The sequence below is a fragment of the Clinocottus analis genome, unplaced genomic scaffold (assembly GCF_023055335.1).
Source record: "Clinocottus analis isolate CAN_PGR_092001 unplaced genomic scaffold, fCliAna1.0.p SCAF_17, whole genome shotgun sequence".
Taxonomy (NCBI): domain Eukaryota; kingdom Metazoa; phylum Chordata; class Actinopteri; order Perciformes; family Cottidae; genus Clinocottus; species Clinocottus analis.
The window spans coordinates 10,664,932-10,808,175 of NW_027175898.1; the positions used below are offsets into that span (position 1 = coordinate 10,664,932).

Sequence of the window (143,244 nt, forward strand, 5' to 3'; positions counted from 1 at the left end):
CTCATGAAAAATGATGATACACTACTGACATGTCATCCAACACCATCCCTGCCAAAAATTGTGATAAATCAAATATTTAGATGCAGTCTTGCTACTGGAATATGTTTACATACACTCCCAGTATCCACTTCATTTGATATGGTACACTTCCCCATTTGTGAAAACAGCTCAATCCTGTGGACAATGAGTTACTTATGAATAAAACATTTGAATATAAAGAATGCAGACAGGGTTGAGAGCTTCAGTTATGGTCTGAGTGAATGGGAGATTAAGATGGATGCAACTTTGGATGCAGGTTGCCAACATTGTGGTGTCTCCAGGTCACAGTGCGGTGGGATTTTGATCAATTAGAAATCAAATCAACAGCATGTTTATTTAGTTGGCCAGCTTGAGTTAATCGTATAGTTCAATGTAACAATGTGCTGTATGTCTTTTTTTTTTAATGAGTCAACACTTCTTTGAGTTGGTCAAATCTAATATCCTCACGGAAGTTTAAAATGAAATTGTTTTTTGTTATTCACTTTTTTTACTTTAATGAACACCTCTTCAGCTCAAGGACCTGGGGCAGTTGCGCACATCACAACAAACAATAAATAAGCATATGCTAAACATGTAGCAACATATTCATCCTGCATACAGACATAATTGGAAGAGGCTCGGCCTAAAGCTCATCATAACCAATTTTATCTAAACTAAACACAATTTCAACACAAAACAAGTAAGTCAGCATACACACGCTAAAGGTGCATACACACATAGTGCTGATAGTGATTGTGCTAATGCTACCCACACAAACATATGTCCTTATAAGACTCCAACGGAATAAGTCTGATCCACTCTCAACCAAAACTCTTTGAACTAGCAGCCAAAAAAAATGATAAAATAAACTTCACTAACCATGAATTATGTCTTAACTTTGTTTTTATGTTTGAACATTGTTTTTTAATGGCGAATCAATACTGCTAATTGCTACTCAAATGTCTCTGTATCATCTTTGAGTCCATTCCAGCTGTAATTTACACAGCATGGAGGAGTACTTCCACCCGCATTCCTCCAGCATTGAACAACCTATTTCATTGGTGGAGACATGGTCTATGTCTCCACCTGGTGCATTAATTGGAGTATTGCACTCATCCTAATAGCATTTCCTTGAATACAGGCATACATTGGTAAAATAAAAAAAAAGATCAATTGGTTGTTTTTCTGAGATTCTTTCTTTTATGCTGTACTCCGTCTTAATTACATACGCTCAGTAATATAAATGCAGATAATTACACCCCTGCAGTTTTATTTTTATTATGATACCAAGAGCAGGGGCTTGAGTCAGGAGCTAAAAGAATTTAAGAGGTGATCAGTCACTTTTTTGTTATATTAGTTAATTTGTAGTTTGGCATCAGTGTCTCAGACTCTCATTGATGCTCATTGCAAATAGTCTACCGTCTACAAGGGATATGTGTATGATTCATTTATATGAATCAGCTCATAATAAAGAAATGTGTAAATGGATGAAAAGTACATATGAGATGGAGTAGCAGTAAGAATCAACAGTTAATGGGTGACGAGCGGGGAGACCCAGGTTGCTGGACTTCATCATGCTCATGTGAACAGCAAGTGCACCACGATGTGTCATGTCATTATTCACCACCGGGGGCCAATGAGCGGAGAGCAGCAGAATGCTTTCAAAACAGTGTTTTCCCCTGAGAGGGAAGGCCTGACGTATGTGTGCTAACATCTTTGTGTGTATATGAGAGAAAGAGAGGGGGATGAGAGAGAGTGAAGGTGAGCAAATGAGCAAGCAAGACCGAATTTCTTTCTTCATTCTGCCGAAGTATTTTTAGCATCATCTTTCAACATCTTCAACAAAATCTGTTTTCCAATCTGAGTGTGGTACGGGTTTCTCATCATTTCTTATCGTCAATCATACCCATAGACACACATTCACACACACGCACGCACACAAAAGCATTCAGTTGCTTGAATGGCTAACCTACGCAGGGTGCCGAACGTCCCAAGCAATAAATAATTTTCACTTGCCACATCTAAAATATTCATTTCATATTAATCAAGCACTGCTTCCTAAATACACACACACACACACACACACACACACACGCACGCACACACACACACACACACACACACACACACACACACACACACACACACACACACACACACACACACACGCACCAAGGTGTGACCGTGCATGCCTATGTGGGAAACCTTGTAACCATTAATGATGTCGTGATGCAGCTACTTCTCTTTTCTTTTAATATAGCACTCAGACTTGCTACTGCACGACTGTATGAAACAAGCTGCCGTGCTATGATTGTCAGGGAAAGGCCAGATTTGTACTCCCTGTACTAGGAGTGTAAAGTGTTTTTTTATTATTATTTTAATGGTTGCTCTTTTTTGAGCAAACCAACCAAATAAAAAAAGTCATTAAAACATTATTGCCATGTTAGCGACTTTATGATGCTGGCACAGCAGTACTTTGAGCTAAACGCCAACTTCAGAATGCTAATATCACGCTAACACACTAATATTTAACAGATATAATGTTTGCCATGTTCCCACATTGGGATTTCTTTCGGGTTTTTTTCCGTAGTTGTTCATGACCCATTGTACAAAAAAATGTCAAACTGGATCTGATGATGTTTCAAAGCTCTCTCCGTAGGTCGACTTTAAGGAGCAACATTCTGAAGAAGAAATGCTGTATTCTTGATGTTGTGCGCTCAAAAGTAGTCAAATTTTAATATAGTCTAACAGTATTCAAATTAGGATCATTAATTACATTTTAAACAAGGAAAATACAGAGGACAAGTAGCTACCCTCTAATAGCCAGTTATTGGAAAAGCAAAACTTGCACGAAAAACCAGAAGTGCGATGTTTTACTTCTCTCCGTATACTCTCTCCTTTAAATGCAGGGTAACAAAAAGTGAAAAATGTAAACTTTCCTCTTGACTTTTCCTTCTCCTCCTCCTAGATCCCAGTCATGACGGGAGCCTTCATGGACTCCTCGCCCAATGACGACTACAGCGGCGAGCACTCGCTCTTCAACTCCTCGGCCAGTGTCCACGCCGCTGCCTGTTCCGCCTCGGTGAACGGCCAGCAGGATGAGTCGCAGTCCATGTCGAGCGATGCCATCTGGCTATGGATCGCCATCATCGCCACCATCGGAAATATTGTAGTGGTTGGGGTTGTCTACGCCTGCACCTTCTGATGAATACATGCTTGCAAAGACAAACGCGCACATACACACATTGAGTTTTGCGGAATTTTGGACCCCTGAGCGAAGCAAAGCTTTGTAGAAAGACACCTTTTTTTTTCTCTCGCTCTCTCTCTCTCTCTCACTCTCTTTCTCTCTTGCACTTGGCTTTTGGATATGTTTGAGTCCCTAAGGGTATGAAAGTTGTAAAACTAGACAATGACATATAGACTTCTATATTTCTTTGTCAGAGCGGAAGACTGTGACTTGGCTGCATTCGTCAGCACCAAGCCTTTTTTGGAGGCTTCAACAAGCAGTTTGAAAAGTAGCGTTTGTATCCGACAGCTCTTTAGTTAAAAACAGAAACATCAGACCTGCGCTCTCAACCAAGAATCAAAGGAACATGTTTTTTTTTTCTTTTGAGCTAAGTTTGTTTCCATGTTTCTCCTTAGACAACACCCTCATTATAATGCAGAGATGAGAATGGAGATTAAATGGGGCTTAAGATTCAGGTGGATCCAGGCCATCTTAAACATCCTCCAGATAGCTGCTTAACAATTTAGGGCGCTGCTGTTTAATTATGCGGCTGAACGGAGATGGTACGTCTTAAAACATTTAGAAAGTGGCGGGATTATGTTCATGCCAGGCAGCCCTGAGGCCCTGAACGTAGGAGCTCATTCAAGGACGAGTTGGTGGATGAAACACGGACATCATCAGTGTACATAGCATCTAAACTATTTAACTGACAGAAAACCAAAAACTAACATTTTTAAAATCTAATAAAAATGATTTCTGCAATGCTAACTCAATTACACACAATGAATTACTTTATGATTAGATACATGGTTCAAAACTAAGTCAGCCTGTTTGAAATGGATGTTCTTATTGTCAAATACTTAGAGTAATATTCTCCAGGGATTTTAAGATATTGCATCGTTGCGGTCTGTTGAGTCCTGTTTAGCTATTACATACAGATGTTAACAGAAAACAATTTTAAAAAAGCACAAGATGACTTAGCTTACATTACTGACTGCACCTAATTATTTTTCATAGTTTGTTTGTTTTCTGAAAAGTACAGCTTGTAAAAGTATTTCTTATCACTCAGAATTAATACTGTGGGGTAAATGTTTGTGTTCAAAAGTAATTTATCACTGACCAGATACGTAATGGACTTTGTGATAAATGTATAGCAATGTGAGGAGGGAGAGGACGCCTCATTTTGAAATGAAATGTAGTCATATATCGAGCTGTCTCAATTTGTCACTGTTTAGTATATTTGCTTTTATTACTGGGGAATCTGGAGGCAGCTGTCTCCATGGCAACTAATCCTTGTCCTAATTGGACGCAACAACTTTTCTCTGCAGCTTAAGAATCAACCTGCAGCCACTAATGCAATTTGTGCTCTTTATTCTGAGCATTAAAAATTGCTTGCACACAAAGAAAATCACAGCAAACGTATACTGCATTGACACAAATATGACTGGAAACCATTATTTATTTATTTTTTACTTTGTTAATTAATTGTGCTTTGCTGAGACCGTTTTATTTACATTGTATTTTATGAATGAAAGCTACCATAGGAGAATTAATAATATAATAATTTAGTTTTTCTGAAGTCAGTGAATCATTTTATTTTTTATTGACAAACTGGCTGATCCATATATTTAGGCAGAGAGAGAGAGAAATAGAAAGAGGGTACTTTTTTGGCAAACTTATTTCTTCTGGGATTTAGGAGTGACTCAATCATTCTGCTCTAGGTGAAAAGATATGAACCTGTCTCGTAAACACAATACTGTACATGTTCAAATGTCCATACACTGCAGAGAACAATATCTGCTTCCTGTAGCAACTGTACCAATGTAGTCTTATTATGACTTCTGCAATGTTCAAAGAAGGACTTTTCAAGCCGGTTATTTTTATTAAATGGTTGGTGTAGAAATACTGTATTTAGACATGTTGTAAACCACATACACAATGCTCCTTTTGTAAAGACATATGCTGCAAATAAAATTTCTGTAATAATGCATTTGAGTTTTTCTCTGTTGACAAAAGAGGCACAGAAACAGTTCCTCTGGACCGTAAAGTGTCATGGGAAGAATTGTTTACGGGAAACAATGCAAACCGTTGGCTTTGTTCACAGTGATGCAAGAAGGTATTTCAGCTCCATGTCCTCACTGCCTAAATCACCTGACGTTGATCTTGGTGAAGCCAACCCACTGAAAGGCGGCACTAGTTGCTGCCAAGCCACCAGGTGAGGTTGATGCTAAACTTAGATGGCACCATCTGTCATTCTGACACAGGAACAAGTAGTTTAGGATGGATTCAAGCCTCTGTGGACCCCTGCTCCCCTCTGTCGCTCTCTGTCTTCATATTTGTTTTGCTGAATCAACAGACTGTTAGAGAAGTTACACAATGTTAAAATGATGCAAGATGATGCATGAGGGTATTTCTGCATACAGTTAATGTTCTTTCGTTGGAGGTTCTTATGCGCAAACATCAGCTTGCTAACATGTTCACCGAGGTCCAATGTTTACTTTCATCGTCTTAGATGGTAAGTAGCACTACACACAAGTCCAAGTACAGATGAGGTTGCTGGGAGTCATGTGCATATTTCAACGTGATAAAACCACTAGATGCAAACTTAAGGGAAAAGTAAGGACAATTTATCATGAGGGTAACGTGCATGTTTCTACCAAATGTTCGGGAATCCAGAGATGTTGAGAGGTTCACAGAATACATTTTGACCTGTTGATGGCGACAGAAGGATGTCAGGATACATTCATTATGCTTCACTAGACACCATGTATAAGCTGTGTCAGGACTGGGTGTGAGAGGCAGAGACTCAGGAGCAGAGCAAACAAACAGCAGGAAAGGTGGAGGGCAAAATCCAAAAGGTATTTGACAAAACAAAGATAAAGACTGGTACGGGAAACAAACACAAAACTACCGCTACAGCTCGACCGGGAAGTACATACACAGGAGACAAAGAAGACAATCCTGCAACTGACAAGGGAAAGACACAGACTGAGTACACAGGGGAATTAGTGTTAGATTCATAGTTGAGACATTTCACAAAAAAATGTCAACCTGCCTGGAGGAAGAGTCAAGGGATCCATCCTCTGGGATATGAATGTTTGTGCAAAATTTTATGGCAATCAACCAGTACTGTAGTTCTTGAGATACTTCAGTCTGGACCAAAGTGCTCGACTGAAAAACCTCAATATGGTGAAACTTAAGATGGTGTAGTCTACTCCAAAAAAATATCTATTTTTTTTTCCAGTAAATATGATATCCACTGCCATCAAAACTACTGGATGAATGATAAAGTGATCTAATTCCTTTCATGACTCCACAACTTTACTGAAATCCTCAGCATCACACGTGATTTTATAACTGTAACAGATACATCCTGACTGGGCTTACTTACAGAAGTTAGTGGTTGCAAATCCCTGTCACACAGGGAGAAGTCATGTCAAAAGTATTTAGAGATCACATTCATAATTCCATGAAACTGCTCCGCTCTTCCTTTATACCACCTTACAGACTGGATCAACGCTTTTGAGACTGAAAAGGCAGCCGGCTTTCATAATATGTCGATCAGCTTCCTTCAAATTCGCCACGGGCCTCTCTGATCCCCCTCAGCAGAGGAGATAGAGCTGTAAGTCGACTGCAACAACCTCCACATTGCTTCCCTGGCTTGTTGTGCTTTTCCTTCTTTATCCGATCAAGCGACTCAATTGTGGGAAGAAAAAAAAAGTCCCAGGAGCTTCGCCACAGCTGGCAACTCCGAGAGGCGAGGGAGTCACCGAAAATCCCTTAGACAGAGCAGGGTGAAACGAAAAACCATTGACCTTGCCTGGTCTAATAGATGATAATGCATAGTAATCATTAGACTTTCAGGTGATGGTTTGTGAGAAATCCACAGTGGCTAAGACTTAATTTATATGGTCTACGGGAGAAGAGACTGGCCTTGCCTGTGAATAATAGATAATTCTGTTAATTTAAAGCCAGGATGAGATTAATCAGCCTGAAAGTATGAGGAGAGGAGCGTGTGAAAGAGGAGAATGGAAGGAGAGGTGGTCTTCTCCTCCTCTGTTGTCCTCTAGTCCAAGACTTCAGCCCAACTCCTGTCCAGTCGAGAGTGACAGCTTGGTGACGAGGTGCTGGGTATGCTAATGTATGCCAAGCTGCTAAGAGACATGTTGTCAAACTGTCACTTCGGAGACATTTGAGAAAGTACAGTATGGGTGTAAACTTAACAAAAGCCATGCAACATCTATATATCGTGTCTTGTAAACATGCCCATAACAGCAAACGGGTTATATATGTTATATAACGGGTTATATGTGACAAAGCATAGCAACAACAAGAGGAGAGCGGATGTCTAACAGTGCAAGTGTCTGTGCTCACACTATATGAGGGTGTGAGTAAAACTGGAGCTCTCCAGTATCATCTTTCAATTCGGGGCTTCAAGAGACACTTCTCTGTGAAGACAGAATTGTGCAGGAATGAAAAACACAAATACACAACGGTGTTGGTTCTTTTGGTTCTCAGTTATTATTTTTACAATAATGTCTCACTGATTATAATATGATTGGATAAGCTTTTGTGACAATCAATCATGAGAGGACAAGAACCTGATCATTATTCATTTAAAAAATAAACACAAATAAGACCTTAAAGCAGTTCCATGTCTGGTTGGTTAGTTGAATTTGAATTGATAATTAATTTATGAAAATTTGAGCAGAAATGGAATATGTATGCTATATGTATATGAATATGAATATGTATAATATACGTATGCTTTAAGAGTATAATCTCCTGTAAATAGGATTGTGTATTTTTTTGTGACCTAAGAATGAGATGTTGACATCGACACACAGAGCGGATGGATGTTTCTACAGTGGCCCAGAACGGACAAACCAAACAATGGCTCCAGAGGGCCATTTGCATTTCCCTGTTTTTGCATCGACAACGACAGTTCTCTTGCAGCGAAGCACAGTTGTAATATTACAAAATGTGTCTTCATAGGAGACACCATAATGGTCGACAAATACTGTATACCAATGAATATTTGAAAACATTTGTACGTGCTTCCAACAACATTGCAGTGTGTTACGACTTGGGATACAGAATAAATCCGTCCTCCTTCCTCTCTCTCGCTCTTCTCTACCTTTCTCCTCACTCAACCCTGTAACCTCTCGTCGCCTGAACAGCGCCCACCAGTGGCCACATCGGCTATCAGATCATAACATAACTCTAGATAATGAACATGAACACAAGATGATAGACAGCAATTCAATATCATACTGAAGGTATGCTTGCGCATGTACAATTATGTTTAAACCAGTGTTTCTGTAATTATGTCTACATCACACCATTTCCCTCTTACACTATTTATAAATGTCTAGAGGGCTATCACTACTAGATATTGGCGTTACAGTTAAGTCTTTATGTTCTAAGAAAATGTGATCGCAGATCATCTATGAGCAATAAAGTCGTTCTTTATAATACGAGATCATTTCCCTTCTCCACAAACCTTGTAAGATGGTCTTACTACTACTCTGAGAGTTGTATCACTACACACTACATCATACTTTCTAACATACTATATGTTAACTGAGCTGACAGAGCTACCTGCAGTGCTGTCCCAGAAGTTGACACCGAACACTCAGAAAGTTAGTTTGGTCTGTTCAGGCTTAAATCAAGAGCTTTCTAACCATTACGGCTCGACAGATGCATCAGAGCTATCTTTCAGTAATGATGTTGTCGCCAGCAGTCAGTCAACAAGAGAAGGGTTCTGTTGGGCAGCAGGAACCTGGGGTCAAAAGTGTAATGGCTGTCCCCGGGTGGGTGAGCTCATTGCCGCAGCCCACAATAGAGGATAATGGAGATACATTAGGATGCTTAAGGTAAATTAATTTGGTTTTCTGACTCATAGGATTAGGTTGTTATCAGAATCAGTAATGGGCTATTGATCACAGTGTTTCCGGCCTGAGGTCAGTTTCGCGGGATAAGGAAAGAGTGCTTGGCTGCGGTCGAATAGTCAAAAATTACCTCGTAACGTCTATTCCCAACCACTTTTCCTTGCCCTCCGTGCAAATCGTCACAGGGTCAAGGCAAGATGAGAAGAAGAGTTCACGAGGAGTTAAGAAAAGGTCAGCGAACGCGACTCCACTTTCACTGAGCTACGCAGTTATGACGCAACAGCAGGCGGATGTTAGCCTTCTCTGCTGGCCTGAACAGAAGCACAAAGTTAGAGCTATTTCATAATTTTGTTTTTTTTATTTTTCAATCAGCTGCTAAACTAAACAGCTTCCGTAGGTACCGATTCCACGGCCCGCCACTGTTCAGCTCCAAACGTGCTGAATTAAATACGTTCTCCCACTAACAAAGTCTCACATCTCTTTTAATTGTTATGGTTTATTAGGAATTATTGAGGAACCAAAGAGAACGATCGGGGCCGCAGCCCTTGTTTCCATCAGATCAACAGCCTGCCTCCACTCCACAGTATGTTTGTTAAACTCTGATCAAAACAGGCACTGATATGACACGATGATATAAGAGCGTAACATGAGTCATATTGTGTTTGCATCACCTGTAATGGACTCTGACGTTGGAATGATCGATGTTTCTAACGGTAACGGCTTGAGCGCACGAGCAGGATGGAGTTTTAATCTTTGGTCCGACGACGTCGTGAATAACTGCCAGCTGTTGTCACACTATCGGAGACTTTATAGAGATTTTATCAACTGGCTCTGAATACCTCTTGGTAACAAACAAGAGGGAAGAACGAGTAGGGAGGACATTATTTTAGGTGGGCTGCTACCATGGCAACAGCAGGCTGTAATGGTTTTGGACAGCACCTTTGGCTTGTGGCAGCCATTTCTGGACCGAGATTGTGTTTGCTTCTGTCTTGGGTTTTCTTCATTCCACTTTTTTGTCCCCCGCACAAAAAAAACGCTCTCTAATGATGGCGCTCATTACCGATGCTCATCAATATAGCTAATAACTAACCTCTGATGGGCTCACGAAGCAGCACCTTCACCTCTGACTACACAGAACGATTAAACAAGATAATAAGCTCTGTGAGCATCCTGCAGGAATTGATACAGAGTAGTTAACTGATGATGTGCATCCTCAATAAGATTGCACTTGTTAATATCCCTCATAATTGAAAGCTTGCACTGATTAATTGGTATTTATGAGGAAACAAGATGCAGGCAAAATGTTGAAAAAAAATCATATAATCCATTTCTGCATGAAGCTTTCTATTCTACCTCCCATTGCATTGGATATTGTTGGATATGGTATTGTGTGCCATGTGCAACAGGGAACAGAGAGTCTTTAATGCAATCCCGGGGGCTCCACCACCCACCGACGCTGCTGCTGCCTCGGTGAAAATGCTTCATTACTGTTACTCCATGAGGGGAGCTCAGCATCACCCGTCATCCAAAAGGCAGGAGCCCAATTCTTTTTATTTAGTATCGCTGGGTGTCTCTCTCTCTCTCTCTCTCTCTCTCTCTCTCTCTTTCTCTCTCTCTCTCTCTCTCTCTCTCTCTCTCTCTCTCTCTCTCTCTCTCTCTCTCCCTCTCTCTCTCTCTCTCTCTCTCTCTCTCTCTCTCTCTCTCTCTCTCTCTCTCTCATTAGGTGAGAAGAGAGACAAAGTATATATCTCTGCCTGTCACCTCATATAGAAAACAGTCTTAGAAAGAGAAGGCACTTTATGAGGAAGCTGACCTTTGAACAAGATGGATACAGCGCTGCACACCTGTGCCCTGAGCTGAATCTTGAACATATTAAACGTATCACTTTTATTATTTTCTTATATAACCCACATTCTTATCGGGGAGGTCGATGTAGAGCAGAGCCATGGCAACAGCAACGGCACCACTGTCTGTAAAAAGGCTTATGTCCATTTTAGTTTATTGTGTTAGCATGCTAACATTTGCTACCTAGCACGAACACAAATTAAACCCGGGGCTGATGCCTTTAGTTTGGCAAGTATTAACCACAATTGGTGAAACCTTAGGGTAATGAAAGTGTATTTATAACATAATACCTCCTGCCAAAGTGTTGTAGCACTCCATGCATTAGTTTAAGTTCACTGAAAACCACAAATGTCAACCTCATAGTGGTCATGGTCAAAAGTCCAAAGTCAACTTATCCTTTGTGAACATTCAACGAAAATTGTTTGCCATGCCATTCTTTAGAGATTGAGATATTGCCCTGGATAGCTGAAAACATTTGATAAGCTGAAAGCTTTGGCGTAAGGGGTCCCTAAATAAGCACTATGCTTCATTTTAGGGATCATGAATGTCTGTATAATACTTAATACCTTACTACTGAATAGCACATCTGTTCTTATACTGCTGGCTACACTGCAACACATGCAACTCACAGGCCAACTCGCTCGATCATTTATCATCCAGCAGATATGAAGTTCGATCTATAAGTGGAGGTAACATGAAATATATGTCTCAGAGAGTACCAGAGGAGTCCTAAGCAGTGCTCTGTCACTTCACTGAATATCATTGGCTATCAGCATGCAGAACATGGAGCCTGTCACCATGGAGACTGACATGTATCACTCCGGTTGCCTGCGCACCCATTGGCAGACACAGTTGAGTCTCACTTACTCGGTTGCTGGCCAAAATTAAAGTGGAAATCACTCGGGGGTTAATGGGGGGGGATACCTTGAACCGGAGAGCGAGACCAACAAAGAGACAGATAGACGGATGCACCGGCTGACAGCAAATGACAGGATGATGGAGACGATCAGAAATGCAAGAGATGGGGAGGTAAAGGGTTGGGATGAACAGTGGAAACCTCTGTCCCTTCCTCTGTGTTGTGATGGATGTGTGACAAGTGTTCTCTCAGAGCAGAGATTGATTGATGCTGATTGTTGTCATCTTGAGCTCACTCTGAAACACGGCTTACTGTTTTTGCTGCCATATTGTTAAAGTACACAAGTATTATAATCCAAATAAAGAATCAAAAGTTGTATTATGCGTGTGGTCCTGTGTCAGTAGTGGAAAGTAACCAAATGTACCTTTTACTTCTATTCAAATATTCAACCTGGTATAAAGTAGCAGATAACTTAATTAGTATGGAGTGAATGTACTTACCTACTGCATGTTTCAGATTTTGGACGGGTCAGATAAGGTTCATTTTTGGTCAAAAACATCAAATTCACATGCCAAGGAATGCCAGCTGCCCTTGCTGTTTTCTATTTTGTCTTTTTGAGGTAGCAAGGTCAGAACACTTATATAATATAACAGAATTCATCCAGTAGAGGGCTCCATATCGATTACTTTTTTTCAGATACAGTGGTATTTCCTAGATGAAGATGGAAAACAGTACATGTATTATATATTATATACTGTAAAATCAGAACTAACTTTAGGGCAAACATACAAGGAATTTCACTCGTGCTTGTGCCAAGATATCATTCAACTGCAGGAAATACTGTGATTCAGTATAATATAGTGTGATAAGTTACACATATGTACAGTGTATACAGTATGCTCAGACATTTGTGTTTTTTCTTTTCTATATGCAATCTACTGTTTATACATTCAAATCATAATTTAACATTTTTTTTATTCTAATAGCATTGTATTTGAGGAATACTGTATTTCTATAGTCTGATTGTATGAGTAAAACACAATTGAATTCCTAAATTATATAAACATCTCAAAACATGAAACATATATATATATATATATATATATATATATATATATATATATATATATATATATATATATGTATATATATATATATATATATATATATATATATATATATATATATATAGAGAGAGAGAGAGAGAGAGAGAGAGAGAGAGAGAGAGAGAGAGAGAGAGAGAGGATACATGTTAGTGACATACAGTAACAATTCCCAGAGTAAACTTCACTAAACTGTCAAAAGTCATTCGGTAAAACATGCCGTCGTCTCCTTTGTCCCTCTGAGGCTAACATTTGTAGTCTGTCTGTCGAAATCAGACTAAAAAGACAACATTTGACTGGTTAAGACAAGACATGCTTGTCTGCCTGCCTGTTAGAATTGCACAACATTACAAAATTTTAGTTTCAATTGAACAAACCTTCCATTAATAGTGGAAAATCTCAAGTTGTTTCATAATAAGCAGTTTCTTGTGTCATATTTTCCACTATGGACTTTATTACAGATGCTTTTTTAGAACATGTTGAAGGTTGGAGTGTGCAGCCAATGATTTGCTGAGGTGGGTTAAGGCAAACATAAACTTGCAGGAATTGCTCTGATGCATTTGGGAAAATTCTGTTATTTCTCAACACCATTTTCAGATGTTAGATGCTCACTTTGAAGTTATGTAGTTCAATGAGATTATTTGGAGTCAACCACGATAAGCTCTACGAGCCTCAAATATTAATTCTTAATCAAGTGGCGTCTCCAATATAGTTTACCTCTTTCTCAGTTCTTCTCTAAACTACTCACGCCCACAGCTAGACATCGGCGTGGTCATTGCACATAAACACATTTATTTCACCATAAACTGCAGATGTCCTGGAAAGGCTAAAACAAATGTTTTTCTTTTTCTGACATTTAACACATCATAAAACAGCCGCTTGGATTGTTGCCGCCCACCGGTAGTTAGCATTGCATAATGTCTCGTGGTGGCCGGTTTGTTATTCAGAAAAAAAGGGATGTAAAATTGAATTCTATTTTAGTTTTTTGTTTACTCATTTTGCATTGCCTTTATCTAAAAGATGAAAATGATCCTTCAGACTTTTGAAAGAGTGACAACACACATTTTCCAGAACCTCTCAGCCTTTTGAAGTCGTTAAAAAAAAACTGCAATATTAGGGGGTCTATGTATTTTATGCCAGGAACATTTGAGCAGTCACACACACAGCATTAGAAGCTGACGTCGAATTTTTCCTTCTTTTTTTTTAAAGAAATGGATTGCTGTTCCACGGCCGGCTGCATTAGTGGTATCACACAGAGCTCGACAAAGTTGCATTAGTGCTTTCAGACAAGAGCCTAGGCGTGAAGTTGGGGGGAAGGGGCGGCACTCCCAGTGCCAGACCCTGGGGTTTGGTGTGATTCCATCTCTTATGAGGTCTCATTCACTCTCCTTTCAAAGGCCCTGATTGTACTGGACAGCTGTGAAAACAATATATAACCCACACGGGAGGAGCTGTGCCCCTGCTGTCTTGAATCAGTAAAGAGTTATGAAAGAGGGAACGGGGGCGGGATCAGCACCAAGTAACAGAGCACAGCCTTGAAAAAAAAAAAAAAAACGTTAAGCAGACAGGCAGAAGGAGACAGGAAATGAGCTGGGTATTTTCGAAGTGGAGCGTGAGCCCTGCCGCCCCCTCGTCCAGACATTTGTTATATACCTCATTACACACCACTGAGACATAACTAACGGCAACGGACAGAGTTGTAGTCTGTTGTCGTGATTACTCAAGCTCCTGTCAGTTTGCTATGATGAATTACTTTACAACAGATTAACCACCACTTAGAATCCAATGTAAAGGATTCATGGAGTGTCCCTATACATTTAGGACATGTTTTGCCAGGGAAGAGGTTTCAATCTCATATATTAGGATGATAAATCAAACTTTTTTTTATTTTTATGTCTGAGCGTTTAGACATTGTGTTTTAATGGGTCATATTACAAAATACTATATTTTTTTACACAGCATTAAGGTTTTATTCATTGAGTTTTCAGATAACCATTGTGTTTGTAGTGCTCATGGAATTACAGGTGAAAAACAGCAACTTGTTCTTCCAGAAACAATGCATTTTGTAGTCAAAACAAAACCACAGATCTTCCTGTTTTTTTTATCTATTCAGTAAAAAAGTTTCTCATGCAAACTGTCTACAATACTACAGGCAAGCTATAACATTTGACTTTAAGTTGTGTCCTCTAACAGCCCATAATACACTGCAGCAGGAAACCAGATGCAAAAGCCTTAAGGTGATCAACCACAGTGAATCTCCATGAATATTTTTATTGGCAGTGTTTTAGTAATGAATTGTTTGTAAAACTATTGAGAGCATCGACCAAAAGACAGGAGTTATTTCTGAGAGGTAGCAGTACAGATTATTCTGTAAAAATCACACAATAAATAAAACTACTGCCGATGGACATTAGTTTGGAAGAGAGATTTTATATCTGTAACCGGACCGTTTGAGCAATTAATTCAACGGCTAAGGCAATTACCAGAAGTGCAGTAATTATGTGTGTGTTGAGTGCCAAAATAATGATTTGGATCAGTTGTTTTGCCACCTTTTCTAATCTCTTTTCTTCTCCTTATTTAGCCTCATTCAGCGTCTATATATTCAGCCTATTAAAATATATCAAATATTCTTAAATATTGTGTGACTTCATCCAAGCAACTAAAATAATAACTTGATTAATGTGTATACTTAATATTGTATCGTTAACCTCGGCCATTCAATGACTTCCATTGTTTGTAATACCAGTGCTACATAACCTTTTATTCTAGTGTGTCTTTTCCTTGCTATGCATTTGGTACCAAGACAATGTCTTGGAAAAGTGTTGTGACTGCACATTACAGTCAGTTTACTTTAATAATACAAATGTATAAACCCCCCGCTCCCTTCCCAATTAAATAAGACATATCATTTTGATTATCATCTCACGAAAACAAAAGAAAAGGGTGGAAGGGAAAGAGAGGAAGCAATATATTAGGAAGTCTCATGATTTGGGTGTGAGTAGATTGTATAATAAACAACCTCGCCTGGAAAACAAACGGTGGGCGAGGGAATGACGCCCGCAGCAACTGGAAATTTGACAACTGGGTGATAACGGCTTCAGCCTGACTATCAGACTCACTGCTGCTGGAGGTCACTTCAAGGTTACCCCTCGATTATGGGGTTCTCTCTATAAACATGTGAAATAGCAGCTACACGAGGTATACATTTCAGAATATCATGGTGTTGCTCTTCTATGTCTCTACAACAGGAAGTGGCACAAATTAAATTCCTCGTTGCAACATGATTTGAAGGAAAGATCACAGTCATGGCCATGCATCTACTGCTCTCTAATCATATGAATATGACACACTAGATGCTTTCCCACACATTATTGACTGCTTTTCAGCCCATTGCGTATTCTAATCAATGCTAACTTGAAAATGGTCTTTGGTTTAAAGTGCATTTCTCCCTATTAGCACTTTATGTCCTTCAAATTGTCATGTTGTTGCTGTCTCTGTGATTAATGAAAATATCTGTCCTCAGATAAGAGCCGATAATCGCAGGCTTGATGAGTGAACCACCAGTCCGTCTTCCGGCATTATCAGTGACACACACAAACAAAGTGTAGAAAATCAGATAATGTTTCTATTATAAATCTTAGTTAAGTAGATTAGACAGAGATTAGAGGGTCAATGTTGACATCATGGAGAGGGGATGGGTCTGTGAATATTTCACCTTGGAGAGGAACTTGAAATAAGATGACCATAGACTTTACATAGAAGCAACGCCAATGTCAAAGCTTTACTGTACAGAAGTGTTTTTCTTTAGTACCTCTTATCCGGCGTTCAGGGATAAAAATGAATTGAAAACTTGTATTGAGACACAATTAAATATAAATCATGAAGTAGGGCTCCCCAAATGCTTTAGTGAAACAGCGACAATCATTGTATTCTCCATAGTGCTCACATGGTAAACAGTAGAAGTATACAAATCCCATTATAAAGATCTGTCAGCAATGTGTGCACTGCACCAACGCAGTGATCATATGTCTGCTTCTCACTGTGGTTTGGCGGCAGGTTTCCCTCAGTAACCAAACATTTCTCTGCCTAAAATTGTTGTTCCTATAATGCAATTCTGAAGCCATTTAAATGTTGTACTTCAGACCAGACTCAGACAGACCGGGCAGAGTTATTCACTGTAATAATAATCTCACATTATACTAAATGTAGTGCAGTAAATTAATTATGTTATCTCTAATGTACAGTGGACAGTATGCACATAAACGATAAGTGACTTTCAGTATAGTCAGAGCACACATGAACAACACTTTAATGTTGAGGATCTAACATTGTGCTCACATTTTTTAATAGGAAATGATTGCCACTATCAATAATGTTTCCTAATAAATATCCAATAGTACCTCAAATATGTGGCGTTCGGGCAGTTCATGATGAAATTGTCAATAATACCTACAATGTTGGGACTCAAAGGCAGACGTCACCCACTTCATTTGAAACTTTAACACCCAGCTCAAGTGGCTACATATAAAACAAAAAACATAAACTGTGGCCAATCACAAACACATATACTGTGGAGGATCTGACTCAGAGGAGGGAGCTTAGGAGAGAGCGCAAAAGACAGCCTGAAGTTTCAAGACATCATTTTAATTACAGTTTCTCCTAAGCGAGCGAGTCAGACACAAACTGAGGACGGTAAGGGAGGGTTGCTGAAGCAGAGTAGCAGGCATCTGGACTTTTCACCCCTGGACTTACTCAGGAGACATGACTCTCCAACCAACAAGGTATATACAGACTTAAATTGTTGTTTCTTGTATATTAGAACATATTTCCCATTAGCATTGATACATTATCTATATTTTACCATTGAAAATGTATAACTTATAGTGTTTTTGCTTTATCATCATTTTGAGTGAATATCTATGTACAGAAACTTATTAAAACTCTAATTGTGGGTTCAGATGTATCATACTTCAAGCTGTTATATAATACATTGACACATAGCACAAACAAATACGAGAGAACAAATCAGGAAATAAAAAACCATACCAGTAGAAATATTCCACGTAGAAATAGATTTAATGTTTTGTTTGTACTATAATAATATTCAAAAACAATGTGTAATTGTGTTGATTGAATACAAATCATATCTCAGCTGTAGCCAAAAAGATACTTTAAAAACATTTTTGGAAAGTATATGCATATGAGCTTGCATTTGCATAGTGCCACAGAGCTGGTATCTACTATCTAATAAAAAACTAACTTGTGACACATTTGATGTAGACACATGCTCTAAAATGCCAGTTGTATTGATTGTTATTGATTCCCAATACATTTAAAAACATTCTCATTTGTGTATCTTTTAGAAATGTAGTTGACTTTGACGTAACACTGCAGTGCAGAACAGAAACCCGGATGAAGATGATATCTCATCTTGTGCAAAGCAAAGTGAAATAGCCCCAGGGTAATTAGGACAGAACAGAGACAAGCATGTTGCTCATTATTGGAACATGGTGACCCCTGTACGACAATACATAGCAAACAAACTATACAATTCATTTAATTATTATCTGAGCAATAGATGTACGCTCAACGATAATGAACACTAAACAGGCGAGGTCAAAAAGTGAATTCAGGTAACTCAGGCAAAGACTGTACTGGGGCAACAAACACTGGAGGACACTTATAGAGGAGAGAAATTACCTTGAGACATCAACAACGACAAAAAGTTTTATATTTTATACTTTGCTATTCTAAAAAATTGGCAGTTGATGCAGGTGATGCAGGTCATTTTTCTCCTAATTAAATTGTATTGATTTTAATGCATTTAATCTAGTTAAAGTGAACACTGTGTGGCTGTATTATTTAGGAATAAATAAGTATCAGGACATTGTATAGGAAGGTACGCAATATGAAATGACTTGCGTCCGGATTGGGAGCAATACAACTTGATTGGAACATCCCTGGTTCAAATATCAATGTTAAATTGTTTTGGTTTTATGTTTGTTTTCCACAGTGTCCCAGACCAAAACAACACGAATAGCACAGAATGTGATGACAAGTATGACTGGGAGTGGCTCCACACTGGTCAGCCAGTGTATACCCTGTTCATCACTGTGCTAGGAATAATGTTCAATGTGTTTGTCCTGATGGTGTTCTGCCTACACAAAAAGGCCTGCACTGTGGCTGAGATCTACTTGAGCAACCTAGCTGCTGCCGACCTCATCCTGGTGTCTTGTTTGCCTTTCTGGGCCGTCAGTGTATCCGACGGTTTCAATTGGCCTTTTGGTCTGTTTCTGTGCAAAGTCGTGAACCTGGGCATTAAGATCAACGCCTACAGCAGCATCTACTTCCTTGTTCTGGTTAGCATGGATCGCTATGTGGCACTGGTGCACACAATGTCCCATGGCAGAATGCGTCGGCCAAAATATGCCAAACTGGGCTGTCTGCTGATGTGGGGCTTCGGCTTGCTCCTCAGTATCCCCACAATCGTCTTCAGAGAAGTGAAATATTTTCCTGTGTATGGTGTAACTGCATGCTATCTGGAGTACCCAAACTTAAATACAGAGCTGTTCTTTGATGGGATGTTGGTGCTTTTTACCTTCATTGTCCCTGTTTCCATTATCTCATACTGCACTGTCAAGATTATTCAGGCTTTGAAGAGCCAGGTGATTGAGAGGTTCAATGCTGAGAAAACCGAACGGAAGGCCACCAATCTGATGCTGGCGGTCCTCCTGGCGTTCCTCATCTGCTGGGTGCCATTCCATGTGGTCACCACAGTGGACCTGCTCCTACGAGCTAACGTCCTGAAAGGGTGTCACCTCGAGTCTGTCCTAGCGACCTGCAATCAGATCTCCAACTACGTGGCCATCTTCAACAGTGTTCTCAACCCCATCCTCTACGTTATTGTAGGAAGAAACTTTCGTAAAAAAGTTTGTGAACTCTTCAAGGAGTGGAAGATGAAGAAAACAGCCACGCCTGAGTCCTCACGTTCATCAAACCTGTCCTCTACACTGAAGACTTTGGTATAAAATACTGCATTCAAAAGCACTGTTCCCATTCAAGATCTACTTTGTAGAAACATGTCTGTAGCGGTAGTAATAATCTTGTGTACATGTAAATTGTCAATGATAAGCTTATTCTTTATTAGATTTGTAGCGGATGTAATTGTGTAGACAGCCTAATGGGACCAAGTCACCCTTCCTCAAATCAATCTCTGACATCTGTGATCGTCTTAAAAAGATTAACATGCTTTGATTATTTTTAAATGATGTGGTTATATGTGTAAGGCCATACAAGGCTTGATTAGTCTTTCTCCTTTTTTGAACAGTTTCACTACATGCAATAAACAACAGCTGGCCTCTTGTTACAAACAATTGCAAACAATATTTCGGTATAAATCAACCGAGTTGCTGTAAAATTACTAATATACATATAGTTGTCATATTCTGATTTGTATTGCTGACCACTCAGATTGAAAATAGTACAATAGTGTTTTTCAAAAAATAGGTCAAATAAAACATACATATGGTTTTATGGATGCTTGTTATGGATGTTATGAATAATCTTAATCTACCTAAATGTTTCGTGGAGCTCATGTGTGCTTCATCCTGTGGACGTACTGTAATAGAGCCCCAGCAACATGCATGCTAAGTGTTTTCTGGTGTTTTTGACTCATAGTCTGCAGAGTTAAAAACAGGATTCTGTCAAAAAGTTTCCAGTGGTGACACACAAACATGTTCCTTTTTGTTGGCTTTACGCACATCAGTTGTCTCCTTTTACATTTTTCCCCACTCCCATTTGATGGCCCAATGTTGACTTATTGTGGACTGTGGGCTGTGGGCAAGGGTACACCCTCATTAGTATCCCAAATGAAGGCATGTTGTGCCAAACAGGAAGTCTTTGTTAGGAGTCAGGCTTTACCACCACAGCTGGAAATTGAACTAAAAAGCATGCAGGCAGACACAGTTACCTCAAAGGGTAAAATACATGCCAAAAATACACAGTTTGACCGTATTTCATGTGTATTTCGGTCTGCCTGTCAGGATCATGGTTCCTATCTTGCTAAATTCCCCTTTCTCAGAGAATAAAAACATAATCATATGTGCGTGTGTGTGTGTGTGTGTGTGTGTGTGTGTGTGTTTGTGTGTGCGTGTGTGTGCGTGTGTGTGGAAGGGCGGGGGACATATGAATGCAATTAAGTACGATCACGTACTCCTGTCAGTGATGTACCAGAAGTATCAGCATGTCCCTTGTAAAAAACAGACACAAAAAGCGTAAGGAGATTAGACATTTCTGTTTTGTGTATGTAATCAAACTGTTTGACTGTCTAAATGTGTTTGAATGTGTGGCCTGGGTTCTTTCAATCACAGACATGCTCCACACTGTTGCTAAGACTCCCCACTTTAACAACGGCATGTGCGTGCTGTGTGCTCTGACTGATAAACCACCATTAAGTCACAAACACTCCATTACATCAATTATCCAAATCAGGATGTGAATGAAGGTATAGAGACAGAGACAACAAACCTGTGTGGACACAGTTAAAAGGTTTCACTGATATTTGTATTCATCTTCAACACAACCTCATATTTCTACCTTTTAAAATCGCTGCTACTCTGCAACAGCTTTCAGAGTGATCCACATCACTGATGGAGAGTGCCGCAAGAGCTGAGCTGGTCTGCAACCACACAGATGCGTGGGACTGGGTTTACACCGTGCAGCCGGCCTACATGTCCATCATCTGCGTCCTCGGAGTGATCGGCAACTCCTGTGTGCTATGCGTGTTCTGTCTCCAGAAGCGGCGCAGCTCTGTGGCCGACATCTACCTGAGCAACCTGGCAGCAGCTGATCTCCTCATGGTTTCCTGCCTACCGTTCTGGGTGGCAACTATTGTCAACAAGTTCCACTGGAGGTTTGGGGAGGTCATGTGCCAGCTTATCAACATTGTCATTGGGATGAATTATTATTGCAGCGTGCTGTTTCTTACGCTTGTGAGCGTGGACAGATACCTGGCCCTCACGAGACCTCTAACCCAGGGGAGGAAGAGACGGGCCTTCTGGGCGCGTGGGATTTGCTTCAGTATCTGGATCGCTGGGGTCTTGCTCAGCTTCCCTGCTATCCTCTTCCGCTCCGTTCAGTTCTTCCCTCATCTGGGCATTGACGCATGCTACCTAGCGTATCCCCATGAAGGCTGGAGACTGCGCTACAACATGACTGTCACCACAGTAGGCTTCCTTATCCCTGTCCCCATTGTGTCCTTCTGTAGTTACCACATAACTAAGGTCCTTCAGAGCAGCCAGAAGTTGAGAAAAGGCAGCAGAGGCAGTGTAGAAAGAAAGGCGGCGTACCTTGTCCTCGTTGTTCTGGCTGTGTTTGTTTTCTGCTGGCTGCCTTACCAGATTCTCATCTTCTTGGATACTTTGGATCATTATGAAGTCTTCACTGGATGTACGTCGGCTTACATCTTGGACATTGGAAGCCAGTTGTCTACTTACCTTGGCTATAGCAACAGCTCATTGAATCCTTTCCTGTATGTGATTGTGGGGAAGCACTTTAAGCAGAAGGCAAGGGAAGTGTTTACACTGGTGCTGTGCAGGAGGAAAAGGCAATGGGGGAAGTCCGTCCATTCGAATGCCAATCTCAACTCAACTAAACAAACTGAGAGCACTAAATTCTAAGTCAACAACACATATTGAGAAAAGTGAGAGGAAAAAAACAGCTGTTAACAAAATCAGTTTATATAACAGATGGTAAGTCACATTATATGTTTATTCATTAACGCTAGCGTTGGTAATCTTGAGAAACTAGCAAGGACATGCTAGATTTTAAATACGTTGCTAAATCTAACAATGAAGTTGTCAAGTTGCAACACTGACAGCCTGTCCCTCCTTCCAAAGCCTCTCTCCAAATTATCATTGTGAATTTAAAAATCGAATGATGAATGTCATCAACGAACATGGTTATTGTTACTTATGGCTGTCAATCAGCCGCAGCGTGTGGAAATCTTTGGTTAAGAACTATTTGAGAGGTTTATTAAAATCCTGCAACAGCCACAAATACCAGATATTTTTTTCAAAGTATTTTATATTAAGAAATCGTTGAGATTTACCGAGAATTTAAATCAATATAGCAATCATATTTCGCAAAGATTGCCAACCCTACCTCGAAAGCCATTTAAAGGAGCAGCTTGACACTTTGGGAAATACACTTATTTGCTTGAGAGAGTTAGATAAGAAAGTTTATACCACTTTCATGTCTGTCGGCTACCAGCATTACTAATTAACATATTTCTTGTTTGTCACATGCACAAAATGTTTTTGAGAAACAACCTCCAAAATTAACATTGTCATTCTATTGTACTCTGAATTGTTTGTCAATCCTAAATTTGATGTGATTATAATTATTGTATTGTAACAGTAGTTTCCATTGATAACGTTTGTGTTGTACTCAATAAACAAAGCCATTGGCTCTCTTAATAAAGTTTAATTTGTAGGTGTTATTCGAGGCTATGCTTTTTGTTTCTTTAGCAACTATCACCCATCATGTTTGTGTGTCATGCTGGCACTGTATGTGGAGAGCGAAATATAACCTGTGCTTATCAATATTCTAAAAACAGTTATTTTGCAAGATAATTTGACTATGTGTGTGTGTTTTGTCTTAAATAAAGTATTATATATTACTATTAGAAGCAGAGTCTTTGTTTTGATAAGAAAGGATGACAATGAGCCAGATTCCCTTTCAGAACGTGTTCATGAACAGCAAAATGTAAGTGGGCCGTTATCACAGTGACCATATAAGGGCTGCTGTGGCTCATAGTCATTTTTAGATAAGACTTCCCACTGCATACTGACAATTTTTGTTTTGTTTTGCTGTGTCCATTTTATATTGCTCTTTGGGTGTAAGCCATGTCAAGTTTGTTATTGTTACAGTTTCATCAGCTTGAAATTCATCATTAGTTATTATCAACAAAGCAGTGCTATGTTTCTTGATATTTTCTTAATAGTCTGAAGCATTGCTGATGAAGTTGAGGACATTTTGTGCACTGAAGTTTCAGCTTCACAACATGTGCACTACAGAATTCTGACTTTTTCATAAGCAAGTTGATATATTGAACTTCTTGCCGAAGGTTGTGCAAGAATGCAACTGTATACAAAATCCCACGTAGCAGATCTCTCCTCTAAGTTGCAGGAGCTCAGTGTACACACATGAGCCCTGATCCAGACGTGTCTGTTATCATTTTGATCAACTTGTTAAAAGATGCTAAACAAATCCAAGTCTATTTACCATTATTTGTTCTATGTTTTATTCAGTTTTCAATCTTTAGGCAAACATGTAATAACTCTAGATGAACAGTGATATGTTCAGAAATTTAAAAGGAAATCTTGAACTACTTATTTCTTAGCGTCAAAGCATGGACATTCCTATTACAGACTGTAAAGAAAGAGAATAATCCTGTTAAAACAGACATTTCAATTTCCTTTTTTCCTGAAGAGATGTTGAAATGTTTGCATGAAATTAATGGAATCAGTATCACATGTGATAACAAAGCAGTGCTATCTTTCTTGATATTTTTCTTAATAGTCTGCAGTACTGCTGATGAAGTTGAGGACATTGTGCGCAGTGAAGTTTCAGCTTCACAATATGTCCACCGACCGAATTTTGACTTTTTTATAAACAAGTTGATATATTGTTCTTCTTGGCGAAGGGTGTGGAAGAATGCAACTGTATACAAAATCCCACGTAGCAGATCTCTCCTCTAAGTTGCTGTGTAGTCTGACCAGGAGCTCAGTGTACACACATAAGCCCTGTTCCAGACATTTTGATCATAAAAGAAACATTTTCATGAGACGAACGGTAAGAACTTTCCACTTTTCCATCCTATTTTCCATCTTGTATTTTAGCGTCAAAATACTAACAGGTGCTACACAGAAATAATGTAGCTTGGTCTGGTATTCTGGTTAAACTAAATGGAGATCAATGTACTTGTTAAAGATACTAAATTCCAAATCCCTGCCTTGATATGTGCCTTATTATAGCAGAAAACAAGTATTTGATATGTAAAGATGGAGTGGAGTAATGTCATTATGAGCAGAGCATCAAGTCACACCTCCGCTGAAATGTGTTTACGTTGCCGATGAAGTTAAATGTGAGTGTGAGTGTGTGTGAGTCTCTGCACTATGCTCATACGGTGGTTAGATTATGCCATTTTACTCCATGTCCATGTTGAGGCAATCCTTTAATCATATATACTCTGTGATAAACATGTCATCATGTTCAACCTTCATCATTGTATATGATTTTACAAATTGTTTTATTTGTTTTATTGTCTGTAACATAAACCTAACATGTATGTTCTATAATTGGTGCGATAATAACACATCATGTTTTTCAAATGCAATAAAAGTATTTTACTGATAAGTTATTTGTAATTATTCAGTTTCCCAGCCCATGGCCTCAATGACGCTTGTATCTGTGACAACACCGTGGTCTGAAAACAGCAGTCTCTTCCTCCCATCAAATCCATCAGAGTCTCCGATCGCTGCAGAATGGGGACTGGTCCACTCCATCATTCCCCCGTACATCTTCACCTTATGCCTGTTCGGCCTTCTCTTCAACAGCTTTGTCCTGGCGGTGTTCTTCGCTCACAAGGATCGACTGACAGTAGCGGAGATCTACTTGAGCAACCTGGCGCTTGCTGACTTTATTCTCCTGTGTGGCCTCCCTTTCTGGGGGATGACCATCCTCAATGAATTTGACTGGCCATATGGAGAGGCCTTATGTAAACTTACCAACTCCATCATCATCATCAATTTCTACACCAGCATCTTCACCCTGGTCATGATTAGTGTTGACCGCTACTTGGCTCTTGTGAAGACCATGAAGGCCAGGTGGATGAGACGGACCCTCTATGCCAAGGTGATCTGCTCCATCCTGTGGATATTAGCGGTCATACTGAGCTTGCCAACAATGGTTCACAGAAAGGTGAAGTTCTTCAATGAGTTCCAGACAATGTCCTGTATACTGGATTACAGTCACGGCAGCTCTTGGAAGTTGGCCCATCAGATTCTGATGAATGCGGTGGGCTTTTTACTTCCTGTTCTGGTCATTGTTTTCAGCAGTGGAAGCATAATCAAGGTTTTAATTCAGAGGAGGAAGAGTGTTGCTTTTTATGACACTAATGACACAAAGGCCACAGCACTGGTGTATGCTGTCACTCTACTATTCTTACTGTGTTGGGGTCCCTTCCATATCGTCACCTTCTTCGACATACTCTGTGATGTCCAAGCGCTGGACGATAAGCTGTGGTCTCACACTCTCGATATAGGAAGCCAGGTTTCAGTGTATCTGGCGTTTCTCAACAGTGCCCTGAACCCACTGCTGTATGTATTCTCAGGGCAGTACTTTAAGAGGAAGATTAGCGCCATCTACACGAGGAATCGATATAACCGCAGAGGATCAGATGTGACCACATATCAACGCTCTGTTGTATCCACTTACATTAACAGAACAGAGCAAATTAAGGCTGTGGTAATTTTTAATGCGAAGCATCAGATGTGACTCTTCATGACATCCATCACCTCAGTTGCTCCTTATGAAAAAAGCAATGCAATATATAAGTTGTTTTTTCACAAGACCTAACCCAATAATAATGCTGTTATATGGTTTAACAGCACTATCAGAGGATGTTTATGGCTGCCAAAAATAATGGTTGTAATCTGTAGAAGAAATGGAAGCAGATTTTATGTTCAGTCCCCATAAAGACACTTATGTCTCGCTCTGTAGACAGCCAGTATGTCTGTTTAATTGAACTAACTCCACAAAGCAGTATATATTATGCAAGCTAACATGAGAGAATATGTTATTGTTATTTGTAGAATTAATAATAATTAATAATTCAATTTGTACGGTACATGTAAACAAAAAATTGTGAGGCTTGTCCAAGAATGTCTTTTAAGTTTCTGTACTGAATTAATGAAATGTCCAAACGGACAAGTGTTGTTACCAATACCGAACAAAATCTCTGAGGTATTCATGTGTAACTCATTAGGTCAGCTATTTGGTCTGTTGTTTGTTCCAAATTGACATCAATTTCCAGTAGCCTAATGATGAAAATCTAATAACATGAACAATTACAGTGATTGACTGTGTGGGGTTGTTTTAATCTTGTTTATGATCATGCATTGTTGTAATTATCCCATTCCCTCAGCCGGTTATGCCTCATTCGACATTCTCTGAAACGACTCAAACGTATATTGTTGTACCTCGATCATTTTGACGAGAAGATGGTACCACTGTATTAATTTGATACTGAAGAAAACCTACACAGTTTTAGAGAGTATAATACACATAATGTACTCTAAACATTCAAGTTCCTGTTGATTTTGTTAATCCGCGACTTTTCCTCTCCTTTTATTACAGAAAAATATCTTTGCTGTGGACAATTTAAACCACTAAGAAAAAAGTCAAGTGCTGAAATAAAATCAAGTCTTTAAGGGGGTGTCCTGGTGGCTTATTTGTGAAGGTGCTGCCCATGAAGTGTAATGTTCTGGACTCACATCCAGTTGAATTTAATTGCATGTTCTTCTTCAACCCTTTCTCCCTTCATATCCTGCAGGGTGTCTGCAGGTCTTGACAAGTCTTAAAAGGCGTTGAATTCAGTTCAACACCTATCACTATTGATAAAATGATTTTTTTTTTTCATTGACTCTACAAAAGTCTTGAATACAGTAAATAGAGTAGCTGAATATGAAAGAGTTCATTAAAACAAAAGCTCTGTCCTGTCATCACTCTACTGTCGCTATCTAATTGTCACGGTCTTGGGTTTTGATTTAATTAGTTTCTTGTTTTATTTTGAATTCCCCTGCCTCTTGTGTCCTGTGTTCACTTCACTTCCTGCCTTTGTCTGTTTTTCTGCTTTTGTGATTGTCGGCCCTGCCCCTGACTGAAGCCTCCTGTGCCTTCTCACCTGCACCTCCCCAAGGTATTTCATCCCTGTGCTCCCATAAAAACTCATTGTAATACATAACAGCATTTCCTAGGCGCACTATTAAACATAGTTTTCTCAGACCTCAGCCCTAGTGTTGGTTCCAGTGGGACATTTGCACATGCAGGGAATGTAGTGTTGCCTGGCTTTCCTCTGGCTAAACCCACGTCTTCATGGCTGTCACATGATGAGTCATCGTAACTTGCTCAGCAGCACCAATTCCATGCAAGAGTGAGGTCGTCCTGAATCGCGAAGTGCCTTATTTTGTGCAGGAAGTGTGGCCGTGACTTGGGATCCTCACATGCTCTCGTCTCATATAAATTACCGGAATCGGTGGCTGTTCATCTATTACAGAAACATCTCCTCCCTTTTCAGAAGTGACATCAGGTGTTGGACCGGACAGACAACACCACAGTGGCTTACATCAACAGAAATGAGGGCTTGTGTAACCCTTTGGTTACACATGCTGGTAACACATGCTGGCACACAGACAGGTTGTCTGTACCTGAAGGTCACCTTTGTGCCGGGATTGCTGAACTGGGCAACAAATCTTCTGTCCAGAGGAAACCTCATTTGTGCCTTATTCAAGAGTGTTATGGACAGCCGTCCATGGACCTGTTTGCAATGTGGGAGAACACTCAGTGCCCCCTGTTTTTCTCCCTCCGTGACCAGAGTGCACATCTTGGAGTGGATGTGTGTGTCTGACAGTGATTCTCATAGCTCCTTACTGGTTATCGAAGCACCGGCTGGCAGAGATTTCCTGGGAGTCATGCCACTCCCAACACACAGAGACTTGCTGTCTCAGGCATGCGGAAGGGTGAGTGGTAAAAAGTTGCAAAAATACACCTAACACAGTGCGAACTGCGAACAGGTTGCAAAAATGCACCTAACACAGTGCGAACTGCGAACAGATAGAGCTATGCAGTTGCAGGAAAAGAGCCTTATAAGAAAACTGAAGCGGGACAGAATGGAGGAGGGGACTGAGGTTTCAATACGGTTTCCTTACTCCTTTAAGAGACTGAGACAGAGAGAAAATAGAAGGAGGTACTAGAGCAGTGTAGCCTGTCTGGGCATTTTACATCTGGAATTACACAAGAAGAATGTCTCTTCTGCCTACAAGGTATTTATTTGTCTTGTATATTACTTTTCTGTGTACATTCTAATATTGCCAATGCATGACAGTATACAGACTCTTCATATGTACTCATTTTCATGATATAAAATCAAACAGAAAATGGTTCAATCTCGACTTGACGGGGCACATCTTGATGCCTCGACACATGTTTATGAGATTAAGCCCCAGTGTTTAGATAGTGCAACCACTATGACAAGTATTTAAAACTGTTCTACTGTTTGTAGTACTCTGATACAGGAATGTAAAAGAAGAGTTAAACATATATAAAGCATTAAGTTCTACAAATAATCAATGGTGGAAAGTTACAAAGTATGTTACCTCAACTGCACCACTGCAATTCCGAGGTATACTTGTACTGTGTGCTGAGTTCAAATACAAATGTCCAACGACTGCTTTTGATGTTTTAAAAACATAATATAGAAACTGTTACAATTGTAACAATTTATTACATACTAAATAGTGTCCTTGTATGCAGTACTTCATATGTGAATACTACACAAAAAAGTTGCAAAATTGCATGTTTATACAATTTAGATATTATTCCATTATTTGTTACGTACTACTTATCCATTAAGTGTTTTGGGGAAAAAATGTAATCAATCAGCTTGTGGGAACTTCATTAAATTGGGCAAATAACTATTTCTACTCAGTATTCAATATTTCTCAGCATTAACTCAATATTTCTTTGCATGGTGTATGGTATGGTGTTCAGTGTTTCCCGATTTTCAACATCAACATCATCATAATGACAACATTTTAAAGACAATGATCACGTCAAACTTACCTTTTGTCTTATTTTTCTCTATCTCTCCACAGCGTCCCTGTTAACTTCAGCACTGCGGATGTGTTTGGAGACCGAAACGACACAGATTACACTTGGTGTCCTAGCGTAAATTTGAAAGAATGGCACTTCACTTTGATACCAGTGTATTCCCTGCTCATCTCTGTGGTGGGAATCGTGTTGAATATGTTCGTCATGATGGTTTTCTTCCTTCATAAGAAGGCCTGCACCATGGCTGAGATCTACCTGAGCAACATGGCCGCTGCTGACTTCATCCTAATGGCTTTTCTGCCCTTCTGGGCTGTGTACGCAGCCAACAAATTCAACTGGATCTTTGCTAATCCTCTGTGCTCACTGGTCAGCCTCTCCATCAGCATGAACACCTACTGCAGCATCTACTTCCTTGTTCTGATTAGCATAGATCGTTACATGGCACTGGTGCACCCGCTGTCCCAGGAGGGAATGCGTAGACCAAAATATGCCAAACTGGGCTGTCTGCTGGTGTGGTGTTTCGGCTTGTTTCTGAATGTCCCCACACTCGTCTACAGGGAAGTGAGATATTTTGATTCCTCAAATGTACATATGTGTTATCTTAACTACCCAAATGTCACTATACAGCTTCTGTGTGAGGGGATGCAGACGACATTCGGCTTCATCGTCCCCATTTCCATTATTTCCTTCTGCACTGTCAGGATTATTCAAGCACTGAATAACAGGTTAGTTGTTCAGTTTAACACCAAGAAGGTGGAGCACAAGGCCACCACTCTGATGCTGGCGGTCCTCCTGGCGTTTATGATCTGCTGGGTGCCATTCCATGTGGTAAAGATAATCATATTGCTCGTATATGCTGGAGTCCTGACAGACTGTACCCTCATCGGCAACCTACATACCTGTAACAATATCTTTATGTATATAGCCTTCTTCAACAGTGTCCTTAACCCCATCCTCTACGTTATCGTAGGAAAGAACTTTCGCAAAAAAGTTCGGGAACTGTTCACTCAGTTGAACACTAACAGAACAACAACCTTCAACACCATGTCCACGTCCATACGCTCAAACATGTTGAGAAGCGGCCAAACTATCAATCCCTCAATGTAATCTGCAGGATTTTGTTTTGAGAAGCAAGTTTTTTATTTTCATTCATAAAATTTCACATAATTAGACTAAGATGTATTGTAAGTTATTTGATTGTTTGCTCTCAGCATACTCTGTGACGTACAAGTGTCCGATGATGTGTGACTCAATTTACCGTATTTTCTATTCTAACACTTATGCCGTAAAACTGTTGTTTCATTAGAAATGCTTTCAGACATTCTACAATAACACTTCTACATAATTAAACAGCACTGGTAGATTCTTTTTTCAGAAGTAATGGGTGTAAACCACAATAATTGGGTAATGTAAGTAATGTACAAAAGAGCTGGAAACAGACTCCGTGTCTCTGTGTAACAGCATTGGTTTAAAGTCTCAATATGACTCGTTAATGGTGAGTAATCGTGAATGTTTCTTTTCCTGTCTGTGGGCATGTCTCATGATAAGTGTTTGAATCTGTTTCTTTCTACTGTACAGTGTAATTTCCATTCAAACATGTTGTGTATTTAATATTTTAATGTTAACCATAAAGAAAACTGCCATACATTATAACCATGTATTTTTCTGCATGCCTGTTTCTGACACTGGAACTCATGTATCCTTTTTATTGACTCCAGATAGCGAACATATGAGAATGTCCTGTACACACTGTGCAGACATTTGCATTAATCTACAGTTTATTGCTTTGTCCAGTTTATTTACTATTCAAAGTCACCGAAGTGTGAATAGTAGTGACATACTCAGTCATGCTGGTGTTTCTTTACAGCTTGAACAACCATCACTGTTGATGGAACAACCTCTGTGCTATTATTATAAAACTATTTGCATCATCAATGTAATGTAACACCTTGTCAAATACCCATGCAAAGTCTTAATCTTATGCTGATCTATGAATAAACTTTTACCTAAGTGATAGCATAAAGACATTTCATGAACAGACCACATAAAGATAGCTTTTGTTTGTGATAAAAATACAAAAAAAGAGAAAGATTTTGGCCAAGCTAATGTTCATAGAGGAGGTGGATGAAAAGACTGCGGACAAAGACAATTTAATTAGGTTTTGTTTTATGTTCATGCTGGTTGAACAAGTGTATTAATGATATTTTAAAGATAAATCAAAAGGGACTTCACTCATAATGTTGCCAATAGTCCCCCATTGCTCAAGAAAACTGTTTTCACACACAACAAGAGAGATACAGGAGTAGCTCAAGTTTGAACTCGGACGTCAGTGTGTAAACTACAATAGATGTTAATAGGAAAGTGTTTGCAACTGGTTTTCTCTTAGAATTTGCATTCACGAAATGAATCCCTGTGGAAGCTGACAACTCAAAAAAACTAACAATCAATGAGGCAGAAGTTTGTATTTCTTACTAAGTTATCTGAATTTCACTAATATTTCTGAGTTCCCAGATCTTAGCAAACTAACTCAATGTGCAATGTTTCTTGACAATGTGTATATGAAACGAAACTAAAATAGCTCTGGACGGATCATTCATCAATTAAACTGTTGCAGTTACTGGTCTGCAAGGACCTTTTGACAAGGACAATATTAATTATAATACTCTGGTTCCTCTGCATTCATTTAGATTTTGCAGTATTAAGTTTATGGAATACTCAGGGGCTGAAAAATCTTCATTCAACCCATCATTGACTTTGTTTAGTCAGGTTCTTCATTGTTTACATCAATAACACAGCCTCGCCTAGTCGTTAAAATGTGTATGTAGTTGAAATATAAACTGTTACAAAAAAACTTTGTAAGAAATAGGAAAGGCATCCACAGTGACCTGTGAATCATTAGGAAAGAGAGGGAGTGTTACACAGATTGGAAGAGGCCGGGTTTTTCTCCCCTTTTTTGGACATTGGACCCCAACTCCCTTAATAATAAACTTAAAAGGAACTGGAAAGGAACACTAAGCTTCACTCCCCTCCGATTGGTCATACTTCCTAGTGTCATCACATTTTTGAAGCAACATAAACTAGAACGAACACGATTACTGTGTCTGTCTGACCCCATTGCACAATGCATTGCTAAATTTCAACTTATAAACACAACTGAACTAATAGACTCCTCCACTGCACCACAGCAGGGAATGATAGGATATGCAAATACATTCTCGTCCTGAAAAAGCCAAAAATGCCACTAAATATTCCATCATAAGTACGACCTGCATTCAATCCTATATATTGGATACCTATAGGTATTATCAACTAAATAAACACAAGAGTAACAAAAGTAAAATCACTCAGTGTACAGAAAAGTGATCCCTATGACTGATATATTATTTGACATTGTTATTGTTTTGTTTTATTGATTCTAATGCATCAATAGCTTTTAACCGTTGTAGCAAACTATAGAGTTTGACCCCCTCCAAAAATCACAAGATAAATTAAAGGGGTTATTAAAGGATTTGTTGGATATGAAAGAAAAAACGTTGTAATTGAATTTTTTTGATTATTGTCTAAAGCTTTCTTTTTTATGAAATATTGGACCATTTTTCCTATTTAACGTTTAAATGAAAGCAAATTTGTGGTTTAAAGTGGACATATATCTTTGAGGGAACAACTAAAAAAACAGTATAATTTGATAATTTAATCCTAAAAACATTCAGATAAAGTTGAATCTTTGGGACGTTGACATTCACCACTGCAGAAGTAAAATGACAGCAACAATAAAAGCATTGGATGCTGTTTTCATTTCGAGCTTGAGAGAACATGTTTCACCAGAAGCTATTTGCAAGGCGAAGCTTATCTCTGTTCAACAAAACACAGAGCCCTTCACTTCCAACTGCTTTCAGGTTTGGTCCTTATCGTGCTAGAAGGCTCTCAGCTCTCCTCAAACCAGACGAACACGAGTTCATCTACCTCCTGCATCATGGAGTCCTGAGTCGAAAAGCAGATGTATCCAACTATCTAATCTCTTTTTTTTTTTACTGTGGGCTTTCCGGCCAACTGCCTGTCTTTGTTTGTAACCTGAATGCTGATAAAGAATGGGCGCAGCATAGCGGTCTACCTCTTCAACCTGTACGTTTAGACCTGCTTTACACAAGTTCTCTACCTGTGTGGATTGAGCTGTCCCTGCAGAGGCCCGTGATCTCTGCAGTCTCGTCGCTGTGATCAACTACAACAGCTTCTACGTCGGCTCAGGCCTCCTGTGCTGCATCTCTGTGGATCGCTATCTGGCGGTGGTCTATCCTCTCCGCTTTCGCTGGGTTCGAGAGCTGCGGACAGCTGTTGTGTGTATCGCTGTTTGGAGTTTGGAGATGGGCATCCACGCTAGTTTCAACACATGGGGGCGCTGCAAGCTTTCTCCTCCAGGGACTAGTGTGATGAGCGAAAACCCATGGCAAAGGAAGACAGACAGAAATGTGAAATAGCCTCCTCATAATTGTCTTTTATTTACATTTAACAAGTTATTTGTTTTGTTAGTACACATTTCCGTATTTGTGCTTCAAACAAACACACAAAGAGGACATTAGTTGCTGCTTTGGAAGATCCCCTTTTATTTGGCTCTTCGTGGAAAACGAAAAAACTCTGGTTGAATAAGGACTGTGACTTTTTCGGGGGGTAATTTCTGCCTGAAAAACAGGAAAGGCAGGAGTGAAGGGACTGTATTTGTACGTATATACATACATACGTATATATACACATATCTGTTTATATCGTTTAGGAGCACGTAGTCTTAGCTCTAGCCATAACAACATGACTACATTATGAAAACAATTAGTTCAGCAGATATGTATCCCTTTATCAGACAATAATCAGCTTCACCTTTACCTGAGTCTATGTCTATATTGACACACCAAACATAAAGACATGCAGTCTCATATAGACTCAGTACCTAAATTAAATCGACTCTGTGGTTCTCTAACACCGGTAGTTTGTTCTGTCATGGCCTGTCACCCAGTAAATGACATGCGGTAGTCTGGGACAACAAGGAGGCAGCTGCTGACGCTTCCTGTTTCTATAAGCCGGACGATTAAGTCGCGAAGACGAGACAACTGAATGAATCTCTGCATCTGTTTCAATGTTTTCATCTTGATAATAAAAGACCCTATGGACATGCTTTGGGGCGGAAAAACAAACTGAATAAAAAGTGAGTATCTTTCAAATAACTTAACTTTTAGTGTTTAGTTTTTAGAGTTTTTCTTATGAAATACTTAATGATTCATTTTTGGTTGATACTTGAACACTTAAAAGGACCACAGCGCAGGTTTTTCATATTTTAAATTGATGTCCTAATTTTTTCAACAAGATGGAAATACCTAGCTTTCGACTTGAAATGTGCTCGATAGATACTCCATCTCAGATAACCGACCTGATCAACAATTGCTTATGTTCCACCATGTTTTTGTCATGTGGTGATGCCGGATGTATGGTGTAATCAGAGGTTTTAGAAGCAGACAAAAAAAAAAGCTGATTCAACTTTCTCAAAAAACACTCAAAAGGTAAAAACAGTAAGGTGAAGCAATTTGTGAATCATTTGCTAAAACGAGTAAAACTCCCTGACTTGTACTTTAAACACTGGTTGAGGTATTTGGTATGCCACTTAGAGGGGATCACATGATCCTTTGTGTGTTAAATGTCAAATGTCAAAGCAGCAGAAGCAAATATATCCTAACTTTTCATTTCAAGCATTAGTCAAGCCCCAAAATCCCTGAATCTTACATTGCCCATGATGAAAAGCATCTTTCAGTAGATTATGTTTGACTTCTAAATGCCCTTTTCTATCAAACTCCCCACCGTTTGCTGATGGTTGTCACCACAGAAGACATTATTTAGGTGTTCTCACAGGCTGAATACTATTCTGTGATGGATAAACTAAATTTCAATGAATTGTGTCTTTGCCTCCTAATTTCCTTCCTTGTTTCTTTTCAAGGTGTGACCACTGGAACTGCGATGGAAAACTTAACCCTGGGCACAAATGATTCAGATTGTTACTCCGTTGACAATTTATCCAGGAGGAGGTCGTTTTTGTTTTTCTACCTGGCTATCATCATCATCGCCATCCCTTCCAACGTCTTCTTCCTGTATGTGTCCTGGCAGCACATTAGACAGAAGAACGGGCTCGGTGTGTATCTATTCAATTTAGCCCTGAGTGACCTGACATTCACCATCGGCTTGTCCCTATGGCTGGACTTTCTATGGAAAGGAGTTTGGGTCCACGGGGACTACGGTTGTGTGCTATCTGTCTACTCTCTCTTCACAAATTTTTACACTAGTGACGTTCTCCTCTGCTGCATTGCTATTGACCGCTACTTGGCTGTGGTGCACCCATTAAAGTACACTATCCTGCGGAAAGTTGGCACTGCGACAACGGTCAGCGTTGCCATATGGGTGTTAGTGGTCTCCTTCAATGCCATCACCATTACCTTGGAGGACTCATTCCATGAAAACAACAAGGTGTCAGTGTGCTTTGATATCTTCGTCCCGATGTCAGATAACTTGGCTCGGGCTAATGTAGCACGCTTCATCCTGGGCTTCATTGTTCCCTTTCTCCTCGTGGTGTTTTCCACGTGGGGGATCTGTGAGGCAGTGAAATCCAACCAGGCCACGGAGGAACAGGAACGGAGAAAGATTTCCAAGATGCTGACAGTAGTTCTGCTCTGCCTTTTGTTCTGCTTCGGACCGATCCACGTCGTTATGCTCCTCCTCACATTAGTGGAGGACTGTAGGAATCTTGCATGGCTCCTTTATCCGTATAAGATCAGCATTGCTATCTCAAGCCTCAACTGCCTCGCAGACCCTCTCCTTTACTGCTTCATTACTAGAACAGGGAAGGAAAATGTCAATCAGGTTGTTCTCTTCTTCCAGGTAAAGAAGAGGAGCAGAGAGGAAGATGTAGTTTAGATTGAAATAAAGTAACAGTTCAGACATTAAACAATAGAATATGATCCTGAAATTAAATAAATACATTTAATTAAAAGACCAACTTAAGACCAACCTCCGTAGACCCATAGCTGTTACTCAATACCAAGTATGCTCAGTACAGACTTGTGCTCTTTTGGAGTTTGGACTTGGGAGTCCAGACGCCCAAGGACGCAGGACGCAGGACGGAGGACACAGGACGCAGGACGGTCTTTCCACAGTTGGAACAGCAGCAGACTTGATGACGTCACCAGCTTAGCTGTTGTTGCTCATGGGTTTACTCTGATTCTTCACTGTAAGATTCTTATAGTCAAACAAAATATGACAACTGGTTTTACCGACATACACATATAATTGTACAATTTTGGCCTCTGAAATGTAGTGATGTAGGATTATATTACTTATTGGTTGATTAATTAGGTAGGTTAAATAATAGGTAGTTGGTTAATATATAATTTAAGGTAACAGGTGGTTAGTTAGTTAGTTAAATATTTTTTTTAAAGCCTTAATGTCAAACTGTACATTATTTTTACAACATGTGTACTTTGCTTGTACATCTCGCTGTCAAGATACGGTAATCCCTTCATCAGCAGTGACTAATGTAACAGCTGCTACATGGTTTGTCAAACATCACAGTTGTTCTGTTGTGTGAAACCTTCGATACAAGCCAAAAGAAAATAAAGGTATTTTAATTTGATATCATTCATTATTAAAATAATGTGTGAGTTGGCCCTGCGACGATATGATGGGCTATATCATGACATTTGATTGTGGTTTCACATCAGATATAGTTTGATCAGAAAAGTGTGATTCAGATGTGTGTTTTAATTTAACAGACAAAAATGATTTCTGCCTTCTAACATGTGCCATAATCCCATAATATTTTACGATTTGTATGTTAATCACTCACTACCAACATATTATGATCTTAAATGCTGTGAATTATCAAATGACTGAATAACCCTTTCAGTAACAGCAGTGTATTTCAGTGCTGGTCTAACAAGCGGCCGACTGAAAGCGGATCTCTGAAGCTCTCTAGTGGCCAGTCCTGGAAGTGCAGCAAGCTGTTTCCACAGTTAACATTTAGAATAGTTGATCGTTTCAGATTAAAATCTCTGGTTTTATTGCATAACCTGTATTGTTTTATTGCAGCAATTAAACACAGTAATACATCTTCCTCTTTATCTTTACTTTAACAACATGACACACAGGATCTCAGAGTTGCTCTGGCGTGTTTGCTTTTTCTTGCATGTGCATATATAACCACATGCACAATCCTGCAGCTCACACACACACACACACACACACACATACTTTGACCACTGGTCTTTAAAAAGATAAGATGAACCTTGTAGCTTTGATAATTTGCTAAATGTGAACTCTTTATATTGATTTATTTTGATACATAATATGACAACATCAGAGGAGATAAAAAGAGTTTGCATCCCAGGTTGCTTTTTTTCAGGTCTGTGACACTTTGCCCCCATAACAACAAAGGTGGGCAAAGACACGTGCTTCTCCATGTGAGTCCTCGTGTCCCTGCCTCTTTCCTCTCTTTCCATCCATACATGTCAGATGATATACTTCACTTCACACTGAATATTCTTCATCAGCAGCTGGAGGCTATACAGACCATCTGAATACCCATCTTCTCACCTCTAACCTTCCACTGACCTAGACTCTGAAAACAAACACCCTCCTTTATATGTAAAGTACACGTGTGCATATACTGGCAATTTCTAATCATATATTATGAATGAAATCTGTTCTCTAGAAACATATTGCTTTGTAGTGTCATAACTGAGCATTGTTACAACATAGAGAAGGCTAAACTACACAAAAAAAATGTCTTATTGCTGAAACAATTCATTGATATTTTAGATACACTTTTTAGTAAAGCTGTCTTCCATTTTACACTCAATAAAATTGTGTTGAATACAGTATAAAGTTTTGTATTTGAGTTATTAAGTGCAATATCATGATAACTGAACTTTTATTGCGCTCTAAAGGTAAATTGCACTCCTTTACATATGCATACATATGGAGGAAAACACAGTCGATGTCAGTGATCTTCACTCCAGCTGGTAATCCCTTTCACCACGACTGTTACAGTCTGTGAGCAATGAGCTTGACACAAACACACACCTAGTCTTCAGAGGCACTAACTCCATTCCAAAAGGTTTACTCATCAAAAAATAAAGTTACGAGATTCATTCGGTGCTCAACTTGGCCCAACGGTCAAAAAACTGTCTTGCTCCGCATATTCAGTAACCTTGACTGAGGGATATTGGCTATGACGTTCTCAGTATAGCGTAATTTAAAGAGGCATTTCAACACATTTCTATAAATCACTAAACACACTTTTTAAGTCTAATATGGCTTTTACAATCAGTTCACAATTAATATGTTCTTACGGTATTTTCTCAGGCATTTCTTTCCTTTTATTTTAACTGTGGGCAGTTTAGGAGGTGACAGGAAATAAGGGGACAGGAAGGGAGAGAGAGAAAAAGAGGAGGTTGGTTAGATTTTAAAAGAGGGATGATATTATTTAAAGTAATAGACCCTGAAGGCACCTCGCCTGTCATCCCCAGACCAAATCACAAATGTGAATTGGAGTATTTAAAACATGCGCTTTAAGATTTGTTTGGTTCCCAGGCAATGGGGCACCGGTAACAATTGACATTGTTCACTCATCGGTTTCTTTGTACTTGTCCAACCCCTTCAATCCTGAATCTGTCTTCAAACCCAACTCCTGGTCTGAGCTGAAGCAGTTTCTCTTGACTGGTTTAGATGACATCATATTGCACCTTTCTTCACTTCATTCTCTCACACACGTCGTCAGGCAAATTTCACATCTCTCTCATTGCGTTTGATGTCAAGCACCGTGGGCTTCTCCAGGTGACTGACACTCTCTCCAACAGTTCCTCTTCATCATCCTCACTGTATTTCTCAGCGTTTTCACAGTTTCTTAACAGATTGAGCAACAACTTGAAAAGCTTCAATGTGGGAAAATTCTAATCATATAAAGGAGGGTAGCAATTCTCAGCAGTAATGTTCGCATTTATGTTGAAATCAATACAATGTAATTTCATCAATTTTAATATCATGTAACATACTAATTGTATTCTTTCTTTGGGGTTTCATTTTGGTGAAATTAGTCTTACTGGCTCCATTTTATATCATTTAGATCAAATAATTAAATTTAGACTAAAAAAAGACATCTTTGAAAGCGGAGTTAAAAATTAATTTTTAAAAAATTGGAGTGGTTTTTTAAAGACTCCTCTGTGTGAAGGCAGAATCAGGGTGCCTTCACAAACCTTCGGCTTGTGAATTTAAGAGTGAAATTGATTATTTTAGTTTGATTTTGAAATATTGCTGTCAAGGACTTTTCTGTCAATTGGACAAAATGTTGGCTTGCCTGCCAACATCTCATTGAGACCGTAATTCCATTATCCGAACCGCTTATCCTATTTATGGTAGCGGGGCGCTGGAGTTGATTCCAGCTGACATTGGGAAAAGGCCAAGTTCACCCTGAACAGGTCGCCATATTGCAGGGCACATTTAGAGACAGACAACCATTCACACTCACATCCTACTGTCAATTTTAGGGCCTCCAATTAACCTAAGCAGTCTTTGGGAGGAAGCCAGAGAACCCAGAGGGAACCCATGCTGCCACGGTGAAAACATGCAAACACCACACAGAAGCCCGGGAACGGGGATCGAACTCATGGCCCCTCTTGCTGTGAGTGCCAGCCATCACCATTGTGCAGCCCAAGACCTGAATTCACAGGTTTGAATTTTGGTGGGGATGGTGTAGGATGTGTGCTCATGCATGCAGGACCAACCTCTGGGTGAGACACAACAGCCTTTGTTTCTCTTACACACTCAAATAATTCTAAATTGAGGAATTTGTGATTTTACAGCAGCCGTCTGGATAAATTGCACACATTTCTAGTGGCTTTGTAAGAGCTGAAAAGCTACAACAGTTTGATAGTTGACATCAGTCAATGTTTCCTTAACCTTCGCTATGCCAGAAAAAAAAATGGAGCCATAAAAGATCTTTTTTTGGCATCAGAGAAGTTCTACGAAAGGAATATTTAGTTTCTCTCATTGACGCGGACAGTGGTGGTTTATGAAGGCCAGATGGATGAAAATACATTTTCACAGTATCAAATGAATAAATGTGTTTTTTTTTATGTTACATACAAACGTCAATCTTGTTAAACATCTCATTAGATTTGCAATTGAATTTAAACTGCACATAAAATTGCATCTGCCAATGAGACAGATTTTCATCTCGAGGAAGAGAATGAATAAATAAAAACATTCCATCAAGGTCAAACTGTTCCTTCTCACTTTTATTCGTGGCCAGTTATACAAGGAGGCCTTTGAGGGCAATCAGATGTCAGTAGCCACCTATTACGGTTTATTTCCCCCCCTACTGGTCGTGAAATAACACAGTTGATATGGAAGCACACTGAACAAAAAGATGTTATGGGCGGAAGCGGAGCGAGAGAAAGATATGAAACAGTTGTTATCTGTTGTAATGGAGGACAGAAAAGAGGTAAGGGATAAAGACGGAGGGAGACCCGATGAGCGGGAGATAAATAGATAGAGAGAGAAGATTTTTTTTAGAAACACAAAAAATCTTTATTTTCAATTTGGTATGATTTTTCAAAAAATATCTATATTTTATGTGATCCAAAAACACTTTAATGGCAATTTGATTCAAAGCTCAATACTTGAGAGAGACATTTTTTTTCTGTCTTCTGCCATGTGGTAGATCCTTTACTCAACCAGCCTCTTCTATAAGGATGACTCTGATTGACTGCAGACTAATGAAGCACACACAAATAGATGATAATAAATGTTATATATTTTTAATGAATAAAAAACAACGGTGGATTCATCATGCGCGAGGGAGAATCAGAGATGAAGATATGAAGGGATGGAAAAATAACGAGGGATAGGCAAAAGAGAGAAAGCGAGAGAGCAGCTGGTCGAGGTCACGTCCACCTTGGAAGGAAAACCTCCACAAACACACGCACACCCTTTCTATTACATGCAATTTATAGCTCTGCCTCTACTAACCTGTCTCCTTGATTAATTTCTCTTGTGGGGCTGTCAGCTGGGTCTTTATTTCTTAGGTGCCAAACACACTTTGACACACGTGAGGCACCGAGCGACAGACGAGCACAGAGGGAGACCTTGGGCTCCTGCATCTTGGAACAGCAAGGAGTCATTTAGATCATCATTAATTCTCATTTAATTACCAAGAAGCTGCATCAAAGCACACATATATATATATATATATATATATATATATATATATATATATATATATATATATATATATATATATATTTGCAGTCGGCTTCATCCACAAAAGCCCGGGACCCCCACTGACTCTGACTCTCGTCATCCTTGCACATAAATATTTATGTGATTTCAATATTATAAAATACACTAAGCACTCATTTTTTTAAATAATTGTTATCACGTACTTTCACCTATTTGTGCACATGTTTATTTTTAAATGTCTATTATTGTTTAATGTTCTGCACTTTCCACTACAGTCAAATTCCTTGTATGTGCAATGTGCTCGACAACAAATTCTTCTGATTCTGACTTTCAACTCCAAACTCCAAACATAAAAAAGGTTCCAGCTCACAGAAGCTGTCAGCTGCAGTCTATTACAATCAGGTTAGCGCTGGATAATTAAGACAGACAGTCTAGCAGGTGTGTGTGTGGGCGGTGTGGGAGTCTCTTTAAGGTCAAGAAGTCCAGCAAAAATAATTCCTAACATTTGATATTCTAAGTTAAGTATTAGTCTAATATTTCTCTTTTCTAGTAAAGACTATAGTAGCATTTAATACATTTACAATAACTGTAGAGCCGTTTGGCCAAATTCCCACTAGTTTAATTTAGCATTTATTCCACCCCGCCAGCAAATACAGCAAACATTTGCAGCGAGACAATGATGTAGTGCAGCTTCTGAGGCTGTGGCATCTTTTTCCTCCACCACTTAGCAAATCTTTACAAACACAGTTCATGGTAGAAATAATCAAGTTAATAATAGCTAAATCCCATTTAGCTGCTCCCCTTTCAGGGTCCTGTTACTGTGCATGATACACTTATTGCTCACTGGTAAATGAAGCATTCATGATGTTACTAGTGAGACCTTTTCTATTCTCACAAGTCCTACCGTCAGCAGTGAAAAAAAGGCCTACTTTATAATATAATTTGTATCAATACCTTTGGAAAGGCATTACCCTTTCAACGTACTCTGCCAGCACATATTTAATTAATATATGCTCATGCTCTAATTGGTATAGCAACTACCACCTTTTATATTTATTTAGTCATGTTTATTATCTGAAAAAGGCACTCACTACATTTAATCTGATTTGTTTGTAAAACACAACAAACTTGTCAGGTCATGAAAAGGATATCAGATAAAACAGGTTACACGTCCGTTAGTTTTTAATGATTTAATCATTCTTGAAAATGTGAAGAAGGCGTTGGGTAGTCGTGAAAGGGCCTGTTTTATAAAAAGCAATTAAAGTTTAAATGTGTCAAACATTTCAAAGAGTGAACCTCTAGAAACTACAGGAAAACACATTTCAGGGTGAAGATGATTGAATAATAATAATGTTTGACCGTGTATCGGAAAAGAAATACAAGAAAAGAAACATGAAACATGACATAACTAGTTCATACCTTACAGTTCAATGGAAAATCTACTCCAGTGCTTGGCTGATACAAAAATGAGTAAACATGGATGCAAACATGCTCGATGAGTACAAAATGAACAGCATCACATTCATTCATTAAAAAGTCTCAAGACATTTGTGAGAAAAGTGAATGTAACACAAAAAAAGTGTTTTCAACATGGCTGACAATCTGTTGGCCGAAGGTGATTTAATGTGTCTGTTAGGTGAATTGCAGCTCAGAGTTGATCCACAATGGTGGCCAACATGACTGAAGAACATCTTTTTTTCACAAAATGTGAAAGAAAGGAGTACAATTCATTTTATTTCAACAAAAAGAAACATTATTACAGCTGTGATTTCAAGCTTTCAAGTAAGTAAATTAACTGCTCTGGTTTTGTTTTAATAACCATGCACAATCTAAGTTAGGGTTTGTTTTCATGAGCTCTTCGTATGTAGCGTGAGTTTAGGCTGCATTTCCAAAGTCACATACAAGGAATAATTGTACATGTCAGCAAGGCAAATGTTCATATTGTCTATTGATCCAGCAACAAAACCTCCCACCTTCCATTCATTTCACATTCTAGTCCTTTGGTAGCTGAGCTAAAAATAGCCACCACAAAGCGTAGATCCATAATGTTTCTGAAGATGGATGACCTGAAGCTAGCTCTCTGCATGTTCCGCCCACATTGTGAGAAGATAAATGTAACATCAACAGACAGCCGTTGCTCAAGTGTCTGTCAAACGTCAAGAGTCAAGGCTGAAGGACAAAAAAGCTGGAAAGATAGCTCCTGTAGTGAGGAAAGTTATTAAGTTGCCCATACAGGAACATCCTATATGAGGTATTTTAACAACAGCTTTTTCTGTCGCTTCAATTTTTTGGCAACACGTTTTCTTCCCATGGCTATGGCATGATGACTGAATTTCCGGGGAGCAGTTCCAATCGAAGCATGGGAAACAGAAAGGCACATTTACTGACATCTAAAAGGTCCATGCACTCCTGTTCTGTGTCTGTCTCCATCTTTCACTCTGTCTCTCTCTCCATCTCGAAAGCACTCTTCCATTCAATGCCCAGTCGTTCGCTATCTTTGGCCTGCACTGGTGTGAACTTATTCAACTTGCCGCGCTCCATTGCGTTCTGTGACAGGTTTGTCAGACTCGTGTTTCTCTCTTTTCGTTCTCTGGCTTCCTCATCTGGATCTCCATCTTCTTCTTCTTCCGTCCTCTCCTCGCCCAGCATGGCACTGCCGTTGTTTACACCTACACTAGCCCGTCGCGCATCTTCATCAATGTTCCTCCGCAGCTCGCGGTTCTTGTTGCGTCGGGCTAGATGGTTGATGGACCCACAGCGCAGGTTGAAGAGATTCTCCTCCGAGGAAGACGCTGTCTGTGGCGTTTGCTCACCGCTCCCTTGATGGTCGTATGGCTCACAGGCCCCCTTCAGCCTCAGGTTGTTGAGTTTGGTGTCGATACTCTCCTGGGAGGAAGTCTTGAAGCGGCCGGCATCCAGGCTGGCGAACAAGGCCCGCTTCTCTGGAGACAGCATGTCCAGGGAGTGAGCTCGCTGCTCCAGGCCGAGCTGCCGGCGCTCCATGCTGCGGATGGTGGCAGCTCGCTGGAGCTTGTCGTGGATCTCAACACTCAGACGCCGTCGTGTCTCACGGAACTCCGCTCGAACATTTGCCTTCCATTCAGCTGCATGAGCTTTAATCTCCCCAACCTGTGACAGACAGGAGTAAGAAAGGGATCAGGAGCAGAGCTTGAAAGCACATTTGAAGTTTTATTCAATGTTTGCCTTTCCCATAGAGCCTTTTGAACGTGACACTTCAACATGTGCATCGAAATATGTAAAGGGAAACACAGCTTGTGTCATTGTGTGAAATTACTGTTTCTTAAAGGCCCTGAAAACCAATATCTCAGTCAGCTTCTCGGTATAAGTTAAGGGGTCCTTCTGCCACACTTGGAACAGTTTGGGTAATTTCACATGTTAGCGTAATTATTTTCTCAGGTCTGGGTTGAATTCATATGGGCTCAGTTTGATAAAGGTGACCTCATATACTTGTGTGCACCATGCAGGCTTTAGCACTTTTTGAATCAACGTCAATCAAATGTGATTAAAACATGCAGCGAACATTCAGTCTGGACACAGACTGGCAAAATCTCAGCAGCAATTAATAGCCAAATAAGAGAGCAGATGCAGAGAAGGCAGTAATTCAGTAAGCAGGCATGTTCTGCCTCTCTGAGTTAACACTGAGCGGTGTGATTGAAGGAACTTCACCTCTTCTTTGGTCTTTTTAGACAGCACTCGAAGCCAGTCTCCAATCATGCTGAGGACGGCCGCAAAGTACGCCAAACCCACCAAGATCCAGAACCACACCATGGGCTTGTACCAGCTCATATAGGGGATCGTACTGTTACCACCTGCGGGCGAAAGAAAAGTCCCAGAAATAAGTCGTGATCATTTGACAAAACGTGAATCCACATCGTGACAAAAACAACAGTCCCTCGAATAGATCTACCTGCCACATAGTCTCCTATTCCCACTGTGGTGAGTGTTATCACAACAAAGTAGATGGCCTCCAGAGCGGTCCAGCCCTCGATGTGTTTAAAGATGACAGCAGGGATGGTGACGAAAACGATGCAGCCAGCCAGGATGAATAGGATGGTGGACGTCACTCTGATCTTCGTCTGGCTGATCTGTTTGTGTTTTTGCTGAGAGAAAAACAATCAGGAGATGATATTAGAACAATGCAAGCGACAGTAAAAGAAAAAAAAATATGGAAAGTTTGGTCAAAGGAACTAATACAAGACACTTAATAAAACAAATCTGAAAGGGGTGAACGTCCAATTAAAAAATGGTAAATACGAATAAAAGAGAAACTCGCTTGAATTCATAACTTACCCTGAATATCTTCTCAACCCTCAAGATGCTTTTTACAAAGATGGTGCCCAGCTGGTCACCAATCCCCGCCAACAAGAAGCCAAAGAGAGGGATGCCAAATATGGCATAAAGGATGCAAAAGATTTTCCCTCTCTCCGTGCTTGGAGCTATGTTTCCATAACCTGTTCACAGACAAGGAAAACATGAGGAAGAGCAGAGAAGAAGAAAAAAAAAAAACATGAAGAAACATGGCAGAGCAGACGTGATGAAGAGGAGGCGGAGGAGGAGGAAGAGCGTTCAGAGTAAGATGATCAAGACTTTCTTATGCAACATAATCGATTGAAGCCCATGTGTTATACTTGTCAGTTCCTGTTGCAGGGGTCTGCAGTAAATAAGCTTCTAGAGACTATAATTAGGCTCCCCCTGGAGAAAATGTCCTTAATTATAGCCGTTCAGTGACAAGGACACAATGAAGAGTCCGAGGAGAAAACGGTTACGTAATTTGAAGCTGGAGGTCTTAGTTCATGTATTCTATCTTCTGATATTTAAATATAATATATCTGGGCAGAGAAGTAAATTAAGCCAATTAAAGCGTCTGCACCGCAGTGTATTAGCAAATGACTGGAAATGGAACTAAATCCATTGTAAATGCTCAACACATTAAGGCACGCAAAGTCACTTCACTTTCATTTAAAAAGTGTTTTATCAATTACAAATAGTTAATAGCGTGTTTGTCTTGGAGAAGGAGAAATGGTACAGAGGCATTGACATAAAGTGATTTGACCTTGTCTATGTCAGCAGTGTCTGTTTTGTCATCGTTCTTGATAATGTTGAACTTCACAGGATGTTAATTCACACAATATTACAATTAAAATCAAGTGAAATATTGTACCATCATTTCTATTTCCAGGTCTAATGAGTTAGTTTTGCAACTCATTAGAAATAACAAAAATACCATTTGAATTAAATTAAAATGTCTAAAACAAAAACAAAATTATGAATTAAACTCTGTTATTAAAAATACAAATGATGAAGTTGTATTATATATATATATGAGTTTATTTATTTATATCTCTAATTACATATCATGATGGATTATTTTAATTTGTTTATGTAACACTTTGGCTTCCATGATTTCTGAGCATGTGGGTCATTTTTCTGCAGTTTGTCATAATTACCATTTTAGTGATTTTTGCCTTCAACATTAGACTACAGACTAATGAATCAGTCACACAACAGCATATCTAACTAGTGTAATGGCATTAAAGAGTGAATTATTCAAAATGTCACCGATGGTTGTGATGACAGTTCCAGCGAAGAAGAAGGCACTGCCCAAGTCCCAGTAGCTAGAATTGTATGTTGTGTCTCCAACAGGACTCACTCCAGCACTCACTGCATCTATGGCATGCTGCAAAGAGAAACATGAATAAATTACAACATGGAGGGATTAATCCTCGACACAAAACTGTGATTACAAGTGGAACCAAGTGGATACGGTTACAATTGATTAAATCTGCCCAATAAATTACATTTTAAATATGCACACACATTATACAGAAGTAAAATGATATTGTGACATACGACAGAAAAGCGAGTTTTGCTGCAGAAATGTGTTTTCTTTCTTCCTTTTGTGAAGCCCACATGTTGGCAACCACTGACCTTGAGTCTGCTCTTTTGTATTTATTTATGAAATATGTGGAATACAACGTTTGCTTATCTGTACAACAAAATTAACCACTTTAATGTCAAACTATGAAAACACTCCTCTTGCGTTCAAATAGTCGGTATGGTATATGCATAAACATCGAGCACGAGATGTGTTCACATTATTCAGCGGGTGGCTCTCCACTTGGAGCTGTTTCTCCACTTTCTCACCCATTTTGCATGTTTTTACACTTCACACTGACTAAATCTACATCAACTTTCATTTGCAGCAGAGAGCCCTTTATCGCTCTTTTCCTCTGTGTCAGCCTTTTTCTTTAGTCCCCAAATCTTTTTTTTCATCCCCAGCTTGTCAAGGGAAAACACTAGAAGCCACAATGATCTGCATTTACTGCATCATTATTCTCAATGATCTCCTTCTAAGCGCCATTATGTAGCAATGAAAAGCTAATATACGATCTTGTGTTTTTTTCTAAATTCCCTGTTTATGGGCATTTTCATCTTCGCGGAAAAGAGTAGTTCGAATTTTACATCTGGGCTCAAATAAAAATCACCTCTGCTGACATAAAAGTGAGGGATGCCTTTGGTAAGAAATAGCTTTGGTGCATTGAACGACGTTCCCGGTCTTCCTCTTCGTTCAGGGCAACCCCCCAATCTATTCACGCAAGCTGTTAGTGAGATGTACGTCCATCTCATGAAATATGTATCTACTCTCGTGACATACATTTCAAAGCAGTGGAGGACTACTTCCACACACATCGCTGCACATGTCTACTCATAATCTTGCATGTGATTACCTTAGCTCCGTCAGGGACGTACGAGACATATTTTGGTATCTAAAATTAGTCAATTACTGTAATGCTTTTTCATAGGTTTTAGAAGAAAGAGCTACTTTGTGGGGGGAAATCAGAGCGGTAATTATGTCATAAACCTCAAATAACCTCAATCTGGAGTCAAGGGAGAGCTGAAAATAGCCTCACAATGCATCTGAATACTTCATGCAAAGGTCTATTTCTGTCTCTCCCCTTTTTCAAAGCCAAGTTTACACTGCCTTAGAGATGTAGAAAATCCTTCTCCTCCACAGGCACTTTTCAGGCACGAGGATGCAAACTGATACGTGAAGCAAAGTGTTGATTAGGACGACAAATGGTGTTTTTGTTTCACAAGGGCTCTCCTCTATTTTTATTCCACGGGAGAATAAGCACACAGACAATGTCGAAAACACACAATCACCACCAAATGTTGGTTAATGTGTGTTTTCATATTCTACACTTCAGGATTATTACAGAGCCTCAGATCTTTATCCTCTCAGTGTGTCTTTCTGCCTCACAGCAGGTGACGGTAGTGATCGAGCCAGCGTGGTGCCGAGCCCTCTTCTCTTCAGCCCTCTCACCATAACTGAAGTCTAAAGCTTTGCCCTAACCCCCTTGAAGCATTAAAATGACCATTCTGGACCATTATAAATAAGGCTGAATTGATCCTGACTGTTTGTAAAGTTGGGAGAAGAAAAACAAAATGAGACATTAAGACTAACATGTTGCATTGTTTTGACATTGAAGACAATTGTTTCACAGTTCTTGTTACTTGTGACTTTCTGATTTAAAACAAAAATAGAGCACTGATAATGTACTCAGATATTTCACTCCAGTGAAAGTATACAAATATTCCTTTATACTGCATTAAGTCTTGGAAGCACAGAACCAGCAAATCCACTATATTTTAACTACTTTATATATTGTTGGTTTTATTTGTATGTAGAACCCATACTCCAATATGTGTAATGAAATGTAGTGGAGTATTATATTGCATAAAATTGAACTTTAAATAGTACTTTAAATTCATAGTTCAATGAGTAGATGCATTGTGTGGCATTCCTAACAACTTTTGGTAAAACATTTGAAGACATAAGGGTCTATGATGCACACCTGTCTGTACATTTGTTACGAACCACAAGAGGACATTGGTTGCGTGTCCTGACGTGGATTTACTGCAGCTTGCTCAGTGTTTGTAAAATTGTTTTTCAAGATAAGTGAGTCATCAATAAATGAGGCTTGAGTGGTGTCAATACCAGCGCAGCTTCACATGGAGCCAAAGTGTGAGTCATCCCGAAGGCGCAGGAAAAGCCAATTAGGTCTGCTGCTTTTGTGGGCGCACAGTGGGTAGGTGGACAGCGCTGATACGAAAGCAGACATGAGGAGGTCAACAGATGTGCATGGACACACGTACACATCGCCAACACATGCTGTTTAGGAAAGATATATTGTTGCCTTCCACTTCTCACACACACACACACACACACACACACACATATGCTTCCCACGGTTGCCATTTTTCTGTCAACTCATCCACCAAACAGTTCGACAACAGTGAGTCACCATTGCTGTGTCACCGCGGAGGATCTTTGTCTGAGTGACAGGCTTGACACAGCACGAACAGAACATTTGATGGAGTTATTGTGAAGAAGCATGTCCTCAAGGCCTTTTTTTTTTAGACCGCACAGAGGGAAAAAAAGGTTTTTGTCAGTTTGAGTTTCACACATGGCATGATAATCGTTATATTTTTGTTAAATGTTGGGAAATGCACTTTCTTGCAAAAAGTTAAGTGAAAAGAGTCAGCCTGTGCGGTATATATGAAGTTACATTTCGCAGCTAGTTAGCTTAGCATAGCACAATGACCGGAAACAGAGAGAAACAGCTAGCCTGGATCTGTCCTTTGGATACCAATAATCTGGACACAAGAAGAACTGTAAAAATGACACATTGGGTTTAAACAAGAGGATAAGTCACTGTTCCAAGCCAGAAAAGAGTCTGGCACATAAACCAGAACTTGTCACTTGTGAGGCTAGCTGTTTACTTGTGTTTCCAGTCTTGATGCTAAGCTAACCTAACTAGCAACTGGTGGTAGCTTTATTTACTGTATAAATATGAGATTTCCATTGATCCTCCCGTCCAACTCTTTGCAGAAAAGTGTATATCTCAACATGATAAACTATTCTCATAATACATTTCATTTGTCAGATGAGATAAATTTGTTCTGGGAAAACATGGTGAGACATTGCATCATACTTTATGTCTCGTGTCTTCGTCCGGGAGACAGTCTTGTCTATGATTCAGCTGCTGCTACTAGCGCTGCTGCTTCGAGCAGCAGTAGGGCTGCAACTGCTGGCCTGTGCAATGAATAATTGATTCCCCCGGGACCACAGGCTCACCATGCTAAAGGTTTTATTTCCACACGTCTCCTCAGGAAATACCGTCATTGATTTTTCTATTTTTTTTTTTTTACAAACTCATGACAGCACTTTTGTGGTGCAAAGGTGAGCGCTGCAAGGGGGAAAGAAGAAGAAAAATAAATGATGCTTCTCTGAGAAAGAATACCGGAGCAAACGTGGGTGTGGAGAAAATGAGAGAGGATATCAAATATGATATGATCAAACGAGTATCAGGGTCACTCAGCTTCTGAAATAGTCTTTGATCTTTCCAACCCTTAAGTTTGACTAAATATCTTGTTAAAATAGAAGATACAACCCACACAGTTATGGTAGAATACAAAGAAACTTGTCTTCAAACGTTTATTGCAATAAATACAACAGTGCTCTTGTGGCCATGAGCTAGCTTCTTTATTTAAAACGTGTGGGTGTTGTTAAAGCCTCGCTCTGGAATTCCATGTACTAATGCATTTATTATTGAAGGCACATGGTATTCAGATATATATCTCAACAAAGAGACCAGCATGAACAGCACGAACAGAACACACTAAGAGGTTGTTTTCAACTGACTGGGATTTGTTTTTTTAATGATTACCTGTATAGAAAGCAGACAAACCTAAATACCTACCGGATAACAGAAAGAGAAGATTATGTAGTAGAGCCTGGGAACACTGAGCGATGCAGTGACCTCTTATGTTTCTTACTGTGAAGGCACTGCCACTCCCATCCCATAAAAAATAACTCTTCATCTAAACAACAAGAAATGGGTCACCAAGGAGATGGAAATCTGCCTGGTTCAAAAAAAAGGAGACCAGGAGGAAGGCCGAAGACAAGATGGAGTGGAAATATGTAGTACAAAGGACGCACGACAGGGGTTAAACATTATGATGAGCATAGCCCCCAAACCTGCCTCTAAGGCAAAATGTGCAGCAGAAGATTTAAGTCTGACTCTTTTAGACACCTGGACTCGGCACACCCTCAGACTGAATTCATGGATGTGTCTGCTTTTAATACACACAACCCCACTGCACCGCCTAGTGGAGCTTCAGGTCAACCCGGCACTGTTTTTAAGACTTTTTGACAGGGCAGGCAACAACAGGTGTCTGTAAATAGTTTTAAAACTATAAGTAAGTTGATTTTAAACACAGGGCTCTTCTAACTGTTTTCTACCTTATCGTTTTCTCTATTTTTACCGACAACATATTCTGGTTCAATGAAGGGAAGTAGACCCACGGCATGTCCCTATAGTGGCATGCTTAACCGTCACCAATGTTCATCTGAATGCCATCAAGCAGTAAAAAACCTTGTCAAAAAAAATACAGTATTTCAGGAAAGTTCTCTCGAGCTCCACATCACCAAAATCCAAGAAGCTGTGCTGCGGGAGCCGAGAGAAACCAGATCCACAACAACAACCTCTTTTCCAACCCCTCAGGATCATTTCAACACCTCGGGACGGAGCTAGAGAGCCCCTTCTCCTTTTCCCAGGACTCCGTCTCAGTGTCCCAGAAGTAATATAGCCACCTGCTGCGAAAACTAAGGACTGTGGCAGCAAGATCATTTTAACCCTGGTTTACAGGACACAAATTGAATCCATTCATTGTATCCATCCATCCAAAACAACTCTCTATTGTGCTATTGTAATACACAATGTAGGTTGTCTGCACATGAGTTGAAGAAAAAAAATCACTATTATCCACGCTGCAGCTGTGATACAGCACAAAGGTCACGCTGACTGACCTTATTTTTGAGGATAAACCTCAAGACATGTTTTTGCCCGTTCCTCCAAGATTACTTTACTGTCCTGTTATGTCACATAAAACTGCATGCGCTAGCATGTACTGTACAGTGGGCTTCCCAACAGATGTGAAGTGTCACAGAGAATTATGGGGATTTCTGTAGTGACCCTGAAGGTATTAATGTGCTTCCTGCTGAAGGAGGAACTTGCCTCTAAGTCTGCTCTTGACATTTCCCCTTCATCGGTTCTCATCCAGGGCGGCAGAGAGTAGTATCTTATCATCGTAATATCTTATGATGGTGCTTGAGACACGAGACACATACTATATATAATGTCTATGAATCCACATAGTTAGTGCAATGACAGCACTCTTTTAGTGAAAAGGTTTTGACTGAGTTCACTTTAACTGTTAAAATTAGAAAGAAAAAAAAAGTACAATACAACAATACAAAGTGCTCGGGGCTGACGAGACTTGAAAAGCAACAGGTACAACAACTAGTCATCTGTAAACTCCTCTTTCAACTCAGAACTGGGTTGTTTTACAATAGTAGAGTGGCTAAATAGTAGACTTAACCGCTCCAAGTTAACGCTTACATAATCTGTAATAATGACGCCTGAAGGAAAAAAACAAGGAACCAACCAGATTCATTCTTGACGGTTAGGCGTTAGTCTTGACTCAAATGTTGATTTATTAGCTTTTTCTGAGCTATCAACTACATTTCATAATCTTCTTTAATGAATAGAATAGACACAGGTGTCATTATCAATGCTTATTGTCACATAGCTGGCGTTCATACATTGTTGTTATTAAAATATGAATTAAAGCTGATTCAAGTCGAGACATATATACAACATTTGTTATGTATTCAAATAAACTTAACAGATGTTGCATTGTGTGTTTTATTTGGGCGTGAGCTATTATTCAGTCAAATTCTGCAGCAGCCAATAAAGACTGAATTTGCTGAAGGACAATCTGGACATAAAAAAGTGGCTCCAAGATCATGTGACAAGCTAATGAAACCAGACTTAATTAACCCAAGAGCCTCTAATTACCCCTGATAGCTATCATCAGCAAGAAAATGCTGCTACTAAAGTAATTTGTCTTACTTTCTACTCATTATCCACAAATCAAATTAAACGACACCCAGAAATATTCATCATTTCATTTTCATTGATTTCATTTTATCTTAGTTATAAATTAATCTGGTGGACGATGAAAAGACAAATGCAAGGTACGATTCCAGGCATGTCAATGTATCCCTTCATGTGAAACTCCAAAAAGCTCATCCAAAAGCTATCTCTTCCACTTCCAACGACTCACCTTGATGAGAGCCTCCAGCTCATCGGGAGAAACACAGCGGTGTTTCTTCAAGAACAACGCCTTCTCCAGAGTGATACTGTTCTTCTGGTTGCTCTCAAACGGCTGCTCCAGTGCCCTGAAGGCCAGACCTCCACACACCAGGTAGAGAACGACCACAATGAACACCGCCAGCACCGTCTTCCACTTCATCACGGAGTGGAGCGCTCCGGCCACGCCGTCACAGCTGGCATCCATGCTGGCCACCACGCTGGCGGAGCGGGAGGAGATGGACAGGCGCGGCAGCGGACAATGACCATTGGCCTTAGGTTCGCAGCCCATGGGGTTCTGCATGGTGGCCACACTGGCCTGGACCAGACTTGACTTTGCCATGCCAGACTGGACCTTTTTGGGAGGCACCAAGTTGGTTTGGACCGCCACTGGGGGAAAAAAGAAAGAGAAGCTTGATGTATCTTTTGTTTAACTTTGTGTTAGAGGACATTGATGGAATGATTTTAATGGTTTTCAGTTTTAGAGGCTTTTGAAGTGAGTCTGAAATGATTAAACAATGTTCATGTGTTTACAAATCCGTATGTCTTTGTCAAATAATTTGTGCAATACCTGGGAAAAGAAATGCATGGAATGAATTTAACTACAGTAAAAATATGTTTAGCTTGTTTGAATGCAGTAACAGCAAAGGGACACTTGAGGGGCACTCAACTGTTCAACTTTTCAATGTTTCAAACTCAAATCATTAGGCAATGAGGTATCAAAATCGATTGTGTTACGCAACGACACGGGTTTAGACGAGATAGACGTAAGTCTGTTTTGCACTGAACAATATGCTTTTTAAGGACATAAACACGAGCTCGCCATGGAAAATCTATTTCCTCCTGCGTGAAGCATTAGAACGTGATTTCCTTCTATTACTCTGAGCCGATACTCAACGCTATCAGCTAAAAGGCTTGTTTTCCGGCGTACTTTGTCAGTGCTACCATCTCAACAGCTTCCTGCTGAAGAATGGAAAAAATAAGAAAAAAATACTTTAAAAACACGGACCATTTCAAACCCTTCTTGAGGTGGAGGTGAAAATCTAGTCATCCTTTTTTTTGAGAAGCAGGATTTCATTTTTCTAATAGATGCCACTTCTGGATTGTTTTTTTTATAATAAAATGCACGAGTACTGGAGCAGGTCAACCAAGTGGCAAGCAGCACCGTGGAGGCTGCCAAATCTAGAATTATTTAATGTGTATAAAGCATTGTATGAGCTATTCAGAGCTCTGGCCTTCACCCTTAATGCCCCCTTCTCTCTCTCAGATTGGAGAGCATGGCACGCCTCAGAGCCGTGGGTGGAGGAGAGGAATACAAGATGGAAATATTCTCGAGAGGCATTCTTTTGTTTATTGGGATAGGATTACTTATGGGATATGCTAAGTAAAATGGATGCACATCTCCCACCCTGATGAGTCAAGGACATCCAGGAAGTGTCTCATTGTCTGATCCAAGCCATGAATCGTGTTATGGCCTGAGTGAGTATACGTTGAGTGAATCAATAACAACAAAGTGATGTCAAAAGCAAGGTGCAAAACTGCCACTTTCAATTCACGATGCAAGCTTTTGAGTGTGGTGGCTGGCTAATTTTAGAACATGGGATGAATTAGAAAATGAGGAGATGAAGCAGTAAAAGGAATATAGATCAAAATAAATATCACCTTTTGTATTTGGTGCAGTCATGTTGACACATTGAACCAAGTCCAAAACTGGTCTTACTGAGACTTTAAGTGCCTTTCATCTCATCTTGTGCGTGAGGGAAATGTAATAGATCAGCTCTATGCAGCAGGGCAGCTGCAGATATACCATGTCAGATAGTTCAGAAAGCTGGATTTAATTAACTTTTAGTACAACTGCGTGGTAAAAAAAAAAAAAAAAAAAACAAGACTTACGATCATAAATAAAAGATTATATGTGTATATCTAAGTTCAGGCAAAATCCAAATTGTGATTAACATAATTTGCTTTGCCTTTCAGATTTTTAAAGGCTGTGCTCTTGTCCTTTCAGACTACTGAATTTGCTTCATATTGATTTTCCCTTATTAAATAAGACCTGAGTGGAACCCAGTATCTGATTCTCTCTCTCTCTCTCTCTCTCTCTCTCTCTCTCTCTCTCTCTCTCTCTCTCTCTCTCTCTCTCTCTCTCTCTCTCTTTCCAACATGTGTGACGGGAGACTCAGGTCCATAAAAACATGGAAACCAAGTGGACGCTAATGAGGATTTAGATGACGGCAATACAATGTTGCATCAAACATTTACGACACTGGGGTACGTCTGCGGTGGTACGCTGGAAACACTCAGTTTGTCAACATGTCAGCATGACCGCTGCATCTTGTGTGTACAACGCATGATTTACCCACTGGTGAACACAACACGAAACTAGACGTAATGATAAAGATGAGGGCACATTTTGGTTTGGTTTTGGCTCCTGTGTCATGAAACTAGACATATTGTAGTCATTTACTCACGAGCTGGCACTCAAAACCAAATGTCAAACTAACCTGCATCACACACGAAGGCATTACATTTCCGGCAGAAACTAATTTCAGAATAAAACGTTTACTGAGGAAGTTTCAGCCTACTCTGCCAATCAATCTATGTATCTCGCAGCAAAATTGTACAATGAATTAAAATAGAAAAACATATGAAATACCCATCTTTTGGAATATTAGGGAGCACAGATAAAGGACAATAGCACAGTTTCTGAAATGAAATAATTAGTAGTAGTCTCTGAAAATAACCCCACGTCAGACAGTCGCAACCTATTGACAACAATTTAACGTGCTTTTATTTTTGACACATTTTCCGGTTTTAGCCTAGTTATTTCTGCCAGCTTGGAGTGGTTGAACCTCTGTTTCCAGCAGTTTCACTGCACAACTGAGCACAGATAATGGAGAATAAAGAAATACCCTTCAACCGCTACGTCTCGTTTTTGCAAACTGTAAATATAGATTAAGATGAAACACAAAGTCAAATGAACAAAATAAGAAATAAGAAATTGAGCAAAACTGTTCAAGCCTGTGAATAATGCAGCATGTTGTAGTGTATTGTGCCTCATGCTATCGCCATGAGAGGGTGCTGAGATCAGGAGCAGCCCATTAAAATAACCAATCCAAAGTTATCAGACAGTAAATAAGAAAACAGTATTCACCAACCTTGTTTAGGGTCCCAGTTAACTTGTTTCCTTGGGCTTTCTATTGGAAATTTCATCTTTATTGGTGTTCTCAATCAAATCGTGAGAAAATTTTCTTCAATATATATATATATTTTAAATAAAGAAAAATAGCCAAATTACGAGGAATTCTCCCACATCATCGGCACAACATGTTTTCGTGGACGTGGGCGTAAATTGTACGGAGGAATACACGCATCGCAAAACCGCATTGTCTGCCTCTGCTGTCCCCCCTCCTTTTTTTTTCTCCACCTCGCTTGGACGCGCGGTGTTTGTCTTAAATATACTGGTGGTGAGACATTTCACTGTCGCAACGTTACGGGGAACAACCCACATGACGTTTCACACTCAAACATACGCAGACACACACACACACCCAGATAGTGGTCCGGTCCACAAACACCAGCCAGTGTGTCCAAATAAGAAGCAACTCTACCCGTGAATGCGTTACACCGGCAGCAAGAACAACGGGGGAGGATGCTCTCCTCCCTTTCATTCCCAAAGCGCCACACTCCACCTGCATTTTACTGTAACTAGCTGGAGAAAATTTGCCTCTAGCTTTGCATCATCCATTTAAATAAAACATTTCCGTTTTGGAATACTCACTCTTTTGTTTGTCCCCCAAAACAGGATTATCCTCCCATCGTTTAGTAACCGGCGATGGAGCACATGGCGCAGGGCGTCAAGTGAGAGTTGTAAGCCAAATCAGCAGCAGACTTAAACCATGACATCATGCACATGTAACAGTCCATTATTTATGAACTTCTATCTCTGGATAAGTCAACTCCTCCCTCCCGTCAGACCCCCTGTACTAAGTCAGGTGATGTGACTGACCATTTTTGGAAGCAATTTATAAAAAAACAAAATCTGGATATAGATTTACTTAATGATAGTTACTCTATAGGCTTGTTGCCTTTAACTCAAAACGTGTCCATTTTTTTTATTGATTATGTAGCCAAAACGTCCTACAGGTGTTGTACGTTTTTAAGTTTGAATTTAAGTTTTATTTGAAAAAACATACTATTGTTTCAATGTTTTTTGTCTATTTCAAGACACACTTTATACATTAGTAAAATGTTTTCTACCTTACACTATAGCCAATGGTCTTGGTATATTTCAATAGACTGTGGATAGGAAACATGCTTAAGAATTGCTTTAATTTTTGTCAAAGTTATGTTATTGCCGCTGTAATACAATTATAAAGGGATAGCAGTGCTGTTGTGATTTGAATGAAAAAAACACATACACATTTTATTATTAGCGTATTAAAAATGCTCTGCAGAAATTTCAATTTTTTATTTCTTCACAGTGATCAGTCAAATTTTTTAGTTTTTTTGTTTAGTATTAGATTAAATAATCTACAATAACTTCTAATTTATAGTCAATTAAACATGTGAATTATTGCTTTTTGTATCACCCTCTAAGTTTAGGCTTCTAATTATGAAGACTCTTCAAAGTTGTTACCTTCTAATAGCCAATTTCCTTTTTTGGCTCTAGATATACATCACTTTGAACAACAGCCATGAGAGCCATTTGCTCTCAGGTCATATGAATATCATATCACATGTGTGCACACACACACGCACACACATGCACACACACACACACACACACGCACGCACACACGCACGCACACACACACACACACACACACACACACACACACACACACACACACACATATGATGATTTCCCTGCATACACAGTAGGCCTGCAAAGTTCCATGTGGAGTTAAACTAAAACCAGAATAGTTTTTTTTCCTGGAATTTGATTTATTTGGAAACAATGAAGAAACAAGATCAACAATCAGAGTAGCAACACTTATTCAGACAGCAAAATGGCATGAAATCGTTTTTTGGAACAGAAAAGGTTTATATTTTACCATCTATATGTTTTGGGCTTTGTCAATTTGACAGAAAACTATTTTCTCAGCATATCATAATTAAAAATTAGATTAACCCTGTTTTACTCCTACAAGGATAAGTCCAACAAGTCCTTCACAGCACGAGACATTATTGCAGCACAGAGTATTAATAGATTACTTTACATTCATTTGTCCCTTTTAAACTTCTCAAATCAAACTCCTAAACACAGGCAAAAAAACAACATGAATTGATTTGTGGTTAGGGCTAACTATGCAGTTCGAAGACTCAGTTTCACACTACAATTAGGCAATTTACAATCTTTTGTTGGTGAATGATGTCAGGGGTTAAAAGGTCTATCAAACAATGCAAGGAACATTGCAGAATAAACAATATGCTGCTGACAGAATGTTCCCATGATGGATATACTGGAATCAGAATGTATATTTGTTGCACTCTGTGGCATTCACATTGGTCAGTTTTTCACACACTCCCATTATTCCTTTGCTGGTTTTGTTTTTCAGCAGGCCAGATGGTGGGTGTTTACTTCAAACTGTAATAAACAAGATAGGTACCAGTGTATATTTAAGAACCTATGGAGCATGGATGGCATACACCTAGAATGATCAATACATGTTTCTGTTCCACATGACTTGCAATCTGTTTCCAGTCCTGAAATTATAGCTGCTGTCTCATGTCATCTTCTGGTGAAGATTCTAGTGCACTTTTAGGAAGAATATTGTTTAAATTGTAGTGCAGTTAAAGCTTGTTTAACCCCTGCTCTTAATTGGTGAACACAGGTGCTCTAGTGGCTAAAACATGACACGGATAAGATAAGCTAGGACATGGCTTTTTCCTGCAATTTATCAGCCTCACCCTGTTTGTCTAATCATCAAAAGGTGTCTCCAAGTCTATACTTGAATAAAATGAAGCTACATTTATTGGATTAAAATAAAGATTATTGATAATCATTCATATTCATGATTTTATTGAATTCTGAGTTAAATATTTTTGGCACGCAGTTCACTTAGTCAAGTGGCAGGTGTGTGTATGCGGCCATGGTTTGAGAGGTGTGGGGGAGGTGGTTTGAGGCAGGACTTTCCTTACGTAAAAACGTGATGACGAAGGCAATCCTAGCAACCAGCATGGCGACGGAGAAGCTTTGCTCCGTCGCCCAGTTGCTCGTAAGCTAGTTTTAGGCTGTCGCCTTTCCGTTACTGGATTATCTTTCAGCGTGAACATGTTTACAGTTAAGTGCACTGTTGTTCCTGGATGTATACCAGCTCTGCCGTCGCTGCTCCACAATATTTCTGCGGAAAATGGGATACGATGAGTTTAACATTATCATGGAATCCAGAATAGGTATGCAACTACTATTAGCATTAGCTATCTACATAGCTAGCTTAACTGTTAAGCAGCAGCAGGAAGCATATTCAACTTGTCTCGGCTGACTTTGTGTCTACTCGCTGTTGTGGCTTCCATTTCATGTTAACAATGGCCAGCGATTACTCACACTGCTTGTTCTCAAGACGTTTTAATTCATAACCAAGACAGTGACTTCACAGTGACTTTACAGTGACTTGTATCATATGCTTCAGTTAAAGTTAACGTTACTTTATTTTGATAACGTGGGAACGGTACGTGTACAAATATATAAATAGGTGAACATAGTAAATGAACATAGTAAATGCACCAGATGTTTGCTTGATAATTGACATACGTATTATAAATTTATTGAAGCAGTCGAGTATTGTTGTATTGTATTACTCCACAATGGAAGTCAACATGTCCATATCTATCTATGTTTACTTTAGGGAGTGTATCATCTGGATCTAAGTGCAGCCTTGGTGTGAGAGACAAGAATTTAAAAAGTAGCCGTAAGTATTATTTCTCTATATGCTGATATTATGATAAGAATTAAGTCAACTGAGTTCTACGTAATACTGTATGTTGTTCTCTGTGTTGCATTTTTAGCTTTCTGCACTCCCTCCTCCAGCAAATTGACACAGTCCATCATTAAAGACCACATGGTGTCTCATTACAAAAAGGTTTACTCAGCTAAAGGTGAGCTACACGACATGGATACATTATGATTCTTACATTGTCATTCAGTAGAGCAAACCTATTCAGTTCATGCATATATAATATCCTATATCTTGAAGTGGTTGAAACATCTCTATTGCATAATAATTTGTTTTTCCAACTTTGACTTGTTCCACAGCTGCCATTGATGCCTCAGTACCCAAAAGCTTGATACACAGTGTCAAGTGTAAGTACTTATTCCTCAAATATGAAATAATGACTCAATTCAAAATCCTTTTCCCTGTTTAAATGAGGATATAATGTACATTTCTAGGCACATTTTAGTTAACAATATTTCTTCAAAAACACCTACAATGATTTTTAATAGCATTATAATTCCTTTAAATGCTTATATGTAACCACTAACAGTTAGGTTATGGTGTCTCAGTGGAAAAAAGAATTTAAAAAATTTAACTCACTATAGTTAAAGGCATGAATGTCTGTGCTGAGACAATCACTCTCTTGACCCTCTCATACCTTGCAGATAGGTGTCGTATTTGCCTATTTTAGACTATTTTCTGTTGTCTATTCACTTTGTTGCCTGCTTACAGACAATGACCAGATCCGACAGGAGCGGTTGAGGAAAGGCGGGCGTCCTCAGTCGGCCCACTCTCTCTCACAGGCGAATAGCCGAGCCTCCTCTTCTTCATCCCAGGTAAGAAATCAAGACAGAATCACTGATGTTTTTCTCATTCCCTTTTATGATGAAAGCTTATTTTATACATAAACTATAGAATTGCCTGACCAGCAAACTCAATTTTTTCAATACAACATGTTTGCTTTTCAGAGTAGATTATCTGTGCAATATGATGACAGGCCCTACTCCTCAAGGAGTTCAACGGTCTCCAGCCCAAGGTTCATCTCCTCTTTCCATGCTAAGGAGATAGTTTATCCATCATTTAGACTTGGGTCTCAGAACCATTCCCACGACATTCGCTCAGCATCAGAAATGAAATACCATAGCCTGGAGGCAACATCACGCAGGAAGCAGTCAGCATGTTCGCTTGGAGCTTCAGGAGATCAAAGTTACTACAAGACTTTCCAGGACCCTGGCCAGAAGACATACAGTGGAGACTTGCTCCAGAAACATTCACAGCACTTTACCCATGACAAACCTTTCACCCCTAAAACTCTGAAATCAGAAAAGAGTTCATACCTGTCGCAATATCGCTACTACAGAGCACCACGGAGGAAACCTACTCAGGATAGCACCAACTCAAGATTAATGCACCAGGATACATATCATGGAAGGTACTTACCAAACATCTCAGTGAGTCTCCAAGGACAGCAATAGATATGCAACGTGTGTTCTAATGTGTTCAAAATATTTTAATAATATTATTTTTATGCAGCACAAAACCCAAGGAATGCCTGCTGGACATTTCTGAGCCATCTCAGGTAATTCTAAGGATTTTCTAATGCGTCTAACAATAGCAATGCAGTGTTCAAACTTTACTGCTTAATTAACTGGTACACTTAATACTGTATATGATATGGTTTATACAAGACTTAAACACTGATCCATGCCTTAGGTGTTATCCAATAATGATTGCAGTGAAGATGAATTTGCTCATGAGACAGCCTTGACAATGTTGAACATGCCGTCTCATATTGCTGTCCTTTTGTTTTGCAGGGATTTAATACAGAGCATGAGTGGTCTGAAGATGAGTTCAATGGCACGTATCTCTCAGCGTCTCGGCAACAGAGTCGAGCAAACAAGAGCCGAGAACAGGATTTTTTTGACTCCTCATCCAGGTAAAATCATGAAGGGGAACTAACATGTTGTATTTAAAGCACAATGTATAAATAGTGTGAATAAATAATTTGAGTCTATTTTTTTTAGGCTGTCGCCAAAGGGCAGGAAATCTCCCGTTTTGAAGAGTGTATCTGCAGAGTAAGTCCTCTTTGCTAACTTTAAATACTTATAACGCTTTCAATTGATAGAGTAGAAAGCTATTACCATATGTTTGAGGATTTGACAATACTGTTAATGCTTCTATGAATCTTAAAAACCATGTCAAATAATGTCTCTATGAATTTAATAATTCTCATCTGTTGTTAAACAGGGAAGAAGAATTAATGTACCTTGAATTCATTTCTGCGGTAACGGAGGACATATTGTCGAGGGCGCACATCTCTGACAGGTTTGCTCTTATGTTATGACTATTTTCTACACTCTGATTACGAACCACAAGAATGTGCTGAGGTTTTCAGCACACGTGCAGGCTCGATGGCAAATTCCTTATAGCAATAAGTGTGTCATAATGGAGTTTATGGTTAAACAGTTGCTAGTGGCATTGTCTATGTTTTTGTCCTCTGCAAGGTTCTTAGACCGGGTGATAAAACGCCATATCGACATGAATCGCCATCAGCTTGATGTGGTGAGTGGCCTCTATAACTTCATGTAGAATATGAAATACGTCAAGCAAGTCTTGGGTAACTCTTTAGGGTCACAGCTTGAAGTAATGATGTATAAATATTTTAAAAGGTTGTCACAAAGGACTCTTCAATTGCTTCTCATGCGTCTGATTGCATTGTTTTAGGGTAAAATGCGCCACCTTCTGGAAGTGCTGCGTAAAGATTTTGAAGAGCCAACCAACACATCCAACTCTAGAACGGAGCCTGAAAAAAAGAAGAATTATCTACTTGATTCATTCCTACCACATCTGGAATCAGAGGGGAAACAAGTGAAGACCAAAAATGACAGTGAGCAGTCCCCGTACGCATCAGTAATCAAACACTGCAGTTTGCCATATTATGCTGATCCTCTGTTGGTGTCTACACCTTTATGCTCTCCTGAGATGACTACGGTCTCACCAACTAAAGCAAATGAAGAGGAGGGAGTAGAGGACAATCAAGAGAGGGGCACTGGCTCTCCTTGGCTCAGTGAGCATGTTTCTGATAATACAGGAATCAGTGATGATGACCATCAAACTCAAATTGGCACTACTGAGACAAGCAAAGATGTCAGCAATGAAAACCATGAATACAACACTATAACCAGTGAAGAAGACGTTCATCAAGACCAAGCTGAAGTCGGTTATGATGGACAAACTAAAGAGCTGGAGGATCTGGGGAGAAGTCTGTCAGAGTCGCTTCACGTGTCTAGCGATAGACACTGCGACATTGTGGAGACGGCCACTGAGCAACATCCAGATACAGTTGCCTCTGACAGTGATGATGAATTTTGAGCTTTGCTGTATTCAGAGTTCAAAGGTCCTTTTTAATGTTTTTGTTACCACATGAGTCTTTTTCCAGAGAGAAATTAAATGAAACTAACCATTTCTGAAAGTGTAGTTTTGTAAATATGAATTAACACAAGTTGTGTTTTCCATGTTTTAAAAGCCACACCAAGATGGTGTTGTAGTTCAATTCTGCTTTTTTTACATTTACAGAAGCACAGGGACATTTTCACAGAGTGATGCGCTACATATTTTCTAAACTATGGTAATATGATGATCAACTTTGCAAAGGATAGGCCATAGCACTACACTGTCATACGGTGGGATTAGTGGTATCCTTTAGTTTAAGTGGATTGCAGTGGTGTTTTCAGTCAGTCTTAAGTGTGCGTGCAGCTTCCATTTACATTTCCAGATTTCTAGAAATTAAATGCTTTTGTTGTAAGGAAACTTTCATTTTCCAGTGTGTTTTACTTGACATATGCCTCTGAGATGTAGCTACTAGGAGTTGACTGTTGCCAGAAAGTGTCTTTACAATTGCAATAAATCTTCTATTCTTGGGATTCTTGTCTCTGATTATTGAGACCACAACAGGGGTTACTTTTTAAGCAGCAAAACGACTAATATTAGCATTTGAGAACTGTAACTTGAGCCATTTTGCAATCAATTAGGGACTCAAAAAAGGTTTCTCCAACTATTGAGACATAGTTTCTGTGTTTATCTTTGCCATTGACAGTGTTGCAGATATGTTAGATTATGTGCATATCTCTCTCTCTCTCTCTCTCTCTCTCTCTCTCTCTCTCTCTCTCTCTCTCTCTCTCTATATATATATATATATATATATATATATATATATATATATATATATATATATATATATATATATATTATGAATATGCACTCACTGCATGACATTGGTCTCATAGCTCTCAGGTCAACCCTTCTTGGTGAAAATGATTTGTTTTGTACATGTGCTGTGTAGTAAAAGACCAAGGCTATGAGCAACATTTGATTTTGAATGTGTGACTGGCTTAAAGTGAGTGGTGTTTTCATGGTGACATGGTGAAGCTTTTCATCAGCTGAATCAGACAGTGCTCCCGCCGCCTTATCTCTTCTGCCTGAAGGCAGAGCAAAGCTCTGTGAGGATGGTACTTGTCAGAAGCCATGCTATTAGAATAACATGTTATATAAATATATATGAACAAATCACTATGTAACACACTTCAGAATATATATATTGGTTTCTGGCTTAGTGTGTTTTTTTGTTTGATCAGTCCAATTTTTTTTTCTCTCCTAAAAAAATTATTTACTTTTTATGAGACGGGTATGAAATGGCAATTTATTTCAGTTTGCTATGGCTCTTTAAATTACAAACAAAAGCTCTACACTGTAAGCTCTAAGCAATTTTAATTGCGCACTGTTTCAATCTAATGGAGATCTTTGTCAGGCATTATCAAATCACCACCACAAAGCAGAACAAGCTGCAAACACTCAGGTTGTGATCTGCATGATTGAGAGTCAATCTACTCTCAAATTGGCCCAATAACAGCAGAGCGGAACGACGCTGTCTGATACTCATGGGGGACAGAGCATGCCTCTATGAAAAAAGAACTATAAACATGAATATCAATATCATAAATCACAAATCATCGCCAGAAAAAACTATATTCTATAAACTACTATATAGCACTGTAGCAAAAATACATAGATAAAGTAGAAAATATTAAATAGGAACACATACAATTTCGCCTATTCATATCCGTGTGTGCACAAAATGTTTTTTTTTTTTTTTTAAGTTTAATATTGAGCTTCTCATTCGCTGATACAGATGGCCAGATGCAACAGCTGTTGACTGAACAAAATCACTGGAGGGAAGACGTTAAGATAACTTTGTTAGCAAATTCTATATTTTGTTCTTTTTTTGTTCTTTTTTACTTATTAGGCCATATTCTTAGCAGCCAAAATTTTAAAACCAAATTAGATTCTAAATTAAAACCTAAGTAATATAAGTGAGACCGTGTTTCGTACAAACAAGATACAGAGGGGAACTCTTTAATCATCGCATAATATCATGTGTTTGCGATTACATCTGTCAGTCAATGTAAAAGGTAAAAAGACAGGTCAGCGGCCATCAGCTCCAGGCAGCTGTCCCATTTCTGGCATTTTCACCGCTCTGCATTCCAGCTGTCTGATGTCATAGCTCTGAAAACCTCCATGTATTCCTCCGCCACGGAGGCGCTACACTGCATTGTGAAGTTTATGTCCCTCCCCCACAAAAGTGCAGTAAACCATATACTTTGTATAAATATTAAAAAGACAGAGTATACTCTAAAATAAATCGGCGACGTGTCCCTTGCTGAATTGCAGTCATTATTATAACTATAGAGCCGCGGATGGATACGTAATACACTCGTTGCTCTTCCAATCCCAGGAAGCGAAACACGCTCGGAACTTGAGTGAAGTATCGGACCAAGAGGCATGGGGCTCTGTGTTAGTTTGGATCCACAAACAAACTACTGACAATTGGACTGTCTCCACTTTATAAAATATCTAAACTTGATGGTTATCCGTTGAGTTTGATGGCGGAATCCCCAAGGACCGACTCATAGTTGGACAACAGATTTACATCTGACGGCTAACGGTAACGTTAACGTTTTTTTACCCCCAAAATATTTATCAGGCTACGTCAGCTTCCCAAGGGTGTCGTCTATTTACTGGAACGTACGATAGCGTCCTAGCGTTGAAGCTAATTTAGCGCTAGTTGATTTTGACCGGTTCAAGTTTAGGATTCACTCAAACTTCCAATGAAAAGTACCCCCCTCGGCTGGGAAATATCCAATATTAGGAACAAACTTTGTCTCCTTTTTAAAAATGTAAGTTACGGTACGTTAGTTCATTTATAACGTAGATTCATTGTAATAAAATGGATGCATGTTTAAATGGAAAGCAGCCGGGATTTTGCAGCGACAGTAACGTCAGCTTGCTGCGTACGGAAACAGGTCTTTCGGATGAGACTATTCCCTGGAAGGGGATTCATCTCGCCACAATCTTGGAAAATAGATTGTAATCTAACAGTGCTATTTACACAGATACGATAACCTGCTAGTAATTGCCGACTACTAGTAAATTGCTTTTAATGCATTTTTTGTTGTTTACTTTGAAAGAAGTTGTAATGCTTTGGCAGCATATCCGAGAGAGCCAAGCCGGGTACATTAGCGTTAATTAAAAACTAAACGCCGCATTTAAGAGGATTAGAATTACTTGTTGTTTGTCTGGTCAGGCGTCTGTTGCAGGGGGACGAACCAGGTGCAAAGATTATACAGAAGTGTCTTCTTAACTTAATCTACAGGGATGAGTATTCACCCGGTTTTGCATCCCCCTCTTTTTCCGCCTGCCTTTCTTGTGAATTTCCGTGTCTTGGAGATGCATTGAGGTGTTTTTTTTAATTTCCCCCCAGATCTGCTTGTCTGATGATGAACCTTGTGGCCTGTGACGTTCACACAGTATTCGAGGGGACAGCAAGGAGCATAATTTCTCTGGACTAAGAGAAGACCTCCCTCTTGAAGAAGTGTGAAACATGCCCTTGCCATTTGGCTTAAAACTCAAAAGGACTCGAAGGTATACAGTTTCAAGCAAGAGCTGCCTTGTCACTCGGATTCAGCTGCTCAATGGAGAGTTTGTTGAGTTTACACTTTCAGTGGAGAGCACCGGGCAGGAATGTTTGGAGGCAGTTGCTCAGAGACTTGAGTTAAGAGAGGTATGTATTTTCATGCAATACAAGTGCTGATTGTTCTGTTTTATAGACTTTTCGTTACTCACCACAGGGACACGGTTATCTTTTGGTCACATTCTTACTCGGCACTGAGAAGCAGGACAACAGAAACCGTTAATTTAATTAATACAATCTCTCATAATCTCGGTCTTGCGTATGACATGATTTAAGATTTTGTCAATCACATACTTTACATTAGTGAATACATGTACGTAACCAACTCATACAGATTAGCAAACATATTATGCATGTTTTTGAAATTCTGCAACCAAATATAAGTGGCAGCTCTCTCACAGCATGGACAACATAGTCAAGAAAAGTAGTTCTGAGTCAGGATGTAAAAATGTAGAGAGCTTCACGTCTGTATTTGGTCGCAGTCTTCACACAGTGAAAACCACCTGTTGGACATGAGCTGAAAGAGATGCTGTCATTTCCAGTTGCACCTTAAATCAACAGTAGCGGCTTCTGAATAAACAGGTGCCCGAGACTGATCTTGCACTATCTGACTGTTATTCTGCTGTGATAGTGTAGCCAGGCTTTATTTGTCATTGGTCTGGATAACAGTGCCACTGACGGGCCTCCACCCTCATTTAGAGTTCTTCTTGTACGCACAGGGTGGGAACGTATTGTTTGATTTTTGATTGTCACAGGGGCTGTTTGAGAACCACATGATTGCACAGTCAGTCTTTGGTAGGAATGTTATTCAGGTTCTGTTGTATTAGATAATGGAATGAATCCTCCCCACCCCCCAGTGAGACAACTAAAGTTTACTGACACAATTCAACCACTGCAGCATGGGTTATTAGATCATGTTTTTCATGTGGATTCAGCCTAGTGTTGGTACCATTTAATGTGACCATCATTTTGTTTTCTTTTTAATGTAGGCAATTTACAGTTGTAGAAATTAGATGCATAGACGTTTTGTCTTGTGTTTTTATTTTATATTAATGTAGAAAAAACCCAGAGTAATGTTGACATAATATTTATTCATAGTTGCTAACCAATGCTGTCGAGTGTGAAGCAGTCATGTTATTTTCTCGTTGTGGTTTGAGTGTGGCTGCGAATCACAACAGGTCTCTTTCAGCTAAATTGTCTTTGGTAAGAAAAGTAACCCAGAGGCTCGCTGTTTATCAGTGTTCATTGTGAGATGTTCAGACGGTCACAAGACTGAACAGCGAGGGCCAACCGCCAATAAATGTAGATGAGTTTCTCACGGATGAGTTTTCAGGTCTACAAATGTTTTAAATTCTATGTGGATTATTAAGAGAACACCTGCAGATGTGTAACAGGACAGATGTGACATTGAGCTCAAGCAGTGATATAATATTGTTCTAAAGCTTGATATGTCATATATGGCATTCAGTCTAGGTTCAATCCTATATTGTTGTATGACATATTCTAGTTGTCTTAGAATTTCCTTGATCACAGTGTTTTTCAGGTGTAATGTTGGTGCTTCCTTTCTTTGCTTGTTAGATAACATACTTCAGCCTGTGGTACTTCAACAAGCAGAACCAGCAGAGATGGATTGACTTGGAGAAGCCGCTGAAAAAGCAGCTGGACAAGTATGGGCTGGAGCCCACCGTTTACTTTGGAGTCGTGTTTTACATCCCCAGTGTTGCCCAACTGCAACAGGAGATCACAAGGTGATGTTCCATCAGTGACATGATGTGTCTTGTCAAAGCGTCTTATTAGCTTAGTGAATATTAAGTTATACATTTTATTCATGAAATGAGTACCAAGTAGAGTTTAGAGCAGCAAAGTGTTTTTCTTGTCTGTAAAAAGGCTTTGTCCAGGTTAAGGTGGCTTGCATGGCAGTAAGTTAAAGCAGCAGGTCAGGTGCAGTTTTGCCCCTTAATCTAAATGCCAGTTTATAGTAATGTCTTCTTATCTTTTCCGATGCATTTCCTTTCATACTGAAATTCCAGCAGAGCGGTCCCAAGTATTCATCATTTAAGTATGTCATACATTATTTGAAATAGTGTTGCACTTGAGACGGTTTGCTCTTTATTGACCTTTCAGACATTTCTGCAAACTTGAATGAAGTAGTCATATTTGGTTTTTGGCTCCTGGTCTATTCTTTACTTCTAAGTAACCCTGTCCTTCTCCACAGATATCAGTATTACCTACAACTGAAGAAGGATGTTCTGGAGGGCAGGATCTCATGCTCACTTGAACAAGCTATCCGTTTAGCTAGCCTGGCAGTGCAAGGTAATATGAATGTATAATGCTCGCTGTTTGACTAGTCTGTGTTCTCTTTGGCTAAACCGTTAAACTGTCTTAGATTTAAGTCCCAGGAAAAGTAATTACTGGTGCAATTACACAGCAATTGGTGATATCATGATATTGGCTGCTGTAACACTACACCCCCCCACATCTGCACAATTTAATTGAAAATATGATGATTATTTTCTATGATTTCTCGACAGGACGTTTGTGTCAGTTTAATATCATTTAGTTTGCTAGGGTTAAGTTTTAAATAAACTGAAACGCTTTTTTAAACTCTATAAGTGCAAGATTTTTAAAAAAAATTCTTGCATTCTAAATCTCAAAGCACAGCTAGAAAACTCCGACTCGAGTGTCTGCTGCTCATAACGGTTTGTCTCAAACCTTTTGTTCAATCACTTATCCGAGGGTTTATGAAAACAATTTCATGATTCTTGTCAAATGCAGCTCCTTACGAGCAGCATTACACATAAACTAGCCTTACACATAAACTAGCCTATTAAAATCAGGGGGGGTCAGGCTTGTGTTTGTGTGTGATTGTGCACTCACTCCCCTTGTATGAGCTTTAGCCCGGACACGTCCTCCAACTTTTACTCAGCCAGAAGAATCTCAAACGCTGCTGGCAAAGTTATATCAGGAACTTTAACCTACTGGCCTGGGCGTTAGCATAGCAGAGCCGCTGAGATCACTTACTGCTGCAGCCATTTTCAAATGACTGGCCAAATGTGCATTTGAAGAAAAGTTCCCTGAAGATTTAGTCACAGTTTAAGTTGTCGTGCAAACTTGTAATTGTGCTTTTATGTGGTTCCTATTTTGTGTCCCTGGCTTGGATATTTTAGAGTGAAGGGCAGTTTTTAGCTTTTGAGCAGTGCTGATGCCTGGGATACCCAGCATAGTTGTGGATGTTGCAAGCAGGCAGACTGAAGCTGGTAACTGTTTTGGCCCTCTACGTTGTCAGACGCTGAAGCAATTCCCTTTCCTAACAAACGGGCCCCACCTCTCCTAAAATTAGTCAATCTTGTCAAGATCTTTTCCAAAAGGCATTACACCATACTGCAATTCTTAGATGTCTGCTTTGACTTGTCCTAAATGCAGAAATGGATGTGAAATAGTTTATTCAGAGAGCAGAGTATGCCTCGCTGTAAGTCATTTATTGTGTCCTTCTCCACAGCTGACTTTGGAGACTTCAACCGATATGATTCCCAGGAGTTCCTCCAGAAGTTTGCGTTGTTCCCTATTGTAAGCATTTTATTTTGCTTGTTCGACATGTGAAAGGAAGAATGTGCCTGTCCTGTGCTTGTGTTTTCATACCAGCGTTGTATCAATCCCGACTGTCTTTGCAGGACTGGATCCAAGATGAGCGAGTGCTGGAAGAGGCCACTCAGAAAGTGGCTCTTCATTATCAGTCCTTCAGGTGAGCAGCTGTTCTCAACATCTGTCTGCCTATTCTCTGTGTGGATCAATAGACAAATAGCTTCGCTTTTGCTTCTGCAGACAAACGCATTCCTTTTGCATCTATTGAGGCAGCCTACCTTTTTTATTACATCATCTGGAATCTCACTAGGGTCATAAGACATCTCTTGTGATTTACACGTGCTCTGTCCAAACGTTTACTCCAAAGATATTACTCAACTTGTAATCATTATAACAAAGATTGCACAAGGACTTTTTGTGAATAACGACATTGTGAGATTTTGCATTGCTCTGCTTCTTATTCTTCCTGTCTTGTTTTTATGTAGGCTCAGTTTTAACAATAGTTTTGTCATGTTTTTCTTGCCTTTTTATATTTGTAGGGGTTTATCGGCCCCAGAGGCAGAGATGTTATACATGCAGGAGGTGGAGAAAATGGAAGGCTATGGCCAGGAAAGCTATCAAGCCAAGGTACTTTTTTGTGCTCTCGCTTAAATATTGAAGAAGTATAAAGTCGGCTTATTGAATTTGTAAGCGGCATATGATCTGTCTGGATTCTTTCAAGTGAAAGACGGTTCTGAATGTCTTTACCCTCTCCTTTAATCTAATCCAGGACAGTACAGGAGCAGATGTTTCCATGGGATCATGCCTCGATGGCATCTTTGTTAAGCATAAAAATGGCAGGCCGCTTTCATTTAGGTAAGTCTGGAAACAAACTGGAGAATATTTAACTAGTACCGCAGTACCTTCTGAAATATTATCTACTTTTACAAAAAGCTTTGTCAGGTAAAGTGTGACTTATCACCACTTACATTGAATCCGACAATCCTGTCAGTAGAGATAGAGTTTTGTGGAACAGCGTAGTCATTCTTGGGTGTCTTTGTCTCCTGTAATGTGCCTGACTGTGAAGAGGAAATGAGTCAGGTAGACTGTGACATTAACTGATCGGGCTTGTGGAAGCATTATCTGTCAGTCTAGTGACTAAGTGTACATTCTTGACCTTGGTTAAAGTGTGTGTGTGTGTGTGTGTGTGTGTGTGTGTGTGTGTGTGTGTGTGTGTGTGTGTGTGTGTGTGTGTGTGTGTGTGTGTGTGTGTGTGTGTGTGTGTGTGTGTGTGTGTGTGTGTGTGTGTGTGTGTGTGTGTGTGTGTGTGTGTGTGTGTGTGTGTGTCAAAAATCTATATATAATTTTTTGGGGGGATTTACTCGTACCTTGTTATAAAGTTAAAGCAGTGCCACAGCCTCCTTTTAAATAGATTCTGCAAAGTTTTGTGGCCGCCATGACATCATGTGTTTTTCCTCTTTCTCTCTGCCTCCGTGCTTAAATTGGCTGTGTAGGTGGAATGAAATTAACAACATGAGTCACAACAGGTCCTTCTTTGTCCTGGAGCTAGCCACCAGAGAGGAGAGTGTCCAGTTCCAGACCGTAAGTCTCTGCTTCCAATGCATCTCCATTTCTCTCCCCATCCCTTAGAAAATGTCCGTTTCTTATTGGATTTAGCTAAATAGACATTGTCGTGGATCTTACCGTCAGCTAGTTTTGAACAATGCACCTATGTTTGTGTGTGGGTGTGGCTGTATTGGCCAAAAGTAGTTGAGTGCATACACAGGATTGCTTTGCTTCGAGATAACTAAGCAAACAACACCTCTGTACTAATTGCCTCACCATCTCATGACTTGTCTTTCTCCTTTTTTTGTGTACAGGAAGACATGGAAACCTCCAAATATGTGTGCCGGATGTGTCTGGCAAGACTCAAGTTTTATAAGATTAACAAGAGTAGCCTGTAAGTGTTTTTTGTTTTCTTCTTTTCAACATGTCTACCCTAGTTCCTGTCTCTTTTGTTCCTTGTCGTCTCGTGCATGTGTTTCCTCATTTCTATCCTCCTCTCTCTTCAGAGAGGAGTGTGACCCACTGCCTTCTGAGGGCTCCCAGAAGTCCCTTCTCACTCTATCCTTTCCTCGCTTTCCAATGCTCTCTCGTCCCTCTCTGCCTTCCAATAAGGGGTGAGCAACACTCTCGGCCACCGCCTACAGTGTGGCTGTCAAGCAGGGGCCAACACCCATCCCTCCCTTATTGCTGAGCCAATCTTGGACAGCAAATATGCTCTCTGCTGTATATTTGTAATGGGCCCTTGGTAGTGAATGTAGGGACGTTTCATCCAAGTAAAACTAACTAATATTTGATTTCCTAGTTATTGTTGTGTGTGTGATTGAACCATTGAAAGAAAAGCCTCTGTTTTGATGAAGTTAAAGGGGATCATAATCAATTAAATGAAAGCATTGTAAAATCCACAATTACTGTTTCAGTAATTAATTACTTTAGCTTTCATCAAATGTTTCCAGATCTAAATTTGTCTAAGCTTACTCTATATTTTATTTAGTTTGTTTTTAACACAAAAGTTTAACATATTTTGTTAAATACAAGCCAATCACAATTCAAAACACATTGCACAACACTTCTCCAGTACACTAAACAACATTTTTCCTTAAGTACTCCAGCAAGCATGGTGTAATGGAGAAGAGTTGAGCAACGTCTTAAGTTTGATTTTGATTTGTCTTTCTGTGTGTGCGTTTTCAAAGTTAAATATCAGGACAAAGTAAGTTATTAGAAGCATTGTGAGTAGTTGTACTTTTTTGTTTCGGTCACCTCTTTTGACCGACATTTGTTTTCCCACCAGCCAAACCCAGCCAACAGTCGTTAACCCAGTCAGACGGAGATCGTCTACTAGAATATCTCTGGTATTGACCTTGCTCACTCAAAACACACTTTTCACATTTTCTGTCCTTGTATAATTCCCTGATAATTTTCATTTCAACACATGATGTATATTCAAATCGTTATCTGTGTGAGCGTCACAGCAGTTATAATAAATTCTTTGCTTTTGGAAAGTATTCGGATCGTATGAGCCGTAACTGAATCCCTCTCATTGGTTTACAGCCAAAGCCTCAGGCCTACATGATGCCACCACCACAAATGCACTACAATGGTCATTTCACAGAGCCTTACACATCATCACAAGGTAACTACTATAAAGAGATTGGCCTGCAACTAGGAACTTTCAGATGACTACAGGAGATAGCTTTTGAAGTTATTACATGATGCACTGTCCTCAGCAACTTTAGGATGTCTTGTTTCTTTGTTCTCCCACAGACAACCTGTACATGAACACTCAGAACGGTTATTACTACCATTCCCAGACGAGCCTGGACTGCTCTCCTCTGGAATACAGCAGCGGAGGGCGTTTACGTAACGGCAGTGTGTATAGCGCCCACAGTACCAGCTCTCTTACCAATCCCCAGCACTACCATCAGCCATCACCCATGTCTTCCAACCCCTCCATTACTAGCGATATCACCAGGCCGGACTATGTCCCCTCGCATCGCCACAGCGCTCTCATCCCACCTTCTTACCGTGCCACGCCTGATTATGAGACAGTGATGCGTCAGAAGACCCGGGGAGCAGGAGGAGGGATGCTTTTGTCCCAAGAGCACCGGCAGAGCCACTCCATGAGGAACCTGAATATTGGAAACTCGTATGCCTACCGCAGGCCAGATCATCTAGTTTACAGCCAGCCAGAGATCAGAGGGGAGCATGGTGGAGCAGCCCAACATTATCACTATCCCTTCCATCTTGGCTCCAGCTTTCACGGCCCTTCTCCATATCCCTACCCTACAGAGAGGAGGCCTGTAGTGGGGGCCGTTAGTGTCCCGGAGCTGACAAATGTCCAGTTACAACAAGCGCAGGAGTATCCCGCCCCGAACATCATGAGAACACAAGTGTACCGACCACCTCCACCCTACCCGTACGCCCACCCTCGGCCTGCTAACAGCACACCGGACCTGTCGCGTCACCTGTACGTCAGCAGTAGCAACCCAGACCTGATCATTACAAGGCGTGTGCATCACTCGGTCCAGACTTTCCAAGAGGACAGCCTGCCGGTTGCCCACTCTTTACAAGAGGTGTCAGAGCCTCTTTTCTGCGGACCCCCACTGAGACACCCGTACCATGCTCAGAAGCGGAACTCAATTGAGATTGCTGGATTAGCACATAGTCTTGAGGGGATGAGGGTCAAAGAGCGCACCCTGTCTTCTTCGGCAGCTGAAGCTGCCACACCCCCTCCGGCACTGCGTGGCGTTCGCTCCCAGGGCTCTCAGCTCAATGTGTTTTTGGAACGTACAAAGACGGGGGACAGGGGTGGCATGAAGGACGACGTGCTGTATGGACACAAAAAGTCTCTTTCAGATGCCACCATGCTGGTTCACAGTAGTGGTGAAGAAGAGGAGTTTGAGGAAGATACCGTACGCCACATTTCACTTCCTAAGGATGCAATAGCAGCGGCTGTTCCTGACCAGCCATCCCAACTGCACCAAAGCTTGACATCTCTTTCTTCTCAGCAACAGACTCCCATAGAGCCGCCTCCTGCATATCCCATCGGCTCCTCCCTGGACCCATCCATAACCAGTTCCTTGACTTACAAGGTTCACCCCCTGATCCAGGAGAGTGAGCCGCCGTACTTGCTGTCTGAGTTACGGCAGCCCAGGATTATGCCTTCGGTGTCAGAGGGAGACCTGAGTGGCCAGGCCAAGCAGAAGACTAAAAAAGATTTAAAAAAGAGGCCCGTGTCTGATGTGCTTCCTGGGAAGAAAACCGTCGAAGGTTTGCCCCCTCCGGTGAGTCCTCTTCCTGTTTACATTAATAAACATTTTGAAATGGAGATATTTCTACATGCTGCCTCTGAGATATTTGTCCTCTCTAAAGGAAGAGATAATTCTAACTTTATATTGCTCTTTAGTTGCACTGTCATACATTATTATTTTCTATAAAAGTAGGTTTTATGCACTTTCTCAACAATAAGGCATGTAGGTGCCTCTTATTTGGCTCACATGAGTATGCATGAAGCTAGTAAAGGAAGTGGTTTCAATGGCCTGCTTAGAATAACGCAAACAAGTACTCGCTGACGCATATTAAAAGAATGTAGTTGGAAAACCGGACAGGTGACATTCCCTATGTAAACACCCAGCACGGCTGCCATGTCCCTCCCATCTTGTACACTCACTACTTCCCGGCGAGGCATACACACACACACACACACACACACGATCGTCCTCACTTGTTCAACCACGACTCTGTTGTCACACCAGGGTATGAAGAAAGGAGCAAGGTCGGAGGTGAAGAAGATGGGCCCTCTGAAGATGGCACATCTCAATGGACTGTCAGTTTCCAGGCAGCCAATGAACGAAATGATCAAGGATGAGCCAGAAAGAGCCTCTAATGACGTTAGGGTAAGACACCTAAGAGTCTTTGAGTTTACTTTTATTTATATCTGTGTGTGTGTGTGTGTGTGTGTGTGTGTGTGTGTGTGTGTGCGCGCGCGCAGCGAAAAACAAATGTAAATGTTTAGTTTAGGCAATGAAAACTTGAGATGTATGAGATTTGTTCTGTGTTGGTAAGGACTTCTTAAGCAGGAGCTGCTGGTTTGATGTTGTTCCAGACGTTAACGTACAGCTGAACTAGTCAGCTTTGTGAATCTAGATGTTCGTTGCTTTCGCAATAAAGTTACATTCCACACACAAACTAATTAATGAGCTCTTTAGCTAATCATTCTTTCACTATTAACATACCTTAGATTCTCAAACGTCTCGTGCACACAGCCAAAGACTCTTGTTACAGTACACACACACACACTTGTTCATTTAGTGTTCGCTTAAACACAATGTACTTGTTTGCCTGGTGCTTTATTTATTGTATGAATCATAAATCAATGTCCTCGTTGCTTCTATATACACAAAATTCCAATAACGATAATTCTCACTTTTCTGTTTTGACGAAGCGAGAGTGGTCCTATATTATCGGCTTGTGGAGATTTGTACAAAAATAGGAATATTTCTAAAAGGAACAGATCAATTAATCAAACTGCTTTTCTTCCAAAGTTTGGTGCATCCTGCTGTAACACCGGGATAGAAAGTGAAACTTAAAAATATTTTGCCTAGTCAAAATGAGGTTTGTTATCTGTGGTAGTGATGTATGTACGTTGTAACTGTTTCCTTGTTTGTTTGTTTGTTTGTTAGTGTAAAATTCTGGAGCAGCATATGGAGAGAGGCGAGCTGTTGAAAGAGTATGAGAGTATCCCAAAGCGTCGTCCAGCAGGGGAATGCTCCATCGCCACACTGCCAGAGAGCGGGGATAAAAACCGCTTCCAGGACGTCCTGCCTTACGATGACACCCGAGTGGAGCTGGTTCCCACTAAAGAGAACAACACGGGATACATAAATGCATCGCATGTTCGAGTAAGTCGTGCAGGGATGAATCATAATCTTTACCTCTTGGCAAATCACTTGCCTATTTTTCTTTAACAACACTGCGGAGCACCTACACACCCAGACAAAATATTTTCATGACAAATGACTGCTCATGATTTTGTCTTTTGCTGAAAATTCAGTTTTTCCCCTTTTTTCTTGGTTATTTCTGTGAATTTAAGGTTGGGCAATAATGACAACATCCATTGTCTCACAGTTTCCCAAATTCACTAATGGAAAACTCTTTAATACTCCTGTTGTAGGAGGCATGCTCCTCATACAGGGGGGGTTAAATAACTACTGCTGTCACTGTCACTCCTTCATTATCAAGTCGGACACAATAGAAGTTCTTTGCTGCAACTTTCTGCTTCTCAATCTCTGCTTTTAGAAGCTTTACTAAATAGCTCAAAATAAAATCTGTCTCCTGTCTCATTAGATCACAGTAGGCGGACAGGAGTGGAGCTACATCGCCTCGCAGGGCCCTCTGTCAAATACATGTCAAGACTTCTGGCAGATGGTGTGGGAGCAGGGTGTCTCCATCATCGCCATGGTCACTGCTGAAGAGGTGCGTAGAGGTCATATTTACAGCTCCACGTATTTAATTCAGTCATCATCACCGGGTTGACGTTTTGCGTGTCATCTGCCCCCTTCAGGAGAGCGGTCGAGAAAAGAGCTTCCGGTATTGGCCCCGACTCGGCTCACGACACAACACGGTGACATACGGCCGCTTCAAGATCACAACACGGTTCCGCACAGAGTCTGGCTGCTACGCCACCACCGGGCTGAAGATCAAACACCTCCTGACAGGCCAAGAGAGAACCGTCTGGCACCTGCAGTACATAGACTGGCCTGACCACGGGTGTCCCGAGGACTTAAAAGGCTTCCTGAGTGAGTGGGATCTGTAGCTGCTCATCCGCTTTAAGGTCGTCGTGCTTTCTATGATCGGATATTGACCTGGAAGACTGAAAAAAAGACTTGTGTTTTGCATAAACAGAAACATAAAATCCCCATGGTGCGATCATACGAGATTGATTTTTAGAGAAATGTAAAATTACTAAGAAGACTATCGACTAGAAACGGGGGCGGGGGGATGTTTAAATGTTCCAAAGCTTATTGTCAAAACTGCTGTATTTGTTGTGAATGTTCTCGTCTTTTTTTCCAGCTTACCTGGAGGAGATTCAGTCTGTGAGGAGACACACAAACAGCATCAGTGACCCAAAGAACACCAACCTACCTGTGCTGGTCCACTGCAGTGCTGGAGTTGGACGGACTGGCGTGGTCATCCTGTCTGAGATCATGATCGCATGTCTGGAGCACAATGAGGTAACTCCCTCACTTAAAATAAAACCTGAGTACGACAGCTTTTTCCAAGTTATGACCTCATCTCGTGTATATTTTCTTGGTTGCTTTGCCCTCTCTGTGTATTAAAATGAAACACTTCTACCTCTCTCGTTTCAGACGCTGGATGTCCCAAAATACCTGTTAGACCTGCGCCGTCAGAGAATGATCATGGTTCAGACCTTGTCTCAGTACACCTTCATCTACAAGGTCATCATCCAGTACCTTCGCAACTCCAGGCTCATTTGAGCACTAGTGTCTGTCCACCGTCGTCTCAGGTGATGGGATGGAGTTGGCTCCAGACGTATACCAGAATGCCCCGCGATGATGCGGCTGTGTGAATCTGCTCACTGCAGCGGTCAGTATTTGGTGGGCCGCTTCTGGTCAAGTTTTTGATCAGGCAAGGCTGAAGGAATGAAGTGTGAAACTACAAGAAATAATCAATACCACATGAAGGAGCATAAATACTTATGACCTGCCTCGAAACAGTATTATATATTTTATTTTCATACTTGCTTAATAAAGCCCAGCACTTTTAAAGTACTTTGCTGTACATAATGAACCAATGTTATGCTGCATTTTAAAAAACAATCATATTATAGAAATGTATCAAAAACCAGCTTTTTCCTTAATAAATGTTTTTTAATTGGAGTTTGGTAACTATTGGTTCTGATGATGAAGGCTGTTCTGCAGTAATGAAGAGTTGTTTAGGGTTCAGATGGATTTGACCATCATGTGGCCTGTGGTGGAACAGGCAGGGGTTTGTCCCTGCATTGAACTTCATAAGAATATAGATTTACGATCAACAGATTGATCTTAATCTTTCCCATACAACCTACGAGTTGGTTGTGCTACTTGGGACGAGCAATCTTCATGTTCAAAAAGCCCTCGAACCCACAACAAATGTATATTTTCTGTCCAGACATAACGGATTGGTCTTTTGTTAAACACTGGATGGATGCCAAGTAGAAACACAATGCACATGTTTCAGAAATCTATAGTTGAACGAAGAAAAAATAATGACGTCAGTTTTGAGTAAAACTGGAATTTTTATACTCTTATTTTTCATCCCTTTTTTATTTTTTATCATGAGAACAGAGTGCTGTATTTGAACAAAATCAATCTATTTAAGATATTTTGTCAAGACAACGTGCCGATATACCTTGTAACGTTGGAAGGACTGTGTGTCTGCATAATTTGAAGGACATTAAGACGTTTTCATTCAGTGTCATTTAATGCGTGTCTGAGTGCAGTGATGTGTGTTTATTCATGCCAGTTGATACATTTGAGAAACATCCCTGCAAGAACTACAAGTATTGCAAACAAAAATGATAATTCTTGAATTAGGCTTAGATCCCTGAGGTAGTGACAGCTGGGCCTTTTTGTGTTTATGAAGTACATAAACACGAGGAAGTGAGGCCATGTGACAAGCTGGAGACGTTGGCTCTGGTGCACAGTGAAAGTCTACGGAAGAGACCATCTCTAGTTTCAGTATTCTGTCTGCCACACTTGTTTTCACTCAGTGGGTGTCCATGTGCAGACACTTCCTGCTGTTACAAATGGCCCGCTGAGTATTAGTGAACACTTTCATCTCCCGCTGCAGCTATAGAGAATATTTTTAGAGCTCATTTCACCTGAAGAGTAACAAGACTTGCAGGCGTGGCAAAGTTTACATGAAGTCAAATATATTGAACGATGTTAATTTGAAATATTGTTGCCTTTATTATCAAGTCAAGGCAGCAACTTAACTTATGACGTGGCCAAAGTGAAGCGATTGTAAATCCCTCGTTGTCTTAACCTGGTGTTTTTGTTGTCTCATGCGTGGGCAGGGATCCGACTTAACTGGAGAAAAATTTGTCTCCACTGATGTCGAGATGCGTTTTTCTACTGGGTCTCTTTAAGATCCGCCCCGTATGAATTTGCTTCAGGTTTTGTGTTTTAACATACTGATGGAGTCTTAGTGTGGAAATTAAGTGATTTTTGTGGCCACGGTGTAACAGTTTTGTCCATGTACAGGAATGTTGTTTATATTGTACACAATGTAAAAATGTCTTTTAGGAATATTGGATAATGTACAAACTATGTATAAACTTTTATCTATTGAACAAATAATGCCATTTTGGGGGGTGGGAGGGTGAGAGTGTCGAGCATCTTTTCAGCAAATAAATATTTGGAAATATATATACATTAGTCTATTTAGTTAAAGATAATGTACAAGTTCCTGTTTGTCACAATAATGCCACCTTGTGGTAGAAATTAGGCGGTGGTTCACTGTGTGGGTGCACTATTTCAGTATCTGTTACATCAACAAAAGGTGTTTTTCATTGGAAGAAATCTTTATTACATTATTTCAGAGGGGGGGAGGTCACAGCTGGTACAGAATCTTCAAGGAAATTAGGTGATTATTTTTGTTGTATGAAATGTAAAGTAAAATACAAATATAAAAACATCTTGGCATTCTATGCTTGTCCTATAGCAGTGGTTTCATGGTTTTACATTGACACCTTTAGTGTTTAGGAAAGATTACTTTTCTACGTTCAGCTTCAACATTCCTCAACTTGAAATCCCTCAAACACTTCAATTACATAATCTTAAAAAGGCAGAATGTTTCTGGTAAAAATATTTTATGCTGAAAAGAAATGTAAAAATGCAAACTGTCTCAACTTCATACTGCAAACTAACTGTATAAACAATATACTCATCTGTATAGTCTGCATTTTGCAGTGAAGAGTATAAAGGGAAAAAAAAACATTTCACCAGCTAACATTGTTTCCCCCAGAATTTGAAAGATGATTTTAGTTTTCCACTTGTGAGCAGCTCCTCCATTTCCATTGCGTTGTAGGAGAATAGTTTAACAACATATTCAAGTCATTTTTTTTAAGTACCTTAATGTAGTTACTGTAAAAGTGAACAGAATACATATTCAAAACCCTTTTGAGAATCAGCGTGTCGTATGAATGTAAGACAGTGTTATGGTTCAATGCAGATATTGAATCATTTGTTCTTTTACCAAAAAAGTACTTGTAATGAGTATTTCTTTCTACTCAAACACAGATGAGAAGATTAAAAAAAAAATCAAAACAAATGCTAAGTTGAAAAAAATAAATAAAAGCATAAATCTATAAGGAAGATGTTTTACTGTCATCAGAATAAAGATATTTCTCCCTCCATAGAAAACAGACAAAACAAGTCAAATTAATACCGGTACCTCCCTCTCTTTCCTCCATGTCCACCTTGGTTCCATCCACCCCCTCTCCAACCTCCACCTCCTCTTGCACTACCTCCTCCTCCCCAACCACCACCTCCTCCCCTGCCTCCCCCTTTTCCTCCATCTTGCCTTTTTTGCCAGGTTGGCATCTCAGGAAGTGGGGCTTCAATCTCTGAGGGACGTCCTCCTCTGTCTGGGACTCTCCCCATCAGGATCTATGGGTGAGCGAGAAGACGAGAGATGTTGCCCCAGAAGAAAAACATAAGACTTGAGTCGTTCATTTGGAAAGAGAGAAAAGTTCTTATTTACCTTGTTGACGGCACAAGCAGTCTTCTCCCTGCTGGAGCCGCTGCTGGTCTTCACCACATTGCAGATGTCTTCTCTGGCAGCCAGCAGCTCCGCCATATCCACTGTGGTCTGTGGCCTCAGAGAGTGTCTCCTAGGCTGATAGGCCTTCGCCATGCTGTCCACTTTTACCTGTCAAACCACAGGAAAACATAAGATCAGCTTCTTCTCCAGTGATTCTCATCAGTTTAGACTCCCCGGTGATGGAGAAGGATGACAAAAAGCAGTGCGATGTGTGTTTATATAAACGTACCTTGGCTCTGTCTGACCACCCAAATGACTGAACTGTGACATCCAGACGTTTGATCAGCATCTTCCGCCGACACTCATACTCTGAAGACAGAGCTGTGTTTATGTTGTGCAACTTGTCCTGCAGAAATTCAAACAAAACAAGCGAGTTGAATTAAAACACACTTCACATGACATGGTTTGTTGAGATGTTCATCTACTTACCCATTGTTCACTACATAGAGATTTCTTTAGCACTGGGTTTCCAATGGAGCCATTTGGAAGATCTTTAAGTACTTCTTCCATCTACAATCACACACAATGCATTTAATGCATTACCACAATACAGAAAGGAAAAACAACATGGGGATCTAAAATACAGATCACAAGAACAGGTGCAACTCAAAGCATCCAACGGAAGGTCCCCCGAAACAGTCTTCAACAAATGGTAGAGATACTTTGCAGACAGGAACATGGGAATAACTGAGGTGTTTATGGCGAGAGGCCATTGGATGCCGTACACATTGCTAGTAGCGTGTTACAATTGATAAAAAAACAAAAACAAATGCAAGGGAGTTCGTTGAGGTTTTTAAAATCTGTTTGCCATACTATGTTCAAATCTGTGTGTTCAAAGCATGCATTTACAACAAAGACTCCCACAGGATCATTGTGTTGGCCCCGATATGAATACACTCTAATAGTCCCACCTTGTCTTGGATTTGAGAGAAAACTCCAGCTGCGTCCTGCCCTCTGGGCTCTGGTAGGTTCAGTGTTTCACAGATTGCCAGGAGCTCCTGATGCACCGGACTCCTTGCTTGTTGTTTACGGGAGACTCTTCTGCTCGTCACAATCTGCGCTGCCTGGAGCTCAGAGCTTAGAAACACTTCACGAGGAACACAAAAACATCCTTAAGTAACTCACCAATTAAACAGAGCTTTTGGCGCAACCCTCGAAATAAGGAGTATGATTCGATTACATACAGACAAACTTCAGATGATCTTTTGTAGTTCGTATGATGCCCTTGAGGATCCCTGAAACGACTTCTTCACAAGGACAGTGCAACTCCTTCAGCAGACCGCTCATCTCCACCTGCAGGCTTTCCATGTCGTCTGGAGATGGGAGGCAGGGTTTGTGAAGGAGGGGATAAAAGCTTTGATCACCTGAATCAGGCGTGAACGGATGTGGCGCACCTGGACCGGAAGTAACGCTCTCCTCCAGATCACACAGCGGCTTTAACTTTGATGTCAGCCACCGGCACAGGTCCACATACTCAGGCGACGACAAGCCTCCCTCTGCGGCTTCGAGCAGCACCTTCTCCTCCAGCAGAGGACCGCCATAGCTACGGAAGGAGAGAATAGTGGTCAAATAAGCCTAAACGAAACATGTTACGTGGATGTGTCGTTTCAGGCAGCTACTGTACCACTAGCTACCGCAGCCACTCTGTTGTACACACATGCAGACTGAGAAGCATCATTTTGAATGGGACTGCAAAGCTAAACTATGCTATCCTGTGCTATGCGAGCAGTATACGAGCTCACCCGAGCTGCTCTAACGAGTCCAAAATGTCGCCCTCCATCGCTGAGTGTCTTTCTTTTAGTTACTCTTCTGAAAACATGACGACGTTACGGATACAAATGTCAGCACATAGTTTTCGCTCCGATTATTTTTTCTCTCATGCCTTCGGACTGTTCCGGTCGCGTAAGTGAGCCGGGGAGAAACGCGCAACTTTGAATCCATGGTTCCGCCCCGCGAGGTAAATACTCCGATATACTGTACCGCAAAAGAAAACAGCGCTTTAAAAAAGTCAGTTTAAAGGAGTGAAATGTATATTATTATAAGCAAATACCTGTCAATGATAGCTTTTGTCAGTGTTTAATTATTGATATATCAATACCAATTGGTAATAGGACATGTGTCTTTAAATGTGTCCGATGAATGCTTTCAAGGAAGGATGCGAAGGATTACGAACAGGTTGAACCTGATCTGAAATCATTGTGTCTTGAATGCATTGTGTTCGGCGAGATGAATCCAAACGGAGTTCCTGGAAAGTTAACGTATTCTTACCAGACATAAGCTATATTTTATGATCCCATTTCATTTTGAATGTAGGAGAGGAAAATCATAAAATCCGAGGAAATGGATATAATGGTGCCTAAAATGATCTAACATACCTCTTCTTAAATCCGATTGAGTTGTTGTAAACGCTTGTTTTAGTTTTCATTCATCAATCCCTGACAATTACAATTAATTTACACCACATACCACACAGTGGTTAAAAATATATGAGAGGATGAGAAGTGTTGTAAGACGCAAATGGTCTTTAGTTAAACTAAAATATTTCTTTGTAATGTATGCCAATTTATTTTACATTCTCCTTTCACATAATGGTCGGTATATAAGGCCATGGCACGTCCTCGAAGTCTTTAGGCCTGAAACTAATTATTTTCATTATCAATACATTTTTCCGCTGTTTTAATCATTACAGAAAAAAAGTCAACAATGACATTTTTTACTTAAACCCAGACAATAATTGAATATCAGATATTTTCTAGTAATGAAACAAATAGTTTCAGTTCCACTTTTGATAATTATGGTCAAATATATCTGTTTGGATATTACAGTCTGTCTCTGAAAAGCAGAAGTAGGATTTACTGGAGATTTCAGTCAGTAACATTAAACTTGTTTTCACAATACAACACTAATGTTTTTTTCTTTTTACACGGTTAAAGGAATGAAAGAAACACCATGAAGCATACACAGCAAAAGATTAAAACTCACCATTTTATTATGATAATGTTATTTGATATGTCAAATTACAAGTGTATGATGTAACATAAAAACAGTTACAAACATATGTATGCATATTTACATTATATATTTATGAAAAGTAACGAGCTACATCTGTATAAAGAAAATACAACTATGACATGAGTTATTGGGACTATAAATCATATACTTGGTATTCTCGAACCATGAGAAGAAATACCTAGACGTGTAGGAACCAATAAAACCAGAACGAGAGATGTTAAATTATAAAATGGAAACTAGGATGGACGTGAGGCACTTTTTTGAGGTTGTCAGGATGTGAAAGCCGATGGCACTAAGAAACTTCAAGGGGAAAAAAAAATAGATGCACAGGAAAGAAATATGCACACAGAGAGAGTGAAAGAAAGGAAAAAAGAAAGTAAAACAGGCAGTGTTTACAGAATAGTTAAGAGTAGTACCATTTATACTGCAAGTTTCAAAACACAAATGTCTTCCACTATTTAGAACTAATCACATAAATGTTACATCAAGCGCTGTAAGATGAAAAAAAAATTACATATAGTATCATCAGTGCACCAAAGCATTGGAGAATTGAAACATAACCACTCAACTGCTGTGAAAAGTAACCGTTTAAAACAATACACTGAAGAGAAACAGGTTTATATAGCTTTTTTCTTTTTTTAATCTACACAATGTCAATAATGTACACTTGTATGCATTCCCAAAGATATGCACAATTTCCAAGATTGAAAGAGGATAAAAGACTAGCAGCAAAGTGGTTAAAACTGAAGTCTTATATAATGCAGGTCAAAAAAATATATATATTAAAGCAGACAGACACATGTTGCATATATAATACAGTACATGACAGGAAGTTGCACTGTGCTGGTTAATGCAGAATGAGAAGTGTTATTTCAGCATTCTCTACACTTTGTATAAATGCACGTCCTACATTTTGCTTCTCAGCCAGCAAGTTTTCATCAGATTCATCAAACCTTGGTTCAGCTTGCAAAAATGCAGGGCAATCCAATTACAATGGGAGAATATGACAACCAACCAAACATTTGGTTACACACCAACCCCGCACGCTGGAAACGCACACACGCACGCGCACTCACTCACACTCACACACAGTAACACTCGTGCACCCACACACATGCACAAGTGTCCACTTCATCAAGCAGAGCAATCGAACATGTAAAAACTCACCGTCATGGTTATATGCTGTTGGAGAATTAGGGTTTAACAGTCGTTCATAGCTGATTTTCTCTGTCAACACAATAAAATTAGTGATTGTATCTAGCAGCTTTATATGTACATATATACGTGTACATACATATGTGTATATATGTATACATACATGTATACATATGTATATATATATATCAAACTTTTGAAACAAGTGGACTGCCACTACTGTACCGTGTTAGCACTATCCTTCCTTCTACCGTACAAAACTAGAGAGAAACTCTTATTAGAAGCTCAATAGTAGTTTCCATCACAAACGCCCTCTACTTTTCAATGTGAAATAATACTAAAAGGTGACCTATGTACATAATGCTGTCAATTGAAGCTACAGTATATGCTGACAGCAACGATAAATACTTCTCTATCTTTAAAATTTCAAAGACAAAAAAAGATGGGATTATTATCAGAACTTAAATATAGTGTTAAGTATTTACAGGTTGTTTGGAGTTTGGTACCAGGGGTTGTTCGTCTTGCCTATGGAGCGTTTAAAGTGTCCCGTCCCGTCACTGACTCGGTCTGCGGAGAGGTCAATGTGTTTCCCACTTTAGAAAGTTTGCATAGAAAGTAAAGGGAGCGTTGGTCGGGGCGGAATTCGGAAAATAAACGCTTCTCCCGCGCTCCAGTCTCGTCGTGACCGAGGCGCCTCGGCTTTATTTTGAAGCAGGAGTGACAGGAGGTGAGAGGAGATGCATATCTGTTACGGTGGCACTAATTTCAAAACATACCAATGCCTTCAGTTTGGGATAATTTCATCAGTTTATTGCAGCTAGTCGTCCAAACGGAGCTGTTGGGAGTTGGTTGTTCAGACTTTTCGTGAGAAAGACGTGTTTAATTTTTTTTTTTTTTTTTTTAAAGTTCTACTCGTATGAGACGGAAATGGGATTCAAACACGGCGAGTGTCCATGTTACCCAAAAGAGCTTAAGAGTAGTTTGACAATTAGGGAATTATGCTTATTTGGTCTCTGGTTGAGTTCGTTGAATCTCGGTTGTTAAATCTGGACAAAGTAAAAATGAGGTTATGAGAGGGGCTGTCTCTCGGCCAGACACAGTAACTTCCTCTGGTTTTGCTCTCGGTGACAACAGAAGTCCAGCACGTGAACCACTGGGCCCATCCAAGAGATGGCCCCACACACAACCCACCATCACGCCACAAATTGGCATTTTACACTCTGTTTTTGTACAAGTTAAACAAATGCGATGTCTCGTGTTAACTAGTGAACTTTACGGGTGCTGGTCGACGGAGCGGTTCCATTTGGACCGAGCATGGCCACAGCCCCCACTCGACTTCTTCTGCTAGCTTCAGCTTCACGTAATCGATCTTCTAATCTGGCCTTCAAGAAGAAAGCAAATAAGTGAATTCCCAGTTTGATTTGATGCTTCGGTGGAAACAGGACGCTGTTACAAGTCAAAGCCTTAAATCACACAGTCAGTGGGGACGTTACAGGACACCAAATCAACAGTGCATATGAAGACCTATGCACACACACTCTCTCTCACACACACACACACACACAGTCACACACTCTCACATACATAACACCTGTATGTGTTTGTTTTTTTAATAGCTAAGATGCTCAGCATTCCTGAAACAATGTCATTCATTCAGGGTCTGTTAAATAAAGACTTATGGAAGCGGTGGACTTTTGAGGGACAAAGAAATACATTTATACGGGACATGAGGGGGAAATAAAACAAAGAATAAAAAGGGTTTATGGGACAGACATGGAAATTTGGAGAGGGTGCTGCAACCAAAGCTTGGAGAGCAGTGCTTTCAGGAGGGGCTTTCCCAATACCAAATTGAATATTACATTAGAATAATTTATGTACAGACTCATTTAAAAATCTGAAGGATTCTCCGTAAAAGAATTACCTAATTTAAGTGCCTCATCATTTAAACCAAGGAGCACTGAAACCCCTTTACTCACCGAAACAAAACTTGCTGGTTGAGCAACATTTCAGCTTTTGTTCCACAAATAATTATAAAATGAGCAGGAAAATAACAAATAAGAAAACAAAAGCACCAATTTCACTACAGCAGTAAATAACTGGACTAAAACTGAAATTCACTGGGGTAAATTAAATTGGCATGTATCCGTTTCAATTTAAATGGTTCAAGAGGTTTCTAATGCTATTTTCATGACGTGGGAATAAACATATTTTGGGGACCTCGGCATGGTAAAGTCACTACCATTTCTTCCCTTCTAAGCGTGGAATCGATCCCTTTATTTTGGAATGCAATCAAATGGTCCGACTCACCTTGGAAAAGCAAGGGGATCATTTTAACATCTTAATGAATGTCAAAAGATAAACCAAGCTGGGCCTCCAAAGACAAGCTGTCACCTTTTGATTTTGTTTTCAGCATTCCATGGAAAGGAAAAGGAGGAATTGGCCATTCATCCACCACAGAAACATCTCGAAAATGTTAAAATGGTGGTTAATGTACCACAAGAATTTTAGAGGACTACCTTTACTCAGGGTTGGGGGTGGGGGGGTTCCATTTCTAGTGCACTTTTCTCTGTCTAGTAATTACATTGTCATCAAATGCTTAAGCCATGAAGGAAAGGCCACTGTTACCCAACTGTAAATTCACAAAAAAGCAAGAACATATCCCTTTTAGCATACTCAAACAGCAAGTATTTTTTCTGAACGCAGAATAGTTTTGTTTTCTTTTTTCGTCATTAAGTTGTCGCTCTCTGTACAAAAGACAAATTTCCTTCATAAAGTTACACATTTCTTGTAGTAGAGTTCTGACATTTGTCGCCTGGCTTTGCCAATGCATGAGTGTGAATGTGAGAGAGAGGTGTGTGTGTGTGTATGTGTGTGTGTGTGTGTGTGTGTGTGTGTATGTGTGCGTGTATACAGGTGTGTTTAGTAACATCTCCAAGTCTATTAATCTTGACGCTGCCTCCTCTTTATCTCCCCAGATTAAGCTCCTGAACGTAGCTTGATGCTCAGAGCTCCCACAAAGCATATGGTTTGTCCTCCACTGCTGCTTGTCGGCGACAAACACAAACTGAAATCTCCAAAAGCCCTCAGAGCTGGGGATCAACAACATATCACCCCGTCTGAGAGGGGGAATGAAAAAAGGATGCCGGCTTTTTAATTTTCCGCTTTTATCCACTTCCTGTGTTAGCTAGCTTTGAGGGTGTCCCAGAGTCCGTCGTCAGGTCACCCCGCGGCCTTGTGCTTGCCCCCGCAGCAGCGGCAGGCCTCGCCACAATGGTGGCAGGCGCGCAGAGGCAGGTAGCAGCACATGCAGGGCGCGATGAAGGAGAGCGCCACCAGGGCCAGCCAGCGCAGGCAGAACTGCTCGTCGGACGTGTCACACGAGCAGGGGTCTGAGAAGTCGCCCTCGGAGTCGGACATGCAGTGGTACAGCATGCTCTCGGCGCACAGCATGCAGCTGACTTTGTAGATGCACTGCTTGATTGGGTCGGGGGCGTCTTGGCACTGCCCCCGCCAGTTGTCTTCGTGGTTGAACATCTCCCGACAGTAGATGCAGCGCGAACGCTCGCCGTCCTCTCGCCGCCGCCGGCCCTTCTTGGACTTGATCAGGGGCGAGGGCTGAGTCTTGATGGCCGTGTCCTTGCCTAAACCCAGCCCGATACTTGATCCAATGCCAATTCCAGTGCCAGAGTGGGAGTCCCCGCCGGGGCCATCCGGAAAGAGGTACTCGCACTTCTTACTGTCCAGTTTGTGGAAGGTGGTGGGGAAGTCCTCGCGGTCGTTCTCCTGTTTCCACATGACAGGGTGGCGGTAGTCCTCGTAGCCGCGGATGAGCACGTCTTTGCGTGGGTTGATGCGAACGATCTCCTCTTCGTCCATGTGAAAGCTGACATGACGAGTCGACTTAAAGGAGACCTGAAAAGAAATTGAGAATGAGTTGGATGACTGGAAAAAAAAAGAATGAAATGGGTTTTTGTTTTGTCGTAACCAAATATAAATAAATACACCACTCATTGAATTTCATCTCAGCAGCATATGATTAAAAAGACCTGTGGAGGCAGGTAGCGGCGGTTGCTGGAAGTGAACTCGTCGAAGGGTTGGGCGCGGACGTAGCAGCCCCTGAACGGCTCGGTGGAGACGATGTTGTTCAGCTGAGAGAAGGGCTCTTTCATCGGGGTGCAGATAGAGGGAGGCTCATCACACACCTGGAGACAGACAGGAAACAAAATCTGAGAAGAACTCATACATGTTATGACTCGCATCAAAGAAACTCAAAACATCTGTCATATAATAACAACAAATCAGTTAGTTACATGACTGAATGACAAGTTGGTTGACGCCCTCAACATCTCTCGTTCTCACGGTCCGTGTCACCACCAAACTGTAAAAAGCACTATTGGTCGTTGACGTCTTTGACACAACTGTTTGGACTTTGGATGTGGGGGCTGTGTGTGTTCCACTTGTAACCACCAGGGGGCACGCTGTGCCCACGCTTGGCCAAATGACTGCACTGTGTGGTGATGACTCAAGGCCCTTCTGTTAAGAACTCAGAGTTCTCATCAGCCTTGCATGTGTTCCCACAAACATTTTAACTGATGCAAAATCTACAAACACAGGCCGAAAAAAAAAAACGAGGCACTTGAAAAAAGAAAAAAAAAGAAAAAGCAAATTAAAAAGAGAGAAAAATGTTGGAAAGCGTTTGAAGGCGGAGCGAACATTCCTTCCTCCTAACGCCAAGCGATCTCATAATTACAAGAGGTAAGCTCAGTGTTGACATCAATCAAGAGACGTCTATAAATAACGTCTTGTGAATGCCACAGTCTGCATCAAACACATTTGAACACGTAAACACAGGGAACAAATGCATTTCTAGAAATGAAATAAATAGTTATAGATCCAATCAAAGTGGTCTAATACTTCAGTACTCATGGCAACAACATCAAAAGTGATGGCTATTCATGATTCATGCGTGCAGAGGTGATGAGCGATGGGGGAGGATTGTCAGCCATTACATCAAGAGCTGTGTGATGATATTTCATGTCCGGCATTATCTCAGCAGAACCACTTGTATAATTTCCAGCTATACATGTAAATGATTTTTTAAATTTAAAAAAAAAAGCAGATTTGGGGATGATTCAATTCAAAACCTTAACTTCCGTTGCGCTTTCTTTATCAACAAAGCCTTTCCAGATAAACTGTCTGAACATGATCTAAATAAACTGCACAAATAAAAGGGTCTTCAAGGTTATATCTCTATTCAAGTCCCGCTCAGAAATACACAAACGTGGACACACTCCGAGGCGTCTTCACACGTACGAGTTCGATCCAACCATATTCAAGCGCTGTACACAGCTGTCCCTCTTTTCCCACACACACCCCGACCTCATCAAGGCAGGGTTAGTCCTCCTCTCTTCTCCTTCACCCACCCTCTCTCTCTTTCTCTCTCTCTACCTCTCTCTGCTCTGCGTGTGGAGGAGGCTGCTGGCTCTGGTTAGTCAGTGCCGTGTGTAAAGTAGCCCACGCCAGTGCTTTAACGCACAGCGGAAATCTGGTTTGCTCCCAGCTGCTGCTACAGTAATTACTGTCCTGTGGTTGCTAAGAGATGCTTCCTTTGACTTCTTTTTTTTCCCTCTCTTTCTCTTCTGCCCCCCCCCCCCCCCCTCGCTCTCTCCTCCGCTTGCTTACCCCCCCTCTAGACTGCTAACACATGGTGTGTGTATGTGTGTGACTTTCCTCCCTCTTTGCCTCCAAACATACCAAGTGGTGTAACACACATCCACAGCGTCTGCAGGGGAATGTGAGGAATAGGAGACAGTGGGGAGAGAGAGAGAGAGAGAGAGAGAGAGAGAGAGAGAGAGAGAGAGAGAGAGAGAGAGAGAGAGAGAGAGAGAGAGAGAGAGAGAGAGAGAGAAGAGAAAGAACAGAACAGGAAAAAATGACTTTGTGTTGTTTTTCGTGTGCGCGCGCGTGTGTGTGTGTGTGTGTGTGTGTGTGTGTGTGTGTGTGTGTGTGAGTGAGAGAAAGGGAGAAAGAGAGCGAGAGGCCAAAGAGTCTGCCGAGGGAATGTCATAAACTAGCTCCAGCTGGAGAAATGCAGTACAGAACTTAAAAAGCCAGATGACAGCTGTGTGTGTATGTGAGAGAAAGAAAGGAGAGAGGGATGAGGGGTGTGGGGGGGAGGAGGGTGGGGGTGAAATGGGAAACAGACTTGGGCTTCCTTTTAAAGCGTTTGCCGTTTGCCTAAGCCCCACCATTCAAAGGCATGCGTGGGGGCCAATCTGGAGCTGAGCTGACCCTAGAGATGTGGCTGGGTGAGGGAGGAGAGGAGAAGAGGGGAGATGAGGGATGGAGGTGGTGGGAGCCAGGGGCAACATGGCTCCACACCAACATCAAGGACCCATGCACTTCCGCCCTCAAAAGGCACAGAGGCTCAGGACAGCGAAGGCTGGGGTCGACCCACATACTGGAAACCTACAGACGAAGCTAGATCTCTGCGCCAGACTGGGGGGAAAAAAATGGAAGAAAAGATGGTGCACATGGCCGGGAAGTTTGATCACAGAGACGAAATGCTTTACGTCTGCATAAATGTTTCTCACTCTCTAAACATGGCGCTCGGCTTCAATGAGGCCGACCATGAGTGCCGCTCATCTGTCTCTTGTTAAAGTTACAAACCAGGAAGTATGGCCAAGTACCGGGCTCCTCCCCGTGTATCCCTTTGAACAAAAGGTTGGACATTTTGGGAAATACGCTAATTAGCGTTGTTGCAAGTTTGATAAGAAGTTCGAGACCACTCTATGTCAGTTTAATATGAAGCTACAACCAGCGGTTAGCTTAGCGTTAAGTCTGGAAACAGCTAGCATGACTCTGTCCAAAGGTAACAAAACCAGCCTTCCAGCACCTCTAACGCTCACTTGTTAGATCTTGTATAAAAAGTGATTTATTTACCCCTAAACCCCCCGAATAAAACCACAATGTGACGTTCTTACACTTCGGGTTTTGTACTAATAAAAACACGGTGATGTTAATCACAGAATTTGTTGCTAGAGCCAGGCTAGGCTAGCTCTTCTCTGTTTCCAGTCCTTGTGCTTAGCTAACCAGCAGCTGGCTGTAGCATTTCATATTACAGACGCATATCAGAGTGGTATGACTCTGCTTTTGAAAATAAAATAAAAGCCAATAAGCACATGTTCCAAAAAAATGTCAAACTAGTCCTTTAAAACTCTGTTCCCTCGGGCTCTGAGGAGCTTTATGAAGCTTTGCTCAAACCAAACCAGTCTGAAAGTTTCTGGTCTGTGTGAGGCTGTAAAAGTCAACTGGCCAACAAAACCTCTGTGTACTAAACTGATAAGCGAAAACTTCCTGCCAGCGCTAAATTAGATGCGGATGTTTTCTTGTGGCATTTGAAGAAGAAAAAAAAAAAAGAAAGAAAGAAAGAAAGCAACACATTTGTCTTTGTACTAGCGGAAGGACTGTGGTGGTACAGCGTAATTCCTGGCAGTGGGTCATCCCAGCTGAGAAGAGTGTTGTGCAACCATGTTTTTTCTTCTTCTTTTTAATACTGCTAACATATGTTGCATGTGCATATAATGTGCGTGTGCGTCTGTGTGTTTTTGTGTGAGAGGAAGAATGTGGTAAGTTTGTGGAGGCCATACAAGTGGGTGCTGAGCCTTAGTGGGCAGGATGTGGGTGGAGGAGACGTCTTGAACGCATGTAGATTGACACACTGACACTGACACACACACACACACACACACACACACACACACACACACACACACACACACACACACACACACACACACACACACACACACACACACACACACACACACACACACATGTAGCAATGCAAGGCTATCACAAATTCCAGTAAATTCTGAGAACGCAAGATGTTTTTCGAGATGTCTGAATCTAATCAAGGAACTAAACCGTGCTTGATGGTGACCTCCCATGCTGATGAGACGCTGGTGTCCGGTGTCTCTACAAGGTCAAAACAGAACCTTTCAAAAAAGGGGGCCATCAATACCACAAACTAAAGACGAGAGGACAGAATTTTTGATAAATATTTTTTCTACACTAAACACGACTTCTTCCATAGACGCGGTTGTGGAGCCATCAGGTCACCTGTGCAAACAGTGACGTGACTTTATGACGGAGCATAAAGCAACACACCTTGCTGTGTGCTGGTATTCGCTGGTTCTCTGGCTGCAGCACTTGCCACTGGTTTACTTCTCTTTCTCTGGAGCCCAGGTCTCCGACCGCAACATTCGGATGCCAAATCACCATGGTGACACCCTCAGTGGCTCACTCACTGAACCTTGTGAACACCCCCCTCGGCCCCCCCCCACGCCCCCTTCACCCCCTACCGCTGCCCCCCCCCCCCCCGCTGCCTAGCAACAGTGGTGCCATTGGATTTCCTGTATGTTCAGGCTGATTCCTTAAAGAGGAACTTTGCCCCAGGAACAGGAACACAACTCCTCCTCCTCATCTTGTCCACACCATGCAGGATGTAAGATACTCGACAGGTCAAAGGTGATGCGAAGCCTCTGTCAAGTGCCAAAAACTAAGTCCTGTGAGGTACGGTGACACCTCCAAGCTCCAGTTTAAGCTTGTTGAAGTCGAGTGACATTTTCAATAAAAAGGTAGTCAGCAAAAACTAGTAACACCATGCAATGCGCTGCGACACGATTTTTGTGATGCGTCTGTTGATCCTTTCGTGCGTTTTGAAGCTGTAGACACAGAAGAAATGACCAGCGTCGAATCAACACCTTAAAACAGTGTCAACAGTAATTCACTCTAAGTTTAACAAAGGTAGCACCTGCTGCAGGACGGGTGTATGTATTGGATGGGTTCTTGTCCCTTCTGTGTTTCGTGTGCATTACAGGAACGGCCCTCCCTCCCACGTACGTGTCTTTTCACCTACTTTGCAATCAGAAGGAGAACAGGTGACTGGCGTTCCTGTAACAGGCCCCGTATCTTAAACAAATGAACATGGGCGTGTAGACCTGGACTATATACCCACTGCCTGTCTCTGCTAAAAGGAGACCACGGCATTCTTAATCACACATGTCGACAGTCAATGGAGTGCCACATGCCGGGAGCAGGGCAACTATATACAACGCATAATGCACCTTCGCAGCTTTCCACCTGTCAACAAAAAGAGGCCCAGCTCATGAAGAAACCCGTGTGGAGAACAGTGAAATCACAGAGCTGCTTTTGAACCACCAGATGCTCACCCGAGGCAATATTTACTATATCGGCATCCATTGTAATGAGAGTGACAGCTCCCAAGTCAGATTGAGAGAGACAGCTAAGACGGCTCCAGCATATTGTCTGGTCAACACCGAGGTCCACCTCAGGGTCCGACCGGCGCTGGTTAAACACCTTTAAATCTCCTAGAACAACTGTGAGAAGACAAAGACAGGTGTCAGCACCTGGGTGGGACGCATCAGGGCTCCAACACGTGGCTCAGGTTCAAGATGTGACCCGCCTCCGATTTAAGAGTGAAAAAGATAAATCTGACTTTACAGAAACCGACAAAGAGTGCCCTTTAACATTTAAATCATCAATTCCCAACCCTGTGACACAAAGATACTTAGTCGAAAATGAATCATGTTTTGTTTGTGAATGGGTTTTACTCTGTGGGACATTTTCTATAAAAAAAATAAAAAAAACGTGAAAAAAACTCGGAGCCAAAATAAATGTAGCTCGACACACTCGGAGAGAGACGGCTGAACTCCTCAAAGTTAGCAAGATAAACACGGCCTCATGTGCACGCGCATGAAAAACATATTCTTAGCCAAAACCCCTCAGCTTTAATCTCACTCACCGGTAGTCCGTCCTCAGGAATATCCCCGTCCCCGAACGGCCGACAACCTGGAAGGAAAAACCAAGAAGGGAAAAAGATTAGTTTACTTTATACACTCAAACCAAAGCAGCCAAACTTGGAGAAAAATAAGGAATACGATGAAATACTAACACCGCACTATCTGTCGATCGGTATTGAATTGGCGTGTATCTTGATTAAAACCTCTTCACGTCGACATGTAGCATTTTAGAGCCCTACATTGCTAAATGTCATTGACAAATACAAGGAGTTTAACCACAAGGGGGCAAACCTCAAGAAAACACCAGTGAAATCGTTTGCCACGCATCCACCTCCTTGTACTGTTATTAAACCTCAGCTGCGTTTGTAGCAATATGTGTATTTATGTTGTATCTATCAAAACCATTCCACTCTCAATGGATGAGTTACACTACCAGGCATGTTTGAGTCAACAGATTTACATAGCTGATTCTTGTCAGGCCAGAATATCACAAGACTTCTGCTTTTCTTTGACTGCAGCCTAATGGGGAAATGAAAGCTGCTTTGTGTCAGTGGGGCACACAGAAGTTAATGAAATATGCATGTCGAGAATAATGTAACCCCGACCTCGGATGAAACGGCACGGGCCATTTCCAAGTCCAAAACACCTCGTCTGCTGACGCTGGAGTCAGAGCTTATGTTTCAGGTATCAGGCCGACCGTGTTACAGCTTTTCATTACCACAGGGAAGGAAACTGTGGAGACGTTGTAACTCGAGGAAAGACACCAATATTACTGATATTTTTACACAAAATGCCGTTTTGTTAGACCCTTTTCTACTTAAAAAGGAGGGTGACATTTTTCACATTGAAACGCTCCGTTGTTTGGGAGACAATACTGTTGTCCAATACTGCATTATAACTGTCCTAAGTGAAAGAAACAACCCAAAAGTATTTAAATGAATCTGAAAGGCTGTTTATACAGCAACAATGATGCACATTATTTATGTGTAATTTAGGAGTTGCTGTCATTTGTTGTAATACTGCATCTCTGGTCTTATTTTTGAGGCCACTTTAAAGTTTTTCAGATTTTCTCGACTCTTTACCTTATATGGTTGGAAATGGATACAATTATGTCATACAACAAAAGTGACGGAAAATGTCAATAAAAACACATGCTGAATGAAAAAAGACACCTGGCTCCAAATCTGTTATGATATGTGGTGCAAGTTTAACTGCAGCCGGTAAATACAGTTTAAAGTGAATAACGTGAGAAAGAGACACCATTTAAGCATGATTAGTACTGGAAAGGAAACTTGATTATGTCTGTTATACCTGTGCAGTATGATTATGATAAAAAGTACTATTTATTATAATCAGCCTTAGTAAACACACAACACTAGTGCATGTGTAAAGGAAGAAAACCTAGTGCTTGATTTTCATGGTAAAAAAACGCTGTTGTAGAAACTTAATAGAGGAGAAATGGTGGAAGCTACAGTTTTAGCATTGTTGCAGCGAACAGGGATTAAACCATTCCCACTGGGATGATGGGGAAACTGTTTGTACCTGGGGCATCAAGAGATTCTTTTTCAAACTTAGCTTCACTTAATTAGGAGCACTGACGCCTCATTTGAAGCACAGAGTCTGTCTGCTGCATCCAGGGAGGGACTGCAGCTGAACCGAGGCCAGGAGGACGCACCGGGCTCGAGTTAGGCCCGTTAGGTCTGTCCGTCAGTCCGTCCATGTGCCGCTGAATCACATGGATGAAAGGTGTTTGTGTGTACGCGTCTGTATGCATTTCTCCACTTCATGAGAAAACGAGGCTTCCTGCAGCACGACTCTGGCAGTGCCGGGCCGCGAAGCTGCCTGAGCCATGTGCCCGCCGTTGCCATGGCAACAGAGGACTGCAAGACTGATACACACACGTGAGAGCACACACACACACACACACACACACACACACACAGGCAAAACATATTCTCTCTTGCTGCCTCTTCTCTATCCCCAACACACACACACACACACACACTTACGCAGCAGTCCAGCAGCAGAACGATGCAACAGGAATACAGAAGAACCTGCCCGAGCTGAAGAGAGGCATTACACAACAGCAGAATACAGAAGATGCCAGGAGAGAGAGGGAGAGAGAGCGAGAGAGAGAGCGAGAGAGAGAGAGGGAGAGAGAACTGGGGAGACAAAACTCACCATCACCTGCTGTAGCTGACATTCACAGGAAAGAGTTGAAGCATTTACTAGCAGACAGACACGGTGCAGCCACTGAGTGAGGCGGCGGGAATGTGTTGAATCACACTGACCAGCTATCAGACATGTTCAACTTTATTCCCGGCGCAAGCACGATGTTATGTTGAGTGAGCAAGGGGCTTCAACTATTATTTTCATTCAGATTAATCAAATATGGGCAGTTTATCTTAAAAATAATGAATTGACCTTCAAAATGATTTTCTAATGTATATATATATATATATATATATATATATATATATATATATATATATATATATATATATATATATATATATATATATATATATATAAGATTAAGTCAAAACCAACCAAGAGACCTGACCTCCGATAAGACACTGTCGCTCCTCTCATTATTATAGCGTTATGTTCATAGCAAGCCAGGATGGTTTAGACTTCAGAGTGATCATCTTCAGCTATTTGCAAAGCCGGCCTTACAGCTGTTGCCCACGCTTACCTTCGACCTAAACTATGTGTGGACTTGTGCCCAGGAAGTACAAATCGCAGATAAATGCTCGTGGGCAAGAGGCGACTGATGCCTGGTGGTGATAAGCCTTTTACGAGATGTTCTGCTGCACCTTCTCTGTGCTCCCCAGGGTTCCCAGGTCTAGAGAGTAAAGGAGATTATATCTCCCCGGCCAGCCAGCCTCTTGTGTAACGTGGTGCTGGGTGGCAGATTGCTGAGCTAGCGATTCTCCTGCTAATTGGGAGGACTTTGCAACCTCTGGCACTGCACTGAGAAATATTGCTTAACTAAACTCGATATCACTAAACTCCACCCAAGTGCACTATCGAGTTTAGCGTTTTTTAAATAGTATAAATGCCACACTGAACACAGACAAAACCGACAAGTGTAATAACATTTTTTCCCACCCGACTAGTCAGTCCCCACACTTGAGACACAGAAAAGCCAGACCAACAAGTTCCTTCTGACTGAAGCTCTGCCTCCATCTCAGGTTGCCACCCATTCTTTGCGTCCCAACTCCTGCCCCCTCTTCCTTACCAACGCTCCCTCCCCGTCCCATATAAACCCCAGCGTGTTGTCGTGCCAGTCTCAACAGGAAGTGGAGAGTTTATGTGGGCAGCTGGCACAAGATAACGGGGAGGGTGGAGGGTGGAGGGTCATGCTCGGGTGAGTGAGCAGGTAGCAGTGGGCGGGTGGAGGGAGTCATCAATGCTAATCAATGCTGTGCATCTCCCCTAGAACAGATGCTAGGTCAGCCATTACAAGCCAATGACACGCAGGCAGGGATACAGGCTGTTGACGCCCGCTAACAGAATGCATACCATGTTCATACACATATGTCGGTGTCATTTTACATGTACTGGATGTCGGCCAACACACAAAGTATTGTGCAACGTCTGAGAGAGAATTTCATTCCAACCTGGTGTTTTGTTCTTGAGTTCCCAAAAACATGTGTGCACCATTAACGACTCACTAGCACACACAAGCACACACACACACACACACACCTTGGTTGATGTCCTCAATGGCCCGACGTACGCCCCGGTCGAAGGCTCGGGCGTCAGCAGGACTCTGGAAAGTCAGTCCGAACTTCTTGTCGTTGATCCTCCAGTGGTGGAAGATGGGGTTGACCTTGTTGTATACGAGGCCTTTCTGCAGGACACACTCCAGCACCACCTGTCAACACACACACACACGGTTTGGAGAGTGAAACAATACAATTAAGCACTCAATGGCATCACATTTATATCTGGTCAAGCGCCATCAGAATGCAGACAGGCAGCTGCATTATTCAAGTGGTTTAATGATGACGCTCACAGGGGTACACGCGTGTAAATCTGTCATCTTACTCCTCACCTCAAGTTGTTTTAATGCGCCACATTCAATCATTCCACAGCAATGTGAGTAAGATAGAGTAGGATAGAGAGAGAGACAGAGAGAGAGAGAGAGAGAACTACACATAACTCGAGAGTTTCTAAAATAGAAAACGAAGAAGAAGAAAAATCACCCTAAACCCAATAATTTCACATACTTCTTTGGAAAATTTGTAAAACACATTCTAAATGGTGGGGTTTTCATTACAGATGATGATAAAGTTGGAGAGCAGTGGTGGTGGTGGCGCGAGAAGGGGGGGGCGAGCATGTTTCGGAGCCAGGCAGCCCAAGTGTGTGGCAGAGAGACTGTGTTTCCAAAGCCTATTATTAATCAGGGCTACTGGGCCGCCTCCCGGCCTTCCTCTAGGCAGATTAAATGAAATGAGAGACGGCCATTACAGTCTTTGAGGTTTTCTACCGACGTGCACGAGAGGTGGCTTAATGGGGTGTGAATGTGTGAGCGTGCGCGTGGTGATCTGCGTGAGAGAATGCGTGAGCACAGGAGCCGGTGTGATGAAAAGCTCAATGACTCAATAAGTGCCACACTGTGCATCTTTGCAGTGCAAATGCCTCGTCAGAGGAGGACGGTCACAGGCCGATGCTGGTCTCGTGAAAGCAGATGGCACCGTTCCCCCGTCAATCTGGACAACAGTCAACGTGCGCGCTTTTAAGCGGTTGATACGTGGCAGCTGTACGAGAGGTTGGCGATATGCGATATGCGAGTCGGAGAGGGTGCACACAGGTCTACATTTCATTCTGAATGTCTGAGCGAGAGACGTGTTTTGTACTCGTGGACTCGGTGTACCGCGACATCCTTTTTTTCCGGCGCGCGGAAGATGTGTCTCACGATATCTGTCCCCGCGTCACTGTTACATGTTATGCATACATGCCTCCCCAAGAAAAGCAGGGGCAAAGGTTAAGCCTGTTTGTTTATCCAGAGCCAGTGGATGAGGGGAGGAAAGAAGAGAGGGATGGATGTGAGGAGGATGGGAAGGAGGAGGGGGGGGGGGGGCCTCTGGGGCTGATTGTGGAGGCGAGACTGAATGGAGCCGTAGCAGGTAAGGTGAGCGCACAGCGAGGCCGACAGAGGAGGAAGTATCACAGTTGCATGGAAGGACGATACTTAACACCGCATTCCACACTGTGCTCAGAGAAAGGAGAGGAGGCGGAGCCACCCCGACAGAAACGGAACAGAGGCTGGAGACGTTAGAGGAGAGGGACGGAGACGGAGACAGACGGAGGTGAGACGTGCAGAGAGTAGTGAAGAGATAGCGTGAGAGCGGAAATGGAGGAAGAGAGACGGAGAGAGAGAGAGAGAGAGAGAGAGAGAGAGAGAGAGAGAGAGAGAGAGAGAGAGAGAGAGAGAGAGAGAGAGAGAGAGAGAGAGAGACTCCGTTTACATGCAGACAAGAAACCAAGGGGGAGAAATCAGGCCACAATCTATGAACACTGCCTCTGCCAGCAGAATTGTAATCATCGTTTCAAGACTTCTCAATGGCGATGCTCGACATGAAAGGATATATTATAATATTAATGGTGTTGGATTCAAATATAGTCCGGCCAAGACTGCCAGCTAATAAAGCAAAGATCAAAGTCAACCCATCGTATACCATCAAATGACAAGGTTAACAGGAGAAACACGCAGCTGTATCAAGTGGGCCCTTGCCCCAGGGCAAAGCTTTTTAGAGAGAGCCTGGACACCACGTTCACATCTGTATCACATCTGTATCCGTCAGGGGGAGTCACAGACCGCGAACGTCAGGAAGCGAGGTGAGAGCTTAACCGGAGATTTGTCATAATCTGAGAGTCAGTATGGTAAGTAATCATCAACCAATTAGATCTGTAGTTTTTAAGGGAGTGTGAGAATCAGAGGGAAGGGGAGAGAGAGAGAGAGGAGGAGAGAGGGAGGGAGATAGCGAGAGAGAGAAGGGAGAGGGAGGGGGCAAGAAGGAGAGTGATTGGTAGCTATATGGAGAGCCAGCTGAGTCATCACCAGTACACTCTGTGCCGCATCACTGCGCTTATAGACAGATCCCCTCAACCTCTTCCGTCTCCTGTCTATCTGGATCCACCTCTGTTTCCTGCTCTTTGACTACACGCACCTCGTCCCCTGATTCCGCTCATATCTTATGCAGCCGCAGTCGCTTTATTTCAACCCGCCGGAATTGTGCCTTCGTGATTTCAAAATAACCGCATCTCAGATCTGTTATTTCCTCTTTCAAGCTCCTATCAGGGATGCGATATGTCACTGCGCTGTTCTTTGTCTGTCCATTTCTGGCTGAATTAAAAAAATACTGAAATTCTATCACAAGCATGTAACAGCTTTTTTTTGGGAAGGGAGCGGGGGGGGGGGGGGGGGGTGTTTCAGACATAATAAATCAGGTCAAACAACCCAACAAACATTCAGAGGCTCTTCCCTCTCCCAACTATAACATAATTATGGTCTTTTTTATTTACCCCTGAAATCTTAACACCGACATCACCGTTTTTAGACAAGTGCTGATATTTCCCTGCGTTGTATTTTCTGACAATGGCTAACGTATTCTCATGTGGTTTTTCTCTCTGTTGTTTATGGACTCATCACTCCGCCTCTCTTCATCTGATGCCCTCAGACTGTCGGTAGCGCTGTGGTTGACGCCAGCGCCGTGGCACTGGGTGGCATCCCGACAGACCCACATATGGCTGGGTGTTTGTTGTGGTGGCTGGGGGTAGACGCTGGCGGTGATAGGGGTGTTTTTACCACATCCCAGAACAGTTGCCGGGGTCTCCGTGCCATGTCTCTACCCCGTCTGAACAACAGCGTTCCCGTCACACCCTTTCCTGTGCGCCACACACACGCTTGGATAGCAACGCACAAAACACAAACACGGCGTAAACGCAAAACACACATAAAATGAGTTCAATCGAAAAAGATGAAAAGGTGATTTAGACACCCCGCTGTAGAAAAGCCTCCAACGTCAGCTTGTCAGAAGCCACCAGACTCCGAGTATCACGGTGGCCTCATCGCTCTCCTGACATCTGACGTCTCTTACAGACAGATTTACACTCTCATTACCACAGACCAGGATTATCCCAGAGCATCTACCGAATCTGTTTTAGATCTACAACAGAGAATGAGTCCATGACAAGAAGCTCATGAGCTTTACGGCAACCACAGCAAAATGAGGATTAGAAGTACAACGTACAACGTGATCTTTTGGAGCCTCATTGTTATTTTGTGAGGAAACAGACTGACCCCGCACTCCGCCGGTTACATACTTGTATGTGTGCATGCTGTTAAAGGGTGCCAATTATGTGTAAAAACTCAAACTTGTTAATATGTTAGTAAGTTGGCATTAATAACGAGTGAGCTCAACTGCTTTATATGACAATTAACTGAATATTGTTGGGTTTTTGACTGTTTATGCAACATTGGGCTCTGGAAAATTGTGTTGGCCATTGTTCTGCATTCTTTGACCGGGAAATGAAATACATTGTTCATTGCCATACTACAAAAAATATCCAGCTTTTTAAAAATCTCCTTTATTTATGTATTTATTTACACAAACATTTTGAAACTGTAACTGTTTATAAAACAGTCAGTGTGTCGTGTTAAATATAAAATCATTCATCCTCACCGTTGAACTACACCATCTCGGGGTGCTTTACACACAGACATTTGAGATTGTGTTTTTTTTTTTACTCAAATAACACAAAGCATATTTCCCTGGCTTAATCTACTAACATCTACAGTCTTTACGTCGCACATTAAGAAAAAGGAAACACTCATAAAAAAAAGGTAGGCAAATACTAGTGTAATCATGGAAAACCAGAGTGACTGTGAACTTCCAGCACCTATTCCATCATTTAGGTCTATTCCCAGCGCTTTGTGCGTTTCCCACATCCCTCATCCCACATTCTCTTCTCCTGAGTAATCTGCCCTTCTCCCTGATGATATCATCATGCATCACGCAGTTCGCTCCTATTTTCAGATACCTGCGCCATGGAGGAAAGCCAAACAACCACTTCCTGTGTGTGAGTGAGTGAGTGAGTGTATGTGTGTGTGTGTGTGTGAGTGAGACAGAGAGAGGGGAGTCAGGGAAAGGGGGGCTCAGGGTGATCTCATCAGAGTGAATGCACCATCTCTGCTTTGTGCACCTGAATGCGCGTGAAAGAGATGGAATGACTAAACGAGCGAGAATGTAAACACATCAACCGGCTAGTTAACATGTTGGGTATTAATATGATTTCATGCGGGGCAGCAAAAATAATGCACTTCCTCAGTACGAGCTCGAGGTTCGCTTACCAATTTGTCTTTGAGCCTCTCGCCCTTGATGTGAAATTCCACAGCGGTGGGGCTGGGGCTGGGACTGGGACTGGGACTGGAGCTGGAGCTACAGGGGCTGAGGTTGCTGCTGCTTCCTCCGCTGCCTCCACTGTTGGTGCTGCCACTGTCCTCTGCCCGGCTGACCTTATAGACGGTGACACAGCTAAGGCCTCCGCCCCCCAGGGGAAGCCACCCACCGCTGGAGTCATCCCGAGTCATGACCACTGCTCTCACGCGCGCAAAACTGTCACTGTGGAGGAGAAAAGGGAAGGAGAGGGAGGAAGACAGGGAGGATGGAAGGAATCAAAAGAGAGCAGAAAGAGAAAAGCGTTCAGTGAATGTAATTAGTAGTAATCAGCATTTCCCATTTTTTAAGGGGCTGGTCCTTGGAGGTCTTTTCCGGTGACCTTTCATATCCCTTGGATTACAAACATCAATAGTAGACATGAGATATAAAATATCATCCCACATAATTCGGTTGAACGGCAGCACAAACAAGCCTCGGTACGGTACACAGAGGCTACATTTAATGGTTGGTAAGGACAGGCGATACAGACATACAAAGAGGAGATGGGTCTAAAATGTCTATGTCACATGTTTGCAGTAATTTAAAGAGTTCACCACAGGCCACATCAACTGCTCTCATGCTGAACAAAACTAATAAAACTCTGGGGAACTCTGGGTGGCGTCAGAAGTGCTTACTTGCAACAAGCTAGCCAGAAATCTGCAACACAACTAAAAACAGAACGTGAAGGAGCAAAGTCAAGGAATCAACTTTGGATTCATTGTATAATTGGGGTTTTGGAGCGTGATGTAACAGACCACTGGCGAAGATTCTAAAGTCGGAAGCCGTCAGTGTATGTTTAAACCCGGCCGGAGGGTGACTGACCATATGGCCAAGTTCAGCCTCTCTCTGCTGTTGATTCCCAACCTTTCCCCTAAAGCAGGTGGTTTCAAACTAGACAACACATGACATGACAGGGGCTCCAGCTCACAACAACTTCTTTCTTTTCTTGTATCCGCTGATACTGCGGTTACTTGTTTCACTCATCTCTCTCATGACACCTCCAAGGACTTTGAATCACAGCCTAATAGACACGCTATCCATTACAACTTTATCTACATAACGGATTTCCAATAATAATAATATAAAAGCGGGAACAAAATATAGAGGGAGGTTATTCACTGTATTTGCATGCATCACCATCAAAATGTCAGGCAGCCATAAACTAGATACTGTTACCACAATATCCCACCTGAATGTTTCACTATATTGCTCCCAGCATATCAGTAGATTGTGTCACGCCATACTTTAATACACTATTAATTATACATCTATATGTCCGTCCTCTGTCCCTTCACTTAGAGTCAGATGTGTCCCTGATTAGATAACACGGACCACATTGGGCCACCGGAAATAACAAAGGTCAGGGTGTGCTGAGAGCAGCACTTTGCAGAAGCTCCTGGTAACATATTAAGGACAGGGCGAGATCCGAGAGCTAATTACAGACAGGGGAAAGATCTGAGAACCAACAGAAACAGTTGAGGAGAGAGAAGAATGTGACTGCCGGATGTGTTCCTGTGACACATTGCTCTCTGGCTGACGTCCAGGTCGACCAATGAAGGCGACGTCACGGGGTCTGAAACATTTTCTAAAGAATTCATTCTCTGATTGTGGCCAATTATGAAACTAATTATGGGAGAGATCTGTCAATGGATTAAGGGAGAGCGCCGTTGGTAACTGACATCATAGTTAACTAGTAGTTCCTGCTCTGGGAGGAGATCGGCCGTTACTGCCTCTCCGGTCTGAATCTAGGCCCGCTACATAATGCTAACCTTTGCCCTCCTGCCTTCCACACCCTTGGTAAACCTCAGCGCCCAGGTTATTGGTTAGTAATTAATCCAAAAGACAGGAAGCATTAAATCTGAAGCCATGTCTTGCTACAGGTAACACCACAGGTAACACAAAACTAAACCAACTGCCAAAATAGCAAAGCCATACACTCTGTTCTGCTCTATTCTGACGCGCAGACACAAACTCTGGACTAAAGACAATGTACTTCAGCAATTATATCAATAGATATAAGAAAAGCCAAAAACAAACATTGATGCCTCATGTCCCACTCAATAAACCAATTTAGAAGTGTCTTTAAAGCAGCTAATAATCGCTATTCCAAAATAATAATGTATCACGTGACGTGAAAAAGGTCACAGGTAAACATTTGGCAACTGAAGAGCCAGATAGTTTGATCAGGAGTTGGTAGAGACCAAAGCTAGAGATAAAAGAGTCTTTTTTGGACTTGCATTCATCAGAAACAAGACCCGACTCCAAATGAAAAGCTCGATGTTGAAATAAGCAACTGTTTGCCAACGATTTTGTCTTATTAAATTAAAAAGGGTGATAATAGGTCTGTGTTGTGTTAACAACTTGTTTCTGCTGGCCCAACGTGGCCCCCAAAAAAACCCTATTATTTCATGTAAATTAAAGTTTACACTTTCTCATTTTCAAGTCGCTTCTGTTAAATAATTACAATCTATCAAATATGATGAGACTTGTTAATCCCCAACTGCTGAAAAATCCCTACCCCCTAGTCCAACGTCCTGAGTAAACATTTAGTTAGTTCCTTAAAAAGGCAAAGAAAAGGGAACATTTGGAATATGGGTCTATAATAATGACATTTGATTGTTAGCAACCAAAGCTTAGCTGGCTTGCTGGTACATTTTTATATATTCGAGCTGCGAGCCCGTTGGGTCATCTTAAAAAGGTAGGAGGTGGTGAGAAGAAATATGCAATTAATGATTGTTTTCAAAAAAAAGTGTTCAATACGTCTGCCACTACTATTACTGCTGCTGCTTCAAATGAAGGCGATTAGGCAATCATCTGTTGGAAGAGAAAGACAAGTCTGTAAAATAATTGATGGAGTTAATTGCAAGCAGCTGACTGTACATCGATTTATATTAATACCATTTAGATCTGTGATTCATTTGTTGTTTTGACTTTGCCAAAACATTATTCAAACAATTCTTAAGTCGGACTGAATGGCTCAGTTGCTTCATTGATGCTACATCTAGCTAGACGCTGTGCACGCTGTCGCCAGTTCACGGTGTAACAGAAGTGGACAACGCTGCAAGTTCTTCACTTGTTATTTTAATCTTCATGATACCAAGGACGTTTTTCAAATATTCCACAGTAATTCTTCTGCCACTAAATGAGTGAACAGAAAAATAAGCTTCTTTTTTTATTCATTAAAAAAAGAAGAAGAGCAACTATTCTGCCAATTAAACATGAGCAAATTACAGATAGTGGGGCTGGACAATAACCGATAACGAATTTCCACACATTATGAATCTCTCATTGACTTACACATATCACAACTGTCCGTTTCATCTCTCACGTGCTGCCCTCAAGCTTCAGCAGTAACTGGTCGTGGGAGGCTGACAGAAAAGCACGATCACCACTAACTTCCCCCTTGCAAACTCCCGGCAACTCCCATTCTGGTTGCACCTCATAACAGCGCCACAGAAGCAGTGCTTAACCTTACACGAGAACCCCTGCCACCGCAGGAAGAAAATGCATTTTTGAGCAGTATAACAGGCAGTAAAAGAGGGAAATACTGCTGCCGTTACACCCCTCTATGGCCCCTAATAAAGGATGCGGGTGATGGGTGCAGGAGGGGCTGTCAGTCATGCAGGGGTCCCTGGGGTGAACAGAAGGCAGGCGGTGGTGTCGCTCAGCCATGACCAGGGCACAATGACCAGGGCCTGACCCTTCAGACCTACCATCACACACATGCCAGCAACCATGACACTCACAGGGAGGGGGGCCGGGCCCAGAGAGGAAGTTGAACAGTGTATACGCACATTTCTTTAATCCCACTTAAAACACAAACGTCAACATCTTTCGAGGAATATGAGATAGAGCTAAAACCAACTTTCCATGTGGTGAAATGGGCAATTATTAAATGCTTCCCTCCAGTAGTCTTCTGATACCTGCAGGCCAACAACTCAACCCAATCAACAATTGACAACTGTACTATTTCAATAACACAAAATCTTTAAAAAGCAGGGGAATTCAAAAGTTCCACCCGCTCATCTTTTTCTCCCTCATCTAAAAATCTTTCCTTTCTTAAGGTAAAAGCCGTAAGTGGTCCAAAAAGATATTTGAGTGCAACCTGCTGCATCACTCACACACACACACACACACACACACACACACACACACACACACACAGTTCAGAGTGGGATGGTGGAGACAAAGGCTGGCCTCCACGCCCCTTGCTGGGAGCACACAGTCGACTGGACACACAATTGAGAGCGGAAGCAGATCAGCTGGCCAGGGCCTGCGAGCAGGGGGGAGAGGAGGGGGCAGAGATAGAGAGAAAAGAGCCCCCCATTTCAAATTATTCCAAGTTATTCTGCTGGATGACTGACTTCATTTCCGACCAAAAGCAGGAGAGAAAAACAAGGGGAGGGGGGAGAGTGTAACAGAGGACTGTTGGGAGGAGGAGGAGGAGGAGGAGGTGGAGGCTGTGGATGTGAACAGGGTGGAGACCAAGGTGACAGTCAGCAGCTTCAACCCGCATTTGAATATGGCCTTTTCTATTCACAAATGTGATGTGCGTTGACTTTTATGGCATCGGCATCTATACAATATGACGTGTGTATACATACATGCAGTAAGTTAAAATGAGCAACAGTTAGAATGAAATGCATCTTACGATTTTCAAAAACCTAATTTGAAAGCGAGAGCAAAGTAAAACAAAACCATGACTTCAATTATAATTCATCTTCCACTTGAAATGAATTGGGAGAAGAGAAAAGAAGAGAAAGCGTGATGGGGGAGCATGTGCAGACCAGGCAGGCCTGGGCCTCGAGGCCGGCCGCTCCAGTGTGTGGTGGAGAAGGGGGATCCTGGGACAACTATTTCCCAAGTTGACAAAGTGGCCGTTTGTCTGCTGCTCCGGCCCATGGCTCACTGGGCTCCAGTATGCCATCATGCTTTGCTCCTGTCTCAGCCTTGGGCTTCCCACCCCAGAGGGGACTGGTGGAGAGGAGGGGAGAGCCGGGGCATGAGGGAGGGGGGGTATTGAAAGAAAGATAGGAGGGGGAGAAGAAGGGAAGGAGGAGAAGGAAGAGGAGGAGAGAGAGAAAGGATGTGGCCTGAGCCCTGGGTGCTCGCCAAGTCACCCTCCCTTTCCTCCGCTCCGTCTCCCCCCTCTACCCAACCCCTCCCCGGCTGCCTCTCACTACACAATGGCCGCTTCTCTGCTGAAATTTCACGTTATTGGATCCCGGGCCTGGAGTTTTGTCCTCCCACAATGTCCAGGCAGCGGAGCATGCTGCAGGGGAGACACACTCTGCAAGCTAAAAGCTGGAAAACCATTCCTCCTTTCATTAGCATCAGAAAAGGGGAAAATAGCCCCCCCCCCACCCACCTCTTTTTTTTTTCCATCGCCCCTTTTCCTCCCCATCTCTCCCCTGTATCAAAACCGGAGGAAGGCTGTCAAGCTCGGTCAAGCTCCACTAGACCACTTTGGTTTGTCGGACTTTTGAGAGAGGGGGTGAAAATCATTAAAATATCATTGGGAAAATAAACACAAGCTACTTATCCCAATCCGATTCGAAAGATTATCCTCCAAAAGGAAAGCAATCGCAAAGAAAGTAGAGAGAGGGAATCGAGAACGGCTCGAAAATCTATTCTGGGTGTGACTCATTATCTGGTCTTACTTTAATGTGTAGCTATCTTCAGCCGCTGTCTTAAGAGAAAATACACAACTTAAGTTTCCTTGAGAGCTTATGCCCGAAATAAAACGCAAGAAATCTTCATGTACTCAATGTAGATCACCTGCCCAAAGACGTAATCCAAGGGTGTATGTGTAATGTAGTGGAAACATTTGAAAGCAGTTGAGAATTCATCAAAATGGAATCAACCACAAACAAACACACGAGGGGTAACAAATGGCGACTTGGAGCGAAGGTTTTAAGAAGATAAAATTAGCAGTTTCCATTCGCTGAGATCACGCCTCATTGAAGAAATAAATAACATGCAATCTGGGACTCGACCGTCGATTCCAGCAGTGCATCTAATCTGAACGGCGCAAACTTGCTGGCCAATTAGCCACGGTTCAAATCCCCTAAATAACCAGTGGCAAACTCAAGGGCACGGACATACTCAAAACAAACAGCAACATGACCCAACATGGATGCAGTGCAAATTATGACACAAGGCCGGAACAAGACACTTTTGAAGGGGCTGTCGGTTAGCCATTAATAAAATCAGAGCTAATAATGGGACAATGCCTACAGAATCACCAACAGGCAGACAGCATCACAGGCCCGCTACATTAGCTGCAGTGAAAACTAATACGTCGGCTATAGAAAGAGAAGTGAAAGAGAAATTTGCCCTATCTCCTCTCAACACCTCGGGCTGCTGGTGAGTCATCTCCCTCACAAGAACATTCAGCTAAGCTACCAACTGACTCAGGAAAAAAAAAAAAAAGAGAGAAAAGAAAAACAGAACAAGCCTCCTCTGCTGCTGCTGCACCACACAGTGATTCTACACTTCAAATTTACCACCATCCCTTCACAGAAATACCACCTAATATGATGGCAAAGTAACGGATCATAGTCACTTCTGGTAGCATCCGTCACAGACAGCAGTTAGTGGGTCAAATTAGCCTGTAGCCCAAACCGAAGATAGACCTGAAACAGCATATGAATGTCAAAACTGCTCAGTCGGACAGCGTTTCTAACCAACCCCTCTATTACTGGATTGGGCCTGCAACCCCAACAACAATGTTCTAGGTGCCCCTGCACCGTGGCACTATAAATCACAAGGCTCCCACATGTGTATCAAATGCCAAAAAACTATTCGCAAACATCAATCAAAGCTACATATTGAGATGATCTTAATTTCAACCACAAGCATTTGGAAAATTAAAACCTTGCGCTTGCCATTACCAAAAAAAAAAAAGAAAAAAAAGTGGAACCGCAAATTTCGACTGCTTCGTCTTTGGTCTTCTTTGATGTCAGAGTAGTCCCAAGGGGGCGAGAGTCTCCTCGTCATAGTTACTCTGAAACCAAGGGGGAAGCGGAGGGAACAAGGCCGTCGTCTCGCTGTGGGAGAAACCCTGAGTACATCTCTGGCGCAATTTGGGAAGGAAAAACCACCAAACCATGATGATGGCCTATGGACGTGAAGAGAAACGGCTCTGACAAGTTGTAAACCATCACAGCATGCCCCGCTGTTGGGAATAACATAACAGTATTATCAGAACAGAACCAACCTATTAGTCCCTCTTGAAAATCAATTAGACTCACGTTCAATCAGCTTTCCATTCAAGCTATGCCTCTACGATTTGGAGGAATCAAGAAACAATTTTCACAAAGCAATAACAGTCTGTTCCAAATTCTAAATATAGCCACGAGACGGGACAAAATCTGATCAAAAGTTGCTGAGCAGATACAAAAATATATATATTCTAAGAGGCCGCCCATTTTAATCCCATTTGAAAACTTGTCTCAATAATACTTGAAACCATAAAGCAATGATTGCTTGAATTCCCTCATGTGGGACCACGGCCTATCTCTCCCAGAAACACATACACGTGCCAAATGTTCCCGGAGAAATAAACACACGAGTGCGTGTGCGCGTCCGCGCACACGCAGAAACCCCTTCCTGTTTTCAAAGTGTTTGGAAACTCAATCAAAGACACAAGGTTTAGGATTTACATCTGTGGCCTTTTATGTCTGCGGCCTCGCAGGAAAGAACCATCTCGGCCCAGCTGCAGCAAAGAGCTCACAACAAGGCCCAGTCTTCATGCTCCCGCATGCAGCACAACTGAAAACAATATCCACAATTCAGACACTTAGTGCTAAAAGCACTTCTTGGGGGCATTAAGATATGGTCGGTGAACATCTGAGGCCCTGCTCAACAAAGAAAAAAAGACAAGCCCCGCTATCAGGATGTTGAGAAGGAAACACAAATGAAAGATGTTTAGTGCCAGCCAATCTACATAGCATATAGCCACACCAGGTCTTTTGTCTTAAAATGAAGACATTTCGTTTGAAATGTGCTCCAAATACACTGCTGACATTCACGCCAGTTTATGCTCGCTCCTGAAATACTTGAAGAGGAAATGAAAATTATAAGAGGGAAGTGGCTCGGGTTTAAAATACACAGAATCCGGGCCTAAATCTGGCCATGGGAATGGAACAGTCTACATCTATACAAGGCCTGTTCAGTTTGTTGGCTTGTCTCAGTTACAGACAGTCCAAGCCCTCTGGTTGTACAGAGGATCATTGTCGTCAATCACACAAACAATACGACAGCTTCTAGTGGAACAAGCAGGCACTGGGGCATAAATATTCGACACGCAAAATAACTTTGAGGATTGTTCAACTTTTCGCCTTACGTAAATACGGTGAAACGGAAAGAGATTTAATGTAAACACACTTGGATTTCTACAACATGCACATCTTGGACGTACATCTGATACAATGCGAGACCACGGCTATTATCCAGAGAAGTAAAATGCTGTCACAAGTGGCCTTATGTCCAATATTACATCTCAATAGTCCCCGTTAACCACCGTAGACACAAGCGATACTTCCCCAATAGAATACAGAAGCAAAACCAAAGACATGTTAAGCTCAGCAGACTCTGTCAAAGGTTAGATATGTCTTTAGTTAAGGTTAGGCCAGCTGGTAAAGCTACGTGTTCACAGAGGTCATATCCAACAACTGGCAATAACCCTAAATAGTACCATCTATTAAAAAATAAAAAAAGGTGCAGGAAATTATTTAGTTTAACATAAGGGCCACAGGATATAGGCAATTACCCAGGCCATAAAGCACTAGCCCTAACAGCTGAGCGAGCTGTCTCCCTTTGTCGTTTCAGGACATGATGGGGGTTGTTTAGGCGGAATGTGTTTGGAAAGCTCTGCAACAGGAATGGGAGTGCAAAACAGCCCTCAGGTGATAAGATCACGACACCCACATTGGCAGATAAAACGCTGAGCTGTCAAATCAATCACACAGATAGGAAGAGGACACAGAAAGAGGAATCACCTGACTCGCAACAGACAATACCACAGACCTGCAAGAATCTAAAACATTGAGGCCATAGCCTACACACTCAGTGGAATATAGAGGCAACTGACCCTCACCGATGAAAAATGGATGAGGGATTCGTCCGGTGGCCCTTAGGAAGCAAAACCATCACCTTTTTGATTTTCTCACGGCACGGACTGATGAGCAGAGAGGAGCCACAATGTGTTTGTCATTGTAACCTATTACCTGTTTTGTAAAGACAACACTAGTTTAGAATCCAGAAAAGTCCAAAACAAGCTATTCCCATGTATACAATGGCGATATAAATAGAGTATCTACATTGTACAGATAAAAGGTGCCAGCACAGTGCACCTCGGCAGACCACTGCCTTGGTTGAGATAAATATTTAAGATAAGCGTGACATTCAGCAGAGAGACACACTTTGATGAATCTCCTACATCTCCAAGCTTGATCATTGTCCTTCTTTGAAAAATTCACATTGGCCTTACGTCACACAAACACACACACACACACAAGCCAGGGCAGACGCAAAAAAACAAAATCTGACAAGGCTTTGTGTGCCTTCTTGTCATTTCAGCCTTGTGAACATAGCTGCACCAAGGCCAAGTAGCATGTTCTCAGCAAAGGGTGTGCTGTGTGTACAGCAGCTCGGCTCACCACCCGTCATTCAGACAAAACCACTCCAGGACTATCTCGTCGCACATTTTGCAGACATTTTTCAAATAAAATGTTCGCACTGTAAGGAGACACATTTCCCTTTTGTACAGTGGAGCAGAAAAAAATATATATAACCAGGATTTCTACAATGTATTTGTGTGTATACAATGTATTCAAAAGAAAAGGCTGAATTCTCTAGTTTTTAGGATTTAGCAAGTGACTCACCATAGATCAGAATGTATCTTATCAATGGAAGAAAGCACAATGTAAAAGAAAAAAAAACATGCAACTGTGAAAACATTTCAATGTTATCCGATTAAAAAAAAAAAAAGAGTAAATAATAATAAACTCAAAATATCAAATGTATTTTTTGTGAATGGGTGCAGCATTCGAAAAAGCACATTACAAAGATTATTACAGCAAAAATAAATGTCTCAGGCAGCTCTCTGTATTCCGTTCACTCCGCTACTATGAATCATACAACAGCCAGAAAGGTGGTGGAATCATAGCAACAATGTTTGGATCACTTCGCCATCTTAGCTGCTGCCATCATGCAGTGTGGAACAAACCCAGCATGAACTGTATCTTGCACACCACGAATGATCTGTAGCCTATGGCAGTAGTTCCCAAAAGCGAGGCCCGGGGGCCCTTGAGAAGTCCCTGAGGTTATTGCAGTGAGTCCCAGCTAATTCGGGAATGGATTCGTTTCAATGTAATTTCTCTCACTGGAGGTTAGCACAATGAGAACATTTTTTCAGATGACTGCTCGAATCAGAGATGTCTCCCTTCCCCACTAGCATCCAGCTAACGCATGAACAAACGCAGGAAAAAAGAAGAAAAAAAAATCAGCTCAGATGAATGTTCCTAAAACGATATGTAGTGAAATGAGGGCAAGTGGTTAAATTGTTATCTATTTGATGGCTTGATATGAGGAAAATAAACTCCATGACATATGTTACATAAAACCCAGAAGTGTAGTTCAAGGACAAAGCCTCCATGCATTAATCAATCAATCTCATTTAGGCCACGGATAGATAGATGGAATGGGGAACAACATGGGTGTGTTTCCAACATTGAACCATGGCACTGTAAATGGCTGGAGAGAAAAAAAGAGAGGGGCATATGACTTCCTCTGTGACAAACACATTATCAGATAAAAATCCTCCGAGATAGTGACCAAGCTGCGGTTTAAAATACAACACGTGTGTAAAATACACGGCTATATAGTCCCTGTTGTGCACATTGTACAGTAAACGCAGGAAATGTGATCATTGTGTGATCGTCGGTGCAATGCGAAACAGTGTACAGTGCTGTGAATGGGCAGGCAGGTACTTTATGAATGGAGGGGATCATGTGACCGCAGCACCTCCCGGAGCAGATATTTCTCACTGACTGTCAACAAGCGCACACAAGGGATCAGCCCATTAAAACAATACCAAAATGCGACTGGAAATGGGCGCGACGTGTACAAAAACACCTCGTGCACGGATCGCAAATGATCCCCGTGCGTTAGGAGGTTTCTGAAAGCGAATGTGACGCCTTTTTAAAGCGTTTTTTATGAATGGAGATTGTGATATGTAAATGAGTGTGATTGAGAAAAAAAAATGGCATCTTCAGCTTTTCAACGTTGACATTGCCGCAATCGACTCGGAGGATTTTTTTTTTATCAACGAAAAAGGCTGGACGGAAGTGCAAAAGCATGATCTGCACAATTTTAATCGATGATTTTGTTCCGAAATCATGGCGGACAACAGTCACATGCACATCTTTGTCAATGTAACGCTTTCTGATCATGATGTACCGGGGTAGACTAAATCATATTTAGACTGAATAATCGCTGTGTACATATATAGCTATACAGATATCGCTATATAGATATATCTATATATAAACATATATAGATCTAACGAGTGGTCCCTCGTGAACTGTCTTATAACTACCAATCTATAAAGCAATGATACATATCCTGGGTATATGATTTTCCTGCTGAATAAATTATGTACAGAAAACCTATAAATATATCTATATATACACACTTTGGCCTGATATGAATCCTCACCTCATACATGTAGGCTTGTTCATATAAAGGACCATTAAGAAAGAGATTGTTGTATACTATGTGCCTATGCCACAGCTTGTCAGACACTCATAATGTATAATCCATAATGTGACCTTTTTTTTCATAGGCAACACAACTACCCACACATAAAGAAGATGATAAGTCTGTGCTGCTTATTGTTGGTATCAGTAAAAGTGAGGTGGGTGAAACGCCAGCATTGCCGAGTTAGAAATGTCACTGTGGACTGGTAGTGCAACACAGCTAAAGCGTGTGTTAATATCTTTCAGATCTGCAAGTACTTATTGTTGCAGCTGTACGTTGTACATGTCAATGGAGAGTCGTGTACAAACAGTACTCACTCGTTGTTTGGATTTGTTGAATCTTCACTCATTTTTTTCCTCACGGGGATCCAAATCCTAGCAATAGCATCGACGACGCAGTGACGGCGGGATAAAATACCACAAATATCACCATTTTCCTTCACATGTAGAAATGACCCCCTGTTCTGGATAGTAAGTGAGCGGTGCACAATGGGGGCATGCCTCACGAAGCGTCCCTGTGGAAACCGAGTGGAGCTAGCTTAACGTTAGCTTCGCCGCCTGGAACTAACGTTAAATCGCGAGGAGGAATGACAACCGCTGATTCATTTTATCCTCCCTGGAAGTAAAATCCGACCACAACAAATGGGCCATCGGCATCATCCTCCTCCTCCAACGAGCGCAGATTCTCCCCGCTTTGCAAAAAAATATATAATTTTTTTTTTTAATAAAAAAAAATGTGAATAGATCCTTTAAAAAATGCAGATATTGTGGCAGGCTGTAACGTTTGGCAGGTTATTTATGGCTGGCTGTCGAGCATCCATTCGCCAACTTCAGGTCCAGGACAACACTTGAAAAAGCAGCGCTGTGGAGCGTCGCTCCGTCAACGTGTCCGAGTAATTTGCAGTAAAGGCATCCAAAGCCCCCCCAAAAAAAGGGTTCAGCTGTTTTCAATATGGATTCTGGTGCGTAAAGTAAACACATCAAGAGTTGAGATTTCCTTGAGAAGTTGGTGGACATCTGCTTTAATCGAACTCCATTTTCAACTCGGGGGGAATGAAACATCGGAAAACTGGGCGGATGAGTCGACCCTCGCTTGAGAAAATTAGATCCTTCCGCGACGTAGTAAAAACATAAAACTCTTGCGATGAAATAAGATCAACCAGCGCACGATTTATTATATGTTGTTGAACATTAACGTATGCAGTACTATACTGCGGGCTCTTGGAGCCATGTGCAGTGAATTAGGAGTGTTGCTTTCCAAAGTTGACCTAAAGTAGTCCCCGCACTTCCCAAAAGAAGTTTCCCTTCAATCACGCATTGATACAAGAGGGAAGCGTCTGTGTGATAGCACGCAAAGTAGAAAATAATCTGAAGGAAGGACTTGGACTGACACACAGACTCGGCCATTAACAATTGCTGTTGTTTTCTTTCATTAAGCAGCTTAACCATGATAGACCCCCTCCCACCCCCCTCTCCCCCTCCTCCTCGCTCCATTTTTAAAAAATCTGCATTTGTGAAATTGTGGCGGAATGCTTTAAATGCACAAGGACTGCTGCAGCACGTGGAATTACATTATATCCCTTATTTTTTGAATAAAAGTATGATCTTATAGCGAGGTATTTATAATTATTATTTTGTATTTAGTATGATACATATACGCAGAGATAGTAAGGTAATTCACAAAATTGTTGGTTTTTTAAACGCATGTATTCTGGGGGCTAGTTGGAAATCACAGTGTGGTATTGTTTTAGTTATGCAAAAGTCCGTAAAGGTAAATAAAACACGAGGCATGTGATAAGGCTCAGCTCCTCAGCACAAAAAGGGGGTTTGATAAAGTAATCATATAGTTCAAGCTGCCCAGCCTTGCCTCCAAACTCTCTCCAGGCAGCTGGAGCACCCTCCAAAATAAAACACCCTCAGAGACCACCAGCAAAATCCATGTACCCTATGCACCTATGAATCTTATTTGCAAATGTGTTAAAAGCCTTGCAGAGTGAATCGGTGGCCTGGTTGCATAAGACTTAAATGCTATTGGATTTCTGTGCTGCGTGGAATGGCAAGAGATCAGGCTAAATGATTCTGCCTGGTTGTCATAGTGACAGCATGTTGTGTGAGAAGTTTCTTTGTATTTCTCTGGCTTTTTTATACAGCTTGTGCCACAGCCTTATGTTGCAGCCATATAAAACATCCCTCTGTGTCGTTGCATGTAGTTAGCCCGTGCATACTGGACCCCCCCCCCCCTCCCACCCACATGTGCAACCAACACATATTGTGCACTTCCGGTGGTATTTGATTTCCTGCCAGAGGTGTGTACTGCTATCCTGATGGCTGTCTGTGAGCAAAGGTGGATTGTTTCTCTGGAGTGTTTTTTTTTCTCACCAAAACTACAGATGTATATGAATGTCATGTGTACTTATTTATTGTTTCTTTTTTATTATCTGGATTTCTAAAAAGTCTCACATTAGGTAATCAAGTTACAGAAGACCTTCTCTGTCCACATTTGTCTAAATATGGCCACTTGTCTTCATCGTTGTCCGTTATTACCGTTGCATGATCAAGCTCGCAAGTCCAAATAAAGTAAAAGTAAGTAAGTAAAAAGCAATGGCCCCTTATTTTCCCCCTCGCATGCTTGTATCCTTTAGAGTATTCAGAGTTCAGGATGTCAGCCTTCTTTCTCATCTCACAAATGTGGACGTGGAGTGTGCATTTCCTGTGTTTTTCACACACTGAACACACTGTAGTGTACTTAAATAAGGCAGCAGGATGTTTAGCTAACAGAGGCATCCCTTGACTTCCCTCACTAAGTGCAATCAGGGTCATCACAATTCTCTTTAGGATGACAAACAAGCTAACATTCCTGTATTACCAACAAGCAACTGCAGCATAAAAGATGTCAGCTCAACACAAACCTCATTCAGCCGAGTCCAGCACAACCAGAACCTTACTTGACGTTCAGGAAATAATTATCAGATTGTAATCTGAAGAAAGAGATTTGTGTTTGGTCACGTTTCTTAATTTGTTTTAGTAATTACTGAAGTATACTTACACTTATTTTACAATCTTATTCTGGTTTTCCTTGGATTTGACTTATGAACTTGAGAGCTTCGATTTCTGACTTTACATACGAGTTAACACTGAAAATGCGTAAATAAAGCTGTAATGTTGACATGATCCCTAATTAGTCCGTTTAGCCTTGCAGGTGTTTCGGTTTGGAGAGGACTGTGATGCCTTTTTTAAGGGGTTGCTTGCAGATGATTAACATACATGTGACTATTAACGGGATCTAACAAATCAAAAATTCACAGACAAACGTGTTAACATGAGTATGAGGGTATGGCATATTAAAAAAAAAAAGAAAGGACATTCACCACGAATAGCGATGAGGGACAGACGTGACCAGGGAGTTTCATTGCTTGCACCATGATCGGATGACGTGCTTAAGACACAGGTGATGCGATCACCAGCGAGCAGCACAGGCCGCCTCTGGTCACAAGAGGGGAGAAGTGAAGGCCTCTCTTTGTACAGCAACTATAGACAGGAAATTCAGTCCGTGTATTTGCCGCCATACAGTCTGCAGAGACCTCAGGGCATAGTGAGAAACACCGGACATGGTTTTATGACAGCTCTTTGTAAATAACCTAATCTCAGGATCCTCGCCTTATATATGTTTTACCTCCCTCCTTGTTGTCAACACATGTGTGGTATTGTAACATTTGTTGATTCATTTCCAGTGGAAGAAGTGTTGTTTTCTTTCCATTCTTAAAAACACACGCCTGTTGAATGTCCCTCTCTGGTTTGTTTGTGGTAACCCTCGGACAACGACACCGATTTCACGGAGATCTTGGCCAAGAGGTGTGGCTTAAACAAGAGGTGCTGATTTTTAAAGGCCTGGCAGCGGAACACAACAATGCATACCTATGATTAGTGTGGGCCTGGCCTCGGAAGCCTGTAACTTTCAGGCACGCTAATTGTAGGGTGGTGAGTAGAAAAGGTGTAGTGGCTAGAGGGGAAGGAAGTGTGAGGGCCTTCAGGCACGTTTGACTAAGTGCTGTGTACTCTGTCTCTTTCTGCCTGTTTGTATATGCACATGACCAGTGTGGAACTAAAGATGCAAACATATACTATATAGCTATCAGCCTCAGAAAACTGGTTGAGAAATCTTTGAAGTTATACAAGCAGCGTGCATGAGGGGATTTTCTTTTTCAAGATTATGTTTCAAGATTGTCTTAGAAGAGAGATGGATATGGATAACCAGATGAGTAAAGTGGTCTTGTGACCATGCACAAGGATGTTGGTTCAGATGGAGAGTCATTATGGCTGCAAAGCCCTTGAGAGGAACACATATCTGGGTATGTTTAAGTTTGAACTATGTGAGCGTTTGGAGGGGGAAACACATTGTGTGCCATGTTTCCAATGAACAGAAACTAAAAGTGTAACACTACACTTTAAAATACATTTTGTTATTGTTTTAGTTTTTCATTACACACTATATGGTTAAAAAAAACATGTTCCTCCACTAAAGATTTGCTGTTAGGTTTAAAACTCGGCTTTTTAACATTTGTTGTTTAAGACCTGCTTGCCACTAAATGTGTAACAGTCGCTAATGTCTCAACTACAAAAATGGGAAACTAAATTGGTTTCAGCCGCAGTTAGCTTTTTCAGTACTAAAGACTCTGTTACTTCCTATTGTTTGCATGTTGTGCGTGGGCTTGATTGAAACCTGATCTAGCCGGGGAAGCTGTGTTTAGGGTGAGGTGGACAGGCCTTTGTTGCTGCCTGAGGGGTGTTTATTTGGGCGGCTTCAGTTGGCTTCCCTGTAATCATCATCCAGCCTCACAGGATAGAGGGGATTAATGAATACGTTGGAGGGGAAGTTACAGATGACTATTTACCATTATTATGGGGATGAGTAGGAACAGCACGAGAGACGCGGGAGAAGTTGTGCACGTGCGTGGGCATGTGCTTGCCTGTGTGTGTACATTTTTGTACATACCAAAGAAGAGCGAAAAAAGAACAGAATATGGATGTTATCATGATCTCGTATTGGTAAAAGTATTTAAGGAAATAGTTTGCTTTCATGCCAAGAGTTAGATGAGAAGATGAATCCCATCCTCATGTTAGAAGCCTGTTAGCTTAGCATTGGATCAAATGCTGGAAACAGTTAGCACAGCCAAGCAATAGTGTGGCACCTAACCCCCATATATGTTGTTTTCACTGATTAGATTGTGTATGAATACAACAAATGTGACATAATGTGTTTAGCTTTTTTATATGATTGTGGATGATTTAGCTAACTTTGGAAGGATCCATGTTTACTGTTTCCCCCAGTTTCCTGTCTTTGTGCTAAGCTAAGTTAACCGCCTGCTGGCTTCTTACCATAGAGGCACGAGACAGGTATCCTGTCATCTAACTCTCGCCCACAAAGCAAAGGAGCCTGTTTCCCAAAATACTAATCCAATCTTTTAAGCAATATAACTTTGCACTATGTAGACATTTTTGTTGTTGACATTTACATGCTTTAATTTTCCAACGTTGCAAATATGAAATTAACTTTAATGTGTGGAATCCTTCAGAATATTTGATTGATTTAGAATATGGAACTATGTTAAAACGATGGAATTTGGAGTCAGGATTTAAAGTCAGAATTTGAAATTAGAATGTCCAGACTAAAATACTGTTTCGTGTGAATTCTGTGCATAGTTCATTGTGTATATCCGATGACATATTTTTTGACGGAAATGACACCCATCTTATAATGCTCTAACTATATAAATATTACAACACTTTGATCACATTCCTGATTGATGACTGTAAAACCTCTGAATCAGACATGACTCTCACTCTTTGGAAAGCTATTCTGATTGTCTTCCCTGTTCCCAAAACATGCCTTTATGCGACAATACCTCAACACATACACATATTTTGCAATGAAATCTAGTAACAATAACTCCCCCCCCCCCCACCTTCCTCAGCTGCGTATAGCCCCCATGCCCATCCCACTCCTTCTCTCCCCTATGGCCTCCTCCACTTAATCCTCCCGCTCATCTGGGAACCACCAGCACCCCTTCATGAAGAGTTGCATTGTACCCAGATTATTTGATTGTTTTCAGATGTCGAAGCTTTCCTACACAAAAGGGGAAGAACAGGATTTGTCCAAAAGCCCTAGGCTACTTGGCCAATGGATGGACACACAGGGAGGAGGGGGGGGGGGGTCGACGCGGGGCTTAGGGAGCGGACACACGAGTCAGGAAGTGACCCCTGCAATGCCAGATTACAAACAATGTGCTCTCTCAACTTCTGCAGTCTTCGCTGTGGAACATACCACTTGCGCGACCGCCAAAGGGGTGGCGCTAGTGGGAGGCAGGAAGGACGGTCTCAGCCCTCTCTCTCTCTCTCTCTCTCTCTCTCGCTCTCTCCCTCTCTTTTTAATGCTGCATCCATTCAGTGAGTGGCGGAGGGAGTGGGTGGGGTGGGGGGAGTCGGGCCAGGAAGGCACTTCACTGATGAAAAGTCGCCACATGGAAATGGATGGGAAGTGGGCTGAGGGAGGTGGGGGGTGAGTGGGAGAAGGGCGGGAATTGGCTCGCGCTACCAGCAGACATGAAACGGGATGTAAAGGGGGAGAGAGAGGGAGGGAGGTGAAGGATGAGAGGCAAGGAAGGAGAAAAGGGATAAGGATAGCGATGGGGAATGCAAGAATAGGGGAAGTAAGCGTAACGGCGAGGGAGGAATGCCAAAGAGTAATGGTCTGATTCGGGGCTTGTCAAGCATGGAGTCCCGTGCCTGTCAAATAGCATGTAACCAACAAGCCTTTTCCTCTATCTGATGGTGGAACAGTGTGGAAGGGAAGCAGCGCGTTAACACTGAATGGAGCTTTTGTTCTGTGGTTGTTGTGCCTTTCCATTTGACCAAGCCTGCAGATTAAACTGTCTTTGCATGAGGCGAGCATCCCCTACTCTCCCACACGTCAAGCCATTTTCCCTGCAGTTGTTTCCCTTTTATCCCCTTAACTTGCCGACCTCACCCTGGAGAAGAGGTGATTGTAGTCACGTGCTTCCTGTCTGCGCTGTTTGTTCACATAGAGACAACCTGGCATGTTTGGTTTAATCCTTGTCAAGTCTAGAGAGAAATGACCGAAGCAAATCTCCTGATAAATGAAAGAAAAAAGACCCGGATGGGGACACGCACACACACATACACCATGCACACACACGCACACACACACGCACGCACACACTCCACCCCCGTCTGCACTGTCATGTGTGACTCACAGAGCATCGCAGCACCGTATGAACTTCAAAAAGAGGCTGGCTGTACATTCACAGTGTATTCAACCCCTGCTCTTTAAATAGCTCAGCCTCCTCCAAACAGAAAAGTCCATGCATTAAAAATGACTGAATCATACAAGAATTAAAGAGGCAGAGAACATCTTTTCAGAATGTAGCAGCACAGCAGCAGCACTGCGCAGACAACGCCAGTTGGTCTTGATTTAAGCCTCCTTGTGTTCTTGTGAGCGTAGAAGCACATGTATGTTTGTACAGGGAATATGTACAGTATGTAGGATATGTGTGTCTAACACATATGCATTTAGTTGGTTGTGTGTTAATGAGATAAAATACATTATTTCACATTTGGTTGTCTTTTTTATATCATTGTATGCTGATAATGTAAGATAATGCTTGTAAGAACACATGGGTACACATTGTATGCGCCTACGCATTTTGTATATTTGTGATAGAGCATACACGTGTGTTGTTTGTCTAAATGTGTGTGTGTGTGTGTGTGTGTGTCTGTGTGTTCTGGTATGCACCTGGCCTGATAGGCAGGCAGAGGAATGCTGAATACTGTCTCTCGCCCAGGGAGGCAGGGCTGGAATGTGGCCCAGGCCCTATTCTTCTCTCCACTGCACAGCACAGGAGGGCTGCAGGTTCACACACACACACACACACACACACACACACACACACACACACACACATGGTTGCACATCCAGTCATGGTTCTGCTCATGAACCTGTGTGTATATGATGAGTGTGTGTGTGTGTGTGGTGTGTGTGCATGCACATGCTTGAATGAACAAACTTCTCTCGAGTGCAACCTGAGAGCAATTAATTTTTCCTTTCGAGCAGGAGCTGTGTAATTTTCATTGCTTCACGCATTGTTATTAAGTCGTTCCATCGTGCTGCAAATTCCAACCAACAAAGTGAGCTTACTGTTCCTTTTGAAACTTGCCAGATCTACTGTCCCTTCACTTCAACCCCCTCAAATCTAGATACACTCCGCTGAGGGTCAAGTCCTTAACACACAGCATCCAAGCAAAGCAACGTGGTCGTCATTTCATATCGCACCACAATCTAGACTTTAGATTCAAACCACAGGGCAGATTACGTTGTCGAAACAATTGCAATATATTTCTATCCACATGTATAAAGCTGACCCTCAGCGCTGCATACAGTAAAGTAATCAATGTATCGACTCCTCAAAAATATCCTGGATTTACACACTACCAAGCTAAAATCAAAGTAAACAAGAATACTTTCATTTAAATCCAAACAGCAGTATGTCAGCATTTTCCTCTCTTCCTGCTGTGTAAGAAATGCTATCCCTTCTCGCCGTGGTCCTTGGAGCCGCCTCTGGCCTGCAGCTCACTACATAGCACTCAGATCAAAGAGTTAATTAAAGAGCTAGGAAGTATGGGGGAAGTTGGCCTCGATGGTTTATATGTCTGTCACCCGCCAGCACACGTGCAGACCGGAAAACTAGGTTTCTTAATTGATCGGGAGTAATTTGTCTGTTTCCTACAGCGAGTATGGCCTTTTCTGGTCTTGACTAATTTGACTATCATGATGAAGTTCAGCTATATTCGGAGCCAAATTAATGGACAGATGTTTGGATGGATTTGTCGAGATAATGGAGTCACTTTAACACAACTTCTTTTCATTCTCGTAAGCAATTGGTCAAAAACTACCAAAACTTTAGTCACTTGAGAAGGACAATATACCACACAACTATCGTTTTCAGTCAAAACTCCCTTTACATGACTTTTGAGAAAGTAAGTCACTCTAAATTCCCCAAAGTTTTCTTTATTTTATTTCTTTATTTCAAAAAAGAGGAACTATAAAAAAATTTTAAAAAAAAGACGGTCCACATAGTGCCGTCATTCAGAGCCAATTTACTGCATGGCAGTCTTGAGACTTGCAGAGCCAATTGATTTTTATATTGCTTTTTTGATCTTTCACACAGCGCCAGGATCTCTGGACTGTTTTCTCAAATGGAGCAAATAAACAGGGTCTGTAAGTTTATTTGAAATAAGGAGGGGGAAGGAGAATTGGAGATACAGAAAGCACGGGAGAAGAAAAAAAGGACATGGTCGAGGGTGAATGGAGAGAGGGAGACGAAGGGGTGAGAGTAATTCTACTATTAGAGCCTGTTGCATTGACTCTGACCGTGGCCTGAAAGCCAAATCAAAGCGTTTCCATTCACACTGAATATTGCTTTATGTGGGCTGACAGCAGCACTGGGCTGTACGGCCGAGCTCTGGTGTCACATGGAAGCTGCTTCTTCCTCGCACTGCTGCCGGTTCTGTTTGTCTATAATGATTTTCACTCGTTTAAATTCCATTGTTCATTGTTCATGTATGCAGACTCCCCCAGTTTAACTGCATGGACATGTTAGCAGATGAATACAGTTTTATGTATCAGCCTATACCACGTGTGCAGTTGTACTTGAGCTGGTGTGCTTGCATGTACTTGTGATGGATTGTTTGTCCATGGGAAAGTGGAAGGGCATCACGTGTAACCATGTAGGTGTGTGAATGAACAAGCAGCAGCCCTGTTGCTAGGTGAAACGTGAACGGCTTCATTGTCAGCGCTTTTCTTTGGTATACATCACCATCTAGTGGGCAAAGGTAGTAAATAACGTTCATCATGTGCAACAAAGTATTCAAGCACAAGTTTGTGATCCATGCTGTTTTAATCAAGGAGGCCAAAAAGAGACGGAGCCATGCCAGAGACAAAAAATAAGTTAAATCAAGACTTATTATATTGCAATCTGTGATATAACTATAATTTATATTTATCTGAATATGTTTCCATTGTTATGGGGTTTGAATGGGGTTCAATTATTGGACATGAACATATAAATGCTAGTCCAGTCACAGACAAGTCTGTAACGGGACTCAAGCAAAATTAGCCCGAGTTGAACAAAAAGTTCTTATCTTGCTTCAAAAACAACACACAGCTGCCAGTTTTGTGACGTAAGTATAGTTGGCTCCCTCTTGTGGCCGATGACAGGTTGTTCAAGAAACTAGTCTGCTCAAAGCATGAATGATATGTATCAAGCATAACATTGTTGATAATATTCTTAGCTGCCAGATCGTTTATTTCATTACATTACATCGTTTTACATAAAATAAGCTTGTTTTAGGTTGGCAAAGGTTCAGGGAACTCTGACATTTTGGGTAGTTTACACACCTGGAGTAATATAGCAATATCAAGCTTATTATTAGACTATTCTGTACATCAATTCAACACATTTATCAACATAGCTCAAAACTGGTCATCAGCATCAGGCTCTCTCATCATATGGACAACACTTAATTTAGCCTTCATTTTCCATAGGTTTGCAAGCTTGCATTTGCAGTGCTATGTATTTAAGATACCTCATGCTTTACATTACGATCATTGTTGATGGTGGTAATAAAGTCTCACAAAATCACTGCACCTGTGTATATGAGTGCATACACCAGATGTGTTATATCATAGACTGATAGCACTGTTCAATATTGGTAATATTGGTATTGGCCAGTAAGCCAGAATCATGGACAATAACAGGGCCCTGGCACTGCTGGCACAATTAAAGGAAGATTATTGTTATATTAGTTACACCTATGTGAAAAGAGAATGCTATTCCCATCCTTCCCACTAGTGGGCAGTGTGTAGCACCTGGACACGTTAAAAACTCATTTTTAATAAATCCATCATTCCCACCTGGTTGTGCACAAGTACAGACAATTTACTCGATCATACAGTCTCATATAGTGGCTAAAGGTTCAAATTAGATTGAGATACATTGTACCTTGTCATAAATCATATAGACTGCATCTACCTTCTCTGTAATCAACAATGATCCTCTCCACCAAAATTGTTTGCGAACCACCAATTAACCAAAAGAAGAAGAAGATTCATTACGCCGCCCGGATATTACGTGACCCAAATCAAACGCCGACAGCCCAACTGCGCTTCCAACGAGGACATGAAGTAAAATTGTCACAAAAAATAAATACAAATGGGGACTATTATTCACTGTGCGAAATTGATGTGGCCTTCAAAACAGGAAAATAAAGACATGTTGAAGACAGAAGTTTGTCTTCAACAGGGAAGCAGAAGAAGCAGAAGAAGAAGCAGAAGAAGAATATGTTAGCTTGCAATTTGATTCGTCGCCTAGGCGGTAAGTTTAATTGGCTACACCTGCTTTTATGTTGATTGTCTTTGGCCGTTGGTGTGGTCTCTTGAGTCTTTTGATGGTTTTCCGTTGTGAAAGGTAGACGACGTGTCCCTTATGTTGCAGTACCCTGCTCGGTGTCCACTTCCTTGGCGTTTTAGAAATGGGTTAGGTCTGGATCAGTTTGAGAGGCTAACTGAAGTCAGGCTTTTCACAGGAAGCCATGCTCTATGGACATCCTTCATGTCCTGATGCTGATGACCTTGGTGTAACAATGGCAAAACATTGTTACACCAAGCGTCAACTGGTATTAATGTTTGATAATGTCAAGCACAACAGGGGTTGTGTCTTGCACAGTACATTGTAGTAGTAGTAGTGGTGGTAGTAGTAGTGGTGCGGCCGCCAGCTCCAGTACCGCCCATCATTACGTCTTACCCAGATACAGAAGATACGTTTTTCTGATTGGCTATCCGTCTCGTCCTTTTTTTTTGATTGGCTAATGAGTGAATCCTCACGCGGGAGACGCGCTTGATTCCTTCGTGGTGAGGGCAGCGCGACCGGTCATGTTTTCGCGCTGCGGCACATTAAATAGCTTGGAGTTTTTTTTTCAGCGTGAGAAATACAATGTGCGGCGGGAGGGCGTGACTTAAGACCGAAATGCGTGACAGTGACGCTCAATGCGTGACACTTGAGAGACCTGTATGTTGTATAATTTTAATTTAATATTAAGTAGGACAACAATAAGAATCACAGATCTCAAGTTGCTTGAGGTGTTATAATTATATTTAGGCATTGTGTATAATTTCGAGATCAGTTTAAGTATGTTTTTATTTGAACCACATATTTGCACGTTGTAGTGTCACACTAATTCGGGACAAACAAAGGTATATCCTTTAAAATAATAATCTTATTAAATAACCTGACAATTGTAAAATGTTCAATTGATGAAGCTCACTCTTGTAAATGTGGCTTGTTATTTTTGATGTAAGAATTTACAGCTTTTCTCTAAAATCAACACCTATTAATTGGTATACAAATGTATCATAAAACGAAGGCTGCAAATGTTCAATTTTATTTGAGATTTTCTTTTAAATGTCTATGTTAGCTGTTTGGAGCTAGCATGACATCCTCTGTTTTTAAATAAATAAATAGTGGCCCTTCTAAGCTGGATGTTTTCCTATAGCTTGTTTTGGGACTAAATAAATTGTTGAAAACCAGAAAGTTATTCAACAACGTAAAAATTTCAATTAATACATTGTAATTTTAAATTAAAATAAAGCCACTGACAGAGCATTGATACGCTCATTCTGTCTAGAGGGTTCCTTTAAAGCCATTGGAGACTAAATAATGCATCTCATTACTGTATGCTGCTTACATTTTGAAAATTAAACACATTATTTGTGGAGGATGACCTTTTTACGGCTTCTTTTGTTATAACGTTGCTCTGACATAAACGTACATAATTTGATATTGAATCACTACCTTAATCAAGGTTATAGGCCCAGACTGTCATATCATTCAGCTTCTGTTTATGTTACTGGACCTCACCGGCACTTTAAGTGGACAAGCTGTGTCTAATGTTACACTAAAAAATTTGTAGTGGTTACCTATTTGCTGTTTATTGTACTTTGTACCGGTATTGTGTGTTAGTATGAAAGCATATAGTTGATTATAACATTTTTATTAATTTATATTTCTTTGAGTTATTTTATTGTTACTGCTCTTATGTGCAGAGCTGTCAACGTACACACATACATGTAAGATAGAGAGGATATTGAGAAATGACCTTATCAGAGACAAACACATGTTTATAGATGGTGAGAAAGAACTTTATTTGAATTGTTTTAAGGATACAAACCCCCACCCAAGCATTTAAGCGCATGTCTGTCTCCTCAAGGCGTGTCACCACTGCTTTGATCACAGTGATGCGTTCATTCTGTCACGATGAAGGGATGAGTGTCATTGTCATTTAACACACCACCTTGGCAAGCAACACAGCCGTGTGCATCCTACATATTTATATGTACAATCACTCATACATAAGCACACACAGGGACTGTGACTACACCATCAACTGTCAGTTTGGGGCATCTTGGCAACACATTTGTCCATCGTATCAACATCTGGCTTCAACATTATGCCAAACAAGTTCTTGGTAAGAAGATCCAAACTTCCCCTGAAGTGATACGTTTGTGCAGTATACTTTTTCAGCTTGATGAGCGAGTCTGAAATTCTTTTGAACATGATGACTTTGGTGTTCTGAAGGGCGAGGAGCAACACGCCAGATGCAGAGTAACCTATCATTAGTCAAGATGTAGAAAAAATGTAACCAGGTGAAGTATTTAGAGGAGGTGCAGAAAAGACGTTTAAATGCCGCCAGTTCGCTTTGATGTTTGCGTAATCCCACCTCAACGTCTTTTCTGTGTTTTTGGCTTCAGGTTTCCTTTTTGGTCTTTCCTCAAGCTGCAGGTTACCGAGGGAGGTTATAACTTCAGAAGGCTGCTTCTGAGTTTTTTTTAGTAGTATAAGAAAACATTGCACTGTCAGTAAAAAATGTACATGAAATATTGTTTAAATCAAATTGTAGCTGGTATTTGATTATGCATGCAAAAGCTGAATAACATGTGGACTCAACATTTTTTATATTTTTGTTAAAGTGGTGTAAGGAGAAACTTAATAATCAATAATCTTTAGCTAGCAGCACTATATCAATAAATCGGCAGGCTGGTATTAGCCCTTTCTGCAGGGGCTAAACAATTATGGATAATTTAGAAACTCTTTAACTGTCAATGTGACCTATGGACTGATGGTGAACGATATAGTTTCATCAGAGATGGTACTGTGCAAGAGTCTGCACAGGTCTAGTTTAGTAAACGGTCTTACTTGACAACATTTTTAAACAAACTGTATTTAGCAAAGCTCTACGCTGAGCATGCAACGCTGTTGATGTGGTATGATTGAGGCAATACAATACAAATTGTAATCACAAATCGGAGGGATTAAATTTAACTTCTCCCATCTTTGGCAGTAGGAGTTGTTGTGATTTCAGTAGAATTATGGTGGAGAACTTTGTTGACAAAAAAATAGGCAACTGTACAACTTGGATGTCAGTGGTGCATCAACAAATATTTGTTCTTTAAAAAAGACATTTGTATTTCTATGAGGCCTACATTTTGTTTTGTTTACCCCTGCGGCAACAAGTCTGAAAAACTAACATATGTTAGGACATTTCAGTAGATCTGTGATTTAGCACTGAAGAATTGTTTTGGTTTTATATTTCACGTCTTTGAAATGAGGCTGGCAAAGTTTTTGTAACGTTTTCCTATTTTGTTGAAACGTTTTTTTGCGTGTACAATCTTGTGCATCTGCATACAATATCAACAGTTCTTATCCAAACCTTGCTGTTGCATATTGTTTAGGCTAAGTTTTTTTAATTTATTTTTTTAATTATCCAAAAGGGGACACAATATTCTGTCCTCTGCATCAGACCTACTCTCAAACTGGGCAGGCACAAATACACCCGGGGATCAAATATTGTTCTGAACCAGTAATCTGGTCCAGCTTTCGTAAAAAAAAATGCTGTAATTAATCCAAAATAGGTAATGAATGTTGTCATAATTTCACGTCCTGTTTGTCCTCTACATTTCCAGGCAGCTCGCTCCCTCGAGAAGTGGAAAAAGTACGATGGTTCACTTGCTGTTGTGAAGACATTTCACTACTTATTAATGTATTCATAAAGACCATATTAACCACAGCTGGTGCTTGAGATGCTATTGAATAACAAAAACAAACAAACTCAAGCAACTTTTGTAGTTTCTCAACTTTGCAGTAGCAGAGCTTTTGGGTTTCTACATCTTTACATGTATGAACGTCTTAGCTTTGTAACAGGGATGCAAAGTGTCCACTAGAGAGCGCCATTCCTTACTGGATTTAATTGCACTGTTGGTGAGTTTTATGTCTTAACAGAATATTCCGATATTATATTGTTCTGTGATTAAAACATTGTGTTTGTTAATGTAGAGCGGATGTGCTTTACGTATTGGGTGATGAAATTAGAAAGGCGAAGAAGCAATAACCTAGATTGCATTACATTATAACTGTGAGCTATGAATTAAAAATGAGTCTTTATAGAGTTGTAAAACATATGCTGTTTTATTACTTAGCCAACTTACTTAGCCATTATGTGGGAGAAAGTACTGATCAAACAGGTAAACACCTGTGTATCCACACAATACAGATAATGTTTTTTTTAAAAGGTCCCAGCACAACAGTAGTTAGGGTTTTTAGCTTCTGTGTTGTGAGTATATTATTTTATCGGTATTCAGTTGCAAGAGGGATTTTAATCAAATCCTTTGCTTTTGATTGGATTGCTAAAAAGTGGGCGATTAGTTGCAGATTGACTGATTTGATGACGTTATTGGTTGAAACTGGTTGGTACTTACTTATGTAAATACACACTATTTAAGCATGCATTATCCTAAAGGGGTCACAACCCAGTAGTAGTTGATTATGCGTGTAAAATTACATTTATAAGATTGAAAAAGATTGATGCTATCATATTTAGTGGCTCTATACTAGTTTTATCATTAAGTATTTAATTTCTCTGGTGAAAATAATTGGGGAAATTTCCAAGTTCTCAATATGATATTCTGTAGTTGCGTTCCCAGACACAGATACTATGTAGGCCACGCTCATATGAACCTTATATTAAAGCATTATACATTCTCACAACTGTAAGTCTGCCACAGCGTCTACACAGGGACAAAACCCAGAGCTCCCAAAGAGCACAGCTTTGTGTTACTCAGGCGGCGGTTGATCCTCTTGCTCTCTGAACTCGGGTGCGTCACCTTCAACTGCAGTCTAAGAGGAGAGGAAAGGAGGGAGGGGAGAACGTTGGGGAAACGTGTCACATTAAAAGAGGAAGTTCATCTTCTGATAAACACATAGCTACACATCCCACTGGACCCAATGTCTGAGATGGCAGCCAGTGCTAAATGTGAGCTTGTCTGAGCTCCACCACTACAAGGGGAGAAACCACATGGAATTCATGTTTTGTCCCTAGGTTGTTCGTTTGAGAGCTTTAGAGGATTTTAATGTGCCTCTCTGTACCTCACAGTTTCCATTCAAGGGGCTCTCCAGACGCAGTGCAGCTCTTCACAGAAGACATGCATAATCACGGTGGAGGGGAGGGGATGAAACAAAAAAGAGATGTGTAAAGCATCATATACATATGGCACTTTATATTGTACCCCTTTCAGGTATTCTTATGGGTGTTTTGGTTTTAGGTTTGATTTTTTTTTGCGTTGTTACACACAAAGGAAACAGCCGCAGCTCAGTACTTCAAAGAGGCCCCGGCAATCCCACATAGACAGACCACATTTCAGTGGAGCACGCTGTGCTGTGCTGCACTGTGCTACAGACAGACGAGAGCTGTTATGAGGAAGAGGAGACCATGGTGTCTCATTAAAAAACACTACTTTTTCCTCCACAGATTACACTGCTCTGGGGAAACTACACAGGGAAGACACCCTTGCCACATCCACAGCTGAAAGATGCAGGGTTACATGATTGGAACTGTCAAATAAAGCATACAGTCGGAGAAGTCTCAAAACAAGTGTTCACAAAAAATGACAAAACATTTTTAATGGAAATGATTGACAAGTTGTTTACAGAGAAATATCAGTTTTGTTGATGTTCAGAAATGTCTAGCCTTTTTGTGAGGGCTGCTTGCCTTCAGCTCGTTTCATACCTGGTCAACGCTTTTCTGTCTGATCCTCATAGTGAAAAGTCCTCAAGTCTTGTTCAAACTAAGTACAGCGGATACGTAGCTGCATCCTCAGTCTGCATGAACAATAACGTGTAAGTTGTGTTTGGAAACCTAATGGGATTCTTTCTCTATCTAAATTTGACACGCATGTATTTGACTACTGCCACTCTGTTTACTGCCAGTCTTGGCATTAATAGATGACCCCTGACGTTAAAGACAGCAAGATCTGTGCTCCGTTGGCTAAACCTTACTTTTAGTTTCAAGGACCATACTTCTACTTTAGTTTAGAGATATACTAATATTGAATATTAGCCTGATACTGACTCATTTTAGGTATCAGTGACTCAATGACTGAATCAGTGACTAGAAAAGCCATGTTTAAGTTAAGCCTGACGTTGCCTCACTAATAAAAGAAGTATCTTAGTCTCTTCCACACAGTGAGGCGTACAGCTTATTAATTATATACAGGTATTTGATTGATACCCAAAGCCCAGGTATCGTAACGGGACTGAAATAGTTGGATCGGTGCATCCCTACTTTAGACTCTTGTCATGAAGCTGCAGTTTTATTGTTGCAAGTATTGTCACACAAGTTTAACTCAGAAGGGTCATTGATGTTGGAGAGGAATGTGAAGGGTCTTGCATAAACGCTTTTTCAATTACATTTTCTTTTGGCATACTTGACACACAACTTTTCTTGGTGAATCACTTAAGGGGGAACATCAGACCCAAAAGGGCCAGGGTGTATATTGTACCTCCAGCAACTTTGGAAAGTGCTGAGACATTTATTAGTGAAGCCAGGGGTGGTGCACTTTCATTTCCTGGTTTTAAGTCTCTGGGTCCTTGCGTGGGTCAACATGAGCATTCCTCATTTGGGGTTGTCTATTGCTGTAGTTTTAGTTTTAAGGTGTAGTTGGTCATTTCAGAATTTTGTTTGGTATTTGTTTTGTTTCCTCCTGTCAGGGAGGATCAGACATTGTCATCTGATGGCGCTTAAGCTGAGCAATATATCAATATCATAGTATGAAACTAGATATTGTCTTACATTTTGGATATCAATAATGTCTTTTCTTTGTGTTAAAAGCTGCATTACAGTAAAGTGATACAGTTTTCTGTTCTTTTATTGGCCTTTACCTATTTGATCATTATTTACACATTACTGATAAGTAAAAATTGAATTTAATATTTTTATAAAAGTACTAATGGTCAAAAAATATTGTGGCATTTGATTTTCTCCATATCGCCTAGACCTCGTGGAAAAGATGAAGCCTTTCATACATTCTTTGTTGAAAGGCACAGATATCTGATAGTGTTTTAATCCCTTTGGTCATAATGCAGGTTCTCTGTATGTGAGCAGGTTACCAATCACCTTTCTCTCTTCGACTGCAGTATATGAGTGAGCAAAGGTTGTCTTCTGCGAATCCTGGCTGAGTCGTGTGCATAAATAAAATACTGGACCATACCCTGGTGACATTATCGATGGGCACTTCTCCTCTGCAGCCGATGTCCTCTCACAGTTACTGTGGCACCTGCGACCCGCTGTCACACAATGACCTCAATAGAAGGTCTGTGTGTGATGATGAGTCTGGCACGCACGAGCCTAAACATACCATTGCAATTAAGGCAGGTCACACTTGTAGACGCATACGCAAACTCCAGAGCCCACATGCACAGGTTCATAACCGCTGTGTCACTTGCCTTTTGTATAGAATACATCAGAAGTTAATGATTTGTTGACTACATATATATATATATATCTACATATCTATATCTATATCTACATATATATTATATAATATATATATATATATATAATATATATATATATATATATATATATATATATATATATATATATATATATATATATATATATATATATATATATATATATATATATATATATATATATTCGTTTCAAACAGGGTTTGATTGCAGTTTCTCATATAATCAGTAAGCAGTGCAATTTAACATACCATCAAAGAAGTGGAGCAAGTGTAAACATGGTAAATGACCAACATCCCAAAGCTGCATTACCCGGAGTAGCCTCTGGATGGCAGTGTCAGGCTGTGCTACCTGCTTTCAGCCTCAGCTCTCTCATTAGTGAGCTCTAGCAGGCCCCCTCCGACATGTCTCATAAATGTCAACACCAATACAGCAGGGGACAGTGGGCCTGGATGTAACAAACACAGACGCCATGAAAGTCCACTCTGTCTGTCAAATCAATCACCGAGGCCCGCCACAAGCTGCATGTTCACACCTCCCATGGAAACTACCTGCAAGTTGGCATTTGGTTAGTTTAAAGACTCAAAGAATAATCCCCTTGGGGTTGTTCGGAATTATTTTGATCTCGAATCTAAGATGAAATGTGTAGCAAACAGTGCACGGACTTTGGCTTTGGTCTTTGTAAATTCCTGTTTGTGTGTGTGTGTGTGTGTGTGTGTGTGTGTGTGTGTGCCTATAGTGTGTCAGTTATTGTCACCTTGCTGTGGCCAGTAAGTCCTTTTCACTATGCCCTCCATCCCACCTTCTTCCCTTTCCTTGTTCCCTCTTCATTCTCCTTTCCATTCTCTTTTTTTCTATTATCAAGCCATGTGCTGCCTGCACTCTTTTCCATTCTCTTCCAATCGGGCCACAGGAGCAGGTGGATTGGAGATAACTTGCGCTGTGCTTTGTTTTCGCCCTGACACTGTCATTAATCATTGCCCAAGCCACACTTCAACATATAATAATAAGGACTGGCTGGTGTGTGGGGGCTGCCGCCCAATTGCCTTTCATTGAGAGGATGCCAAATTGGAGGTGAACGGCCATAGCCAGACACTACTCCCCTGTCCCCAGACTGTCTCATCATTTAGGTATTTATCCATCTCAAGCTTGTCTGTGGCGCTTCTCCCTGCCCTCCCAAGAGGCCCAAGATTGTTAGGGGGAGGATCAGATTTGTTGCTCAGGCTTTTTGGCTTTGATTCTGTGCCTATAAGTTAGGGATTAGAAGCAAATTTCCCACAGGGCAGTGCTGGATTTGCTGGTGTTTAACTGTTTAACCTGTCTTAGTCTTCTGTGGCGAAGGGGTGAGGGGGCGGTGGTGGGAGGGAGAGGAAACAGGGTTAGGAAAGAGACTGGTCAACAGGTCCTGAGAGACCTAGAAGGACTAAGCCAGAGCCAGTCCAGCATTGATGAGAGCGGCGTCCTTATCCATACCATCTCCTGTGTAGTCGTTTGAGTACTAAAGTGTGTGCGTGAGGCAGAGACTGAAAATACATAAGAGGTTGTGTGTGTGTGTCTGTGAGTGGCTTCCCCTGGGTACCTCAGACTAATAAATCAGAATCATATTGGTCCTCCTTTGGTTACAACCCACATGCCTATAATACACAACACGTGAGAATAGTAGCTATAGTGTATCTTGCAAATGGGCCAGTAAGTAATCAATTATATGAAGGCTTTAGACATATTTACAGTTTGGTATTTATATAGAAACCAAACTCTATCTGTGTGTCTAAATGTAAAAGTATTGCACACGTATTAATTACTTTGTGTTACAGATTGAATTGCTGTGCTGTATGTTAATGGTTATACTGTGTACATATGCTATATTACCTTTTTTTAAACGCTGGCTGTAAATAAAACTAAACAAAAAAAATGTTTTTTTTTTGTCTCCTAACTAATTAAAAGTTCAGCAAATGAATATACCAGTTAAAGAGGTTGATGTTCTCAAGCATCTTGTGGATGGAGGCAGGTTAGTGTTTGGCTTGGCTGTGGGGTTAGGGTTTTGGCTGGAGCCTTCTTTTGTGGGCTACACTGGGGAACGGACAGGGGTGCAGACCAGTAGGAGGATGCCTATCCTGTCAAACATAATCCAGCCGGATTACGGTGATCTGAGGGGAACATTGGAGCCTTGAGCATGAAGGTGTGCTTCTTGGGCCCTGCCATCTTTACTTCTATAAACAAGGACTAAATCCTAAGGTGTGCACATCTGGATGGCAGTTGAGAGAGCGGTCTGGGCTTTGATCTCAGCCATCACCATCGGTGCTCACCTCCTTTGCACAGAGCAGACCGAGCAGACAGAGGTGTATTAGCAAGTGATGTTAGACAGGCAAATGTCAACAAAGACTGGAAGATTGGCTGGACATTGTTGCTGCTCCCATTAGCTCCGAGCTTAATGGCGTTGGGTATTTGGGATCGAGCTCAGACCTGTTGAAAGGTGAACTCACATTATGGCTACAAACATAACTTAATCAATAATGACGGTGCTAATACATCTTTCACACCATCACTTCAGTTGTGTGGCATATATCAGCTCACCTTTCTATACTTGCAAATGTTCTCATTTTGCACTTTGAATCTCTGTCTATACATATCTTGGGAACGTCTATATCATTCTGACATGGAGACAGTAAAGAGCTCCATGTCTCCTTTGGTGCTGTAGAAATATACTGCAGAACCGTATTGATCTTTAATTAAAGAAGCTCTTAACCTTGGCTGGGCAGAGGACCCCCAGGCCAGTGAGTTAATTAATGTACTAATAGTCATAATATTTGTGCTGTGCACGGGAGGTACATAAAAGATTATCTATTGTATGAGCAGTTTATCAGCCCAATGATGCTAGAGCCCCGTGCTGTGCGTATATCAATATTATGGGCAAAAATCTGCAATACAGACAGAAGACGAGGGAGAGTCGGTCTTTTAATATCTCCCTCGGTTCATCAGCAGTTTAGCAAGGCCTCGTTTTACCTCCTGGGACTCTCCTCTGATCGTAACCAGCTGGCATCGATGGGCCTTTACAGACACTAATGCTTTGCTACCTTGACAACACACAGCAGCTATAAGCCCTCTAAAAGATCCACTTCTTCTCCAGATGAGTCAGTGGTCCCACTCCACCGTTTACCCCACGCTCCCAAGGAGGGCGTCTCATCCCTGGATCAAAACCTCATACTACTGACCTTTCCGTTGCTCCCACCAGCCACCAGACCCCCTCATAAACGGGTCCCACTGAGAGAGGGCGAGAAGGAGAGAAGGAGAGGGGGAGAGTGTGTGTGTGTGTGTGGGAGGAGGTGGGGGTGGGGGGGGGGGGCAGACGCACTGTGATATCACCCTTTATAGCTTTATTGATTTCCTCTCAGGATCCAACTATTAACATTGAGCTGCTACGGTGGCTGCTGCTGTGTTGTTTTCTGCAGGTAAGAACACTGGGCTCACACCCCCGGCCTTGTGGGCTGTATATAGAGGGGGGAAGTGGGTGGGGGAAGCACTGGGGAGGCACATGCTTTTATAATTAAGGTCAGCTGGGATGCATTACAGCATTTGGAGGTGTTAAAACGGGCCCTCCTCTGAGAGTATGTTGGCATTGCCCATGCTCGTAAATTAGCCACGCTCCCCACTGATTTTAGGAACAGGAGATGTGGGGTAAAGGGAGGAGAAAAGGGGGGAATCAAGTAGACCACTGGATGTAAATATGAGACGGGATTTGTATAGTGCTTTTATTTGATGTGTTTTTTCCTCAAATTACTGATTTTATTTGTAGTAAAAAAAAAGAAGAACCATAAGGAACATGAGTCCAATGAGGTCTAGTTTGTTTCATGCAACCAACACATTCCAATTAATTATGCATGTGGAGCTTTATTATGCTTCATGGCTTAATCTAAATACTGAACAAATATTACTGTATGTATGAATTATATACATTATCATATATTTAAAGCTAAAATATCACAAACAGTTCAAACTACAGAAAAGATAATCAAATATGTAGTGAATACATAATGAGTACATTATATGAATAAACTTCCTATAAGAATTCCGGTGTTAACATTAGCAGCACAAATTTCACAAAATGCTTGTTAAACCTGCCAAACCACCCACAGAAGTTAATTAGTAGGTAGGAAAGTAAAATAATGGGCGGGTAGTCAACGGATGCTCTCCCAGAATGAGCAAAGGTGTGCGCAAGCTCTCTTTGGACCAAGACTGGCTCCAATGAGGCGGGCAAAACAAAGCCGGGCCCTTCAGGTTCACAATGGGGACACTGTCAGCGAGGACAGGGGAGGGGAGAGGGAACAAACAGACCACAAGAGTTTCACAAACAACCTGTCATAAGGCATTCAGCGGGACAGGTCTGACTGGGAAACCCAGCTCACACCCTGCGCCAGGGGTGAGCCGGGGGTCACCTCTCTGATGCATGGTGGGAGAAGTATGAAGAGCAGAAGGAGCGGCAGAGGTAGAGATGTCTCGGTTACACGGCTTCCTCATAGTTTTGACTTATGACTTCTGAGGTCTATTGTCAAAGGTACGTTTGATGTAAGATGCTATTATGTCATAGTTAGAGAACATGTTTTGAACAACAGTGTTGAACTTAAAGACACTAAAAGTGGGACTAGCGACTATATTAAAGATGAATAAATAAACACAAACATTTTTTAATAGTGAGTAGTGAGGCTGAATCCATTGGAAAAATCTATTCTGTTGGTGTGTGTTCTGTGTTAACATAATTAGCCTTTTCTATGTATTTAGCTCTAAAATTCATCATGAGGCTTCATCATAGGACTGCAAGTAATAATTCTCGATTAATCGGCCAATTCTCTTTTCAATGAATACTACATTCATAATTTGATCTTTTAAGATATCAAAGTAAGAAAAGACAGTTTTAACATCTTTTAAATGTCTGATTATTTTTCAAAAGCTTGTTGCAACCTCTCGTAACTTGTAGCAATGCTGATTAAATAAGTAGTTTCGCAACAAGGAGCAGAAACTGTGTACTAATGCTAAATTTCCCTTTGAATGACACACAGTATTGTCATTTTGATTTTGTGATATTGATTATAGTATTTAGTTGATGATTCTGGACGACTTGGACAGCTTGTAGATAGCCAGTCATCATCCTGACCCTCCTGAGACTAAGCTGAGTGCCAAAGACCCGGACAGAACCAGTGTAATCAGAGCCTGTGCCACTGACCATTGTTTGTGTGTGCTAACCAGAACTGGCCTTGTCTCTGTGTTGCTTCTCGTTTAAACAACTGGCATTCCTCTTTGGGTGTCAAAAAGGAAGACATAAAATAAAAAAAACACCTTTTGAAAGAATTGTCACAATCATAATTAACTATATTCAAGAGTGATGTATTTTAATTTCCTCCAGAAACTTTTAGTTGAATTGATTTCCTTCTCTAAAGGAGCTATGTAAAGAAGCACACAGGGCACAGTGCCAAGTATGTGTCCTCTGACAGTTACCTTAATTACCATCTTCCCATTAGTACATTCCATTCATAATACCATTCAGTCTTTTATATTTTTGTGTGATGTCAGGATATTTGGCTTCAACTTTTTAACCAACAGAAAGCAATGCATCAGCAACTGCACAATATAAAACATGTTTGCTTCTTTATAGTTTCCTGTTCTCAAATTTCTGTTTTATAAACACAAACAACTTGCTCTTGATCTTCCTTCGTTGATTCTAAAATTGAGGCTTTGCTGAGAAATCATCAAGTGTTAATAGATATTCCTCCAGATTGTAATGAGTGTGCGAATGATTAGAGAGTATAATGAGGAAGTTTCTCATTATTTTCCCAGATCATTGCATTCCTCGTTGCATCCTTACCTTGCCAGGTTCACTAAACTATACATGCACTGCATTTCGGATCCAGCATATAAAACCAGAATGCAATCCTTTGCTTTAGCAAAATGGAATGAAATCTGTTGTATGGCGCTGAACTGTCACACAGAAAATATAGTAATGGGCCTCAACCTGCCACTGCTGTTTACAGGTGTTTTTTTTACAACAGTATTTATTTGACCATTATGTTAAATTGTCCCCATAAAGCCGCACTTGGCAGCACCATCCTCTGAATCTCTTTGTGAGCCACTTAAGTATACCACCGGGGGTTAGTGTGTTCCATGGACACAATATGGCTGCTTTAAACTGAATAAATAAAACCAGTTTAGTAAGGCTGTGCCCCTTTTTAGGGAAACAGCGTTAAGGAAACAGCTCTCCAATTTTGTGGATTTTTATGCACGTTGTAAGTGTTGCAATAAAGTTATGGAGTGAACCTCGAGGACATGGTTCGGTTTAATGCAGTATTTAGTTGCCTCTTAGCATTATAACAAGAGGATAATATTGATCACATCTCTCCGGCCGTCAGCTTACATCACTCTATATAAGTATGTATCTCCATAAATGTATGTGATAAGTTGCAGATCTGGAGTTCAGACTTTCTTTCCTGTTGTGGTTCTGATCTAGAGGACTGTTGACCACAGGCAGGCAGCCATAAAATGCGGGGGCCTGACTCTGTTGAGACCACCTCCATTCATGGCCCCAGAGCCGCTGGATGCTAAGTGGCAGCCGGAAAATCACAGCTGTGGGATCAAGCGTGTCACATTAGGAGAGAGAGTCCGGCCTCGAACAAGGGTACAGTACATAGACATAGCATAGTTAAGGCAAGTCGATTCTGTATGCTCCCGCTGAGGCGCCGGCACACCTTTCACAGGTCAGAACAGAAGACCTGGAGATAGAGAAAGCAGCAGATCAGCTGCAACTCTTATAGTTTTTGCACCTAAATTTTGCAATATTAAATTGGAATTCTGACAAGTATTTGGATATGCTGTTG

At 41.2% G+C, this 143,244-nt stretch overlaps 11 protein-coding genes and 1 pseudogene across 14 annotated transcripts in view; 9 read left to right on the plus strand and 3 right to left on the minus strand.

Moving 5' to 3' along the window:
- Positions 1 to 5,204, plus strand: part of LOC137787961 (uncharacterized protein C14orf132) — a 24,933-nt gene extending 19,729 nt beyond the window's left edge. The window contains exon 2 of the mRNA XM_068580739.1: positions 2,987 to 5,204. Within this exon, the coding sequence (XP_068436840.1) occupies positions 2,987 to 3,223 (237 nt within the window). The 3' untranslated portion in view covers positions 3,224 to 5,204. The remainder of the gene's footprint in view (positions 1 to 2,986) is intronic.
- A 12,451-nt stretch (positions 5,205 to 17,655) lies between these two features.
- Positions 17,656 to 19,967, plus strand: LOC137788029 (B2 bradykinin receptor-like). The gene is made up of 2 exons (XM_068580832.1): positions 17,656 to 17,720; positions 18,953 to 19,967. Exons 1-2 carry the CDS (start codon positions 17,701 to 17,703, stop codon positions 19,965 to 19,967), a joined length of 1,035 nt encoding a protein of 344 aa, XP_068436933.1. The 5' UTR covers positions 17,656 to 17,700.
- A 1,620-nt stretch (positions 19,968 to 21,587) lies between these two features.
- On the plus strand, positions 21,588 to 22,616 carry LOC137787809 (B2 bradykinin receptor-like). The gene has a single exon (XM_068580547.1). The coding sequence runs from the start codon at positions 21,588 to 21,590 to the stop codon at positions 22,614 to 22,616; it is 1,029 nt and encodes a 342-aa protein (XP_068436648.1).
- A 2,761-nt stretch (positions 22,617 to 25,377) lies between these two features.
- bdkrb1 (bradykinin receptor B1) lies at positions 25,378 to 26,496 on the plus strand. The gene has a single exon (XM_068581012.1). The coding sequence runs from the start codon at positions 25,387 to 25,389 to the stop codon at positions 26,494 to 26,496; it is 1,110 nt and encodes a 369-aa protein (XP_068437113.1). The 5' UTR covers positions 25,378 to 25,386.
- A 2,407-nt stretch (positions 26,497 to 28,903) lies between these two features.
- LOC137787918 (B2 bradykinin receptor-like) lies at positions 28,904 to 31,809 on the plus strand. Its single transcript, XM_068580686.1, has 2 exons — positions 28,904 to 29,042; positions 29,874 to 31,809. Exons 1-2 carry the CDS (start codon positions 29,023 to 29,025, stop codon positions 30,934 to 30,936), a joined length of 1,083 nt encoding a protein of 360 aa, XP_068436787.1. The 5' UTR covers positions 28,904 to 29,022; the 3' UTR covers positions 30,937 to 31,809.
- LOC137787810 (ovarian cancer G-protein coupled receptor 1-like) lies at positions 31,210 to 34,315 on the plus strand (annotated as a pseudogene).
- Positions 34,316 to 35,272: 957 nt separating this feature from the next.
- Positions 35,273 to 36,786, plus strand: LOC137787814 (psychosine receptor-like). Its single transcript, XM_068580550.1, has 2 exons — positions 35,273 to 35,300; positions 35,807 to 36,786. The coding sequence occupies exons 1-2, from the start codon at positions 35,273 to 35,275 to the stop codon at positions 36,775 to 36,777; spliced, it is 999 nt and encodes a 332-aa protein (XP_068436651.1). The 3' UTR covers positions 36,778 to 36,786.
- Positions 36,787 to 42,550: 5,764 nt separating this feature from the next.
- Positions 42,551 to 58,258, minus strand: kcnk10b (potassium channel, subfamily K, member 10b). Of its 2 annotated transcripts, none has more exons than XM_068579635.1 (7): positions 58,114 to 58,258; positions 54,310 to 54,725; positions 47,677 to 47,794; positions 46,408 to 46,568; positions 46,025 to 46,217; positions 45,784 to 45,926; positions 42,551 to 45,225 (listed from the first exon to the last, which is right to left on the minus strand). In XM_068579635.1, coding segments are annotated over exons 1-7 (1,728 nt in total). In that variant the 5' UTR covers positions 58,115 to 58,258; the 3' UTR covers positions 42,551 to 44,529. The 2 variants fall into 2 exon arrangements, with proteins under 2 accessions (XP_068435736.1, XP_068435734.1); XM_068579633.1 differs by lacking the exon at positions 58,114 to 58,258 and adding an exon at positions 57,491 to 57,741.
- A 2,233-nt stretch (positions 58,259 to 60,491) lies between these two features.
- spata7 (spermatogenesis associated 7) lies at positions 60,492 to 64,742 on the plus strand. 2 transcript variants are annotated; one of them, XM_068580499.1, is made up of 12 exons: positions 60,492 to 60,618; positions 61,184 to 61,246; positions 61,344 to 61,433; positions 61,591 to 61,638; positions 62,003 to 62,106; positions 62,239 to 62,702; positions 62,804 to 62,849; positions 63,085 to 63,206; positions 63,295 to 63,345; positions 63,518 to 63,595; positions 63,775 to 63,832; positions 63,995 to 64,742. In XM_068580499.1, exons 3-12 carry the CDS (start codon positions 61,397 to 61,399, stop codon positions 64,640 to 64,642), a joined length of 1,656 nt encoding a protein of 551 aa, XP_068436600.1. In that variant the 5' UTR covers positions 60,492 to 60,618; positions 61,184 to 61,246; positions 61,344 to 61,396; the 3' UTR covers positions 64,643 to 64,742. The 2 variants fall into 2 exon arrangements, with proteins under 2 accessions (XP_068436600.1, XP_068436599.1); XM_068580498.1 differs by having other exon boundaries at positions 60,508 to 60,731.
- Positions 64,743 to 67,070: 2,328 nt separating this feature from the next.
- On the plus strand, positions 67,071 to 82,137 carry ptpn21 (protein tyrosine phosphatase non-receptor type 21). Of its 2 annotated transcripts, XM_068580095.1 has the most exons (20): positions 67,071 to 67,271; positions 68,088 to 68,387; positions 69,876 to 70,045; positions 70,513 to 70,610; positions 71,797 to 71,864; positions 71,969 to 72,039; positions 72,419 to 72,506; positions 72,649 to 72,734; positions 73,373 to 73,460; positions 73,739 to 73,818; positions 73,931 to 74,038; positions 74,713 to 74,773; positions 74,973 to 75,054; positions 75,186 to 76,705; positions 77,177 to 77,317; positions 78,104 to 78,322; positions 78,768 to 78,896; positions 78,985 to 79,219; positions 79,494 to 79,654; positions 79,790 to 82,137. In XM_068580095.1, the coding sequence occupies exons 2-20, from the start codon at positions 68,208 to 68,210 to the stop codon at positions 79,916 to 79,918; spliced, it is 3,714 nt and encodes a 1,237-aa protein (XP_068436196.1). In that variant the 5' UTR covers positions 67,071 to 67,271; positions 68,088 to 68,207; the 3' UTR covers positions 79,919 to 82,137. The 2 variants fall into 2 exon arrangements, with proteins under 2 accessions (XP_068436196.1, XP_068436198.1); XM_068580097.1 differs by lacking the exon at positions 73,931 to 74,038.
- fam98b (family with sequence similarity 98 member B) lies at positions 82,003 to 85,136 on the minus strand. The gene is made up of 8 exons (XM_068580098.1): positions 84,989 to 85,136; positions 84,641 to 84,789; positions 84,431 to 84,559; positions 84,158 to 84,333; positions 83,676 to 83,756; positions 83,476 to 83,592; positions 83,187 to 83,354; positions 82,003 to 83,092 (listed from the first exon to the last, which is right to left on the minus strand). The coding sequence occupies exons 1-8, from the start codon at positions 85,024 to 85,026 to the stop codon at positions 82,865 to 82,867; spliced, it is 1,086 nt and encodes a 361-aa protein (XP_068436199.1). The 5' UTR covers positions 85,027 to 85,136; the 3' UTR covers positions 82,003 to 82,864.
- Positions 85,137 to 86,231: 1,095 nt separating this feature from the next.
- spred1 (sprouty related EVH1 domain containing 1) lies at positions 86,232 to 118,533 on the minus strand. Its single transcript, XM_068580122.1, has 6 exons — positions 117,768 to 118,533; positions 105,600 to 105,870; positions 100,949 to 101,117; positions 97,240 to 97,286; positions 91,460 to 91,615; positions 86,232 to 91,325 (listed from the first exon to the last, which is right to left on the minus strand). The coding sequence occupies exons 1-6, from the start codon at positions 117,797 to 117,799 to the stop codon at positions 90,633 to 90,635; spliced, it is 1,368 nt and encodes a 455-aa protein (XP_068436223.1). The 5' UTR covers positions 117,800 to 118,533; the 3' UTR covers positions 86,232 to 90,632.
- Between the last annotated feature and the right edge of the window lie 24,711 nt (positions 118,534 to 143,244).

What these genes read in the sequence shown, in the direction of transcription:
- LOC137788029 (XM_068580832.1), top strand. Translation starts at nt 17,701, where the DNA reads ATGACTCTCCAACCAACAAG. An exon ending in ATGACTCTCCAACCAACAAG is followed by an intron (nt 17,721 to 18,952) that starts GTATATACAGAC and finishes TGTTTTCCACAG; the next exon opens with TGTCCCAGACCAAAACAACA.
- LOC137787809 (XM_068580547.1), top strand. Translation starts at nt 21,588, where the DNA reads ATGGAGAGTGCCGCAAGAGCTGAGCTGGTCTGCAACCACACAGATGCG.
- bdkrb1 (XM_068581012.1), top strand. Translation starts at nt 25,387, where the DNA reads ATGGCCTCAATGACGCTTGTATCTGTGACAACACCGTGGTCTGAAAAC.
- LOC137787918 (XM_068580686.1), top strand. Translation starts at nt 29,023, where the DNA reads ATGTCTCTTCTGCCTACAAG. An exon ending in ATGTCTCTTCTGCCTACAAG is followed by an intron (nt 29,043 to 29,873) that starts GTATTTATTTGT and finishes ATCTCTCCACAG; the next exon opens with CGTCCCTGTTAACTTCAGCA.
- LOC137787814 (XM_068580550.1), top strand. Translation starts at nt 35,273, where the DNA reads ATGTTTTTGTCATGTGGTGATGCCGGAT. An exon ending in GTCATGTGGTGATGCCGGAT is followed by an intron (nt 35,301 to 35,806) that starts GTATGGTGTAAT and finishes TTTCTTTTCAAG; the next exon opens with GTGTGACCACTGGAACTGCG.
- kcnk10b (XM_068579633.1), bottom strand. Translation starts at nt 57,545, where the DNA reads ATGAAATTTCCAATAGAAAGCCCAAGGAAACAAGTTAACTGGGACCCT. An exon ending in AGCTGGAGGCTCTCATCAAG is followed by an intron (nt 47,795 to 54,309) that starts GTGAGTCGTTGG and finishes TTCTCTTTGCAG; the next exon opens with CATGCCATAGATGCAGTGAG. An exon ending in AATAGGAGACTATGTGGCAG is followed by an intron (nt 45,927 to 46,024) that starts GTAGATCTATTC and finishes TTTCGCCCGCAG; the next exon opens with GTGGTAACAGTACGATCCCC.
- spata7 (XM_068580498.1), top strand. Translation starts at nt 60,689, where the DNA reads ATGGGATACGATGAGTTTAACATTATCATGGAATCCAGAATAG. An exon ending in AAAGGTTTACTCAGCTAAAG is followed by an intron (nt 61,434 to 61,590) that starts GTGAGCTACACG and finishes CTTGTTCCACAG; the next exon opens with CTGCCATTGATGCCTCAGTA. An exon ending in CCTCCTCTTCTTCATCCCAG is followed by an intron (nt 62,107 to 62,238) that starts GTAAGAAATCAA and finishes TTTGCTTTTCAG; the next exon opens with AGTAGATTATCTGTGCAATA.
- ptpn21 (XM_068580095.1), top strand. Translation starts at nt 68,208, where the DNA reads ATGCCCTTGCCATTTGGCTTAAAACTCAAAAGGACTCGAAGGTATACA. An exon ending in AGAGACTTGAGTTAAGAGAG is followed by an intron (nt 68,388 to 69,875) that starts GTATGTATTTTC and finishes TTTGCTTGTTAG; the next exon opens with ATAACATACTTCAGCCTGTG. An exon ending in CTTCATTATCAGTCCTTCAG is followed by an intron (nt 72,040 to 72,418) that starts GTGAGCAGCTGT and finishes TTATATTTGTAG; the next exon opens with GGGTTTATCGGCCCCAGAGG.
- fam98b (XM_068580098.1), bottom strand. Translation starts at nt 85,026, where the DNA reads ATGGAGGGCGACATTTTGGACTCGTTAGAGCAGCTCGG. An exon ending in GAGCGTTACTTCCGGTCCAG is followed by an intron (nt 84,560 to 84,640) that starts GTGCGCCACATC and finishes TCCCATCTCCAG; the next exon opens with ACGACATGGAAAGCCTGCAG. An exon ending in GGTGGTCAGACAGAGCCAAG is followed by an intron (nt 83,355 to 83,475) that starts GTACGTTTATAT and finishes GTGGTTTGACAG; the next exon opens with GTAAAAGTGGACAGCATGGC.
- spred1 (XM_068580122.1), bottom strand. Translation starts at nt 117,799, where the DNA reads ATGAGTGAAGATTCAACAAATCCAAACAACGA. An exon ending in TCAACAAATCCAAACAACGA is followed by an intron (nt 105,871 to 117,767) that starts GTGAGTACTGTT and finishes TCTCCTCCACAG; the next exon opens with TGACAGTTTTGCGCGCGTGA. An exon ending in GCCGCTACCTGCCTCCACAG is followed by an intron (nt 91,326 to 91,459) that starts GTCTTTTTAATC and finishes ATTTCTTTTCAG; the next exon opens with GTCTCCTTTAAGTCGACTCG.